This window comes from Notothenia rossii (assembly GCF_949606895.1).
Source record: "Notothenia rossii genome assembly, chromosome: 5".
Lineage (NCBI taxonomy): Eukaryota > Metazoa > Chordata > Actinopteri > Perciformes > Nototheniidae > Notothenia > Notothenia rossii.
The window spans coordinates 85,365,626-85,509,804 of NC_136903.1; the positions used below are offsets into that span (position 1 = coordinate 85,365,626).

Genomic DNA, 144,179 nt, shown 5'->3' on the forward strand with positions numbered 1-144,179 from the left:
ACGAAAAATATAATTGTATGTGTTCAAATAAATTGTTTCTTCGGTATTGTAACTCAGGTGAACATCGGACCATGTTTTAAGAAATAAATGAAATGCCATTGTGCGTAGAAAGAGAACGGATACAGCCGCTGCATACATATAACCTATTTTTTACTGTTTCATACTTTAGGCTTGAATGAACACTGAAACATCTGCACATTTAAATATATGATATTTATATTGACATATTATTTGATGTTCCTCAAATTTTAAACGGACATTTCCTTGTGTTGAATATAAATGTTGTACACTGTGAAAACTACATTTAATTTTGAAACATGTAACGTTTGATTTTCCGATCAGAAAATCTAACATAAGAAACCATATGTGAATCCCATGTCCATAGGCGCCTTCACACCGCAGTACTTTTCCCACTTTAGTTCTGATTTAGTTCCGAAATGTGGCGTTCACACCAAAAAGAGCCGGAACTAAAATTAGTTCATCAGAACCTTTTTTACCCCCATTTCCGTCCCTGCTAGAGAGCAGGTACTTTCGTGGGAGAAAAAGGTTCCTATGTCTGATTGGCTGGGCGGATTGCAAACAACGCCCCGTAAAACTCCCAAAAAGTTTTGTGAAGCCGCCATTTTATTATCCTCGCATTAGCATTATTAGCATTAGCCCAGCGCATCGCAGAGAGACTAACTTATGGCAACACAAAAGAAAACATGGGAGCGGTGGAGATGAGGAGGTGTCGGCGTTCTGGCGATTTACTCTGAAGAGTCCCAGCTTCTACTGAAGCCAGCCCCTAACTCCGGGGAGTTCCAGTAAACCCAAAGCAGAAAAAGAAGAAGTGACATCAGCTGCTTAATTTGCCTAATCCTCCCCCAGGGACTTATTCCGGTGTGAACGCGATCTGTACTTAGTTCATGAGAACTAAAGAGTTCTCATGAACTAAGTTCTGATTAACCTTTGTGGGATAAGTACCAAATAAATGATGGGTACCAAAAAAACTGAACAAATTGCAGATTGAACATTTGCTTGTTTACCACATCCAGCAATAAACATAGTCTGCATAGTCCACTTGTATTTTCATTTACTGAAGGAGTATAGTGGTGTAAACTTCTTTTTAGAAACCACTATGATGTAATATGCTTATTTATCTGGGTTGCCTCTGCTCATTTCATGCCTAAGGTCCTACATGCGGGAGTGATGGGTAATTGGGTAAAGAGCAACAACAGGAGAATCTCTTCCTGAGTGCATAGAGTAATATTGTCAGTTTTGAAAGATTTCCCCTATAGGCTACATACGAGTTTGATAAAAACAGAATCACAGATAACAATCATACACTCTGGGAAGAGCTACATTGAATTTATAACAAATAGATTGACTTCAGGCTGAACTTGAGAGGAGGAAAAAACAATTACCAAGGGCAAGTGTTTTTTATTGGCTGAAAAGGTTAGCAGTAAGCCACTTTTAAAAGAACGATAGCAAATAGGACGAATAAAAGAAACAGGGCGTGTGTGCCGCTCCACATCAATAGGGTCTTTTATTCAATGGGGTCTAAGCATGTATTGGATGACTAAAAGTTCAAATTGGGGAAACTAAACACACAAAACTAAAATTATGACATATTCCTGGAGAAACTGCAGTTTGTGTTCGGGTGGCAGACACCCTATCCGTTTTTAAGAGTGCGCTTAAGACCTTCCTTTTTGATAAAGCTTATAGTTAGGGCTGATTAGATTCAGCCCCTAGTTTAGCTGCTATAGGCTTAGACTGTCGGAGGGCACATTACTTCTTCCTTCTGTCTGTCCGTACCTAATTACTCTCATGTTCCGAATAACCCAGCTTCCCCCAAATGTCTTTTTGGAGTCTTTCTATGCCGGGATCCTGAGTCGTGGCTGATTCTGTTGCTGTGGTCCTGGATCCTGGATCGCGAGCCCTGGATCCTGAGTCGTGGCTGTGCCTGTTGCTGTGGTCCTGGATCCTGAGTCCTAGATCCTGAGTCCTGCATCCTGAGTCCTGCATCCTGAGTCCTGCATCCTGAGTCCTGGATCCTGAGTCCTGCATCCTGAGTCCTGCATCCTGAGTCCTGCATCCTGAGTCCTGCATCCTGAGTCCTGCATCCTGAGTCCTGGATCCTGAATCCTGGATCCTTAGTCCTGCATCCTGAGTCCTGCATCCTGAGTCCTGCATCCTGAGTCCTGCATCCTGAGTCCTGGATCCTGAGTCCTGCATCCTGAGCCCTGGATTCGAGTCCTGGACTTTGAGTCGTGGCTGACCCTGTCTCTGCGGTCCTGCCTGACTCTCATCATACTAATAATAATAATAATAATGGCTTTAATTTATAAAGCACTTCATATTTGCATTCAAATCCCGAAGTGCTAACATCGTAAAAAGAATAAAAAGCAATAAATAAAAATAAATAAGACTTCCTACTAATACTACTTCCCTGATGTCTCCCACAGGATTGTTGACATCTCCGTGGATTCATCTTCTTATTACAGACACATGCATTTCCAAACATTTAGTCTACCTATGTTGTAAATGTATTATCTCTTCGATTTACACACGGCATCTATTGCACGTCTGTCCGTCCTGGGAGAGGGATCCCTCCTCTGTTGCTCTCCCTGAGGTTTCTCCCATGTTCCCCTTTAAACTGGGGGTTTTCTCTAGAAGTGTTTCCTTGTACGATATGAGGGTCTAAGGACAGAGGGTGTCGTATCGTCATACTGATATTCTGTACAAACTGTGAAGTCCACTGAGAAAAATGTAACATTTGTGATATTGGGCTATATAAATAAACATTGATTGATTGAATTTGGAGTTATGAAAAAAAAAAAAACAATCGTTGAGATCATCATCACATTTTTTGTTTTCAATCTTCTCCCCCATGTTTTGGTTGTCTGTGTGTTGGAGTTACACTAAATGTTAGTTTTCATGATTTGTTTGCAAACCTGAAATTAGCTTTTTAGAGCCCTATATGTGAGATATCTCTTCCTGCAACTGTGTTCATGAGGTGCATAGAAAGAAGAAAGAACAGTCTGGAAGCTGCGAAGGTAAAGGAAAAGTGTTTGGTACGAAGGCTGAGGGGCTAATTTAGGGAAGGAAGGACAGGTGTGCAGAGAGGACAAATATCAGGTGATGGTAAGAAGGCGGAAAAATCTTGAAGGCATCTGATGGAGACTTTTTGAGAGATATTTTTATCCCATTTTTACACTTAGTGATTTCATGGAAATTGGTCGGATTGAATTTCTTTCTGAACTCACAAAAGACAAGTGTATACTGTATGGTCAAAGACGCATTCAAGATGGACAGAAATTGATTGACGCAATCTATCTTGATGAAAACACACGAAGCAAGGTGATTTAATTAGGAGTTACCCTTAGAACATTTGCAAAACATGAAGCTCGTACGAGACAGCGTCTTCACAGCATGAACAACATTCCTCAGCCGCACATTTCAGATATAACGAGCTAACATAACAGTGTTTTTCTTTATAGGATCAGACACCCAGAACTCATTGAGAAACATTCCCTCTTGCAATGACATTTTATACGTGCACGAACCTGACTGAGCCTCATTAAAGAATAATTCTACAGAAGCGCAGGTTTAAATGTTAAGATAAATACATTCATTAGTAGTGTTTGGCAAAGATGAAGTACTTATGAAGACCATTAGAAATTCGAAAAACTTCATTAACATTCCTATTGCTGCTGCATTATCGGGGAATTTGCAGAATCTTCAAATCAAAAGCTTGCATTCGCTTTGTGCCGCAACACATTTGCAGATCTGCCTGTCAAGATCATATGAATCATTTTCAATTTAAAAGACATTATGATGTGACCTCTGCTAACCTTTTATGGTGCCCTGAGCTCGAACTTAAAATCAGTCATTATTGGTATACTGCAGGAAGATGGTGTTCATTGAGACTACAAGGTTCTCTTTTTTACAATGTAAAGCAAAAATGAAAAACCCATTATTTATTTTATATTCTTTCCTATAAGTCCCAAAGAATTAAGTGATATAATTCACCTATGGGCATTAATATTTTTAATTGCTGTTCCAGTTATTGTAATTCTAGCTTTGCCTTTAATATCGAAAGCTCAACCAATTGAGATTGGATTTTTTTTTATTTGCTTTTGTTAGTGGACCTTGTTAGCGTCTCCACTGGCAGCTGGGAGCAGATCACTAATTTTAAATTCAAGGCGTTGTTAGGACCTTGTACTTTGATATAGCCTCTGACAAGAAGGTAATACATTTGTTTTGCTTTCTTTGTCAGTTTGCCAGGATTGCAGGAAAATGACTGGCCCTATGTCCATGAAACTTGTAAGGGTAAACATGAACAAAGGAAAATCCAATTAAATGTTGGAGCACATTATTGTCAGTGGAGGTCTGCACTCTCAAATTCCCCTACTGGTTTACTGTGTTTCAATGTTGGGTCTTTGGAGCAATAATAGGCATATTATTGGAGGTAGGGAATAATTGTGTTCATACTTGACAGTTCCTCGAAAATGACACATGAATTTTTTTTTCATCGACCTCTGATTCACCAGTTTGAACTAAATCACCATAGCTCCATTTTAACAAGAACATTTCAGTCTGCTGTTCCACAAATTGACCGGTACAGGTACTTAAATATAGCCTCCGTTTCAAAGGGAAAATTATGGATCCATATGGCTCCCTTGTTCCTCGTGTAGCCGCAGAGTCTATCCCAGCAGTGCGTAGCAGTTTGGCTTCCTGTCCGCCGAAGATACGTGAGGCTGTACTGAATCTGACAATTATGTGGGGCAAACTCTTCGGTTTCCCTCACCCATGCACGTCTCTGCTAACCATTTAATGGGCAAGATTGAGAATCCCTGCTTGGACGTGCGTGAGGAATCATTTGGTGACGTTTGTTATGAAGACACAGAAAAAAACTAGTTTACAAGATGAAACAATCCACAAGCTATCTCTAGAAATGCATTGAAACCTTTCTTATGACACAGGCTGGTGTTATCTGAAATACTTCATAGAGAATTCCAACACAATCACCTTCTACATTATATAAGCTCTACTGCATTATTTAGACACTGGCCTCATGCTCTGATATGGTGTCTTTGATAAAAGTTGCGTTTTCTTTTGTTTTGAGCACATCAAGGTAATGCTTCTGTCGGTTTTTATTTTTATTTGACTCATCTCCACTTCCTGACAGCCTTTCATTCCTTGGACTGTTAGATGACCATCCAGCTGGGATTGGTCCAAAGATGAACCACCACTGGTTGGTGAAGGTTTTTCCCTTCTGTTCGAACTTATCGATCTGATAATCCATGAAGTAATTGGTCCTAACTATATTAATAAAAACCTCAAGCAATCTTGCTGAATGCCAAAGCATGTTTGATGTGGTGGCTTATGAGTTAACCAATCATATGTTGTGTTTTTTGTATGGAAATGTTTTTCAGAGCTTCTGTAACCATGTTTCAGGACAGCGTGAAAGAGTGCTGCTTGTACTCAGGCTTGGATAGAAATGTCCAACAATGTAGAACAAGCTAAATACGTATAATAATTATAATATGTGCAGAATTATTGCATTCACAGAAATGTGGCGTGCATGTGGGATTTTATTCAGTAGCCATGCCAACCACGCAGTAGTACATATCTCCAGGTTGGTACTGTATGTGCCTTTCAAGGTAAATTATGTATGGAATAGTCAGCAGGGCCGGCCCTAGGCACTGGCGAACTAGCCGGTCGCCTAGGACGCCAGATCTGGAGGGGCACTGGGAGAAGGAAAAAAAATACATTTTTCATTGCCAAAGTGCGAACGAGCAAGAGAGAGAGAGAGAGAGGGCGCGTATCGGTACCGCGGATTGTTGTTGGATTTAGGCTGATAACTACAGCTCAGTGAGGTAAAGGAGTGTTTAGTTAGTTCACTTTAGTCTAAGTTATCTCAGTGGGTCTCAAACGGTTTGGTCACAATTTATGTAAACACATATTTCCAAGGCACACCTTTATAATTATTGGGATGAATAAAAACAGGTTTGAAATCATTCCAATGTATACTATAGGACAGTAACCAAAAATATCGTTTAAAACTGGAGATATTAAAAAATATGCATGAATAAATAAATGTTAACTAGGTAAAATAAGATATGAATGAACAACAAAAAATAAAATAAGTTACATTTATTTGTTATTTTTTCTGTGAATGTTTATTTTATTATCTTTTCTTTTTAATGACTGATTTTAAATGCCATTTTCTTAATGTCTTTCATTTTTTGTAAAGCACTTTGAATTGCCTTGTGTTGAAAGGTGCTATATAAATAAACTTGCCTTGCCTTGCCTTGTTATTGGCTATGGTAGGTTATTGGTTATGTTCACATACTTATTTGATTATTAACCTGTTAAGCCCTGAGCCTGTTTTTCAGGTCTCAGGCTCGAAAATGACATTCCCAGAACAAATGACCATATCTTCCCTTCTAAAAGGGTTAAATTAATCATCTTTTTTTCTCAAAGTAATGATAAACCTGTGAGTTGGATGTAGACAAGTCAAAATCAATATAGATGTTTTTTTATTTTAAAGAAAATTCAGATTGAACATAGTAAAAAACTGTGAATTATAGTGTCCGTCCAAAAGATTTGTTTTACTTATAGTGAAAACTACCCTTGGATGATGGTAAGGTAGACTAAAAGCTTAAAGAATCCAAAGTACAACATATAATAAGTACCCTGTATCAAGATTGATGCAAAAAAAGTGACATTTTACTTTATAGAGGTTTAGCAAAAAGAACTCCACCTCTGAGGTGATTTGGGTGGAAATGGGGGTTTTACCGTTTCTGTCCATTGGTCGATTTTGGTGATTGACATCTCTTTTTGACCGTTAGAGCCAATAGAATCGAAGGGGAATTTCCCCGTACAGACACATGGTAAAAAAAACAAGTGGGGGCTTTGCGCATGCAGGTTGGCTTCCTGTCAGGTTTGCATCAGAGTGAACCTATCTCTTGCTCTGACATCTGGAAACGGAAAAGCAGGTTTATTGTTTCTGGATTATCAGAAATCATTTCAAAGTGACACAGACACATTGGATTAACCTATGGACTAACTTCAGCAGCCTTTTTATAGTTTTAATGCCATTTAAGACCACTTTTGACTAGACAACAACCAAGCTGAGTCATGTTGCCGTTTTTAGCTACCTAGTGCCACATGTTTTGATGTCTGTTCTTGTTAATAGCTTTGCGAGGTTCTTATCATCCATCGATTCTGTGTCATCTCAGGATTAGATGGATGCGTTGGACGTGCAGCTACGATAAGTAATAAGGGTGTTATGAGTGAGTTTCTGTGCAACACTCTGTTAGCATTTTTCGCTCGTGGCTAATTCATAGGCTCAGCGCTAGCTTTGTGGGTTTAAAAAAAAAAAAAAAAGAAAGATCAGTTAGCTGAGTTTCTTCCCGTTACATGGATATAAAACATTCATAGTTTATTGAATATTAAGATGCCCTCAGACACTGTTTCCTGCAGATGACGCGTTTTTCCCCCGGTATCGGGGGTGCGGTGTAGAAGAGAATGTAAACCGATCTTTTTCATATGGCTGTTTTAGAGTTGTACCCCCTAGATCTAGTCTCAAGTAATTCTGCTCAAAGTGCACCAGATTGAAGCATTTTACTTTCAAATGTTAAAACAATCTTTCCGGGGGGGGGCATACCCCCGGACCCCCCTAGAAGATGTGACGTCCACCCGCCAATTAAAACATGTTCATACATTAATGAATACATTTGAAACCTCCTTATATAACCAACATGTCAATACGCTTCAATTTTGGTAGTGTATGGGTCTTTTGTAGAGATTTTTCATTTATTCTTTATTCTATTGTGTATTGCTCGGAGGGGCGGGGGGGGGGGGGGGGGGGCACCAAATCATAATCTCGCTTAGGGCACCAAAATGTCTAGGGCCGGCCCTGATAGTCAGTGCACAGTCCCAAAAGACACGTAATGATGTTCCTCTATGCCCGCTATACCCATGAATGCACACATTTTGTATAATGATGTGAGTCATGACAGTACAATGGGCATGTGTGCAACACATTGAGATCCACCAGTGAATGTAATTTTAGAAAAGAAAAAAACATTAGTCTTCCCAAGCATTAAATGCATTTTGTTTGACGTTCAAATTGGTTCTACACAAGCACTCGATCAAGTGCACTAATGAACCTGTGCTCCACGAGGCACAGGTCACCTGTTAATCATCAAACATGCAGCACGTATTTCACCAGAGACTCTGCTCACATTTATGTATGATGCTACCTACCCTTGGTTGGTCTTCTATGCAAACGATGCCTATAAGAGATGATGATCCAGCAGGGGAGATGGGGAGTAACCCAGGGATCATAGCCCGAGCACTAGGGTTTGCGCGAGCTGTAATCAAGTTTCCACCCACATTAATTGAAGGTCTCTTTCCGGAGCTGCCATCCACACTCCTCTGGGAAAAGTCTTCAAATGCAGTGCCCAATATCTCTAGTTTGTTACCTGTAAAAAAAAAAATCTCGCTCCGTGTGCCTTCCAGGGTTTCGTAACAAACCACAGATGACAGAAAATCAGAATCAATACGTTTCTGCAGCCATAGTAGACGATTTATTCAGTTTAGTACATGGATTTGTTGAATAATCGAATTTCAGACGTCTGCTATTTGTCACTAACTGCTAAGAAGGACGCATGCTGTGATCAAGGGACCACAGGATGTTCTGTCATATCAATCAGCAGAAAGAAGTTTAGTAAATTATACGTAAGCTGTGGTCAACCATCATTAGTTCATCCATCAGAAAACACAATGCAATACTTTTTAGAATATTAACTTCTATCCTTGTGTACAGCACACGTTGTTGGATTCATGATGGCTAAACTGTCTCTCCAGTAAAGGAAAGAACAACAACACAAGAGAAGGAGAGAGGTTAAAAGACAGAGTTCTGGATGTCAGATAAATCAACAGAAGAAAGCAGACAGGAACTAAGTACTAACGGGAACACGGTATGGACTCTGCTATTGTTTACAGAAAGAAAATGTGAACAGACTTGGACAAGTTCACAACAGTATTGAGTACAGTATTGATCTTTTTTTAAACAGTTTAGTTGTCTAGTACATTTGCAGAAGAAATTCCACATTCTCAAAGTCTTTGTTCTCGAAACTAGCCATGATCAGAAATCTTAAAGTGGTAATTTCTTTTACAAAATAGTACTGAAATTCCTCCTATACCTTGAACTCACCTCGCTGATTAATGAACCCTTCACAGCAAAAGAATATTCCATGTTTAATTTACAAAGATGGGATGAATGGACCTTATATGTGAGTGACAGGTGGGTTCAGTGTGAGACATGTCCAATTTTGATGATTAGAAGATTTTCAGTTATGTAGGTAGGTACAAAAATATAAATCAAGCTGCATATGAGGAATCTCATTTTGAATTTACCAAGGCTCCAGTCTTATTAATATGCCGTGCAGCAGCTCTGGCTTTGAATAAGTCTACAACACTCGACTGTGGTTCAACATCCCCATGCTCTTCTGGTATTGATCATCTATTTTCTCTCATGCTTTGCCAAGATCAGCATCAATATTGCACTCACTTTAATAAATTACTTGGGATAGGTAATCCAGCCCGTTTTAAAATGTTTCAAATGGTTAATGGAAGAAGCTTGATCAGTACATGGATCATGTGTGTGTGATGGAATATTTGAATACCTTTTTTAAAACCCTACATGTTATTTCTAACATCTAACGAGGAGGAGGTGAACACAGCTGAGTGTTGGCCTACACTGTGATACAAGACAGAGTTTGTTAATGTAAAATCCTGATAACCGCCTTGCTTGTTGTCAAGGCAGCAAATAAGCTACCAGTCACTCTACATCTGGACAGCTCCTACTGTGTTCCCACACAAAGCCACAGGCACTACTGAACATTGGCTCGCTCCAGCTAACAAAGAGCACAAAGCACTAACACAAACAGGTTGTCCAAGCTGCTAACGGTTGTCCAGGAATGGTTATGGACCATCCCTGGACAACCGTTAGCAGCTTGGACAACCTGTTGGTTTTGGTAGCAAGGATAGGAAAATATATCAGGATGTCGATAAGGCTTTGTTTCCACACTTTGCAGTTTAACTTGCTTCCCTTGGGGGTAAAATCACACATTAACGATTTATCAAGCTGGAAGCTGTGTCCATTTAAACCTTTGGCATGTTCTTGGAGAATTACCCATTTTCCTTATCTTATTTACACAGGACTAACGGTTGCAAAAGCAGCTCAAAAATGACTTAACTTTCCAAATTGTCAAAAGAAAAAAGTAGATACAGCTCGATACGTGTGGGCAGATCTGTGTCACCTCTGCTTCTCCCCTATTCGTCTTTGCAAAGCTTCTAAAGCTCTATTAACTCTGAGCTTGAAAGTAATTATCAAGCCATGCCAGGGAATGTTTTTAGTGAATCGAGGTCTGGACCCCGTCGCTGGTGTTGTGTTGAAACCATTATAGCTTTGGCTTTATTTTTTAGTTCTATATCTTGTTGGATGTTTTCCTACGTCGCAGTTCTCCTGCAGAGCATGTCAGGTTTTTCTCTCAAGGCTTTTTCTGCATTTCGCTGGAGTCATTTAATATAAACATTGCATTTCTATGTAAATGATGTCTGCAGGAGTGCATAATCTGAAAGGAACCAAGTTATTGATGTGGAAAACAAGGCGCAAAGATTGAATGAATGAAGCGTCGGCTTGGATTCATGACACAGTATGGACCGTAAGCTCTCTCTCTCCCACTGAGTGGTTGATTGTTGTCCTTGTGAACATTGATTCTTCAGAATTGCTTTGTGTGTTCGTATAATATGTCCTCTTTCCAAATAACATGGTAAACAATTGTTTGACGTCGCTTACTGTAGAAGCTGCTCGACATCTTCCTGACATTCATTCGTATAATTATCTTCACATTACCTGTCTGTTCTTTTGTCAAATGGATTGTCTTAGTATAAGTATGTGTATTATGTTGGTGTATTGAGTCTTTTACTTCAGCAGGTAGAGGGTTGTACGCTGTACCAATTGTTAAACCCCCTGTGGCAATTGCGGTTTGTGATATTGAGCTATTAATAGGAAATTGACCCTACCAGTAAACATCAAGTGTTTCAATGTACTGAATGGATAGACTTGAAAACGGTAACTCCCCAAAAAACACCTTTTCGAAAATGCATTCAATTGCAAACCAGTTCATTTGACCAGTCATTGGCATTGAAGAGCTGTTTGGCGGATTTACTTGCCAACTCACTCCATTAGATATGAGATGGGGGAGTTGGAGGGTACACGCTTATTTATAATGGCAGCTGTTTGGGCTGAGGAATAGTCTTTGAGTCTGGAAAGCTCTCCGGAAAGAGAGGGCTTGGGTGATCTGAGAAGAATAACGTTCTGCATCATGGTAGCAGTTACCTTAATTGAAGCTCTCCCTATCTTTGTTCAAGAGAATAACTAGGACCGACAAGATACAAACAACAACAATCATATTAAAACAAATGAATAACTAAGTTGTCTGATGATATGTGAAGCTAACTAGGCCATGCTGGTTCCAAGGTATACAGCAGGCCTATTCAACTGGCGGCCCGCGGGCCGGATGCGGCCCAGAACCAACTCCCGAGTGGCCCAGCCTCCCCTAGCCAAATTCCTACACTAGTACAGACCATGAACGCAACACTCCGCGTTGCATAGAAACCAACAAACCACAACGCAGCACGTTTTTTGAAAGTGCATCTAGTGGTGCTAGTAACGGTGGTCCTATGATAGCAACTCTAAAACATGTCCCTCTCAACTCTGAAGCGTAAACAGAGACAAAACGGTAATTGATCTTGTGGAGCAGATCCAAGTCAATTCGCTACCGACTTGAGCACGGGTCGGATGCTGCATTTTCCGACGCCCCCCAAACACATCACATCTCCGGCACAAATAACGGATGTGATGACAGATTTCATTGCGAGGTTGAAAGAGAACTTTGCCGGTCGATTGGATGGACTTGCTCTGCCCACAGACGTGATGATGGGCTTTGCCAGAGACCCCTTCACTGTTGCAATAGAGGGGGACGTATCAACCAGAGCAAAGGAAGTGGTCCCCTGCATCGACAAGGGGAAATATACACTGGAACTTATTGACATGCAGCGCACTAACGGGCCAGCGAAGTTTTGGAGTGATGTCAAAAAACAGCAGTTCCCTAACGTTCAGAAAGTAGCGATCTGTGTGCTCAGTATGTTTGGATCAACATACACATGTGAATCAAGCTTTTCACACATGAACTCAATCCAAAGTAGCACTCGCTGCTCCCTGACTGACAGCACTCTTCACCAATGTCTTAGGATTGCATTGACATCCTATGAGCCAAAAATCACTGCTCTGGTTCAAAACTAAAAATGTCCCTTCTCCCATTGAGAAAGTCAGCGATGACAAATCACAAATGAGGTGATAGTAAGCACCTAGTTTACTATAGTAGACGTGTAGTGTAGTATTCATTCATATAGTTACCCGTATCCCTTGTTATGGGTTTGTGCACTGAAATGTTTGACAGTTCTTTCTGTATTCATTTAAGTGCACTTCGTATGATTTTTTTGTTATTACTTGAAAAGTGAAAAAATAGTATTGCTACAGTACTACCTCTTTGCATTGGAGCTCTTTAGCTGTTTTTTTTGTATGTGAGCACATTTATTAAGACTGCTATTATTGTATTCAGTAAATGCACTTTGTGATGTGCCTGGTTAAAAAAAAATAACCTGAATATTTGACTTCTAAAGCAAACAAATGTAATGCTACAACTGTGCACTTTCTTTTCAGATTCTGTTAAATTAATGCTAATTTGTTGTGTTTTTATGCACTTTTTGACCTACCTTTGTTGGATGAACAATGAATAAAAATTGCATGTTTTTCATCGCAGTAATATGTGTTGGTTTAAAATGTGTCACTACCCGCTTTTTACAGGCCGCTGAATGTCTGGCCCAGCTGAATTTTGTAGTTATAAAATCTGGCCCAACTGAATGTGTAGTTGAATAGCCCTGGTATACAGGTTTCTAGTTTTAGTTCAACATTTTTGTTGGTAGTTGACAAGCAAATGTTTTCCTAAATGTATTTCAATTTTTCCTACTGGGAATTCTGACTATTACCCTTACCTCATTGTTTAAACATGAAGTTGTGTGTGTAGTATTCAAAATATAAAATTACTTTAATTTGTATTATTGTATATTATAGAAGTGCAGAAAGCCAGACAGCAACACGGGAGGTGGAGCTTATCAAAATGGTCAGTTCCTTTGTGAGCTATTAAAACATCATATTGCTCAGTAACCTCCTGACCTAACCTTCCCTCGACCCAACAAGTAGAAATACCTCAGAGCCGCTACACATCGGAGCCTAGCAGCTCTGATAAATGGACACATCCCTCAGGCCCTGCTGATAATGAGGAGTCAGAGCTTTTCCTGGGACTAGCACCCATCATGAAACCGCAGCAGTTTCATTTTAATTAAGATGGATGATGTCATGATGTTTGGAACATGAATTATGCAGGAATTTATTCATCTTCGCCCTATCTTTAAAAGTTCCATTAGAAATCAGGCTTTTGTTAGAGCGCTACAGTAAAACATCTGGAGAACTGTAGCTTTGTTTGATCTTTTTAACCGTCTATATCAGGGGTGTCAAACGTACGGCCCGCGGGCCGGATCAGGCCCGTGAACAAGTTTAATCCGGCCCGCGAGATGATTTTGGAAAGTATAAAAAATAAAAAGAGCTGCAATTTTTCAATGAAAGAAACTGCTGTTCTAAATGTGTCCACTGGGTGTCGCAATAGCAATTATGTGAAGCGAGCAAACTATGTATAACGGGGCTGAGGAAGTAATCCTGTGTTTACAGTCTATCGTGCTTGGCTTCCTCACTCCCCAAAATGTCGCTATCAAAAAAGAGAAAAGTGGACACAGAGTGCAGAGTTTTCCAAGAAAAATGGTCATCCTCCTATTTATTCACGGAAGTGAATGGGAAACCCGTGTGTTTGGTTTGTTCGCAGCACGTTTCAGTGCTGAAAAAATATAACCTTCGTCGCCACTATGAGACTCAACATGCCGACAAATATGATAACTTGAAAGGAAAACAGAGAAGCGAAAAGGTGAAGGAATTGCTGGCGGGTCTGAAAAAACAGCAGTCTGTGTTTACTCATAGCCGAGAAATCGGCGATGCTGCAGTGAAAGCCAGCTACCTTATTGCTAATGAAATTGCAGTGGCTTCAAAACCATTTAGCGAGGGTGAATTTGTGAAGACATGCATGCTGACAGCTGCAGAGATTGTGTGCCCTGAAAAGCGTCAAGCTTTTGAAAATATCAGCCTGACAAGAAACACAGTTGCACACAGGATTTCTGATCTTTCGGAGGATTTGGACAGCCAATTGAAGCGCAAAGTTAAGTCGTTTATTGCGTTTTCAGTTGCAATTGATGAAAGCACGGACATTACAGATGTTGCGCAACTGGCCATATTCATCCGCGGAGTTGATGATACTTTGACCGTAACCGAGGAGTTTGTGGAGTTGGTGCCGATGACGGATACCACGACAGCGGCTGATATTTTCAACACACTCGAGGGTGCCCTGGACAGAGTCGGAGTGGACTGGTCACGCGCTGTCAGCGTGGCTACAGACGGTGCGCCTTCAATGATCGGGAAAAAAGCAGGTGTTGTGACGAAATTCAGGGAAAAAGTGCAGACTGCAAATGGAGGACGTGATTTTTGGACTTTTCACTGTATTTTGCACCAGGAGGCATTGTGTTGCAAGTCATTAAAGATGGATAACGTCATGAAGGTGGTCGTCCAAACTGTTAATTTCATCCGATCAAGAGGCTTGAATCACCGTCAGTTTGACAACCTTCTCAGAGATAAAGACCACAACTACGGCCTGCCTTACCACACCGAGGTAAGATGGTTAAGCCGAGGCATTGTGCTGAGGCGTTTCTTTGATTTACGAGAGGAAATTGAACAATTCATGAAACAAAAAGGCAGACCAGTGTTAGAATTTAAGTCCAAAGAATGGATGCAGGATCTTGCGTTCATGGTGGATGTTACAGAGCACTTGAATAACTTGAACACAATGCTGCAGGGGCGCAACAAAGTTGTAACGCAGTATTATGACAGCGTATGTGCGTTCAAGTTGAAGCTGTCATTGTGGGAGACGCAGCTCGCGGGAGGTGATGCAGCGCACTTTCCTTGTCTGAAAAATGTGTGCGATACCCAACATGTCGCAGACATGAAGCGGTTCAAAGATAAACTAATAGGACTATTGCGGGAGTTTGAGCAACGCTTTCAGATTTTTGGTGAACTGGAGAAAGACTTCAAAGTTTTCTGCTCGCCATTCACCGCGAATGCCTCTGATCTGCCCGTCAACATTCAACTTGAAATAATAGACTTGCAGTGTGACTCAGATTTGAAGGGGAAATTTGCTGCAGCTGGCTTAGACACATTTTATCAGTATCTTTTGCCAGGTTACCCCAACTTGACAGCCCTTGCTGCAAAAGTGTTGTGCATGTTTGGAACCACGTATATTTGTGAGCAAGTTTTCTCTGTAATGAGCATCAATAAAACAAAGCTGCGCTCAAGGCTCACGCACAAGCACTTAAATGACATCCTGAAATTGGCTGCCATTCAGGCTTTGACCCCTGATATTGATGCACTTGTGAAAGCTAAAAGATGCCAGGTTTCAGGAGCAAAAACAACAGTGGGTAACCCAACTTAAAATGCTGCATAAGACACTGCACCCTGATATAGTTATCTAAAAAATGATTGTCTTCTGTGCAGATTGAAAGAAAGTGAACAGTGTGTGATTTACTGTAATAATGACAGTAACTTCAGTTCATAAGTTAGGTTTGTTGAAATTGTTCATGCATTGCACAGCTTTTATTTATCAATAAGTAATGTAGCCTACAAGGCAGGAAGTAAGTAACTCACCCTCTTGAAAAGTTTCTACCTCAATTTGTCTCAATCATTTGGTGAGTTAGTACAGGATTAATATGTTAAAATGACAAATTAGTTATTTGAGAAGAGTTTTTGTATTTTGTTCATTCCCAGTATATGACTTAATGTTGTTGTATGGCTTTTTGTTGATACGCCAAGTCTAAATGTGCTTGTACTGTTATTGCACTAAAGTTCACTAAACTTAAACAAAGAAAACAATCTGAAGTTGTCGTCATTTTTTTGTTATTATGCTATGATTTTACCGCTCCGGCCCACTTGGGAATAGATTTTCCTCCATGTGGCCCCTGAGCTAAAATGAGTTTGACACCCCTGGTCTATATCATCCAGTCATTCAACATGTAAAATATGCATCAGGACATGTTAAGATAAGATATGATAAGATATGATAAGATGGTACTTTATTGATCCCCATTTGGGAAATAGTTTTTGTTGCAGCAGCATAAAAGACAAGGCATTTTACAATAAAACAAAACTAGAAATAAACAAGAATAGAAAGAAAATAATAGAAGATATACATGTTGAAATAGAAAATATACACGTAGATATTATATATACACATTTATATATACATAAATATATGACATATGGAATATTAATCTGAATGAAGTCCAGCATGAATGTCACCAAGGTCTTTCATTTTATTATTGCAAGTGATTGTTATTTCCTGGCCCCTTTAGTATCGAGTCATATTGTGGGGAAATACACCCACCCAATTAGCAACTTCTCCTCCTGGTGAAATCCTTTCTGTTTTGGTTTTTCTTCGAGTACTTTATCCGCTTGTGCCTGTTGATTCCAGAACATTGAGCTTGGTTTTGTGTAGTTTGGACAAGAAGTTCTTGAGATATTCAAAGAAACAGAGTGTCCTTAGTAACCGTCTGTTATACAATGGTCTGCTATAAATAAAAAATCCATTGTGGAATGTTAAAATTGTCCAATCAGGATCAGCTGTTTAAAAAACTATTAAAATGGCCCTGTTGTGCTTTTGGGGTTTTTCCCTTTCCTGTAGTGTGTTATAGGTTTTTGTGCATGTAAAATGCAAAAATCCCAAAGTTCTCTCCAGAGGGAGTTTCTCTCCCACACACCTCCCCCTGCCTGAAACGCCTCCATTTGACTCCTTTTTTTAATTGTGCAATATAGTGACATCACTATGTAACACTGGCACTTTCATTTGCTTGAGCTTAAACACATTTTACGTGATAGGTTAAAGGTTGGGACATCTCTTAGTGTTTGACCAATCGAAACAGAGCCAGCCAGCAACCAATCAGAGCAGACTGGGCTCTGGTTTCAGACAGAGGGTGAAAAGAGGTGCTGCAGCACAGACATGAGAACAATAAAGACATTTCTAATCATTAAAGCACGTAAAGAAAATAGAGGCACAAAATACAAATATGAACCAGGAAGTAAGCATAATATGTTAAAAATACCTCAGTAAAAAATAAAATAAGGGTCTGAAACGCATTATTAAAAACGCGAGCTGGTGTTTTGGTGAGTGGTTCTACAAAAAGCTGCATGCTGCAGAACCTTCATTTACATAAATGCTTTCAGATCTCAAGTGTACAGATTTTTCTCTTTTTTTTGCTTGGTATGTGGTGTAGCAATACCTCTGATGCAGACGAGTGTGCTGTTTTAAAAATGTATCAATCATTTCTGGTTCACACCATCCCAGAGGTTTCTTTCCATCATACAGTATATGAAGGGTCACTTCCCAGTGAAGAGAAATGGAAAAAGAATATTAAGCAGGCGTGTAATTAACAGAACTCATATGCATAACTTAACTAATTTAGCTCATGCGTCGATCTCAATGTACAAAGAGTTGTCTAATTCAGAAACCGTGAAAGCAGCATTTGTCCTCAATAGTAACCACACTAATGCACCTTCTTTTCCTAATGTATGAGAGAAATGAAAGGCAGAATGTACACGTTCTAAATGGAAAAGTGTACATAAGTGGCCTCTTATAAGAAATCATTGAGGACACTTGAGGAGGTATGTACAGACAAAAACTGATCTTCTGATGGTAATCATTTAAAATGCATTTACAGGAATAATACAAAAGTTTATAGTGCTGGTCATTTCAATTGAGAGGTTTCAATTATGTTCAGCTTTAAATGTAAGTATGGTATGTGAAAAGTGTTTGTTCCAACTGCTTTTAAACATTGCTATAGTTAAGCGTCTTTCCGATAAGCAATCTGGATCCATTATAATAGCAGGCCTATTATTATAGTAATAGGCCCGATCCAGATTTCAGGCCTATTTCTAAGCTACATTTTCAGTTTGGAGAAAGTCATCGTAATTCAGTGGCTTTTAAAATAACATAATCGTAGCGAACTGTATGTAAAAGGTCTTCAGTCTGTCTTTGCACAATGTCATTGTTCTGAGACAGTTAATTTGAGAGTTTTTAACAATCATCTATTTATGCATTAAAGGTACTGCCTTCAGCTCACCAAGAGAATATTTCCTGATGGGCTCCAGCCCCACTTACCTGTGGGGTACCTCAAGGGTTCATTTTGGGTCTTCTCTTGTTCCCATTGTATAGGCTGAACATGGAATGCCTTTAAATAAACAACATAATTCCCTTTTATTGTTTTGTTGACAATTTAATAATTATTTGCCAAAAAAAAATAGTAGGTTACCCTTTAGCCTTTTCTGAAGTGTTGGATAGACTCAAACATTCTCAATGTTTTTAAAAAAAAATAAGACTGAAGTTGTTATGTTTGGTAAACAGACCAATTAAATGTCTCTTTTGGTATTCTTGGAAATGTAGTTCCTCAAAAATAAAAATGTTGTTAAGAATCTTGGCATAATGTTTGACAGCTTTCCCAAGGCTTATCTAGCTCCAAAACATATTTTTAGAATTATTTATGCCTTTATTACCTCAGCGTCGTGTAACTTTTTGATATGTAAGTGTCATCAGTCATCGCCAGTCTGCTTAACATTTGGTTTCTAAGTCTGATCTGTTTATGACAAAAGGAAAGTTTAAAAGAGATTCTGAAAGAATTTATTTATTAAAACAAATTGTATTTTTGAAACAGGTGGGGAACACATGTTTGCCAGGATCTGCAGGGGACGCTGCAGTGGTTTTAAAACGTTACCCTCTGTGGGAAAGCATCTTTGATTAATTTGTTTCCTTCGAAAAAGAGTGCAAGACCGTAAATGATTTTAAAGCCAGTGATGTCAGACTCTTGTGACATTATATTGTTGTTCAATGGTATTGATCATTTCATTGTTGCAGCTATATACTCTTCACTCTGGTATATTACAGCTGGCAGGCCTTGTGATCACAAGGTGTTTCCAACCTATATAGCTCACTATTAACCATTTATCCAATCAATACATTGCAACTACCTTTCAGATTGACAACTGTGTTGTTGAGAAAGACCTAACAAAGCGAAAAATCATTCAGAGATAAGAAAATAAAAACATTATAATACATCTCAAGTCTCAGGAACATTGAAGAAAATTGGTTGGACTGGGGAGCAGATAGAAAAAGAAGTGCACGGTGCTTGAGAACCGTGTAAAACAGAGGAATGTCATGTAGTGATACTGTATCATGTGATCAAATGTATTCATAATTTTATTTTAGAGTTTAATGGTTGCTGATTTTTTTTGTTTAAAATTCATTTAAAGAGGAAATAATGTGCTCATTTTCAGGTTCTTGTGTATGTTCTGCCTCCACTGTGACATGTCTCCAAGCTTTAAGGTTTAAAAAGGTCTTTGTTTTTCTCATGATGCCTGAAGAGAAAAGAAAAAACTCTCTCTGGAGGGAACTTTGGGATTTTAGCCTTTGCAGACCATTTACATGCTCAACAATCTATAATAGGGCCTTTCTTTAAATTATGTGACTTTGCGGTTAAAAGCTTTTTTGAAACACTTTATTTTACAGCCTAAAAATTATAGTGTGATTGAGTGTGATAAGAAAATTACCATTTCAGCTCTTAGACGTTTTTTTTTTGTTATTTTTTTCAGGCAAGCCTGGAGAACACTTCCACCGGAGGAAACTCAATTGCGTTAAGAGTGAATCCACGAGCTGTCAGTCAACTCTCTCCCCACTCTGTGAAACAGCTGGGGACCCTGCATTGTTCGTCCTTTAAGCGTTAGTCATCCAGCTGTCACGGAGTCTCTGATAAGGACAAATTGAGGGCATTTGTTGCGTGTATTTTTGTTTGATTGTCTGTGCAGCTTAGTCACCCACTCACAGCCAATTAGAAATATGTTGGATTTTGCTCTTGTTTCTCATGACATAAATTACAATGACATGTTATGGCACATATGTTAATCACTTGGACAAGACAAAGCAATTACCCTTGAAATATGTCTTTCTGCCCGTCACCTGATAATCCCCCTTGTCGATTGAAGAATGAGGAAACTTTTTGGTGTCAGAAAACAAGATGAACTGCAGACAAACGGAGGTGTCTAAGCCCTTTAACCTGTTTAGCCCAATAGCCCCCGGTAGAGGGGGCTGCAGATTTTTTTTTCACAAAACTGTGTCTCAGGCAGGGGCACCGCCAGGGATTTTGGGCCCCATGAAAAGATATCACATTGGTTACTTAAACATTTTTTTCTTAATGTTCTAAAATGGTTTGGGCCCCTGTCAGTCACGGGCCCTTAGAATCGTCCTAACTTTTCACCCCCTTACGGCGCCCCTGGTCTCAGTGCTTCTTAATATTTAAAAAACTATTAATGTGTCATACCAGATGAACGGGAAGAAACTCAGCTAACTGACAATATGAACCATGTTTACCAAAACAAAACACAAGTCTCAGAAGAAGCGTCTAAATGACCCCTGAGCAAAAAAATGCTGACGCACTTAGCACAGAACTCAAGGTGAGATTACACAGATTGTATAGTTATTGGTATCATCACTGAGCGATCCGAACTCGCGATAGGGGAAGCAAACACAGACATCACAACACGTACGGAGCAAACATGGGAGATCGTCTCATCTTAGCTGTTATTCTGATCAAAAGTCGTGCTCAATGGCATTAAAACGATAAAAACGCGGCTGAAGGTTAATCCAATGTGTCTGTCACTTTGAAAAAAGGATCGATAATCCATAATTTCATTTTTATGTAAAAATCTGAGATTTTATATTACCTGCTAATGGTAGCCACCAGAGTGTATCGCAGTAGATTTTAGGAACCTCCCCTCGATTCTATTGGCTCTAACGGTTAAAAAGAAATGTCAATCATCAAAATCGAACGAGGGGGGCCAGAGATATGGAAAATGCACCCAAATGACCCCAGAAGTGTCTTTTTTCTAAATCTCTCTAAAAGGTCAAACTTCACTTGTTTTGCATCAATCTTGATACAGGGTACTTATTATATGTTATAGTTTGGATTCCTAAAGGTTTTAGTCAAGGGTGGTTTTCACTATAAGTAATCTTTTTTTTGGACGGACACTATCATTTACATTTTTTTACTATGTTCAATCTGAATTGACTTTAAAATCCAAACATCTATATTGATTCTGACTTCTCTACATCCAACTCACAGATGTAACCTTGCTTTGAGAAAAAAGATGATTAATTTAACCCTTTTAGAAGGGAAGATATGGTCATTTGTTCTGGGATTGTCATTTTCGAGCCTGAGACCTGAAAAACAGGCTCACACACTAAGAAATGTTTGAACTTTAAATCCAAAGGAATATTTTACCCAACAAGTAGAACGGCGCTGGGATGAAGGGAAACAGAAATGTTAAAAGACAGTTTATTTGGCAACACCACAGAGGTCTCTCCTCAGGGGTTGAGAGCACAAATGTAAACATGTTGAAACATTGATCACTGAGCATCAAGCTGCATATTTCAAGATATATATTTGAATCACAGACACATGTTGTGTAATCACTGAGTATTATGACCAACAACAATCCGATATCTTTTACATATAATCATATAACATTGTAGCAAACGAGATTAAAGATTCACATTTAATGGACATAAAATACATATTTACAAGATAAACCACATTCTCATATGAGTGAAACACTTTAAAATCACACAGCATTTAGATGAATTTCTGAAAACGTTTCACAAGATCATTTGTTTCATGAACATCCTTAACTAAAATGTAACATTCAATGAAATATAAGCACCAACTTTAATGCAAATGGCACGTCCATTTCATTATACGTGTTAATTCTTTCGAGAAAATATCCTGATGAATATTGTGCTGTGGCTCCTGAATACAAATTTTGACTGAGAAAATAAGAAACATTGCCACTCAGGCAAACAGTGTTGTGTGCAAATGCTAAGGGCAATGCTGTCCCAAACAGGGCTGAACAGTAAAGTTGGTGCATTCTCTCCAATGGCCACCACGTGCGACTAAAAAAGTCAGATTGTATAGAAGTCAGTGAGAAAATGACACTACTTCTTAGTTGATTTAATCCATCCATCCAGCCATCCATCCATCCATCTTCTCCCGCTTATCCGTGGTCGGGTAGCGGAGGTAGCAGTTCCAGCAGAGATATATATATATAATCCCTCCACCTGGTCCTAGGTCTACCCCTCGGTCTCTTCCCAGCTGGACGTGCCTGGAACACCTCCCTAGGGAGGCGCCCAGGTGGCATCCTAACTAGGTGCCCGAACCACCTCAACTGGCTCCTTTCGACGCGAAGGAGGAGCGGTTCAACTCCGAGTCCCTCCCGGATGACCGAACTTCTCACCTTATCCCTAATAATAATAATAATAATAATAATAATAATAATATATTTAATTTGTTAGCGCTTTTACAGGTGCTCAAAGACGCTTTACAGATAATAGTGAAGAGAAAAGAAAAGAGAAGAAAGGAACAACAAATAAATATATAGTTAAAGTTAAAGTCAAATAATACAAAAACAATCACACATGAAAAGCCAGATTGAAGAGGTGAGTTTTTGTGAGTTTTTTGAAGGTGGTGAGGTCGGTGCAGTCTCTGATGGGCTGGGGGAGTGAGTTCCAGAGGGAGGGGGCAGCGACGGAGAAGGCTCTGTCCCCCCAGTTCCGGTGATTGGTGCGGGTGGGGATGGATAGGAGGTTGGCTTCTGATGAGCGGAGGCAGCGGGAAGGGATGTGGTGGTGCAGCAGGTCTGTGAGGTAGGGGGGGGGCTGATTGTTGAGGGCTTTGTGAGTAATGAGGAGGACTTTGAAGTGGATTCTTTGACGGACGGGGAGCCAGTGGAGGTTCTGGAGGATGGGAGTGATGTGGTCTCGGGAGCGGGTGTGGGTGAGGAGGCGGGAGGCTAAGGGAGACACCAGCCACCCTGCGGAGAAAACCCATCCCAGCCGCTTGTATCCGCGATCTTGTTCTTTCGGTCATGACCCATCCTTCATGACCATAGGTGAGGGTAGGAACGAAAATGGCCCGGTAGACAGAGAGCTTTGCCTTCTGGCTCAGCTCCCTTTTCGTCACAACGGTTCGGTAAAGCGACTGCAGTACCGCTCCCGCTGCTCCGATTCTCTGGCCCATCTCACGCTCCATTTTTCCCTCACTCGAGAACAAGACCCTGAGATACTTGAACTCCTTCACTTGAGGTACTAAGGACTCATTCCCTACTTGGAGTGGACAGCCCATCGGTTTCCTGCTGAGAACCATGGCCTCAGATTTGGAGGTGCTGATCCTCATCCTAGCCGCTTCACACTCGGTTGCGAAACGCTCCAGTGAGTGCTGAAGGTCGCAGACCGAGGAAGCCATTAGAACCACATCATCTGCAAAAAGCAGTGGTGCAATCCTTAAGGCCCAGATACACCGGCCAGTCACCTGAGAAGTCGTCGACGCCGACACCGACTGTTGCGTCGCCGGACTCTCCTGCGTATTTGCCGACTTCGCGCACTGGAACACACCGCAAATCCGAGCCGAGCACGTATGAACTGCGTATGCGTGAGTAGCAATAACTCTCCTTACCAGCAGGCGGCAGTAGTGTGTATTCATCATTCAAAAGAGGCAACAACCGGAACAACCGGAAGACAGAGAAGAAGAACAGACTCCGTGATATAAACGAACAAAAAATAGCGTTTTTCTTTCCATTTTCACTCTCGTCCATTGAAAACATGAACAAACAGTAGCTCTATAAACCGATGAGGTGAAATAGCCGTCCGTGTGTGTTCCATCTTCCATTTTAAATCATTTGTTTACCTCCCTCACTTCCGTTAAGGCTTCTCATGCACTGATTCGCTAGCTGAACAGCCAATCAGTGTTATCCCTTTGTCCGACTTCCGGTGGTGTTCCCGATGCCGATTCAACATGTTGAACGCTCATGTTCGGCCCGACTCCCATTTACTGCCGATTTCGGGCCGGTGTATCTGGGCCTTAAGTCCAGCGAACTGCAGACTATGCCTCGAAATACCCTAAGCCTAACCCTATCCCTTTTATTTTAAATTGTATAATCCGCGAGGAAAATAAATGTGGCTCGGAGCCTCAGAATACTGAAATCTGTATTTTTTAAAATCTGTTGTTGCTTCTAATTCGTTATTATTTACATTGGTTTTAAAATCGTCTGTGTGACTTAATATATACAGTCTATGTGTGTGACACGAAAAAAATTGCGAAATCGTGTTGGTGAACACGAATCAATAGATTTATTTCGTGACTATAACACGAAATGCCGTGAGTCTTTGTTGCTATGTCAGAGTACATGCAGATGCTTAGTAGGTATATTGATAACCATGTTAACCATTTTAGTTTAGGTGTGTTTTTATGCTACCATCTGCTACTTACAAATAAACATACATGAGGCTGAGCCAGTGATTCACCACCAACCATACATCCAATGACACACTTAATTCAAACAACATTACTGAGCAATTGTTATTAAAATAACTTCAGTTAAATAGACGTAAAACAGAATGTGTTTCTTTGAAGAGAATGCTAGCTATAAAAAACACATGTTGGCACAATGGCACTGGCAGCAGGGTGGAAAATATCTCTGGAACCATCTGACCAGTATAATATTCATTTGTACATAATACTGAAATTATAATGTACTATATACCCGGGCTTCTCAACATTTGAAAGGTATGGCTGTTATCTGAAAATCTCAAAAGACCACCTTCCTAAATAAATAAGGGAAAAAAACACAATATGTCCCAAAAAAGGAGAACGAATAAACTGAGCAGTGAGTATGTGTTATGCTCCTGTGAGCTCCAACTATACAATTATTAATCGAAATGTAATGTATTCAGGGTCATATTTCTTTGGATATTTTACTTGCGTTCAATTGTCTCCCGTATTCATATTTCATTAAAATATATATATACACAGTATTTAGCATTCAGAGAACGTTGGATAGGTAACACGTTTTCTCTACCTGATAATGTGTCACGTTGTTGATACTTTTATTCAACTTTTATTTATGTGAACTCTTGAGCAAATGTAGGTATAAAAAAGACCAGCGGCAGCGAAGAAAAGCTGCCATAAATGACAATTGGACAATTAAACTGTTAAAGAAATGCAAAACCAACCTTTCCATTGTTGTAGTTCTAATCAGACACTAAATCTATTTGCAAGAGAATCCTCTAGCCACTAATGCATATTGAATTGACCATTTTAAAATGTAACTGTATTACCTAAACCTTTTTTTGTACAATATACTGCCCCCATCCAGGGAGTGATTGGTCAAAAACTGACAACGTTGAGTGCATCAACCTTATGCAATGTTCTCACTTATCTCAATCTCAAAATGATTGTTTCATGTAAATGACCTTTTAAGCACCAATGCTATATTAGTTTGAAGATTAGCTGCTTACAACAAAAAAAAAGAGCCCAGGATGTAGAACCCTTTTTTATCCTATTTTACCTGAGTACCCAAATTACCTTGTTCAACCCTATGTGTCGAGAGGCCAATTGGAAAAGCTCCTGGTGCTCCCAATGCTCATTCAGAATATGGCTGAGGCTGATTGGAATAGTTAGTTGTGCAGGTAGTTGGTTGTTCACTGAAGATATGGAAAAATGTAAGATTGACCTGATGATGCAACAAAGGAAAAAGTCAGGGATCCCGTTAAACTCAGCAGCTATTGTCTGAGATCGCATGATGTAGTATTATTAGATGTGCCAAGAGCAAGGACTGTCTTAGGTAAGACAGCTTTTATGTGCGCAGCTCCACAGGCTTGGAACAATCTTCAGCAAGAATTGAAACTAAGCAGTCTCATTCCTCTGCATGTTTTTAAAGCTAGGCTAAATGAAGTGCTCGTTGATACTATGGGCACTTGTAAATGTCTATAACTATGTAAATGTATCCTGTAAATATAATGTATGGTGTCCTTTATTGTTTTATGTTTCATGTGGAACCTAGTATATGCTGCAGGTCTCCCTTGAAAAAGAGATCTATGATCTAAAGCAGTGGTCGCCAACCAGTCGATCGCGATCGACCGGTCGATCGTGATTGTGGTGCGGGTAGATCGCGGACCGTTAAAAAAAAAAAAGTAACAAAAGAAAGAAAATTAAATTAAAATAATAATGTTTGAAAAATACATTTTTAGATGTAAACCTATCATCCACCACCCCGTTAGCAGGTGCCACTTGATTGACATATATTTGAGACACCTCAATAATATAATACATTAACCGTGCTTTACGTGAACCTCATCATGAGTCATAACACAAGAGAGGACGGCAGGACTGCAATTTCCCGTGTTCAGTGAATGCAACAGAGGCAAGTCACCAGACCAATCAGAGAGTTGCATGGAAATACACGTGTGCTTGTGTCATTCAAGCTCGGCTCTGTGTGTGTGTGGCAATAGCGCATTTAGGGAGAGAGGGGGAGAGAAGGGGAGAGAGGGACCGGTGCTAGCGGGGACCGTGATGTTAGCATCTGGTTAGCTAGCTGCACTAACGTAAATAAGGAGCTGTCTCCACAACGAGCTGGAGGAGAGTCCTCCCCTGTCAGACTGAGGGGCTCAGGTGAGCTAAAGGACTCTGAGTGTTTAGAACGGTTTTGTCACAAATTATTCAAAAGATTATTTCCGCGGCACACCTTCGATCATTATAGTTATACAAACAATAAGAGAATAAATGAAAAACAGGTATGAAATAGCCTACTATATGGCAGTAAAACAAGATTACAGTTTGAAAGGGGAGTGATTTGTAAAATATCCATAAAGAAAAAGAAAATCTGTTTACAGTTCTGTTTCATCTGGGTGTTGTGAGATGTATCCATAGATCTCTTCATGTTGCTCTCAAAGTGCACCAGATTGATGCTTTCAACTTCAATATTTACAAAAAAATCTTCCCGGAGGAGCATCCCCCCGGACCCCCCTAGAGGAGGTGAGTACCCCCCTAGAGGAGGTGAGGTCTGCCCCCCACTCATAAAAAATAGCACTTTACCCCTGCCTATATGCCTTGAGCTGATTATGGAGCCTTCATTGTAACAGTAATTCAGATGCAATTAGCTTATATAAAAGGCCTCAAATTGGAAGCATTGTCTGGGCCGTCTTTTTCACTCAATTCTGCAATAGGTAGATCTCGCCTTTCACCTAGGCCGAGGTCCGTGATCTTGGGCTTAAAAAGGTTGGTGACCACTGATCTAAAGGAACCAATCTGATTAAATAAAGGTTTGAAATGAAATGAGGGATCAGCAAAAATATTACAATTCATCCCCTTGGAACCATTCATGCATTCAACAGTTGTGAAGAAATGTCACTCAAAACCACAACATGTCATCTTCATATTGACAGGAGAAGAAAGGTTTGGAGATCAACAGAGTCAATAGGATTCATCCTCAGGGAACCATGAATGCCATGCATCTTTTTGTAACTTTGACCTGCTGGTAGCGCTAAAGAAATCAGTCAACGTATTCATCTTCTGGAAACCTGAATGTCTGTACAAAAAGTAACGGGAATCCATCCAGTAGCGTCAGTCTGGACCACAGTGGTGGAACAACCAATGGATAAACCACCATCTCTAGAACCACACCACAAGCATGGTTTTCAAAAAAAAGTAAAACAATCGTTCAATGTTTTTAAAGAATGTGTAAAGTAATACCGACTTGATAGCAAGTGTTCCATTGTAATATCCCTGTAAAGACTTATTGTGTGTGTTTTACTTCAAAAATATTGTCTCACTATAATATATTGTAACTACACTGACGTCTTCTTCACACTTATTAGGCAATGACAATACCGTAAGTCTTCCTTGTGCGAAAACCATGCTGTCCTGAGGTGAGTTTAAGAGTCCGAGGGGTCCGGACGTCTGCTCTCTGACAGACTCTTGAGGCTGATGTACAGAGAGCTGACCATGGTGGCCTCCTCCTGTATGGACTCCTTCAGGTCGGGCTGACCCGCACACATCAGGGCCACCAGGGTCTTTGGCAGCTTCCCGCTGAACAGCAGGTAGATGACGGGGTTCGCACAGCTGTTCAGACTGGCCAGCAGCATCAGGATGGTGAAGGTAGCAGCTGGAAGAAACAAAAGAAGTACCATATACAATACCCTGTCATTCTTTTTGGAGGTAACATTTTAATTGCGATTACATTTGCAGTTCTGTATGTGTGGAGGGAGGGAGGGAGGGAGGGAGGGAGGGAGGTGTAACCAATTGATAACACTCATACTCCTGTGTTTGGTTTTTGGCACTGTACCTATTTTTAAAGTTGCTATGATGTTGAAGAAAAAGTCAAATAAAGTTTTACAAAAAAATCTCTGTGTCATACATTTATGATTTTTTAAGACATAAGAGAACCTATCTGTATATATGGTTACAAATCTTAAAACACGGCAAGAATAAATATCAGTGCACACATTGCGAAAGAGATAGGGACATCAGAAAAAATAAAGTTTGTTGTACTGTGTTTGGTGAATGTTTTATTTGTGGCAAAGAAAGAAAAAAAGGAAAATGTAAATACATATAATGGACAATAAAGTATTCTGAATCTGAAAAGTATGTTCAAAATAAATAGAAAAGCTGTTTTAGCTATAGATTACAGGTTATTCAATGTGTCTGGCTACCAAAATATTTAATATTTGTTCATGTTGTGATATCCAAAACCCTGTCCTCTTACTCTGAGTGGGCGCCTCCACGTCCCACACGGACCAAAGCTGCACGGTGAAGAAAGGCGCCCAGCAGAGGATGTAAGCGAACACGATCACCACCGTCATCTTCACCGTCTTCACCCTCGCTTTAGACACCCCCGCCACGCTGCTGGCCCGCGAGGACAGCGGCTTCCTGACCTTCCCTGCGCCCTGCTGCGTCTTCATGTGGAAGTTAATGTACACAGTGCGGCAGATGCGCACCTGACACACGATCACCATGAGAATGGGCAGCACGAATATCACCAGAGTGGTCCACGTTACGTAGGCTCTGGGACCCCACGGTGTAATGAACTGAGCCCAGCAATCGTACACACCGGGGGCCACCTCCACCCGGGAGAAGATGAAGATCTGCGGGAGGCTACCGATGAGAGAGGCGCACCAGGCGGCGCAAACTGGACCGTTCCAGCGTGCCCTGTGCCTCTGGAAAGTAACCATGGGTTTGCAGATGGCTTGATATCTATCTATCGTCATCACTACAATCATATAAGTAGATGCAAACATCCCGACCACCTGCAGGTACTTCACAGCGCGACACAATACGTCCGGTCCCACGAATCGGTCAGTGATGTCCCACATGAGTTGCGGGCAAACTTGGAAAAATGTGACCACAAGGTCGGCGACGCACAGGTGGAGGACGAAGACGCGCATCCTGGAGAGCTGCTTCCTCCGCTTCCACAGCACCAGCAGCAGCCCGAAGTTTAGGATCCCCGCGATGATGAAGATGATGGACAGGAGAGCTATTTCCACCCGAGCCAAGCGCTCATCCCGCGGATCATCGTCAGAGAGTGCGTCCTCCAAAGTGATGTTACTGATGTTTACAAAGAACCAAGACATGCTTAAAAGTAGCCTTTATAAACCATTACAGGGTAATCCAGATGAAGTGGGGCATTTAAATTAAAAAAATGATAAGCAGGCAGCCTGGAATATGACTTTAAATATTACATTAAAAGGGAAATTCGTTGAAAAAATCGTTATGGCCGTTTAGTGGTAAAATTACACATGTTGAGGGTCTCCAGGCAGAGAGTAAACTAGGAAAGGAGAGCAGAGGGCTTTATATCTCCTCTTCTCTGCAGGAGGGAGGAGCAACCTCTCCTCAGCACAGAAAACACTTCACACAGCATCTCACACACTGAGTTGTATTCTGCACTGCATGCCTTAACACAACAATCACCATTTCAGTCTTTTCAATAAAAAGTACAACTTATTTATGGAGCATGTTCTTTTCAGAAATGATACACATCTGCAGTTCAACTGAGGAGACAAAACCAAACTTATATCTCAAATTATATAAAAAGCTCTTTCTAGTACACATTTGTCCTCATATGCATTTTGTGATCTCTTTATATGGTGATGGAGAACAAAATAGGGCTGCTTTAGAATGAAATCAGCAGCTCTGATCGTCATAATTCTTGTTGTGTCCGTTAATTCTCAAACTAAAACATCTCAATCAATACTCTTGAAGAGCACAATTACAGCAGCCAAACCGATTATGGTGCGACAGGACAAAAGCCACTTTCCTCCTCAAATCACGACTTTACGTGACTGAGGAGTTCATCTTTGTCCATCTGATAGCCGCTTTGCTTCCAGACGTCGCGGAGGTCCTGTAAGGTGGAGCCGATATCCTTTCCCGACGTGATGCCCATCCTCCGGAGGTCGTGCCCGTTGACGGGGAAGCGAGGGACGGACCACCCGCTGAGCTCCGCATGCAGCTTCTCCTCACCCTGATACTTCAGCAGCTCACACACTTTACTCTGGGTGTCCAGCTCTCGACTCTGAAAAGAGACATTTGAGTTAAAGGTCACCTATTATGCAAAATCCACTTTTGATGTCTTTTCTACATCAACATGTGTCCCCTCTGTGTAAAGAGACTCTGAACGTTTCAGGAAAAAAGATTCTCTCTCTTTTGTCCTGATCCATTTCTATAAAAACCTGTCTGAAAATGAGCTGATCAGATTTTGGCCACCTTGTGATCAATCCAATCACCAACCAAGGTACCACCCCCCCCCCCTCCACCTTATCACCTGAATCTCCACCTAGAGCACCATTGTGTTCTTTGTAACCAAATCTCTCCCAGAGGGGCGTGGGGAGGGGCTCCTTATTTTCATCTAAAGCAACAGACAGAGAATCAGCACTTTTGAAACAGGACTGAAACAGAGGGGATTATGGGTAATGCTGCAATGATCTGTTTGGTGTTTGGAGCCAAACACTTCAGAGACATGTTCTGTATATATCTGAGACCTCTAATATATTGATGAAAAACTGTATAATTAAAGCCCCCGTCAGATTTAAAGTACTTCCTATCAAATTATAAGCACTATTAAAAAAGGGGGAAGTTGGTAATTATTTATTTAGAGTTCAAGACTCCTCGGATTTGTTTCATCAGGACTTTGTGGGCGTGTTTGATTGGATTTGATTGACAGCAGCTGACACAACTGTCCTACTATTCTGAACAAAATATTCCTCATTGTTTCACAGAAATGTGTGACATCTCCTTTTTCCCCCCACTTCTAACACAAAGCAAAGCAAACGGCGTGTAGATATTTAAAAACCCACTTTTCATTCAGAAGTGGGCGATGGATGGAGGAGGAAACTGTCCAGGAAGATGAAGGAAGCGAGTTAACGAGGTGTGTTTCCTGCATTCAAAGTGGGCTGGCGTTACAATTAATGTTCATGAGTGGTTCAGTGGCTGATTAAGTGACTTGATTATTTGTGTCCCCTGGGGAGAGCTGAACACATTTCCCAAGAGCGCAATGTCCCAATGTTAAGTCAGACAGTTCAAACGCAAACGTGCTTTGTACAGGTGACATCATAGCTGGCGAGGAAAACATGCGCATTTAATCTGGAACCTGTTAGTTTTACACAAGCTGCCTTTTCTTTAACGGCCATCGAACTTCGCAACATGCTTCCAGCTGAGTTTAAGACGTGCACTGACTTCCACTATTTTTTCCATGGTGCAGGAAAATGGATGTTGAGCAGCATTGCTCTGACTGTATTGTGAAATGTTAGATTCAATTAATTGTAACATTATAGTTGTGCTAGTATTTATATTTTATACGTCTGTACTTTGATCTGTATTAAGTGTGATAGACACTGACGTGTTTGTGATTTCTCCTTGCATTTCAAGCTAATTATTAGAGGACATAAAGCCCTCTAATTAATATGCTATTGCTTGGTCACTTCATCAACTGGCACATCACTAAGCTGATGAAATATTGTGCCTGATAAGAATATGGTATACCAATCAATGACTACATTGTTCTGTTAAGTGTCCAAACCATAAATCTCTACAGAGGAGGCTTAAACTCACGTCGATGATGAAGTCAGTGAAGGGTTTCAGGCTGTCCGGCTCCTCTCTGCTCTTGCACAGCTCCTGTCTGTGTTTGACCAGGAACAGAGCCAGGGTCTTCTCCTCCTTGGACACCTTCAGCCGGAGGTCCATCCTCTCCACCTCCTCCGGGCGGCGGAAGAGAGCAGCCAGGACGGTCATGGGCTTGGGAGAGTGGTCTTTGGCTTTCTGCCACACTCGCTTAATCTCCTCCACGTTGCCATCTGGAGGCAAACCTGAGGAGCAGCAGACGTGACTTTAAAAAGTGCAACAACACAGAATACTACATTTCGCGTTTGGTAAAAAGCCGAAAAGTCTTAATATCCTTGTAGAAATCGTCAGTGGTGGCGTAATTACTTGAGAAGACTTCAACAATCAAGAGGCATTGAATCATGTCTGCCTAGTGATCACTAATACCAGAGTTCACATAAGTCAAGGGGCACTGAATCCACTCCATCTCAGGGAAGAACATGTCATATTTCCTCCTTTAGAATCAGCTCCAATGATCCGATTCTTGACATTACTGATCCCATTTACTGACGCATGCACTTTGCAAACAATGGCCAAATCCCAATGACCCTTAGGCCCCAGCCACACGAGGACGATGACGGTCGTATCCGCTACGGTTCTCTATCAGACGGTTCGGCCACACGAGGCCGACATGGAAACGCATAAAACGATACCGATAACGGGTCCCTAGGTGGGTAGAGGCATGGGGGGGGCAAACGGCTCCGTGTTCACGGGTTATGGCTAGAAAGGATCCGTCTAATGTAAATATGACATCACGTTCTCGTTCTAACTCTCGTTGTAATCGGAGCGGCTCGGCTGTAATCGGAAAGGGTCGGGGTGGGCGGGACGCGGGAAGAGACGTCGTTCTAACTCTCGTTGTAATCAGAGCAGTGGTAACCACTCAAAGTCCTCAAGAGATAGGAAACGACAGCAGTGTGGGACCTTATTGCGGGAAATGACTGAGCACACATACCACCTACAGGATGAGACGTTCATGTGTACAGTGATATCAAGACTAAGTGATCTTTTGGAGGACGTAAAGCAGCACACCCCACATGACAGTAGTCTTCCTCTCACCTTCACGCCCCCCAAACACAAAAGGCAGAAGAGGACCATAACACCTCTCAGTACCAGCCATCGTAGACACCCTTTTTCAGGCCGGGTGGGTCATAAAGCTGAGGTCATGAGATCCAACTACAGAGTGGACAGCTTGAACAAGATTTTAAAAGCTAAGTCCCCAGAGTCTAATGCGGGAGGAGCAGGCAGGGGTACGAAGAGGAGGATAGATGCTTTAGGTAAGAACAAAGTATATTTACTTTTGCCATCTCCTCTATATTCACAAAACACAGCCAATCATCCATTCCAATCCTATGTGACATGGCACAGTTCATTTCACTCCAATAGAAATTGGTATAATAGAGACCATTAGTCTTCTCATTGTGCTTATTGCTGTGGATAGGTGTTAACTATTGTTCTTGTATTGTATCATATCAAAAGTTGTTTTCATCCAAGGCTCCACCGCCAGGTGAATGTTGGAAGCTTGGAGATGAATGGAGCTGTAAAGAGGTGGTAAGTAAAACAACGTTTTTAATACGTTGCATGTGACTGATGTAGTTATAAAAAGTATATCATAAGCTGTCATTACAGTCTAAATATCTAACAGCAAAAGGAGGAGAGTCTGAGGAGGAGAGGAGATGAGGAGAACAGAGGAGAGGAGACAGCAAAAGGAGGAGAGTATGAGGAGAGGAGAACAGGAGAGGAGAGGATACAGCAAAAGGAGGATAGTCTGAGGCAGGGCCGTGGGAAGTAGGGGTGCTGAGGGTGCTGCAGCACCCCCTGATGGAGGACAGGGAATCTCTACGTCCACAAGATTAAATGGAAATATAATACAAAAAAACGAATTTTCAGCCCTGATGTAACAACATTCATAATTAAGTAAAGATAACACCCTTTTCATCCCGCTTACAGTTTCGATTTGCCCTGTACGATGAAAGTGGGGGCTGTTGGCTTATCAGGCGCCCGCAGCTCACACACAGGACAGATATCAGCTGTCTGGACAGGACTGATAGCCAGACAGACTGAGAGGCTCAGTGAGGTAAAGGACTGAGTGTTTAGATGGTTCACTTTAGTCTAAGTTATCTCAGAGGGTCTCAAACGGTTTGTTAACAATTTATGTAAACAAATATTTCCAAGGCAACCTTTATAATTATTGGGATAAATAAAAACAGGTTTGAAATCATTCCAGTGCATACTATAGGACAGTAAACCAGAAATATTGTTTAAATCTGGAGAGATTAAAGAATATGCATAAATAAATAAATGTTAACTGGTAAAATAAGAAATAAATGAACAACAAAAATAAAATAAGTTACATTTACTTGTTATTGGCTATGTTAGGTTATTGGTTATGTCCACATACTTATTTGATTATTAAAATGTAAACCGATCTTTTCGATATGGGTGTTTAGAGTTGTACCCCTTAGATCTAGTCTCTGGCAATTCAGCTCAAAGTGCACCAGATTGAAGCATTTTACTTTATAATGTTGAAAAAAAATCTTCCCCCCTGAGCCCCCTAGAGGATGTGATCCCCAGAGCACCCCCCATTTGAAACATGTTCCCACGGCTATGGTCTGAGGAGAAGATGAGGAGAGGAGAACAGAGGAAACAGGGAAAGCAGAGTAAAGAGCAGAGTTGAAAGAGAAGTTGAAAGCAGAGCAAACAGTAGCAGGAGAAGTAGAGCAAATGTAAAAGTAACTTTGAAAGGTATCAGCAAGAAGATCAGAGTTGCATAATGTTATTTTGTTTTATTCGTTACTGTTATATTAATGTTGTATGTTAATTTTTGTACATAGGATAATAAAGATGATCTTAACCTTGAACTCGATTCATGACCTCATTTCATTATTAAAACCTTAATATCAAATTACAGACTGGATTCAAATTAGGATCTCCAAATGTGTTGATGTAATGTTTGTGATAAACTGAAGGATAAAGTGTTCCTTTATGTGTTGAGAAAATTCCCCTCCCTCTTAAGCCAAGTAAGGTGTTTAAAAAGCCTCTTGGATCAGCTGGAAAATGCATCATCACAAAACTGAAAACAGCTGTTTCACTTTACTTTTGAAAGATACGACAGAGACAAAGCTACACATATATGATGATATTATAGAATATGATGCATTGCTGAAGATTAAACTACCCAACGGGATATAAAAGAGGTAAACACATCTACAGCAGTAACATGCAACATACATTTTATTGCACCAGGAGCTATCTTGGGACTTTTACTGCAACAACGTTGACTTGCCTGTGAATACAAAATAAACCATAGTGTTGCTGATCTACAGTGTTGTCATTCTTCTTTCAACAGCAAGACCGCTAACAAGTATTTACATACTTAATATAGTTTAGTTTCTCGCCATCCCAAACGTAAACATTCAGCCACGTGACTGCGCTTCCGAGCCGCTCCGATTACAACCGAGCCGCTCCGATTACAACGAGAGTTAGAACGAGAACGTGACGTCATATTTACATTATTAGACGGATCCTTTCTAGCCATAACCGTGTTCACGCCTATATGATCATTTCCTGATAACGTTGAAGCAATAGCCCCGCCTCTCCCCACCTCTCCCGCTCAGAGATCAGCTGATGGGCTGTCAGAAGAGGGGGAGGAAAAGAGAGGCTCCGTTTTTTATTCTTATATTGTTATATAGAGTCGTTATTCATTTGTTTTAAAGCTCAATAAATAACAAAGAAGACCTCTGACCGGCACTTTTCTAATTTTGTCCGGAAGATTTAAACTTTAACGGACATGTTGACCGGCGAAAAAAAATCGAACTGAAACTCTGCCGCGCGTTCCCCTCGTCCCTTGGAAGAGGCGGAGAGGTGGGTGTTTTTCATCTGCTGGTGGACTACCGGAGAGTAGGAGCAAACGCTGGCCTCGGAGGGAGAAAAAGAGCCAGAGCGTCCACAGCGGAGAATAAACAGAAGGGCAACCATGCGCGGGAAGTCTTCTTCACTGCTTTTGTGGCAGGACTACAGCGCCACTTATAGGCCCGGCATATGTACTACAGCGTCTCTAGCACTTTCGAGCGGTCTCGTGTGAACGGACACGTTTCTGGTGCCTGTTGCGTGTGGACGGAAGACTTTTTTGATAACGATTTCGGTCCGTTTGCGTTATCGTCCTTGTGTGGCTCAAGCCTTAAAGCCCGAGCAGCTGACCCTCAGGGACTTTCATTAACATCAGCCGGTAATTGCTGGAGAGTGAGGGGCTGCAAAGAGCTGGAAGGTTTGGGACTTTTCATTTAAGGTTTTCACTTCCTTAGAGGCCAAAGCAATATAGGAGTTGGTCCCTTATATGACCAGGCTTACGGAGCGGAAGAGAGGTGATTGTCAACTCGGTTTTGTTAAAACTATACAATAAATGGTTTATGCATACGTTACATGTGTTTATGTAGTGAAATATACTAAGCTGAACACCCATGAGCACACCAAATGTCTGCTAAGGGAGCCCTTATGCACTGTAACAGATGAACCATACACACAGGCATATCAAGCTGGAATACACCACAAACTCTGCAAGTGTAGGATTTGGGATTGCACCAATGACTTATTAGCATGCTACATGTTCTCTCAGAACATTTTCAAAAAGGATTGGAAGAGACGTTCCAACAGGTGGGGACATGTTTACCAAACTTGGCCAAATGCAGTAGTTTGAAACAGCCATATGCATCCACACTGTAACCACATATCCCCCCTTTAAATCGAAAAACATCACTAAAAATGTTCAGTAAACACGTTCCGATTTCCTTTTCTTCTAGTGTTTAAGTGGAGGTGAGCAAACTGCCCTCTGCCCCAGCTTCATATAAAAGTGTCTATTCTTTTCTTAAATAGTAAATAATGGTAAGTACTATCATAAATAACTGCCGTCAGGTTTATTTAAGTAGGACCTTTTCTAGTGTGTTCTTGTGGAAATAAATATTTAAACATATTTCATAATGGCCCCACATATATTGACCCACAAGCTCTTTGCTAAATGTCATCGTTGTCTCCTCTCTTTTATACTTTCCACTCCGTCTGTGTGCCTTATCTGAAAAAAGGCGAAAAATAATGTTCTTTGAAAACCTTTGATTTGCCCCCCCCCCCCTCACCTATGTACTGGACCAGCTCCAGACTGTACATCAGCTCCAGCAGGTGATCAGCATGGTTACCAACAACCATCTTCTTTAGCTCCGTCCAAATCCGTTCTCCAGATATCGCTGCAAGGCCACGACTGTTTTCCCGGATGGCGACCAGCGTCTTCGGGTCGTGGCAGTCGGGTTCCGGAGCCACCCTGCCGTAAAACCTGGGGGGGGGGGGGGGGGGGGGGGGAATAAAAGACTGGAGGTTGAGGTTCTTGTAAGTCAAACAAATAAAAATGATGAATTTCTTCTTTCTTTCATTGGCTATTTTAGTTCAAAGTGAGATGAGGGATAACGTATAAGTATAAGAGATTCTCTGCTAATTTATTACATTTTCCTTTTAAGGTGTTGGGAAAATACTGAATGCACTCTTCCAATATCAGAGTACACATAACAACAAAAAGCATGTGAAGGACACTGTTCAGGAACTAGTTGTACCAAATGCTCTGTATGTGAAGACTACCATTCTTGCAAGGATAATAAATACATGTATCCTGTTATTGAAGCTCAAGCCGGTGACGAGTGATATTTTCCTAACACAAGGTTCAAGGGAAATAGAGACAGCCCACCTGAAATAGCGCAGTATTCTCAAGTAGTCCTCTTGGATTCTTTGTTCAGCGCTGCCAACAAAGCGGACTTTGCGCTCCTTCAGGTCTTCGTATCCTTTGAAATAGTCGTATAATGTGCCATCAAGCCCTGTGAGAGAGTAAAGGTAAAGGAAACACATCATAAACTTCTGACAAGTATAATTAATCGGTGACAATGTCTTGTGAACTAATACCAAACACAGATACAAGTCCTTTAATTCAGCGGAAAACAAACACAAATACCTAAAAACATGGAGTTGATGGTGAGGTCTCTGCGCTCAGAGTCTTTCTGCCAGTCCGTGGTGAACTCCACCTCTGCGTGACGTCCATCCGTCTGAACATCCACCCGCAACGTGGTCACCTCGAAGTTCTCATTGTGTAGCTGGGAGCGAAACCGATAAATAAAACACCGATTATTAAAAAAAGCAAAATAAGAATAATGCCTGGAGACGTGTAAATATGGCCTCATTCTGAAGTCAAAGCCACTCTCTTAGATGAAGGTTAGCAGTGTTTCAGAGGGCAAGTGTCTAATGTGGAAAGGAAAACATATACAATGAGTAACCAAAACACATAGCTGATAAAAGATGGAGGAAATCGATAGAATATTGCAAAAACTAAAATACAACTTTAATGCTCTTTTTTGAATGAGGGCCCAAACCCTGAGCATGTTTTCCTTTCCTTCACTGCACACTTCTTCTTTTCAGTTCTGCTTACCTGCTGATTGTGAGTCTGCCCATGTTTGTACATTTGTATATATGTATTCAAGTAAGTATGTATGCATATGAATATGGGTATAGCTGGGTATGCGTGTATGAATGGTTATTTATAAATTCAGCACTGTGCTCGACCTTCGATGAATATGAATAGAAGCGACTGGGAGACATAATAAGATCATATCTACTGTAGGTCCCCTCTGCATATCATTGCTCTGTAATCAGCTTTAATTTTCAATATACTTTTTAATTAATTTTCATTTGTTTTTTTATTCTTTGTTGTGATTTCCCTCATGTAAAAAAAAACCTGAGTTTGTATTCTGAGCGAATCACATCTGTTACGGACTAAGTATATAAATACAAATGATGTTAAAAGGAAAAAAAGAAATATGTTGTGTCACAATCAGCAAATGCTATGAGAACAGTGACTCTTCTATTCATCCAAAAACTGTTATATTATTAAAAGGTTAAGTAATCCAGCAGCAACAGCATATCAAGTAATTCAATTTTGCTCCACATTTACCAGCTTTGATGAATACATAAATGCATCAATAGTCATAATCCAATCATTGAATACATATGATTATGTAATGGGCTTAAGTACTTTTAAGTTAAGCTAATGTTCTGCAAAAGTAAAGGACTTGGCAAATAGTTTAAGTATTGTTTACAGCAGCTTGAAAGCAGAAATGGAACTAATTGAAAGCAGGGTACAGTAACATCCTGCGTGCCTCTTACTCTTGCTGTAATGGTCCCATGCTTCTCTCCTTTGTTGTTGATCATCCTGATGCCAGCTTTCTGGAACATTTGCTTCATCTCCTCTGGAGTTGCTGTGGTGGCAAAGTCCACATCGTCAGGCCGCTTCCCAGACAGCAGGTCCCGCACCGCGCCGCCAGCGATCCTCAGCTCATGCTGGTGCTTCCCAAACAACTCTGGAAACAACGAACACACACTTAGAGGGAGACTTTACAGAGGATATGTGTCAGGGCACACAAACAATTGCACTAGCTTGAATTAAACTCGAAAGGCAAAACCTGAGAAAACTAAAAGGTTTTTGTTGTGTATATCCTGATTGCAGTTTTCACTTTGCCCATTAGTCTTATATGACTATTGCTTTTCACTTAATATATGATTATTGTTGCTTGCAGAACAGCTTTTGAAATGTTCTTCAGGCTTAACATATGTATGAAGTTCTAGTTTACCAAACACATAAATCATATTTGACCCGTATTAGGGTGAAATGTTCAAACAAGGTGAGCACATCAGACAATGTTGGCCTGTCCTGTGTCGATTTTGACTGTTTGCCTTTCTTTTGTATCAGGCCTGGTACCATATGTTTTTAATGAAGAGCAATACTCAAATCAGATTAATACAGTTCCACCAAAATACTATTATGTTTCATAACTAATCCTCTTCACAGAGACAGTATTTCGAATAAGTCTCGCACATGTCTTTATCTACACACTACTCCTGTACTGTAAGAGTTGTTAAAGCCACAACTGAGATACCCTAAGTATTTGCAATGAGCTTCAATCTGCTAGACATATTAATACCCTAATTATTTCACCATGTCCATGTTTTTATTTATCACTAAATGAAGTTGTGAAAAATCGGATCATGGACACCCTTATGGATCTGACTAGTTCTGCTTAAATTCGGAAAGTTCACTACCTAGCTTTACTGAAGCTAGCTTTACATCTCATGTGTACTTGCTTTTAACTTTCTACTACTGTGACAAAACAATGTCCCAAGTTGGGATGAATTAAAGTATATCTTATCTAATATAATATGAGTCTCAAACTTGTATTTTCCTATAGTTCTGTACTGCAAGAGTTGTTATAGCCACCACCAGTATATTGTTTACAGTATCTGCAATAAGCTAATATCTGACAGACATATTATTGATCTAATATGTTCCTCTTTGTTTCCTTATTACTTGTTCTATTGTGAAAGTTCACTACCTGCTTTACTGAAGACAAGAGGTCTGTATTAGCACTGTTTAGAGGTCTGTTTGTTGTCACATCTCACCTGCTAGTCCCTTCAGCCCCTCACTGAACAGAGACTTGAACTCACTGGTCTTCAGCTGCATGGTGAAGAGATTCCTCCAATAGAAAGCTGTTCTCCCAATCACCCGAGGCTTCAATATCCTGCTCCACATCTGTACAAACCACAAATAAGTTATCAAGTGTTTGTTATTTAGAGCTTTTTGAGAGCTAGCTTACTGTTAGCTACATGTCATTGAAGTCACGCTGGCTGACTGACTTGTAAAGCTGCTTAAACATCGCGAGAACATGAGAAACAACATGGCAATGTTAACGCTTCAAACATAACGTACACAACTGAGAGCCACTCATATATAAAGTGTTATTACCAGACAACGCTAGTATCACTTTATGATATCCTTCTCTGACATGAGCATGCAGCTAAGCAGGAGGTGCTTCGGTGGTTTCTGACCAATAGCGTGAGGTTTTATCACGCCGACGAGAGCAGCTTGCTGTCCACAACTGATCGCGAGATTTCAGTTTGGTGGTTTAGTGACTTTATTTATGTAACTGGATAGGCCCCTTGCTTTGTTGTTAACGATTATCTATTCTTTATTTGCACCATTTAATGTTATTGACAGAAAATAAGTGACTTAACGGTTTGGAAATTATTCTTGATTAATAAAGATAACACAAAAAGAAAACGCCGACGAGAGTAGCTTGCTGTCTACAAATTCTCGCGAGAGTTCATTGTGTCGCTTTGGTGACTTCACGGCTTGTGATGAAGTCCTGTCAGATCAGTACACGGAGCTGGCAGCAAATGGCTAAAGTGGAGGTGAGTCCGCTCAGATCCTGGGAAGACTTCTTCCCCGGCTCGGAGAGGTTCTGCAAACTGGACGTCAAGGACCTGACGAGATGGGGCAACAGGGTGGTCAGCAACCTGCTTTACTATCAAACCAACTACATCGCTATAGCCCTGGTGGCTTTCATCCTTGTTGGGTAAATTACATAATATGCACAGTAGGCGGTGATGTGCTTATTTGGTTGTTTGCAGCTAAATTCACTTTTAATGGTTGTTTTTGTCTCATGTGTATTGCTTTTTGTTGTAGTTGTTGTCCTGTTAGTTTAAACTGCACTGTAGCCTACGTTAAAGGGATTAAGTAAACAGGTGCAGAAAGGATATATAGTTTTGTGAAGAAGAGTTTTACAGTGGTGAAACATTAACTCAAGTACGATTTTGAGGTAATGTACTTTACTTGATTTCAATGTTTTGCTACTTTGTACTTCTACCCCACTACAATTCAGAGGTAAATAGTGTACTTTTACTCCTCTGCATATATTTAATACATTTAGTTACAGATGTAGTTTAATGATATTAAATATAATCGGCTCTTAAATCAGACTTTAGTTACACCTGGAGTAAATTCACAAGCTACTCTGCAAAGTCATTACAACTAGCTGCACCTTTACCAGCTTTGATAACACTTTAATGGTCAATACTTATAAACAAAACATATCATATATATTATTCTGAAATGGACCAATCTGCAGAATGAGTAGTTTTACATACTTTAAATATATTTGTATGCTAATACTGATCTACTTTTACTTGAGTAACTTTTTGAATGCAGGACTTTTATTTGTAACAAAGTATTCCTACACTCTGATACTTCTACTTTTACTTAAGTATAAGATCTGAGTAATTGTTCCACCTCAGACCACAGACAGTTAGATTGAGTCCCTTGGACTCAATCCAATGGAAAATAATGTTTCAGCGATCACATGATGCACTGTTACTGTCTGTATAAAACTGTCTTCTTTCTACCAAATTGAACAGGTTTTAACCAATGTGTCCTCTTATGGATATAGGTAAGACTTTTTCATTGATATTACTATATAATGCAAAATGTATGTCATGAAGCACCTATTATTTAGTAATGTGGTAGTGCATTCAAGTTATTTATTTAGCACTTTTAAGATGCAAAAGTAACAGAAAGTAACCAAAATAAAACACAAAAAACAAACAAACAAAAATAATAACAATACCAACCCCCTCCTAATAGAGCAACTCTTAACTTTGTAATTAACAAATACACTTTATACCAACAGAAGTCAACGAACACAGGACAGAATAAAGCATATATTTCAGTTAAAAGCCAATTCAAAACAGTGGGTCTTGAGCATTGACTGTATATATAAGTGTCTTGAGTTGTCCCTTAAAAGTATGAACACTCAATCTAGACTGCTGCACACTTCCTGAAGAACTAGTTTATTATCCAAGGAGGAAGACAGATTTACTCGGATCAGGAAACAAGTGGTTAAATCTCTCATCTGGGGAAATATCTTCTCATAGTTGGCACCACTTTGTTCCAACAACCAAAGCCTAATATAAGAATAGCTGCCCCGTCATGGTCTGTCTTCTGACCTGTGTGTTGAAATATAGGTGTTTTAGTCCTGAAGTCCTCATAAGGTTTGTCTAGTCAGCGTTTGCAGAAGCACAGTGGTGGGAAAACAGCGCCTTAAACAGCTGAACCCCAGATTAAGGAGATCACACAGTATTGGATAATTTAGTAAATTCTGAGTCATCATCCTAAACAAAGATGGACTTTGACTGACAAATTACAGTTGTTTTTTACACAGTTAAAACATAGAAAGCATTGTTCCCTGGTTGGCACATTCACTGTGTTAGTGTGGGTGTGTGAGAGATGTGTGTGAGATATGCGGAGGCAGAGGGTAAAACTTGAATTGAGATTAAAATATAAAGTCACATGCAAAGAGGCTCGATTGCTCAACTCAATTACAGACTCAGGAAAATGTTTTAAACACATACAGGAAGCAAATATTTAGCATGAATACAAGGGGCTAGCAGGACTGGTGGAAAAGGCTAATGCTAAGCTAACCTTATTTTTTGTTTATTTAGATGATGTCTGGAGATTTTCAGAAATGTAGTAACTTTCTTACAGTGGATAGACTACTGAAGAGAATATATTGTTTTGTTATAGCTTATAACAGATAAATTGATATAAACAAATATGTGATGATGACCATTAGTAACAAGAAAGATGTTTTTCAGGTGATTTAAAAATGTGATGGTTGTTACGTAGTTCGTCCACCAGAGGGCACTGGCGAGTTAATGATCTCACCTGTAAAGTGGACAGTGGATTTGATGCGGGTTAAGATGTATCTCCTTATGTAAATGACTCTTTGGCGCAATATATATATATATACTGTTCTACAATATATGGATCATTTCAATTTTTTATTATTTTGTGTCACAGGTAAATTAATGCAGCTGTGCATTTTACAATTGAGGAAAACAATTAAACAGTGTAAGGGTTTTCAGGCCTGAAATTAATGAATTGCATTAAAAGAAAAGTATATTTACTGTATCTTGGTTCCTGTCCTCGTGTGCCTAATGTCTGCGATACTAACAGGTACAATGTTCCATCCAACCACTAAGTGGAGCCAGTGACCACACATACATATACACACACACACACACACACACACACACACACACACACACACACACACACACACACACACACACACACACACACACACACTCTATTATACTAAAAAATAATTCTGGTAATTTTCAGGTTCATATTAGTTCTTTGTGCCTCGACTGTGACATGTCTCCATGCTTTAATGTTCAAAAAGCTCTTTATTTTTCTCATACTGCCTTTGCTGCAGCACCTCTTTTCACCCTCTGTCTGAAACCAGAGCCCAGTCTGCTCTGATTGGTTAGCTGGCCGGCTCTGTTGTGATTGGTCAACCGCTTATAAATGTCCCGCCCCTCAGCCTATCACGTATAATGCGTTGGAGCTTCAGCCAATAGCAGTGTGAGTGTTAAGTAGTGATATTACTATGTTCCGGATTTTAGAGATTTTAGCCTTTGCAGACCATTTACATGCACAAAAAAACCTATATAACACACAACAGGACAGGGGAAACCAAAAATACATTTAACTGACCGTTTCCTCTCATGTGTGTCCCTGCCAGGTGCCTGAACCCTGAGGGGATGTTCGCAGCCATGGCCCTGGGGTCGGCCATCTTCCTGGGCTCAGTGTGGGCCGCAGAGAACCAAGACTTCATGGGCAGATTGAAGAGAGTCAACCCCGTAGTGTTCGGGATCGGCCTCACGGTCACCAGCTACATCTTACTCTGCATGCTGGGGAGCGTCATGTGGTTCCTGTCTGCCATCTCTCTCCCCCTGGCTCGTAAGTAAACACACAGATTTCAATTTCAAAGGTTTAATTGTCTTATGCACAAAGCTACAGTGTAGAAATGGCAATGAAACTCTTCTGACCTGAGCTGCTCTAACAATGCAACATATATCTTATAAAATAGAAAAATACAAAGTAGTGCAAAAAGTCTATATACATGTTAATAGAATATGTGATAATAACAGGCTAGAGGAGTAACAGAAATAACCGGATACTGTAATCAGAATACAAAAAGTAACGGTGTTGCCTTACAGTTTCATAAAAAAAGGTGTAATCAGATTACTATTACATTTCAAAAAAATTGGGGATTCCTAAAGAAGAGAGCATATAGTGTTTGTTGTAAAAGGATCAGATTTGATTTCTTCTCTGTAAGCTGTACTGTTCTGTAGGCTGAATCTATACGTCTACTGCCTGAATCTGCTTTCTGGTTTTCACTTTCTTTGCTTAATTTGTTCTTTTTTTAATTCAGCAGGTGAACCTTTTCTGTGTGTGAGCTTCACTGTATGTATTTAAACTAAAACAGAGTATTTCCTGTGTGCTCAGATTTTATTTCTGCTTTTTTAAACTGTAGTATGTGCTCATGTTTCATTGTTGGAGTATATTAGGCTACTGCCCGAATATGTTGAATGAAAGGCAGGTTTTCCTATAAATAGGTTTCTTATTTTCAAAGCTCACATTAAAGGTGGGGTAGGTAAGAATGGAGAAACCAGCTCGAGTGCGCTAGAATTTGAAAGTAGGCAGCCGCTTCCTTCAGACTTCCTTCCAGAGCCCCTCCTCCAACACACAAGAACGCGCACATGACCAATGAGGGCACGAGATAAGTTTGTGCACAGATGGAAGGCTGACAGGCAGGTAGGCCAACCAGTTATTTTAGCCGGGCCAGCTCAGATGATTGGTCGTGCTTTTTACAGCGCCACGGCTTCCACTGATGAAATGTTTTATGGATTTTTTTGTCAAAGCATTTCAGATATTCATTGCTATCGGGATGTTAAGAGCATTCCATGGAATATAACACAAAGTGTATCTTAAGCCGGTTTCTCAAACTTACCTCCCCCACCTTTAAGATACAAATTATATTAAATTACTGATTCCATTTTTTCTCAGGTAACTAGTAATTGAAACAGAATACATTTTTAAAGCAACCCTCCCAACACTACATATATATTTCATCTAGCTATGGTATCATAATCTGGATCATTTGGAGTATTGTGAAATGACAACACAGATCTTTCAAAATGAATGAAACATGTTTTGGACTGAAATGTAGATTCTCAACGCTGATACTCTTCTGGTTTGACTCATCACGAAACAAAGTTTATAGGCTTGTTTTTGCCAAACATTCAAAGTCACTCCCCATCTGCTTTTCAGTGATACTTGCACATGCATCCTATCGCCTGCGCAACATGAAGAATAAGTTGGAGAACAAGATAGAGGCCGTGGGGCTGAAGAGATCACCCATGGGTCTTCTGCTGCAGGCTCTGGGTCAGCAAGAGGAGAAACTCATGAAGATGCAGAACTACCTGGAGGAGAAACTGAAGGATTGAAGGGACTTTACGCACCAAAGATTGTGACTTGGATTTGTCTGTGAATGCCTCAGTCTAAACCCTTTTTAAACTCTGTTTTCCTGTGTTGTGTTTTTTAAAAAGACAGCTTGTAATCTGAAGGGCTTTATCTTTACCTCAGGGTATCTCTCGCTCCACCCAGAACTTGTCGGGGCACTTTTACTTCATGCACTTCACTCCTCTGCTATGCAATGTGTGCCTGTGGACAGCTGCAGACTCTGAAGACGTCAGAACTCAGTTTAATGAGGTTGTGAAATCAACGTGTGGTTCTGTGACAAAGACTAAAAGGGTGCAGACTCTTTAGGGTATTTGGAAGGATAAAGTGTTGAAGTTTTGGAATAATCTCTCCTTACACGTGGAGCAAGTATTCAGATAATTCACAAAAAAGATATATTACACTGTAAATAAATACTTGTCCTGCCTTGAAAATGTGAACATGTGTAAGTAGTATCATGAGGAAAATGTACTTGAAGTACCAAATGTGAAAAGTCTCAATGCAGAAACATGTCTACTGTGAGTGTGTACATCAAATGGGAGTATATGTGCAATCCACTGCAATATATTATGACTCAAAGTTCAAGCAGAACTCATTTTAATATTTGTTTGGATTGATCATTGAACTGTGTGATTTGTAAAACGTCCCATTTAAAGAGGCCCTATAATGCTTTTTGAGTTCTCCCTTCCCTGTAGTGTGCTATATAGGTTCTCTGTGCATGGAAATGGACTACAAAGGCTAAAACCCCAAAGTTCCCCCCTGATGGAGTTTCCTTCCTGATTCATCTTTTAAAATCAAACTTATAATGTCTGGCAAATACATTTTTTGTACAATGCATTGTATTTTAAAAGTGTTTCATATGTTTTCTATGTAATATCTATCTGAAATGGGACTGCTCAACTCACATTTGTATACAAGTATGATATATGTACTTCACTGTACTAAACCTTTCCAACTTCATGTTCATGCAGTTCAGAAAAGAAACCTTTGTCTGGAGCTATGAAATAAATACTTCTTCAAACACTGAGTCAATATAAGAAATGAAGACTTCAAAGGAGTGTGAGGTCTTAACCCTGACCATCAGTATTCCTGCCGCACCTCTCACTGCTCTGTTTAATCTTTGACAATGCCCCTCTGGCTGATGGATTGGCTAACTCTGCCTTTCTCTCCACTTACCCTCATGCTAATCAATGGCCTGCAGTAGATTATAGTGTGGAGAGCTGAGTGCTGCACAGACTCATCTGCAGTCATTCACCTCCAAACCTCGCTTCAACTCGCTGGGTCAGCAACTTCAGACAAAAACATAAATAGGATTCCTTTTGAAATTGAGTGCAGATAAGGAGAATCCATGTGGAACTGTGTTATATGTAACGTGGCAGTGTGTAAGGATTTGGGGGAAACATGAAGATAAGAATGATGGGGATTGGAAAGAACTTCAAAGACTGAATCTGGTTTTAAAAGTGCCAGTGTTAATTCAGACCTGATGTCCACGTGTTGCAATATTTAGCTGTTGCTCAAAACAGTTCCCTGCACTGACACAATTATTACACATTTTGTGTTGTTCCTAGACTTTCTCCATACTAGTTAAATGTTTCTATCTGACATAAGTGCTCTCTGATGAAGGTTGTCTTACTTCATTCTTTCTAGCGCATTGAAAAGTTGAAGTTTAGGAGCAGTAAGGAAAATGGGATTGACAGTATATGTTCAGCTGCTCCACTGTTTGTTATAGCGGTGTGCAAACGTTACAGTTATTAATATACTTAAAGCCAGGTAGGGTAGGTAAGAATGGAGAAAACCAGCTCGAGTGCGCAAGAATTTGAAAGTACACAACCGAAAAAAATCTGCCGCCCCTCCTCCAACACTCACGCACGCGCACATGACCAATGAGGGCACGAGACAAGTTTGTGCACAGATGGAAGGCTGACAGGCAGGTAGGCCATCCAATTATCTGCCGCGGGCCGAAGCAGATAATTGGACTTGCTTTTTACAGCGCCACGGCTTGCACAGATGAAATCTTTGTATATATTTATTGTCAAAGCATTTCATTTATTCATTGCTATCGGGATGTTAAGAGCATTCCATGGAATATAACAAAAAGTGTTTCTGCAGTGAATTACCTACCCTACCTTTAAGGTGAAAAACTACAAGAGAAAACTCTAGTTTTTTTAGTGTAGTCAATTCAACAATTTAGGCTAATATGTTTTACTTGTCTTCTTTCAGATACATGCAGTACAAAAAATATAATATCTTTATTTAAGTGGTAACTACTATTTCCACCCTATATTGTACATTAAGGGCCTTGCAAATGTAGGTTTTTTGAGACAGAAAACTCCATTTCAGTAGCATTTAAATACACCAAATGTTCCTGTTTCATTCCTATCTATATTCCTAACATGTCAATAAAGGGGTTTGTTTATATTTCACTCATAGCCTGATTCATATCAGAAAATGTTCCCAAAACATACAGCTTTAAATAATCTTGAATAATTAAATCAGCAGTATTTTTTCTACAGTGCCTACCTACAGTTTATAAACGACCTAGCCCTTCTGTTTTTTTTTTAGGCTGCATCATTACTTTGAAAGGTATGTGTGGTGTTTTTCTAAATGAACCCTGCTAATGACCTCTGCACACTCAGGTGTGGCAGTACTCCAGTGGCTCTCCTCCGTGCTTCAGTAGTGATACATGTCCTCCCCTGCCGTGCCTCATCTACGTTGTGCAACACGAGGGAGTGAACACAAGCACAGGTGGCAATAAACTTGTGTAAAGTCATGTCTGTCTCTGGGGGCACAGTGGAGGCCCTTGTGTAGCTGCAGCTGCTGTGATGATCATATCAACACGTGTGTGTGTGTGTGTGTGTGTGTGTGTGTGTGTGTGTGTGTGTGTGTGTGTGTGTGTGTGTGTGTGTGTGTGTGTGTGTGTGTGTGTGTGTGTGTGTGTGTGTGTGTGTGTGTGCTGAATGCCCAACAGGTGTGTCTTCAGTGTTTGACAGAAACCAGTAGAGGAAAACGACAACACTAGTTAGTATTAGTTATTGTTTTTTTTGTGTGAACCCTTGTCGTTTTGAAACATCATAATTGCTTCAAAGCTAATGTTCAGTGAGATGGTATGAGTCGGTGACACAAAAGCAAACCTGTGTACAGTTTATGCGCTAGTTGCTAGCACTTGCAACATCTGTGACATGTTTGGGTTCCACCGCACATAGGCGTGGGGCATTACATTACATTTAGTGACTTGCAAAAAGTGCAATCAACTATGAAGATTAACAGCGAGAAATTCTGCAAGTACATTGGCTTTCAATAATGCCAAACAATCTCAAGCGCGAGTGCATTAGCTTCAAAAAGGCTAAAGTGCTCCATACAGACATTTGATGTTTTATTAGCTTTTGATGGCCATGTTGAACTCTTGATATGGGTCGGTGTTCAGTCTGTAAAGGATATGTTTAGACTTTCTGCAGTTCCAAAATCAATGTAGATCTGGTTCCACCATTTTGCAAGACAGCGCATGTTTTTATTGATGGGTAGCTGAGTCCCACTACTAGCTAGCCGATTAGCCGCTTTGGAGCAAAGTGCATGATCCATGTCCCGTATGTAGTGCCTGATCCATTCACACCACAGAGGCCAGTACCAGTTTGTTGAAGAAGATTCAGGCAGCCACTGGTAGCCTAAATGTTTTTGGTAATGCACACTCAGGTTGACCCCTCCATTCCTCAGCATGCCCGTGAGGCTTTGGTTTGGCCAAGCTAGTTAGCAAGCCTCATAACTCAGAGAGCCTGTCAGTCTGTTAAAAAAGTTTGACTGCTTGGACCCAGCTGATCACGTGACCGATGCCCCCTGTGACCTCTGTAGGCTGCCACATCCTTATGAGCTCTTCAATTCTGACCGTACACTCTGCTTTCACTGCCTCCTCTACAGAAGGGTGTCTGTATTATTTGCCCATGTGACCACGCAGCTAATCCCACTGTTCCCTCTCCACAACGTGTCAAAGCCATTACCCCCTGGAATGGATCAAGGTAAGTGTGCTGATCCAAGGGAAGCCGGGGCACAACAAAGTCAATTTAATCTGAGCTTGTCTGAGCCATATGGCAGCGGTGACATGTCTGACATCCATCTGCTACTTAATGGGTGTTGTTTTGTGATACTAGATTCACTAATGTACGTTTCAGTACTGAAACCAAAACGATCCAATTTTAAAAGCTTACTTTGATGCCGACATGTTTCTTTATAATAACCCGGTCATGGCTAGATGTTTATCCTAGATTTGACAAACTCTCGCAAGATGTTCAAGTCTCGGGCACAGACAAGGACAAGGACTACTGTCCTGGAAAGACGCAAAAAACCTGACTGCAATCACCAAAAAAGCCCCACATGCTAATGTCGAAACACAAGTCACTGTGTAGCTACTTGATCAAATAAATGTGATTTAAAGCAGCATTTTGGGGCGGAACAAGCGTCATACAACATAATCGTATGAGGTTGTAATGGTTAAATTGTTAGGCAGAAGTTGCCTATTTACACATCAAAAAGTCACAGCACAATATTATAGTTAATTTATAGTCATATTATTGAATCAATTGAATTAATGAATGAATTTTACGGCAATATTCACTCTCCTTAATCTCTGAGGAGCCCAAATACCAAGGGAAATATGTGGCTGGTTAGCCCAATGCCACGCTATGTTTCCTAGCACGTTGTTAACTCTGTCTGTCTGCTGGTCACGCAGTTTACAGTTGGTTTATAATGAGTTTTATTTTTTTACCAAAAACAGCTTCTTGCTATTTCTAAAAACAGTGTTTCATTAGAAATGACATCCATCCTCCACAGCAGCCAGAGGTGAAATGGCAGTTGGGACTTTGATGGACAGCTGAAACATGATACATTTGAAATAACTCAACCGTGATTGGGCAGGACAGTGGATACACTAATGTGTTGACTATGTGCATTTTTATTTTTTCTATGTAGTTCAGAAATGACACTGAATGTGTTGAATTGCCTTTGACACAGCAGTGTGTTAAAAAAAATGACACATTCATTCTAGGAGTGTAATACTTTTACAAACACTATAAAAAGTAATAATATGAGTGTACTATAGTGTGTTCAAAAAACAACTACAGAAACACTAAATATTACACTATAGTTATACTATTTAAAATAATATAGGAATACTACAAAGATCTAGATACATAGTATTACTATTTAAATATTATAGTGCTACTATAGCTAATAAAATGGCACTACAGAAAAAAACTATCGTAATATGATAGCAAAAATACTATAACAATACAAACTTACTATAGGACACTATACAACTCTTATAGTGTCCTATAGTAATAGTTCATTTTCGTAAAGGCACAACAGTGGAACCTAAAGGTTTTGGGGCGTAAAACCAAAGCAAAGAGGCTGAAAGGCACTAAAGATACTCAACTCACAGGAGAGTGCCTTTTTTATTTTACCATGACAATAAGACAATGGGAATTTGTTTTTGTGCTTTTAACATTAATAAGACGCTTCGAAGAACATCAGTAGATAGAGCTTGTTTATCAAAAAACGAAAAAGTTCACGAGAAGGTTTGAAGGTTTCAACACTTCCGGCTCTTTTTCTTCCCATAATCTTCCCCATCTTCCAGTTTTGTCTGCAGTGTTAGATGAGGTCGAAGCACATAAGAGCCCATTGTTGATGTAGTGGAGTGTCAGCTGGAGCAGCCTCGCCTGATGTCTGTCTGCAGCTGGTGTGAAGCAGCAGCAGCAGCAGCAGCAGCAGAGACACAGGGAGACAGCTGGATTCAGAACGAGCCCCCCGCCCCCACAACCCACCAGTTCCTCGCTCTGCCTCGGGTTAAAGTCGAGAAGCTGGAAGTGTCTGAGACCTCCCCTGAGCTTGCTCAAGAGGCAAAACACTGGAAAGGAGCACTGAATTTTATTCCATTCTATTGGACCTAGCCCATATGTAAATACTGCTATATTTGACTTTATATGTTATTATAGTTTAGTGTTTTTTAATTTTTGTTTAACTTTTATGTATGCACCATGACATCAAGTCAAATTCCTCGTACGTGTCAACAGGGATGTGCACAGATATTTAGGGCTATTGCTCTAAACTGGAAAAAGGGCCTCCCCCCCGAAAAAAAAGATAAGACCAAAACGTTTATTACATTAACTAAATTGAACAGTAATTCACATCATCATCTCATAACAAAATAAGCTAAGGCAACTACTTGCATTCGGTGACTTGATTTTTAAAATGAAAACCAGGGACATTTTTTGTTTTGTAGTCCATATCATTAAAATATCTAAAGTTAGTAACTATTAAAAAAAATCGGGACAAATCAATGTAATTTGACCATTGCAGACACTAATTCATGAAACTTGAATCTTCATTCAACATTTAGCGGGCATGTAAGAAGAAGAAGAAGAAGAAGAAGAAGAAGAAGAAGAAGAAGAAGAAGAAGAAGAAGAATGAAGCTGGTGTGTTTCCTGCAGCGAGACACTAAACTAATTGTGGGCTTATCATGTTGATTCGATCAGAACAGAAGAAGAAGAAGAACTCTCGCTCTCTCCAGAGGGGCAGGTTAGCCAAAAAGGGGAAACGGGCCGTTGCCCGGGCAACATTAGCCCGTACCTGTGCACGTCCCTGCGTGTCAACCTGCCTGGTAATAAACCTGTTTCTGATTCTGAGAGCAAACTGCTCCACTGCGGCCTTCATAAAGAGGCAAGCAGGATATCTGGTGGTGGAAAAAATGTAGAAAGGAAGACGGAGTGGGAAAAGGAGGTGAAGGGTTTCAGCGTAATCTACATGTGTACAGCAGACTTCTAAAACACTAGGCCCACAGGGAGGGTTGGGTGCTATAAACACCGCTTGTCATTCACAGAGAGAACAGGTTTATAACCCATAATGGGTGTGACAGCTTTTAAAGACTGGTTTGGGCGGTTCTCGGCTTAAGGACGCGGAAAACCAGCCGAGCAACACAGCAGGCGGTGGGAACAGAAAGGCTCTGCAGCACCAGAGGCTCCCTAAAAGCAGATCATTTCCTCATAAAGAGCTCTCATCAGCTCTGCATTTATTCATGCTGGCTAAAAAAAACTGGGATGTAGTTGTGTTATTTTTCCAAGTATAATCTGCCTCCTTAAATGCAACGCAGACTATTTATATGTGGAGAATGTATTTTATGTTTCAATAGTCGTCCTAAGCCACTGGGCAACAAGCCTGTTGTTCAGAGCAATTAGGTGTTCATTAGAGTTGTTTTGGAGGCAATAATGGAACTTTGTTTAAACCGCATTTCATGAATTTAATTGGCTGAACAGACATTCAATTAACAGATTTAACAGATTTGAGTTTAAATCCTGTTTTTTCCTGCACTCAGGTTTTTTCACTTGATTAAATTCCCTGAGATGTTACAGAGTCTTTACATTACTTTTAAAGGAGTCGTTCTTCCGTTAACCCTCCTGTTGTCTGTTGTGCTAGTGAATTAATTTCAGTTTTCCGCACTCTCAGCGCTATTGGATTGTCAAAGGGGGAGCCTCATTGCGGGGAAATTATACAGATGGCTAGTCTGCCCCTGAAAATGGCCATGCAAACGTTATTATTAATAATAATTTAAAAAATATATTTATTAAAAAAATGTATCAATTTTTTAAAATAATTTTCCATTTTTATTTTGTAATCATCTCGCGACCCCCACTTTGGAAACCCCTGCTCTAGATTAGAGATGGGCGAGTCCTGATTCATCCGGATTATTAACCCCGATCCTAGAAATGAGCTGGTCGTGACGAGTCTCCCCTCTCCATTAACCCGAGTCCTTTGAGTCCTACACCTGGTGCGACGTACAAATTAAAACGATCAATTGCGTCACTCGCTACTCTCTTTATAACATGTAAAATAACATTACAACGTACCCCAGTCCATCTGCCTACCCTTTAGCAAATAGGATAGCTTCCAGAAGTTATCGTTTGGCTCAGGGGAGGGGACGCGGATCAGTGAAACTTCCTGCAGACTCGTGGGGACTCAGAGCGGCTATATTATGCACGAGTCAACAGCAGACTCAGAGATTCGCAACTCCTAAATCACTGTGCAAAACATAGCAGACTCGTGCGGACTCAGAGCCGTAACCGTATAGCAGCATATCCAGAGATCCAGCAGACTCGTCCTCATGCACGAGTCAACAGACTCAGATTCGCCAAATCGCAAAAATAACCCATGTTTTTGTGATCAAAATTGTTGTATTAAAGCAAAAGGCACTGTGTAGCGGAGGATAATATAACATCAGTTTAATATGCTCGTGAAATGCAACAACTTTTCGGTTTCACTGCTGGTAGGATTTCTAGTGTCTTGGTGATGCTGACTCATATGACTCAAATGACTCGTATGATCCGGATCTCTTCAATGACTGACTCATAAGACTCCGAGTCCATAAAAGGATCCGGATTTGCCATCTCTACTCTAGATGTCCCCCCCCCTTTATGTGCCCATCCCCCCATGTGAATCACACCTGGCACACACACACGCACACAATTTGATACATTTCCCGATCTTATGTGCCCATCGCCCCACATGGATCAAACCTGGCACACGCAATACATGTTCAGTGTCTATTCTTTGTATATTTACTACAGTTTTTCATGTATACCAGTAGTCTGATACAATATTTACAGTTTGAAAGGGTGTTAAATTAAATGTGGTGATGATTAATGGTTTTTGTGTTAATATAATAGCAGTTAAAACAGGACCGGTCAAATTTGACCGCAAACACCAAAGTAAGGGGGGGGGAAACGAAGACAATAGGAGGATTAAATTACCATTTGTTTGATCAGATACTCCTCACGAGTGTCCTTCGATACCTAAAGAAATCTAATGCGTGCACGTCAAATTAAGTATCCAACATCAGAAACAAATTCCAGGGGATTTGAGGTAAATCTTATAATTTTTGACAAAAGCAAAACTGTCAAAACATCAAACTCTCACAAAGACTTCAGTATTTCACAAGTCTCCTTTATTCAGGCCTGTGCTTGGTAACACGTGCATTTTCACTAAAACCTGACATGATAAAACGAATGGCGCGCCTTTGCAAGCGTAATGCAAGTTGTGAGAGTTTGTAAAAAGATGCTTTTATATAGTTTTACTTAACTATACTGACATTTCTTCCAGTTTGATTCTTTGTTTATGAAAAAACACGTTTTTTTTTGTCTCTGAAAAACAAATGGTAATCTTGCGGGCGAAGTATATATTGTATAAATATGACTGAAGAGACTGAACTGATCTAAATGCTGATTTTTTTTATTCAAACAAATGCAATTGTACAAATGACTAAGAACCAGCTTAACAACCATTGTTTTCACTATATATTACATGCTTTTCAAATACATACAAATGCTCTAAAAAAAAGACGGAACCAGTGTATTTACAAAACCAACATTTACATACGGCTTCATTCTCTTGAGAGAAATTAGGAGCACCAGTCCATGATTTCCAGCATGGATGAAAATAACCATGTTCAAATAAAAAAAGTCTTCCTGCAGTGACTGATCAGATGTGGCAGTGATATTTAAGTGTGGGTAATACTCAGAATGGTCACAAGTATTTGGCTCATTTGTATTGTAAGTACTGACAGTGAGAATACTTTGGAAATGACAAACAAAGAGTATGGTGGGTGTTAGTAACAAGCTACAATACAACTGGCTCTGCAGAGTGTTCCAGGAAGTAGCCATCACCTTTTGACTCGTTCAATCCTTCATTTTTTTGATAATGTCCTTATCGCTCCTTGTCCGATCCTTCATGGTTACAGTGTTCATACATGTGTGTGGCGGAGGGTTGTTCGCAGCGGCTCAGTAATCCTCGCTTTGTGAAGTCCACTTTCCCTTTGTCTCCACCACACAGTCCACAGCAGGTCCTGGTACAGTTTCAGTGAATCCTCCTCATCACCACAAGCACTCCCAATACAGACACGAAGACGCTCCCGTGGGCTTTTTTTGTTCGGTACGATCACAGCGTTGTGGGTCAGTTTGGCAACAGATTCCTTTACTCTCACGAAAGTTAAGTTCCTTCATTCTTTGGATCCTCGCGTACAGAGAAAAACAGGTAAGTGCAGTCTAAAGGCACAATGACAGCTTGTCAAGGTGTATGAATTCAAACGATGATGACAGACGGCGATTACACTATTGTTCCTGGTTTTGAATCTTCGTGCCAGTGTATCTTATCGTCCAGCTCTGGGTTCGTGTGCATTTGGTCACTGACGTGCGGGTCCATTTGGTTGACATCGATGTAGGACCTGGAAGAAACAGACAAGATGAAACGCATTAGACGGATGGAAAAGGGAGTGTCGATTGTGATTGGTTAAGAATGGATTGACCCTGGGCTGTCAACATTGTCCGATTTTATTTTAGCTTTTAAGTGTCAAGATTAAGAAACTAGAGCTGCAACAAATCGTTTCAACTATCAAAAAAACTGCCTTTTCTTTTAAGGATTAATCGAATGTTCAATAAAATGTCAGAAAATTGTGAAAAATGCTCATCTCAAAGTCTGAGAAATGTCAAAAAATGTCTTGTTTTGTCAATTCGATACCCAAGTATATTCACTTTACTGTGGTCCAAAACTGAGACAAGCAAGACATCTTTGTATTCGAGATACTTTCTGCCATTTTAGTGGAAGATTTAAGGACTAATCAAACCCAAATAGTTGTTGATTATGTTCTGTCTACAGGACACTAAACTAAGAGAAATAAGAGGCACTCTGGTTTGTGTCAGGCGTGTTGTCATCAATCTCAGTTTCAGACAGATGTCAAACCCAGGGTCAATCATTCTCACCGTACAGCAGAGCAGATGCACGCAGGCATTGAACACAAGCATAGCCTTTGGATTTCAGGGGTCACATGTTCCTCCTCTGCCACACAAGTGCTCTCCCACCACCACAAAACACCCAGGGAAACACAGCAAATCTGAAATGTGAGATGATTTCTGTTAGTCCCTGCCACACTGCCACAGATATCCAAAAAAAAACACACAACCGTCACCAATGAGGGGGAGTTTTCACACTCTCGTCTCTCACCCTTTCTGCTGTGCTGGGACTGATAATGGGAGGGGACAGGGGGGGGGGGGGTTATTTCTCTTGTTTGGTAGCATAGGCAACATCACCACGCCACTCTAAAGGCCGTGCAGGGAACGCCATCCTACCACGGCTCCGCCTCTCAAACTCTGGGGGACATCTGCGCATGAGAGGGGGCAAAGGTCAAGGGTGAGCGGTGTAATGAAACTTTTTGGAACACAAGGCGAAACACTGGAGAGCTCCAACTGATGTCAGACACTGAACAATCATTGGAAGTTGTGGCCAGAACATTGAGAAAGACATTAGCAGCAAAGAAGTGATACAGCTCCAATCAATTGTGAAAAAAGCTCTCTCCCCCAGTCCCAGAGTATTTAGCTAGTTCTAAGAGAATAATCAACATTTGATAACCAGTCCAAGCAGGCTCTGTTCCCAGCAGGAAGTGATGGGAGCTATCCACCTGATAAGATGGACGCCAAGATGTCCTCACTGCTCTCTGACACGGTTTGTCCTGGTATTATCTGAAGAATGTTTTATGAATGTTTTGGGCAAGCCGACTCAACTATCTGGGTCATAACTGCACACAGCTCTGGGAAACCAGCTTCCCACTGATATCAGGAAGTGGAGGGACTACTTCTCCTCCATTGCAAACTGAAGACCCACCTGTTTCGCTTTACCTAAGAGTTGAACTTGTGCAGCAGTACAGAACAACCTTGTTTGAAGTTAATATTTCAGGACTTGTTCTTGTCCTTAGTTTGAATCTTATGGTTTATTTGCATTTATCGTAAGGCTGTGCAATTAATCGTATTTTAATCTCGATTACGATTTTGGTTTGCAACGATTACGAAAACAACGTAATCGAAATAAAACTTATTATTTTTATAAAAAAAAAAAAAAAAGATTTTTGTTATTGGTTTTTCAGTTGAATTATACTTAAAGTTCATGGTAATCAACTGTTAAAAACATACTGTTACATTTTTTTTTGAAGAAATTGATGTTTTCAAAGTAAATGGATAATCTTTTTTAAAATAATCGTGATATCAATTGTCGACCAAAATAATCGTGATTATGATTTTTGCCATAATGGCACAGCCCTAACTTATCGTATCGTACATCTCTTTGGATAAAGGCGTCAGCTAAAATCAATGAAATGATAGTTAAAGAATGACAAAGCTCCTAGGCGGTTTGCCCGCATGAGGCAGGGGAGTGAGAGGAAGGCAATAGCTAAGATGACTAGAACTAGAACTAAAAGCCATGTATGCAATGTGTGGGCCGAGAGGAAGGCAAACTGTTGAGAGAAATGTGACCACTGTGACAACAAAAGCCGGCTGGAAGAGGAAGTAAGGCAGGCATGATGATTTTTTTATAAAGAAGCCATGCAGTTACCTTATCATACATGACAATGAGCGATCAGTCAAACACACTTCAAAACAAGGACAAGCAAGACTATGGAGTCACGTTGCAGACAAAAGTGAACGACGCGCAGGCTCCGGGCGTTTCCGTCTACTTACTATGAACTACCTTTAGCAAAGGACACCTTACTGAGCCTGTGCCCTCTGGAGGAGTTTGGTCGTGAAGGGCTGGAGGAAAGCTGCCTCTCCCGACACCCGGGGGAGTAGGAGCAGGAGGAAGAGGAGGGATAGGAGGAAGAGGGCGGAGAGGAAGAGCTAGCAGGGAAAAGGCGCCTCTGGCCTTCGGGGCTGAGCCAGGAGCCTTTTAAAAGCTGGGAGGCGCCATATCTATAAGAAAGCAGGGCCGGTGGATAGTTAGGGAGGAGAAGACGTCTTAAGCTCCGAGGAACTGAGTGCACAGATCTGATCATCCTCAGATGAACCTCGCTTGTAACCACAAGGTTGTTTTTTCCAAACTTAAAGTGAAGAAATGGTCCCATTGGCTACACATCAGAGCACATCATTGTTGTTAAAAAAAACATAAAGCAGCTTATTTTGTTCTGTAAACAGCCATTCTGAGTAATGAACAGTAGTGTTAGCCGTGGGGATCAGGAGGATCAGGGAGTGGCTTATTGGATAAGACGCTGAGTTAAAGCCAAGTTTCTTCTGTCTCACCTGCTGTGGGCGGAGTGGCTGTAGGGCGCCGTGCTGTAGGAGTAGGACTGCGGTGCGTGCGCGGGCATGTCGTATTCTGACATGGCACTACCAACACTCATGTGACCGTGCCAGTTTCCACTCAAGGACGCTGAGGACACTGGAGACAAAAATGGTACAAGTCAGCATCTGACCTTCATGTGGAAACGGGGTCGACAGCACAATGCAGGAGACTAGAGATTCCCTGAAGACCTTTCTGTGATTGCTTCCGTTTTGATTTGTCTCGTTATAGCAGCTGTTATATCAGGCTCCAGACTGACGTTTTAACACAACATTCGTCAGTATAGAGACCATCGAAACTTATCCTTTTAATTTGTTATTGCCATCTATTAATAGTTATATGCAAAGATAGACATAGGAATCATAAGGAAATAACAGGGCATAGTTCCCTCTCTAATATCGATTTGATATAGATTATATTTCATACAAACAACTATTTATTCTTCCCTAAAACAGCAATTTACAAGATAACATTTCAACACATTAAGACAAATTGATAATTAACCAGATTTTAACTAAATCGAGCTTGAACAAATCATCTCAAGTTAACTAGCTTGAATCCTGCAATTTTTTTTAACACATAATTGTCCACAATGCAGCGTGATCAAATAATAAAATAGGGGAGCGTTCGTGGCCGTGTCAACACTTAGTATATTGAATAAAGTATCTCAAAAGTAAATGTTGGTGGTTCCTTCAGCTGCTCAGCAACTACAAAGCACTAATTCTAATCTACCATTTGTTTTGTTTTTACTCAACATGGTCCAATAATGTATATCTGATGTATCGGGTGATCCAGCTGGAATCCATAACACACGGCGCAGTGATCTCACCTGAGGAGTAGGCGATGTTCCTGTGGTTGTGGCTCTGGGCTGAAGGCATGGTCTGGTAGCCCAGGCTGTGCTGCGAGCCTCTGTCGTAGTCGTAGTTTCCGTACGCAGGCTGTTGTTGTTGTGGTTGTTGTGCGTTGCGTTGGTACCAGCCTCTCAAATGTTCTGCCACGATGGCTTTCTGGAAGTTCTTGACGGGCTGCTCGTTGCCGCGGGGGACCTGTCGATTCCTGGGCGGGCGCAAAGTGGCGTACGGGTTCTGCGACATGCCGTCCATCTCGTCGTGCCCGTAGTGACCGTGCACTTCGTGGCTGTGATAAGTTGGCTGTGTTGGGTGGTACGAAGGATTGACGGTGTAGTGTCCCTCCAGCTCGTTGTCGTACATGTACACTCCGTTAGCGTAAGGCTCTGGTTCTGGGTAGCTAGGGTAACCCGTCACATAGTAGGCCGTGGTGGTGGGTCTGGCTCGCGGTTGGTTGGCATGGCGATTGTCGGGCTGAGCCAGGTTGGGCATGCTACCCGTGTTGGCGTACATGTCTTTTCTGTGGCGGCCGCGAGCTCTGCGCCTGTTCGTGTGGTTGCCGGGGACGCTGTACTCCACGCTTGACTGGCTGGTGTAGGAGGAGCCGTCGTCGAGGACCTCGGTGCTGTTGCTGCGTCGGGCGGGGGTGAAGCTGAAGGTCGGCACGGGGGGCTCGGCCTCCGTCAGCTGAGACTGGGACTCTAGGCTGCCACTGCGCTGGCGGAAATGTTGTGGAACGTCCTCTGATCTGTAATAAAAAACACCAGTTAAAAACGTTTACTTTAAGAGTCCCTTTTAACTTCTGTAACATAATGACATCACTACTTAACATTTGCACTTCGAAGATAAGATAAGATAAGATGGATCTTTATTAATCCCTGTGGAGAAATTCAGTAGTTCAAAAAGCAACAGGGTGAGAATGAAAAACACGATTCACACAGATGAGGAATAAAATGTAAGATCAAATCAAAGATAAAAATTAAATGATATACAGTAACTTTAAAATAAGAAATTAATTAAAATGAACATATATACACATTTAGGCCATATATACATATTAGATATATTGACATGTATGTGTGAAAACAGTGTGTATTTTATGTCCAGTACTTGTGACCCATTGTTGTGCAGCCTAATGGCTATAGGCACAAAGGATTGTCTATTGGCTAACACTCCAACAGACATTGAGTAATAGGCTAAGGGGCGGGACATCTCTAAGCGGTTGACCAGTCACTAGACAGCCGACCAGTCACTACGCAGCCGACCAGTCACTACACAGCCGACCAGTCACTACGCAGCCGACCAGTCACTACGCAGCCGACCAGTCACTACGCAGCCGACCAGTCACTACGCAGCCGACCAGTCACTACACAGCCGACAAGTCACTACACAGCCGACCAGTCACTACTAGGGTTGCAAATGGGCGGAACATTTAAGTTAAGTTGGGGAATTTTGGAAATATTCTATGCAAAATTAAACAAAAAACATGACATTTCAACAGATTTCTTTTCATTTTAATTGTTGTTAAGTAGAACAGAACAAGTTTTAATTATTTTATTGAACAATTATTTGTTTCATTGAAGAACGAAAACATGGAGGAATGCACAGTGCCTGTAGGGGGTGTGGTCTCAATAGCCATGCAGTAAGCAGTGTGCTATGGCATTGATATTCAAGTGTACTTGAATGGCATCTGTTTGTTTTAGTGAAGATTATGCTAAAATATACTTTCCCCAACTATATTTAAGTTCCCTATGAAGTGTCAACCTTCAATTTGGAAAATTCCCTGTTTATTCCCATGGAAAGTTTCCATCTTTGAAAATTCCCGGAATTTTGCAACCCTAGTCACTACACAGCCGACCAGTCACTACACAGCCGACCAGTCACTACACAGCCGACCAGTCACTACACAGCCGACCAGTCACTACACAGCCGACCAGTCACTACACAGCCGACCAGTCACTACACAGCCGACCAGTCACTACACAGCCGACCAGTCACTACACAGCCGACCAGTCACTACACAGCCGACCAGTCACTACACAGCCGACCAGTCACTACACAGCCGACCAGTCACTACACAGCCGACCAGTCACTACACAGCCGACCAGTCACTACACAGCCGACCAGTCACTACACAGCCGACCAGTCACTACACAGCCGACCAGTTACTACACAGCCGACCAGTCACTACACAGCCGACCAGTCACTACACAGCCGACCAGCTAACCAATCAAGTCTTTTCCTGTTCATCCTTTAAACTGCACACAAATCCACAACCAGGATGTTTTGTAATTTGCACCAAAAGAGTGAAAAAAGTAACACAGAGTGAGTGAAGTGAATGTACCTGAGCTGGCTGCTGCTGTAGGCGTTGCGGGTGAGGAGGGGGGTGGGGGGCATGCTGCGGGCGTCACGCGGCTGCCTGGAAGCCGGTTTGAACAGGCTGCTGTGGCTCGATAAGGCTTCGCGGTGACCGTAGTGGACTGATTCCTGGACCTGGCCGTAATTTAATCTGAAACACAGATAAGAAGGAATTATTTCAGGGCATTCTGCTGTCAAAACTGAAGGGAAAAAAAAACCAGGGGTTTGCTTGGATGCATTTAAGTGATCACTTACACCTGGATGGCTGCCGTTACACAGTCCACTGATCTTTCCTTTATGCACCAGCAAGCATTATGAAATAAATCTCTGAGGCTATAAATGTTTTAATACGAGGGAAGGAATGATCTATTATTTAAGTCTTTGTATTGAGTAGAAAATGTGCAAATGCAGGTTAAAAACCTCATGATTTCATTGCAATAACTATTTAAAAACCGTTTTGAAGCCGAGAGCAACACATCACACATATAATTGAGTAAACAGTCGAAGTGGCTGCCGTTTAAACTCCAGGTCCACTTTCCTGTTTCCCTTTTCCCTTTTGTTGTCTGCTCCCTCGCAGGCAGCGACATGTTCTTTCCCATCTATTTTTAAAGCGGGTGCATTGGGCTGATAAGCAGCAGATTGTTGGAGAGGCAGGAGAAGGAGGGAGGAGGTGACTGGCAGGAATGTAACTCTGGATCTGGATGTCTACAGGTCTGAACTAGCTTCTTCTACAGAAACAACTGTCAGACACGTTGGAGATTCAACGTATTAAAGGGGACCTATCATTCAAAATGCACTTTTTTATGTGTTTAATACATAAACATGTGTCCCCGGTGCATCTGGGAACTCACAAAGTGTCAGAAAATAAAACCCTCTCTCCTTTCCTCCGTACCCACATCTCTAAAAACGGAGCTGATCCAGATTTGCTGAAACGGAGGGATATGAGGCTAGAATGGGTGATCTTTTGGTATTTTGAGCAAATCACTTCATAGACATGTTTTTTTATAGATTTGTATACATCTGAGACCTTTGCTATTGCCTTAACCCTTAGATGCATAAGTGGGTCTTTTTTGACCCGGTGAGGTGGTTTTCTTGAAGTATCTTTGTAATTACATTTTTTTTATCATTTCATATTCCAGCTATTCCTCAAAAAACATGTTTTAGATATCATGCCATTCACATTTTAAATGTACATTTGAAGAATTGCTTTTGTATGACTACCCCGAGCTTCCATAAGTAGGTCAAAAATGACCCGCATGCATTTTCTATGGCGTCCTATGGGAACCTTTGATTCTTATCACCTGTTGCTGTCAGGAATACATTCACTGTAGACCACACAGACTACATTACAAGTGACACCTCTCAGGAAGAATATTTTACACAGAAAGATCTGATACCTGTTAGTATAATAATACATTATATATTTATAGGGCTTTTCAAGGACTCAAAATCGCTTTACAATATAAGGGAAGGTTAGGGTAGGACTATCAAACTTGATCAACTGGCATGGATTGATGGGGGGGGGGCTATGAGTAGACAAGAGGAGAGGAGATGAGTTTTGAAAAGGGACTGGAATACTTTGAGGGTCTCAGTATAGCGGAGATCTTTGCATTGATCTTCTCATCAAAAAAAATTCTAAAATTATAAATAGTGAAACATTTCTTTAAAAAATATTTCTAGTGTGAACCAAAATATAATACTAAATATTTTTACAAGAGTATAGTGTGCAGTCACTCGTGCATCGAAGGGTTAAAATAGCATGATAGGTGACCTTTAATATATTTCACGGGTGTCAGAGGTATCTGTGTACCTGCTGTCTGGCTGCTGGTCCGAGAGCCTTCTGTCGTTGTTGTAGTGGATGTCCAGCGTGTCTGCGTGGTGCGGTCTCGGGGAATACTGAACCGATCTGGAGCGCTGCCTCTGGGAACTGAGCTCATCATCTGGGGGATAAAAAAGTGGTTCAAACGGATATGAAATGCAGTGGGGAGGGGGGAGGGGGGGGGGCGTTAGTGAACACATGCACACTGGCTAGGGCTCAGCACTCACCATCATCCAGAGTGAGGCTGTCCGATAGAGAGCTGAGGTCTGAGGGGTTCACGTCGTCTGGTAACACGAGAGAGAAAAGGGATTGTTACTTATTCCACATAACGAGAGTAGTTAGTATTAAACAGAAGATTACTAAATACATTCAGAATAAGACCACCTGGTCAATGAAATATATGGAATGGAAAAAATCACTATGACAATTAAAAAAACAGTCCTCAGAGAATGTTTGAAAACCAAAAGATAGATTAGATATTTTCCCTCTGCTGTTGTTAACGTACCTGCTATGATCAGTGAGGCCCTCTGGGTGGGCTTCCTCCCCTTCCTGACCCGGTAGGCGTTGATCTCCTTCTCGATCTCCTCCAGCTTCCTCATGGCGTCCAGGCAGTTGCTTCTTCTCTTTTTCTTCACCGTCTTCCCGAGCTCGCCCTCGTTGGACAGCTTGATGGCCGCTTCCACGATCTTCTGCTGCAGGGCGAACCGGCTCTCCAGATTCCTCAGATGTGGGTCCTGTGGGGAGAAACGCACAACAAACACACGGTGAGATGGGGAACTTCCCGAGATATGAAAACAGACCCTGTCAACGGGAGCAAGCAGACTTCCAACATCTCCTTTTTCAATGTGTTGACTTATTCTTGTTTAGATTCCTTTCACCAAATGACAGATGGAAACCAGCTACACCTCACAACATGTCTCATGCAAACATGAGGTAATCTAAGCCTCAAATTAAAAAAGGTTATGACAACAGGGTATATGCAGGAATCCTGAAGTCAGATGTAATACCTTTTAAGACCTTTTTTAAGACCCTTTCCATACGTTTTAAGACCTCATCGCCACTTTGAGTTGTAACCGGTTACCATGGCGACACACTTTACCTCACATTGACTATACACAGTATTGATTGTCCTTCCTCTTTATCTTCAAACCATTTGGACGCAGACTTGCATTTCCCCATAACGATGTTGTTTAACAACCGGTGTAAACGGGCCTTTGCACGCTATCAAGCAGTGAGCGTGCGATGTCCTGTTCAGATGACGTCAAACCCAACGGGATGCCATAAATAAACAGAATCACACTACACACCTACGCAATGATTACATTCAGGCAGACTGTAGAATACAACCTCTTTGGACCATTGATATACCGTAATTTCCGGACTATAAGGCACACCTGAATATAAGCCGCAGCAGCTAAATTGAATGATGTGTACATATATAAGCCTCACTGGACTATAAGCCGCAGGTGTTTTAATGTTTCATTACCATAAGGGTTCGTGCACAGAGGGGATTGTCGGGAAAGAGATGGCTGTTTGAGGAAGCTCCCATTTATTAACATTTCAACAAACAAGTTGCATATTTGCATAACGTATTCAAGTGTTAGCATTTAGTGCAATAGTAGCTACAGAACATGTGCTGTGTAAACTGTACTGTATCACATAGCGTTTCAGACACACAAACTTTTCAACTTTCAAACCTAAACGGTGCGCTCCCAGCGCACGTACCGGCAGTGATCTACAGCAGTGGTTTTCAACCAGTGGTACGGGGACAAACTGTCTCGCTCTCGTAATGTCTGTCTGTCTTGCTCTCGTTCTGTCTCTCGTACCACTCTCGGTTCCTCTTTTACTTTTGCGCGCTACCTGTCTCACTCTTTTCCGGCCTCCAGCTTTTCCTGCTGGAGCCCGCCGCTTAAAGGTGGGGGGCGCGGACCGGCCATAGAGCCCATAGAGTTAAAGGTGGTGGACTGTAACCTGTAAAATCCATAGATTTAGGAGGTCCCCTAGTGGCCGTTAGCTGTAACAATCCATAGATTAGCCGCACCGTTATATAAACCGCAGCGTCGAAAAATTGGGGAAAAGGCGCGGCTTATAATCAGAAGATTACGGTATTTATTGAAAACAAGCTACAAAACGTAACACCTTGGAAAATGCCGTTTAATACTTTTTAATAGCCTTCATTTTCGCTAAATTAATTTATCAACTTTTAATACTTGTTAAGACCCCGCGGACCCCCTGAGCAAGTCACATGATCTCTAGGTAATCCAACACTGTGTTTCCACAAAGAGTGACTTTATATAACACTGATACATCACAACGAAACACCAACCTCATCGTAGGGGAAAAGGTCATCAAGCTTGAACTCTGTCCCGACGCGGCGGCGTACGGGAGGAGCCTTCTCGCCTGTTGCCAAGGGATACTCTTTGGGCAACTTGCCTGTTAACTCCTGCAGATTAGAAACAATAGAAACAGTCAGCTGAGTGGATGTTTTTCGGGAGGTGCTGTAATGTTTGTGGGGGGTTTTCCTCGTCCTGTAGTATGCTATATATGTGTATCATAATAAGAGACACTCACTGCTTCTCTCAAGCAGATCTTCTTCAGTTCCTCAAGTTTCTCTTTCAGCGTGTCTTGGAGGTTCTTCTGTTTATTTTTCAAATCGATAACCTTGTCTTTCTTCTGTTCATCTGTGACTTCAGAGTCAGCGGAACCTGGAACAAGCAACCGTCTCATTAACTAGAAATGATAGCAATCAATCATCACTCACCATTTTCACCCTGACGATGTGACATTAGCAGGTTCTGCTCACCGGCTGAGATGAGGCTCCCGTTGCTGGCCATAATGAGCTGGTTCTCTAAGCTGGAGAGTTTGATGATCCGCGGGGCGCAGATCTCCGTGAGGTCCATGGCGATGTCTCCTGAACTCCGGGTTGTGGTCATCTGTGACTGTAGGGGAAGAGGAGGGACAGTTAGCAGGAGGAAAGAGGGATGTGGAGCAGCAGCAGCAGCAGCGAGGGAGGGATTGGGAGTACTTCATTTTAATGATAGCACGATGCAAAAAGCGGGCTGCTCCATTTGCATGCTGGGTACTCAAAGCCCGTTGCTCTCTCATCAATCAGTGTGGGCTCTATTCCTGGATGACACACCATCTGCCTTCGAGAGACACAGTGGCTGAATAACCTCATTTGACTGCAGCAGCACACTCATCCATCTCCAGCAGGAAGAGCGCATCACACAGCGCTCATACTGTATAATAGCCGCTCAGCAAATGCTTCATAAACACAAACACATGGACCACCAGCATCTGCAGCCGGCTCTTAACACTCGGACCGGGATCTAGGCTGTGGGCAAACTGTGGGCTTTATTATGCATTATTAATGTTCAGGCTTTTAAAAAATAGTATGGTTTTTCTTTAGTGAATTGTATTTTGCTTTAAGCCTTAGATGATTTCTCTTAGGCTACATACAAGGCGTAATAATAGGGGATGAACTATTGATTGGAATTCTATTAAAATTGCAGATTAGTGCAATATCCAAATCGAGGAGCGGCAGTATTAATAAAGAAAAAAGATATATAACACAACGACAATAATGTCAAACCAAAAGTATATTAACTAAATAAATCAAACCATGATTTTTCAATGAAAATTGTAATTTTAATAAAAACAATATTAAAGGTAGGGTGGGTAAGAATGGAGAAACCAGCTCGAGTGCGCAAGAATTTGAAAGTAAACAACTGAAAAAAATCTGCCCCTTCCTTCAGACTTCTTTACAGAGCCCCTCCTCCAACACACGAACGCGCACATGACCAATGAGGGCACGAGATAAGTTTGTGCACAGATGGAAGGCTGACAGGCAGGTAGGCCATCCAGTTATTTTAGCCGGGCCGGCTCAGATGATTGGTCGTGCTTTTTACAGCACTACGGCTTCCACTGATGATATGTTTTAATGTATTTATCGTCAAAGCCTTTAATATATTCATTGCTATCAGGATGTTAAGAGCATTCCATGGAATATAACAAGTGTTTCTGAAGTGAATCACCTACCCCACCTTTAAGAACAATAGGCGCACCAAGTTCAACTATATAATTCTCCCTGTTCTATTAGCATAGGGATCAAAGTATTTATTACTCAGAGGAGTTACAAGCTCTCAACTTAATCTACCAATCATTTAATCTACCAAACACAAGCTCAATCAATAACAGTGATTCTATTCATGTTAAACTAATGAAGCAACAGTTTCCAACACATCCCTTAGTAACACAGGATCTATTTACATTAAACTGGTGGCCTGTCACTTCCCATCATCACGCTGTTGACACAAGTCACAAGCATAGGACCCGGATCAGGCAGTCGATCACATGATGAACAGTCACCAGCACACCACGCTGCCACACTTTCACAATAACCTCATGAGCTTCAATCAGTCCATAGTCACACTGAGAGAATGAGGTGATGAGTGTGTTTCAATGTGTGTGAAAAACAGCTCAACAATATAGCTCGTACGTACATCATAATAGAGGTAATCACTCTAAATGAAGTTCATGATAGTGTCATTACTTGTAAACTATACAGAGAGGGACACAAGCACACTGTGTCTATCAGCCAATCAATACACAGCATCAATGCGTGACCTCCTTAAAACATCTTATATAAATTGTAATGTATAATGTGCACATTTGTATCTAATATTCCTATGTTTAAACAACAGCTTTTAATATTGGACATTTGACTTCCTACTTACTCTCCATGTTCAATTATTGATTTATTTTAATTTCCAAAATGGAGCAACTGTCAGAAAACTAAATGTTCGCCGCGGGAGAAGAAAGTATTCCGATTTTAAAATAAAAATATGATTAACACACGGACACATGTCCCTGGTCTGTCACCAATGTGAGTCACTTTGTACGATATAAGTTAAGATGTCTACACAGGATGAGAATTAGAAGGTATTATTAGATTTCAAACTGAATCTGAGTCAGCTATGGTGAGTGAAAGTGTGAGGAGAGAACAACAGACACTCACTTTGCTTTGCTTTCTGTCCAGGTAGAACTGGTGCTGACTGATGGCCATCACCCAGATGGTTTTAATCAGAGAGTGGCTGGCATACCATGTGTGAATAACCAGACCGGTCTGTCCGAACGTTCGCTTGGTCACTGTCCTTCTGAGAAAGATAGCAACAACATAACACAAACGTTCAGTGCTGCTCTGAGACACAAAACAGCTGCAGACACTGGTTGATAAACAAGTCTTTAATTAAGATGGGTTAAGCAAAGATAACACAGTTTGTCTAATTCAATATGTGGCTGTTTCTGTAATAATGAACTGAAGAGCAGACAGTGGGTTTTAATAACAGCTCTGGCGGCTGAGAGAGAGACACATGGAAGCCTGTGTGAAGGGCAGAGGTCTTACAACAGCATTAGAATAATAAAGCGGCAAGAAAAACAGTAATTGAACAGAGCAGCTCCAGCCATTAACGCGGTGTCCCGATTGGCCCGCTGGCTGTGGATGCCCTTCACAGTGTGTGAGGTGTCAGATAAGGACATCTGAAGCATGCTCAAATCGGAGCACTTCAGACAAACAGGGGGAAAGGACTCACTAAGATCAGTTCAGATAAATGAAACCTTTCTCTGACCTGTGCGGGTCGTTCACTTCCACAGCAAATTTCTTCTCGCGGAAATACAGATTCTCTAACTGCTTCCACTGATACAACTGCAGAGAGACAGTTGGGAATAAAAGGGGGGGGGGGGGGGGGGGGAGGGGAGGGGAGGGAGACATGACAGATCCGTGAGTATACACAACACAGGGCTATTGATTAAAATGAGGCGTTGCTCGACATCAACAGAGGTATAACTTGGCTGTAAAGCGCAACAATGCAATCAGAAAGGCTTCCCAAATGAGCGGTATGCATTTTGCTTCAGCCACAGCAGCACGCCGTTCAGCACCATTTTTCTGCTTAACTTGCAACATTAGAAGAAACAACTAAGGCAGTGAATGGGGCTCAGCGGGCCAGCCGCTCCCGTGTAAGGTAGTCAAACTGAGCCAGGCAGCAAGCTATACTAGTTTTTCATTTCCTTCTGCTGTGGAGGGAAACAGAGGAAGGGCTTCTGTGTGTCAGGATGAAACATCTGCTCCACTGATAGTGTGTTCCATAAACTCATTCTGAGCCAGTAAACAGCCCTTCACTGCTCAAATGTAAGCAACAAGAAGAGACGCAACAGTGGGGCGTGAGGTTAATGTAGGAGAAAAATGTTTGTTTGACCGTACTCCATTCTTAAAAAGGTAAGAACTTAAAATTACTTCTAAAAAAAACCCTCAATATATAAAATCGGACCCAGGAGATAAACTGTGCCTGGGGTAAGAAATGACGATAAGCAGAGAGAACATATTTTCAAAGCATGTTTCAACTTGGCACCAAGTGTAACACATTACACTTCCCTGCAGTGTGGCTCACAGTGACAGACTGCCTGGAGAGCAGGTTCAACACATTTAGGAGAACGTTAAAAAAGGAGCACAAGGAGAATAAAAACATTCAAACCCCTTGACTATTTCAAACAGCTAGTAGTTGGACACAATAAAAAGGCTTACCGTGGTTTTTTTGGTTTTTAAATCCCTGCTGGATTCCCTCCGGTTTGTATTGAATCTGTAGAGTTTCCCACAGGGCTAGTGCTTCCTCGAACAATACTCTCTCTTGTCTGTTCTCAGGGAGCCAGATAGGTGTTGCAAGAGTTTCAGCTGAGCAGGCCACGCCCCTTAACCACCCCCTCTCCTCTGACATCACAGAAACATCACAGATACCTCAGGCACTGCTCTCTCTCGCTCTCTCTCTCTCTCCCTCCCTCTCCAAACACAGCCCACTTCCCTTTGAGTCAGACCAGATGAGCAGGTTGTTCATAAGCTTTTGCCAGCCCAGGTTTTAGAAGATTTCTCTGCTCCACTTCCCGTCACATGCAGATAAGCGATCAATCTTCCACAGACTTTGAATGCTCTCACTTCCATAGAGGAAGTTCCTTGCTTTTCATATTGTAAGTGGGACACAAAGCACTGCTGTGGGGCTGAATTAACTACTACCATGTCCCCCAGCAGGGCCAACATGTTAGGAATCTGTTACTATGGTCTAATCATTAATACCAGGGGCGAGGGTGCACTCAACTGCCCATACATGCACTTTGCTCCAAATACAAACTCATATATTTACAGGCAGTATAAGACAAAACAGCCTTATTGTGTGTGATATCCGAAAGCGGAACGTGTATGAGAGAAGAAAGGAGAAAATAAGGTATTTAGTATATAACATGAAAGTGATGACAGTGTTTCCCACAGAATTTGATTCTATTTGTGGGGGCACCGCACCCGGCAAGAAAAGCCAAAGGCCCCTTAACCTATTCAGGGGGCCCACGCATCCAACCCCCCCCCCCCCCTCAAATAAGAAAATACATGCGAGTTCATGGCTACTGTAGACCACGTTCTTGTTGCTCTGTGTTGCGTTGTTAATGAGTGAGACACACCGGAGTTGAGGATCTGTGGGGTTTATTCTCCCAGAAATATCATTTACAATTTAGGCATTTAGCAGACGCCTTATTCCAAAGAGACTTATAATGACCAATCACAGGGACATTCTCCCTGGAGTAACTGAGGGCTAAGTGCCTTGCTCAAGGGCAAACTAGTAGTGGTGTTCCAGGCGGGATTTGAACTCGCAACCTTCCGATCATCAGCCCACCTCACTATCCATTAGATTAGACCAGTGATTATCAAACTTTTTTAATGATGTACCCCCTTTGAAAAAATTCAGCCAAGTACCCCTGATCAGCGCAAAAACTATCTGTTGGGGGAAAAAAGCCGATATAAAAAGGTACAGTACAGCGCTGCACCATCAGTGTCTGATTTTTTTACCTTGTAACTGAGAAACACTTAAATGCTACATTTAAAATGTTTACAATCCATCACTAAATTCATGGCCAACCAATTTTAATATCATGCAATAACACTAAGACTACATTAGTTGCATTGAACTGATCTGTTAAATAAGTTGTACTTACAATCTAGTGAGAAACATGGGCTTGTGCTTCACTGAGGACCTTTGTCATTCTGACAGGGAGGCCACTGCAGATATTACACTTCGTGTTTTGAAATATGTACAACTCTAGTCTATTAATATAAAACCAACACTGCTCAAACTTCGTTGCTTTTCCTAAAATTTGTATATGTACCTATCTTATTTATTTTTTGATTAACATAAACTAAATCTCACGTACCCCCTGCAGTACTCCAACGTACCCCTATTTGACAACCACTGAAAAAAAAATGAATTATGAATCTTTTTTTATTATTTTTTATGAGATCCATTTGTGGCGGACGATATTTATTTGTGGAGGCCCGCCACAAATAACTCAATGTATGGGAAACACTGGATGATGTAGTTTTACCTCTGACTTATACTGCTATTATCCATTTAGTATTTGTCATATTTTTACTGTAATTAGTTTTGTGTGTTTATATTTTGTGTAAATATTCTCTTTATTTCCAATTTGTTATAATAGTCTTTTTGTTGTTATAATGTACTGTTATTTGCTCCTTTTCTACAACGTATCCCCCTCTGCGTGTCTATGTCTGCACTATTCAAATAAAAAAGAAGCTAATTCCTCGTGTGTGTGTAACCCTTCTCTGCAATGAACCCCATTCTATAGCGATCATTTGATTTCTAGTCTTTATTACGGTGGGCTCTACATGCAAAAAGAAGCGCGGGTACCGCCTTGCACGCGTAACTTCCAAAAAGCTCTTATCACTGCAGATGAGAGCTCACACCAATTCACACTCTCTAGTCACCATCATTAGCATCTTAACAACCGATCTGAAACAAAGGTCTACACAATGAACACACACGTTCACAGGATCATTCCCCCTATTAGAGCTACTCCACACCGGTGTGCCAGTAACAAGATGAAACTAAAAGCCTGCGGCTGAAGCCATGGCCAACATATTTAAAGGGCCGTGACACACCTTTATCTCTACTGTCACAGGTCGTATATTTTACTCTCTTAGTTCCTGCTCTCTTGGATGCTTTGTAGGCTCATAGCTGTGACCTTCATCTGTGAATAAACCACCATTTATTACCAGTTTAGGGTCAGAACTTGCTTTAGGAACATTTTTTATTGGGGTTTTAATTGCAAATGTACCATAGGTCTGAGGGTAACTCCACCTACTGCATCATCTCTCTTGTGGGCAAGGGGCTATAGGGGGGGTTGGGTTGGGTTGAATGTGTGATTTAGAGAATACGTGGTGAATAACACTCTTTTTTTTTTATTAGAAAAACTTAACTTTGAATATAAATATCATCTGGTGTCGGTCTCAGAATTGGCTTTGCGAGGTGCAGGGCTGATTTGCTGAGCCGTGTTCAACCAATGAAATGGCGATCGAATTAAAAAATCTGTTTATTAACACCAGCTTTAATGTGTTTTATCTCAGTACAGTTAACACTTTAATGAAGCTTCAAAAACATGTGTAAGTGTGAAGTACCTTCTTTAATATTTCACACTATATAACTCGTTTAAAAAAACACAACCGTAGAGCACAGTAAGTAACTAAGTAATATTCTTACATACTGATTTAATGGGGTTGTCAACCTGAAAGTAGGTTTTTAAAGTGGAAACGCTCCAAGAAAGTTGAACTACGTAAAAAAAAGTGACTCATCAGCACAAGTCATAGGTAGAGAGAACAAAAGCAACAAAACGTTCCTAAAGCAGGAGAAGGCCAGCTCACTAGCACGCTCATGAGAGAGCCAAACATGCCTGTGGTTTCCGATGGGATCCGGCTGTTCAGATCCAGCCTCACACCCACTATCCGAGGAACCCCAGGACCACGAGTCCGCAAAATCATACACGGATAAATATGTCAAAGGCTCTGACTCACACGCTCATACAGAAAAAGATCTGCCACACCCTCCATGTAACACGTCACATTCCCGCAACACTGTACATTGCACAACACGTTGATTTAGGTTGGGGGAAAGAGAGCGGAAGAATATTTGTCAGGATGGGATGAGTGAAACAAAAGTGGAAAGGATTTTGATTTCAGCTCTTTAGGTCCCATGTCATTATTACCCAGAGGCTGACACTGTCCCTGGTAACACACTGAAGGTTCATTTGGGTTCTGCTGGCTGATTATATGTGAGGAGCAGCATGTGGTCTTGGAGGGTGTCCCATTACCCACTGGGAGAGTGTCACCCAGAGAGGAGGAGAGACAGAAAAGTCTCCGGCTTTAATTCAGGGAGAATTGAGTCTTGACTCGCCATCTGCTTCATTCCCACAGTGTGTCCATTGAAGCACTGTTGTGTTCATCACATCAAATGAATGTTTCCTCCACCTACGTGACAGACCGGCATCTTTTATGCATTCTTTGTCCTATTTTGGAAGACACAAGCTACGCCTAGTACAGTGCTTACTTACATCTACATGATATTCAAATTAGGGCTGAACGATTAATCGATTTTAAATCGAAATCTGAAATGATGCGATTTTTTTTACCATTTTTTTTTTCTTCTTGTGTGTCAGTCATCCACACCAATCAGAAGTGCTGTGCTCCACATGTACCAGCCATTGGTAACCACTCAGAATTGGCCCATGATAGAAGGTGATAGACAGATTGTGACAGATTTTTAAAGTGCCAAACGGCTTCCAATGGAGCTCTCCCAGATGGTTTGGTGAAACAAACCGTCTGAGTCAGGTTAGTAATGCTCCATCACATGTTTCTATTACAGGGTGAATCTTAAACTGAAGCTTGACTTTAAAGCAACCCAACGGAAGTTTCATGTAAGTTTAGTTCTTTCACTCGTAGCTCGGGCTGCGGGGGTGCTAGAGACGGGAGCATGTTGATACGACCTTCCTAGCCAGAGTTATGGCCGCATTTTACAATAAACTTACGTTGGGTCGCTTAAAAACAAAAATCGCAATATTTTTCAGAAAAATCGCAATTACATTTTTTCCCAAAATCGTGCAGCCCTAATTCAAATATGATCAAAATCTCAGTATGGATTAGTATATTATCCCAATCCCAGAAAGCACAAGATATCGGTTAAGGCAAACTCTGTTTTCAAATAGCAAGAACTGCAGAAATGTCCTAGCTCACAAATGATATTCTACTGACCTTACAAAACACATTAGTTTGGGGCAGATCTTCTTTCAAATCACCGCAGTTCAAAATGGTGCAGCTTTATGTTCAATACAGACTGATGGCATGCGTGCAGAGAAGATACTGGGAGGTTAAGCTATTCGAGTGGCTTTCAATCATTTTGACAAAACTTAACATCACTTGAAGTACTTTTCTATTAACTACACAAGCACTGAGCTCTCCCCGGGACCAGCTCTAAATCCAGCCCCCAGCCGCCTACGCAGATAATTGTTCTGTATTGTTTGATCAATTGTATTCCCTCCGAGACACACACATGGATTAGCATAAAGAATACAGCCTGCTGAGAGGGGATGGGCAGAGGGCAGGGAGGGGTGGGCCGGGGTGAATAAAGGGGCTGTGAACTGAGGCAGGAAGCCCCATCAACATTAAATACAGAGGACTCCCTAAAAAGGCAAAAGTAGAGTATTTATACATTTCTATAAATAAAAAAAAACTCATTTAAAAAAAAAAAAAGGCAAAAAGTTAGCTCCAAAACAGCCAACTCATCTCTATGACTGTCCCCTCTGAATGTGAGGAGGTTGGAGGGCTCAGAGACTAGTTTGAAATGCTTTTAGCACCCCCAACACCCTCCAAATGCCCACCCACCAGCATGGCAGAGTGCCAACCCGAGTCCCAGGGGCATGCTGCTTCCCCCCCACCCCAGAGAAACCATAATTACACCTTTCACAGGGAGGGTCTGGAGAGACATACTGTGGCTGTGCCCGTTAATGCCTCGGAGTAACAGCACACCCTGCTATGTCAACACGTTCCTGCCGTACAACAACAGCTCCGTGTAATGAAAGAGGCCGGGGAGAAACGCTTGGTTGGGACACTATCACACAACGCATCTCAAACAAACACAGACACGACAAGTGCTAACTCAAACATCACAGTACAGGAGCAGGGCATTTCTGGACTGAAAGTATTTCATTTAAGTAGGCATCAAGCAAGCAGGCGTACAGTTAGAACAGCTGTGTGATTCTTCTTTTATTGATTCCTGAATTGATGTCAAAAGGGAAAGTCATGCTAAAAAGCGAACCATTTTTTACACTTAATTATTGTATCTCTTCAGTAGTAAATGGGAGAGGTGGCGTTTACAAACTAACTTGCAAGAAGGGGTGTTTTAATATACTTGCAACACTAGCCAGTGATAAGCTTTTATAATCAAAAAGGGAACTTGTAGGCTAGTACGGTATATGCTTTTATAGTCAATAAAAGACACTTCTATATATGATGTAATGCTTTTATAACCAAAAAAGGACCCTTGTATGCTATTTAATCCAGAGTGTGTTGCTATTTGCACATGTTCCCCTTTAAACTTTGCACGTTGAGTCGATTTATATGGCTTTGACAATTCACTCCACTGTTACTAGTTGTTCTGTGTTTGCTCTTACACCTACAGCCTTGACTGAGCAGCACGTACTGATACTCCAAAATGTTTTCCCCATCCGTCTTCCTCTTTCTCCTGACTGACTGACTGACTGACTGACATGGGAACCAGGGTCTTAATTACACCTATTTACAGTGTGTGTGGATCATTAACCAGCTAACAAGAGGACATGAAAGCTCTGTTTTCAACCAGCCATTCAAGTGCAGTCACAGTCACGCTTAAGTGTACATACTTCCAAGAGAAGTTTAAAGCAAATAGGTTTGAAATATTATGTTTTTGGTTCATTACAAACCAAAAAAAGATTTTTTTAAAAAACAACTCTACACAAACAAACATATAAAACAAAGAAAATAAAAGACAGTAAATACAACAGATGTAAAAAAAGAGTTGCTCCTACCTTTCTTGGCTTGAGTTTATCCTGCAGGTCGTACTGTCCGATGCCTTTGTAGCTGACGCCCAGCCACCACGGTAATCCTTGCTTGTCCTGCAAGAAAGCACATGCACACACACCACTCATTAGAGGTGGCTTTATTGGTGAGGGGGTTTGAAAAAGGGCTGTTACTAAAGCAATTACCCCATTAGGCTCCCAGCAACAGCAACACAAGAGGAGATCAAATACATCCAAGCCTTAAAAAGCCCCCGCAAGCCTGACTGAGTGTTTTTAACGCCACCGTCTGATCTCCCCAGACGCCTTGATCTAACGAGGTTTGGTTGGGAAAGTGAGTGGATGCATGTAGAAGGGAGTTATAGCTAAACTTAACGTAATTATGTGGAGTCTTTCATGCACGTGTAGCTGCTTTCACTGAATAAAAAGGGTAAACGTATGTGTTATAGGGCTGTCGATTTGGTTAAAGAATCGAATTAGGATTATTTTGAGTGACATTGCAAACGCGATATGATTTGCGTTATTGAATGAAATGATCATTTTTCAAGCATTATTCACATCACCATAGAAACATATCGAATTGATTATAGTGTGATTTTTTTGTATCAGTCTGTATAATACTGTTTGTAGGCCAGGCCACACTTTTCACATATTTAGCCTTATCCAAATACTGAGGTTGCAGCAATTTGGCTATTGCAATAGTCCATAAAACCAAAACAATTGATTCATTGTGCAGCCCTAATAAGGCAAGATGAAATGCAGAGAACAAATGAAGCCAGCATGTTGACAGAAGCTTGTTCAAGAGGTTAAGCTGCTTTATGACTGGGGGCAGCACTGTTACCTTCACTTGGTAGTAATGGACTCCGTATGTTGGCAGGGACTCCGCCAGCGCCAGATACCTTCACAGAAAGAGGAACAGGTTAACGGGAAGCCCCTCCCCTTTACACTTCATCACTGTCCACCGGTGGCTGTTGTTCCGCATACGGAGTGCGAGTCAAGCTACAGTCATTGAGAAGCCACGGCCATTTGCAGTGGCAGGCCGATCGATTGGTTTCAGGGCCGTGACAGAGTCCATTGATCAGTTCAAGGGGACAAATCATCCGAGCGTAAATGACCCAGGGGTTGCTATGAGTTACAGTCCCGGGAAAAACACAGTTGGAGGGCGGAAGGGTTTGACTTCTTTCAAAGTTTTCTTTTTACAATTAACAGTAGAAATGAGGAAGGCACATGGAAATGACACGGTTGTAGAAAATGAAAACCATCATTCATTGTTTCATCTTTACTGAAGATTTCCTTAGGCTTGTTTTTGTTTACAAAGGAACTGACCAGGAGGGACACCTTGATGACAAAAAGATAAAAACACATTTTGAATAATACCTTCTTAACTCAAATGAAATCCGGTTTGAATTGTAATCAGTGTTTCCGCCAGACCAGGGCTGAGAGGGCGTGCACCCCGAGAGTTGGGGGGGAGGGGGGTTGTGTGACGTCACGTGACTTGAATTTTGAATTGAGCCGTCCCTTATAGATACGATCTCTTTACGTATTAGTGATGGGAATCCCGGCTCTTTTTAGTGAGCCGGATCATTTGGCTCGACTCACTAAGTTTAGCACAGTTTACCACGGATCCTCAGTTTTGCCGCTGCGAGGCTCCGGCGCTCGCAGTTCACGCGCGTGCTCCACTAGCACCCCCCCGTCAAGGCTCGCCGGCAGTACACGTTCCGTCAGAGGAACACGCTTTGCTGGCAGCGAAAAAGAATCCCACCAGACTCCTTTGCCCCTCCAACAGAGGGATGTCCTTTTTACTTTTCGTCATTTCAAGCGCTAAAAACTCGACCTTCTCTCGAATTATTTATTTTTTTGGACGCCCTCGGCTCGAGTTCAGGCGTTCCGGGCTGAATGAGGGCGTCAAATGACGGCAAGACGCCCCACTGGCGGAAACGCTGATTGTAATCAAACACTGCTACTCTGCTTGTTCACAAGAACATGTGCTGATCTATTAGAGGAGAAAATGAGGTTCATCTCTGGATGGATGGGAACATTGACTCCTGTAGAATTCATAAAGAGTAACTGATTGCTTTTGGTTACACTCCTATCAATTAAAAAACTGTCAATGTTCCTAAGAACACATAAAACAAAAGCAAACCAAATAACATCATACAGCTTAGATATGGAGCAGCGGAAACACACAACAAGCCAAGGCTGGCCTGCTGCCGGCCCCTCTAATTAATAGCACATTCTGGCACGGTGACAATCAGCCACCTCTCACAACAACAGACACAACACTGCAGACACAAGGGGTTAAAGAGGGGGAGGGGCATCAGAAGCAGTAGTGTGTAACACAAGTTAGTCTTAAAATAAGTATTATTTTGAACTTACTGCACAATGGCTTGTCCTCTGGTCAGTCCCTTCAGCTTCTTGTAATGTTCAATGACTTTGTCCTCACTGCAAATGGAAAGATGAAACACTTAATGAAAAACCCATCGAGTGTTACACATTCCAGCACACAGAGGGATTGTGAGTGGGCTCTTTCTTTGACACACATTCTGCCTGCTCATGCAGTAAATGCAGTCTGGCCTGCTTGCCAGCTGATAGCTCTCATCTAACTTCTCCTGCAAAATGCATCCCATTTACTTCCCACTCTAATCATCCCTTTTTAATAGAATTGAGAGACTGCGAAACTCGCCTGAGGCTTAGTGGACAGACAGAGACAACAGAGAGGTGTTTTCATGTGCTCACCAATGCCTGTGATTTTAATTTGTGTATTAAAGTGAGCCTGCAGCAGCCTCACATGACCGGTGAGCAGAAGAGGGGGGGGGGGCAACAACAGCAGTGTGGATTGAACAGACAGATAGGAATCCTTTAGATAGACAGTGGCTGTCAGCACCTCCCCGAGCACTCGCAGGGCTAATGTGCAAACGTAATTAACGCGACCCGGGCATTAATTAGTCACCACATCAGAGAGGAAACCATCTGCCAAGTACCGGGATGGTCTAGTAGGCACCGTAACACCCAAAAGGGTTCTTCTGGGGAAATAAACGCCTTTTTACGACCAGGTGGTCCTGACCACTGAGGTGAGTCGACAGCAGAATGTTAGGGGCTTTACAATTTATCAGAGGTGTCAAAGAGGAACTGGTGCCTGAAAAATAAACAGCACCTCGGCAGTGCGATATTTAGGAGGCAGGAGACACGACGTGGTAACTGCACTTTAAAATGTTAATATCAGTCTTTGCTGTAGAAGATTCATTCCTTTATCTTTTTATTTTTCTGTTGCATTTTAGAAGAACACTAACGCCCCGTCCACAAAGCAGCTTTAAAAAAAATCTTCCAACGCTTCTCTGCCCATTAACTTTGAATGGGGTGACGTCACTTTGCCTCGCTTTTAGCCAAACTGCATTGTGGGGAAGCAAAGCGAAGATTTCCAGGATTTTCAGGATTCAAAAGTTGAGCAATGTTCAACTTTTGAAGCTGAGCTGGAAGCGTCAGCCAATCAAATCCCATTTATGTAAATCTGACAGTACAAGCGCTAGCCAATCAAACCGTGTGTAAGCTGGGAGAGCCATACGTGTTCATTTCCTCATATTCCAAACGAGATATTACGGTAGCAAATCACCCGGTTCTTTACGACCAGTACTATTTACCGGGATACAAACCGGAGGAGCCAGGCATGGAGGGAGGTGGCAGAGACAGTGGGTGAAACTGGTAGGTTTTTGCCTGTTTGGAGAGTTTATATCCAGTTTACTTCGTTTTAACATTGCTATTGCTTTGTATGTCGGGGGCGGGAGATTCATGTGATTGGTTGTTGGTCGCGTTGCTCGCAAAAAATCCCCAAGTTTTCAGACACGCCCACCTCCAAGATTTTCAAGATTTTTTCAAAGCTGCTGCGTGGACGGGGCGTAATAAGCAGCATATTCTTCATGTACAATATTGACGTTCATCTGCACACCTTGACGTATGGGAAGGTGATTAGGAGAGGACGCATGGTCCATTTAGGTTACAAAGATGAAATGTTATGGCAACAAATGAGATTGTATGAGTTGTTATGCTTAAATGTGTGTGACCAGATGAATGTCTATGATTAGGAAAAACCATATCATTTTGTAGAACAGCCAGAGCAGCGAGATAAGGGGGAGTGGAGTCACCGCCTGCCCTTATTATCCTTTTCTATTTCTGTATACATTTGGTCAATTGAGACTGATGCAAAGCCAGTGTTTCCCCTAGGTTTACTGCTTTGGGGGGGTGCTGCCTGAGCGGGGGGACGGGGGGACGGGGGGGGGAAATGGGGATATATATGTTTTAAATCCTCTGGAGCAGAGAGAGGAGCTATGGATTATTGTTATTGATGAATGCATCAGTGTTTCTTAGGGTCAAAAAACACTAAACTCACAACTTAAAATGAAAGTGTCAAGTTTATTTAATAAAAGAACACATGTTCAATGTGAAAAGTGACAGTAGTTATAGATTAGTTGCAATTTGGTGTTATATATATTTATAAAAAAAAAAGATTATAATTTTTTTTTTTTTAAACACCTTGAATTTCAGGGGGGGCAGGGCGCGGGGCTCCGTTGGCGGGGTGCAGCGCCCCTCCAAGACAATGGTAGGGGAAACACTGAAAGCACTTACAATGGTGTGGCTTATTTGAAGCAAATGTACGGCTTTGCATTTCTGTTGTTGCTGTTGTCCATGGTTTATCGCACTTATTGTAAGTCGCTTAGGATCAAAACATCAGCTAGATGAAATGTTATGTACTGTAGTGTAGTGTAGTGTAGTGTAATGTACTGTACTGTAGTGTAGTGTTAGCCAAATTGTATATTTTTCCTCATTTTGTGTATCCCTAGAACCTTGTGGAGAAAAGACTGTGATATTGGTTAAAATAAACATATCAGCCCCAACTCACCAGTAATTGAGGGATGGGTGCTCCTGTAACACTCTGGTGGGCAGAACTGGGAACTGCTTCAGGTGAGATCTGGCAGCCTCAGTACTGGAAAACAAACAGACACAACTTGAATACAGAATGTATTCATTCATAACAACAAGGGTCCTTTATAGTTACACATCTATGCTTTAGATACGAGAGAGAGCAAAGCACCAACATGACACTGTTGATTGATGAGAGACAAGTTATCACTGTCCAAAGACTAACTCCTCCACATCCTTTACACAAAGTCAGTTGTTATGTCCTGAAACACAGAAACAAAAACGTAAAGCACTACGTCGTTGTTTCACTGCCGGTTGCTCCATACTAACAAGTGGACCTTAAGGAAAGGGAGATATATTAACACAAGTGTATCAACCTCAAAGTCTGAAGCTGCACAAAGAACCTTTCTCCATGTGTTTGTACTTTCACAGTGTGGTTTGAATTTCTATCTTAAGGCATTGCAGCAATAACTCATGTTGGCAAACTTTTAGAAAAGGTGCAGTGGCAGGATTATATTTTCATCTTTCTTATCTATAAAAATGTGTACTGCTTGCCAAAACTAAGCTTGAGTTTCATTCATGTCTTGCCAGATTTCATTTACAAAGCCCACGTAGATCCTTTAAGCAGTACAGAGCCCTTTAAGGGACTTGGCTAAACATGTTTTAAAAAACACCAAAAGCACATTTCATGCAGGTTCTCAACAGTCATGCACACTGCAGGTAAACTACTTCATATTGATTGACTTTCACAGATAAGCTAATGATCCCACGACAGAAGTAACAGGTTTGTTTAACCAAAAACACAAACATGTTAATAAAAAGGCTTCAAGTTAAAAAGAAAAAACAAACCAGCCGTGTTATCTGTACGGACAAACTGTGGTGTTTGTTACTGTCAAGGTCTATGATAGTGAACTATGAGTCACTCCAACATCATGTGGGAGGGAGGACTAGGTCTACAGTTTCTCTGGACAAAAAAGGGCTCTGGCTTTGAGGGCCAGTCCACTAGAGAACTGAACAAAAGCCATTCACAAGCACTTGGCAGCCTCTCCCCGTGTTGAAAAGCATTGTACGCGCACCGGTGCTGCTGCAAAACAGCCCGTGGCCTCTGAGACAGAAGTCCAAATGTGTAGGTCAACGATCAATGATATACAATATTAGAACATCCCCAAGTATTGTGTCAGCTAGAACAATAGAGTGGGGCGGGGATGACAGATTGTTGTGGAGCAACCTGGAAGTTAGCATCGCAAAGGGCTCCCTCTACACAAATAATTGAGATTTTTCCATTGGATTTTGGTTTCTTAAGCAAAAAACACAAGATCTTTGGGATACTTGCATGTTTTGTTCAGCAGGGTTTTCTCCACAATTTAATACCACTATAACTGTTGAAGACCAAATGCAATCGCAAAAGTTAGAAAGCTAACAATAGCCTAAAAACAAACCACATTAGTCGTACTGTATGGCAGCACATCACCACCGATAGGCTAAAGGTGGACACTGCTTGGCGTTAAGTAGTGTCATTGGTCACTTGTTAGTAACTGCTGTCAGTATTATCTTATATATTTTATGTTGTCGAACAATTTCAAATGAATGCTTCAGCTTGTACTAAACACAGTCTATATCACGAAAATCGTAAAAAAACTGTTGAATTAAAGTGTGTTAAAATGCTAACTCATTTCCAGGTGTACTCACTCAGTCCTGCACCACTCTATAAAGCCAACATAACAATCAGTTGATTCTAGGTCAATGGCCATTTGACCTTGAACATCCATTTTTGCTTCCTTCTTTAACAGATGATTGGAGTTTAACAGCCGCTGACATGGGGGGGACATGGCCATGATGATCCAGTTATGTGAACGAGCTTACTAAACAAAAACACGGGCAGAGGCACTTGAATCACTCTTCCCTGTAGCTACCTCTCCTAGGTTGACTGAGTTTTGCTGCCACGGCACTTCGCTGTGTGTTTGATGGCATACATTTTACGGGGAGCTGGGGCCTGGTGTTGTCGGGGTGATCTACTCCACAACCGCGCTGCCCCGTCAGCAATCTGGAATTCATTACTACGTCTGTTATCTCTCCACAGCCTGCAGCGCGGGGGCAATTCCTACACCCGGTGCAGCCCAGCCCAGCGTACCCAGCGTGGGGAGAGATAATACTCATGTGTCAGCTATTCCACTACGCTGAGACGTGGTGACTGTGTGGAGGGAACACAATGAGAGGGCCTGTTGCTGTGAATGAACCACTAACTACAGGCTACACCTGCAAATAGAACTAAGGACTAAAACCGTCTGGGTGTAATATTCTTTCCGTGGGTAAGATTTAAACACAAATGATTGTGTTAATCAAAGTTGTATGGCAGTTATTTATACAATATGTTATTTTCTGCCGGGAGGGATCTCTTAATCAAAACCATAACAAAAGACGGGGTTTGCTGCTATTGGGAAGTAGCGTGGGATCATGGGAGTTTGACATTGAAGTCAAGATATCCCAGTTGTTGTATCATCTGTTGTTCTGGGTTTTTTTGCCAGGTTATTTTACCATAACAAACGATCCAGGTCATACTGTTAAAAACTAACTTATACACTCAAATATTTACACACTTAACTATTGTATTGTAAAAATGTGGCTTAATACTGGATGAAGGGTTGATGAAGCTCAAGGGGCGTTGGTGAACTCCAGTTCGAATCCCGCCTTGGCCGCCACTGCGTCAGGCCGTTGTGTCCTTGGACACTTTACCCGCACTTGCTCCCGTGGGTAATGTCCACAGTAATGACTCTTACATGCCTAATTGATTTCCTACTGTTTTCTACAACCCCTTTAACCAACCTCTTGAGAGCAGTTTGAACTTGTTGCAGTCAGCTATGGGTTAAACCTCCAGGTGGTGTGAATCAGTACGGTAAGAACAGAACGCAATGCAAAACTGACATAGCAAAAGAAAAAACTGAGACAAGTACAATTGGAAACCCGATGGTGCATTAATTCAATGCACAGCAGGGGGTTGGTCCACACCGCCTCGACAACAGTGAGTCCTCCTGACGCCAGGTTGTCTGCCATTGGACAGTGGGTCTGGCTCATCCCTCTTAAGGCAGCTGGCTGGAGGAGGAGGAGGAGGTCTCCCTAACTCCTCCACAGCTAATCTTGCAGCTCCAGGGCCCTTTTGCTCATACAGTGCAGAGACATTTATATAATATGCTTTATGAGGGGAATTACCGGGCCTGTACTCTTAGAGAAGAAGGTATAAAGGACAGTAATGAAACACTGCTTCAGGACAGCAGGGGATGCATCACTTCAAAAGAATAGTGCTAGATTTGTGTGCTACTTTCAAATAAGAGAAGAGAAGTTTGAGGTAAACAACTTAACTGTGTTTTATTTTATGTGTCACAGCCTAACGTCTAAATCAGAATGTACCGGAGAAAGTAGTATCTGTGCAAAGAAAGATATTTTGGGTACACTCCTATTCTCGCTGATTCTTCCAGATTTGTTGGCAGGTTGTCTTTTACTGTGCTTTCAGAATCAGTACAAAGTGCAGCCCATCCCCACTCCCACATGAGATGAAAGTTCAGACCACACACTGCACTTCACACTGAAGTAGTTTGTAATCAAAACACTGAGGAGGCATAAATCTGCACCAATGCTGCAATGACGAATAATTAACATTTACCAGGGCAATCATGCCTGTGTAGATAATGGGGCGCTTTAAGAGCTTGAGAAAGTGTAGCCAACTTTTTTGCAACAGAACAAAGGCAATGATTTTGACAAGGGCTCAAACTGCATTTTCAGCATTGCTTGTATCGCCATACAAACAGTACACGTGCAATTCCTTACAGAGCACACATCTTTGTGTTAACATAATGGACAGGGAAGCCTTTAGAGGCGACGCTCTGGGACAACACACAGGTTGTGCAGCTTAGTCACTCACTCAAAGTGCTTTTTTTCAACTTATCACAGCCAATGCCCTTCACTCCCACGGCTGACAAAAAAACAACATACCTTATCAGCAGGTCAAGCCTCTGAAAGCAAAGTCCACTATGAAAACATGAGCAGAACAGACTATCTAAGTTTTGTACAGAGCCTCCCATCAGTGTCATGGACCAAATCTTCTGCACACAATGTCCATGCATTTGTACAAACTGTTTGTCAGCTCATATGACATTTACTAGGAGATGACGCAATCACAACATGTCAGAAAAACAACTTGTTGCAAGTGTAAACATATTGCATGGGCCAAAGAACAGCCAAGAGATTTTAAAAGACAATGTTTGGCAGCAAGCCAGCAGGGGGTTCAGGCCAATGTCACAAGAACAAACCAAGGAAATTATTAACTAAAGGAAGTATAGTATAAAACAAAATCTAAACCGAGCCAAGTTGAACATTAACAGGCTATATACAGTCATCATTTGTACACTGAGCACTAACCAAACAACTTGACACACCAGGCACTGCAGCATTAAAACTAATTGAAACACACTAAACTTTAGAAATAGGTAACAGATGCCTGTGTTAACCAAAACAGCAACATGTAAGTACATATAGCTTTTAAAATACTAATCTTTACATGTACAGGTTTTTTGTTTGAACTACTTTCAAGCCAATTTATCATGAATTGCTCCCTCAATACAATACAGCTTTGCACGTTTCTACATTTATTTCGTTAAAAGGGTTTTAGGTTATACATTTTAAAACGTCTTACCTTGTGTATTCTCCTTTAGCCTCCTTCAAAAAGAGGGAAATAATACAGTTAGTAAAAGCACTATAAGAAAATGCAATACGTATTAATTGATTTAACGTAACTGTTATGTTAGTGTTAGCTACCTGAACCATCTGCTACAATGTTAACTTTACACGATAAAACATCAAAACATTTAGTTTTACCAAATGTTAATTTATCTAGTACTGGAAATAACACTAACTAAAAAAACTGGCACATTTAAAAGCACATTTTAATTATACAAGAGACAGTTTCTTAAATAATAGCCCCGACCTAAGAACCCTCAGGAGAGACAACTGTTTTCAAATATTACCAACCGTCTCCATTCATGTTGCGGGTGAGTGACAAACATTTCAGTGCAGAAAGCCTGCGATAAACTCCTTCTTACCTGCAATGCGAATGCGGCTAACTTGAAAACATTTTCACTCTCCACTTCGATGGTCCCCTGTTGTAAAAAATGTTGAAAATGAACGGTGTCTTTTCGTAAATACCATGCACACACAAAGTGTAGCCCGTCCGAAACACTTGACTTGAAAATCCTCCTGTCCCGTACCTCGTCCCACTGTTACCGACCGAACCACTGCCGCACACACAATAAGGTGTGTGTGGAACTATCCCTGAAGTATGTTTACTGCTGTTCTGCAGCGCCTGAGTTAGCCTAAATTTTCTACAGGCGACAAAACACACACTGGTCCCCAGCAAGACTAGTCGAAGGTCCTGCCTGGAGCTACAGCCCCCTCTGTAAAGTGGTACGGTCCGAAAGCAGGTTCAACAGTCTCCGTCTCCCATGGTGACCAGCCAGCTCTCCCCGCGAAAAAAAAGCTGCACTGCAACGTCTAATCATATGCTGCATTCAAGTGCTCCTCGTACGGTTCCAAATCCACATACAGCAACTACCTTCCTAGAACTGTATCGATATGGCTGGTCACACTTTGTCCTTTATTTGAATTTCAGCCAAGTGACTACACAAGTGACTGTATTACGTTACTTTTCTTACAGTCCGTTATAATATTGTGTGTTAACATACTAAAATATCGTTGTATTATTTCACTTTAAACTATGTTATCCAATTGTTTTGAGGAGACACTTGCTACAAGACTCATGTGAGGATTTACTTTGCTTTAAAAGCTACAAAATCTACTTAAATCAATCAAAACAAAAATACCCCACCTTATCCTGATAATAGCCTTAACCTGTAACTTTTCAAAACTCTGTAAGTGTTGAGAAATACTTTTGAAGGAAATACTAACAGTTGCATCAAACAACATATTGCTTGCATGACCGTATGAATCATACGTTTGCCTGAAAGTGTGACACTTCAAACAGCACTTGAACGCAGCACTAAGAGCAACAGCCGTGTGCGTCAAGAGTTTCAAAAAATGTAAATGTTGTGACATTACTGAGACACTTATTTTTGTAATAAACAGCATGGTATGAATCATTTCAATATAAACACAACATAAATATCCAACATATTGATCATCTGACCAGCAGCCCCAAGTTTAAAGAAATCTGTTGGCCATGAATATGTAAATTAAGACTTTTTTTCCTTTCAATTGTTGGATAGACATCTTATCATACTATCAACTACGGTGTTTAATGATCTGGAACTGAAGGATATACAACATTGAATTACTGGGATATAAACATAAATATATGCTTAAATAATGCTTAAAAACACTTACATTAAACACTAAAGATTTAGCGTTCAGGAAGAAGAGCTCCACTGTTGCGTTGTCTTTCAAGTAGGTTATCTTCTCAATGTAAAATCTGAGAAGAAATGTGTAGGTCAATACATTTAGCATTTAATCAGAGACTTAATAGTAGTGAAAGAGTTTATCAATCACATAAAAAGCATGTGTAAACTGTTGCATCGGTGCCACCTGCTGGTCAGGACATGCCTTGGAGGCCATAAAGCTCTCAACACACAAACCATATTCTTCTTATTGGGCCTCTCCTTTCTTCGGTATAGGCTGCAGTTACTAATAAAGCACAGCAGTATTCAACATTTGGCAAGCTTTTACAGTAAAAGCACTCACCTCACGAGGAATTTGAGTTCCAAAGGGCCCGAAGTCTTGGAGAAGTCATGATCGAGGACTTTACGATCCAGCTGGAGCCAGTTATTCTGGCCCCTGTTCAGGGGAAGAGGAACAAATCATGTGTTGAAATACTGCTATCCTAAACGCTTCTGTAAAAAAAGGATTGGTCCTTAATCAACCAACCTCTTTCATTTAAAGAAAATGTACTGTATACAAAAGCAAACACACACTGCCAAATGTTTTGTCTGTAAAAAGCCTGTAAGAGTAGGAAATGTACTTACGTGTCATCTATGTAGCTCAACCCAAAGTATTCCTTCTCCTTCAGGGTAAAATGTGAAGCAACCAAATCTAACAGCTCACGGGACAACAGCTTGGGCTGTAAAGTTTAGATTAAAAACAAAGACATTCAGTCAAGATTAGAGCTAAAACTAACAATTATCTTTCTAGATTAATTGATGAATCTTATGGTCTACAAATTGTTAGAAAATAGTGATAAATGTCCATCCTATTTTCTCAAAGTCCAAAATGATCCCTTTATATATATTTATCTTGTTTTTCAAGTTCATTTATTCTTGCATTTTACTTGCACTATTGTGTCACCTTGTCTTTTTCTATGACTTGATGTCTTAATTATTGTATTTTGCACTGTTGGAAGAGCCTAGGATTTAATATCTTCATTGCCAACAACTACGCTGTATTGTGCATATGAGCATAAAACCTTTGAGCCTTTAAATATGTTGAATCCAAACCCCAAAGATAGTAAGTTTAATATGATATAGAACAGTGAACAGCAGGGCCTCTTCCTATTTGATGGGCTAAAACAGCACTTTCTCCCATCTTGTATGAAAAATCACTTTAACGATTAATCTGTTATCAAAAAGTCGATGATTATTTCTTCTGTAATGACTTATCAATTGGTCGACTTATTGATTTAACTTGAGTGTAGATCATTATTAAACTAAGCGGTGTGTGAGACACTGTGAAACAATGAAAATGACAAAAGGTAACCTCAATTTGACGAGGAATCGAAGCAAAATAGGAACCACAGGATATTCGATTAGGACTTCTTTACAATAATTAACTACAGACATAATGAAATCCTACAAAATGTCAGCACATGACTATAATCTCACAGGTCTATGCAGCCTAGTTTGTATCTGAGGAGGCGAGCAGAAAGTGTCCTCTACCTGAACCAGCAGCTCCAGCTTCCTGTCATCGAGGAGGTGAACCTGACACTGACGGCCCTCTGTCATCTGCAGGAGAAAACACATGAGACATGACAACACAGCCACTACACAAACACACTATCTCTCCACCTCTCCACTCAAAGCTGCTCTTCCACCATTTCAGCCCAGGGGATAAAACATTTTTCTCTCGAGTGACTCACCTGAGTGTCATGTTTGCCTTTGTGCAGAATGAATAGGTAAAAGGAGCCACCACACTGCAAAATATCAAAGTAATTTGCAAGACGCTCATTTTTATCAGTGTAAAGTGTATAAAAACTAGATATTTCAGCCGTAAATCAGCTCTTTATAGGTGCACCATGGATCATAAAAATACTCTGAGTTCCTCCACACATGCTATTCTCTTTCTCTCCCACACATCCTTCCTCTGCAACAACACCGGTCTAAAGAAAATCCCTGTAATGTCAAATTCCCAAAGACAATGAAGTGCCACTGCATAGTTTAATTGAATTGCAGCTGCATTGTCTAAGCTGATGAATGGCTTTAGGATTCATTCTGTTGCACTCAGCAGAACTGCCTTTCAATGCAGGATAAGGTTTACATATTGTGGGGATGGATAATAGTTATATTTCAGTGTGTTAAACTTCTGCCAACGTTTAGTCTCATATTCTGTATTTAAACATTTTGTATTCTGAGGACATGGTGTGTGTATCATCTGCTGGGATGCTGTTTGTAAATGGAATCTCAACTGTTTTGATTGTAAAGAAAGAACTGTAGCTTTACACAGTGTATGTCTTATGTAGTGAATGGCTTAAATACAGAGGTCGTGAGAGGTCAAGTTAGAAAAAAGAAATCTCTTGATCTTTAATTAAAGGTAGGGTAGGTAATTCACTTGAGAAACACTTGTTGTTATATTCCATGGAAAGCTCTTAACATCCCGATAGCAATGAATAAATTAAATGCTTTGACAATAAATACATAAAAATATTTCATCTGTGGAAGCCGTGGCGCTGTAAAAAGCACAACCAATCATCTGAGCCGGCCCGGCTAAGCTAACTGGATGGCCTACCTGCCTGTCAGCCTTCCATCTGTGTACAAATGTATCTCGTGCCCTCATTGGTCATGTGCGCGTTCATGTGTGTTGGAGGAGGAGCTCTGTAAGGAAGTCTGAAGGAAGGGGCAGATTTTTTTTTCGGCTGCGTACTTTCAAATTATGCGCACTCTAGCTGGTTTCTCCATTCTTACCTACACTACCTTTAAGTCTGATCTAAATTGGTTTTCTTTCCTGTGTTTATGAGTTAAGAACCAGTAAAAAAAAACGTGTGTAATTCTTTGTTATATTTCAAAACAGGTCAAAACAATGTTGGTTAGGTTTTCTTTTGCCAAGATCGTTTTGTCTTTGTTTTTGTAATACTCATTATGGCCACAGGAAGCTGAACATTTCATGTTTTAAAGGCTTCTTTAAAGAAGTCACATTAATTCAACATAACTGGCTTACACAAAATATATACTTTGATATAGTGGAGGTAACGAAAAAGAGACAGCAGTGCATGCCAGAACCATTAAGTAAACCAAAAGCACCCATTTCCACCAGGACTGTTAGATCGCTTTTACAAACAAAAACGTATTTCATAAGAAAAGTATTGGGAAGATGCTTTATGATCATCTTCCTGGCAATAATCACTGTTATGTGGTTTTCTACATTGTTTCTTCATAATCTACTAATGGTTATTCCAGACCGTTTTCAACAGCTTCATTATGTTCACTTATCATCTTAAATTGCTGCTACTTAATATTTTACTATGAATAGGTATTTTTAGTTTTAATCTTTAGTAACATGTGCTTGCCTCTTTATGTCATATTTTAAGACTACTCTTTTTAGTACAGATTTCATGGAGAAGATGCAGATATATTCGATTACACTGTGAAACTTCTGAAATACCTCAAGCATGGAACTTAAATGAGTGTTTTTTTCAGTTAAACACATGTGGCATCCAAGTGTTTGGCTCCTGTGTTGGAAAGTGAGGGTCACGCTAGCGTCCAGCAAGAAGACGCCCTCTGGCTCCGTGTGTAAAACGTCACTTTTCTAGGACACATTGTTCTGAGCACCACAACAGAGCTGTCGTTCCACTTTATACGGCTCAAGTTGCTTTTTCACTTTGTTGTTTTTCAACGCCCTCAACCACAGTGAGATTTTAGAGTCTGCGGCTAAAACTGTACTTCTTAACAAACGTTTTAATATGCAGTCACGCTAACCCCACATTTCACCACAATACCATCTCAGAGGTCCTTCAAAGGAAAGACTAACCCTGACCAATAAAAATAAAAAGAATAAAACAACTGAAGCTAACCTCAATATAAACCACACCTGGATTTAATGTATCATGACATGAAACATAACTGTGGCAACAAATAGTTTAATCTGGGATTCATGATTGAATTAACCCTTTCTTGAATTGTTGTGTCTGTCCAGGGCACAAGCCTTTCCCATTTATCAATGCTGCATTGTTGCAGGGCAATGACATCAAAACATAAATGGACAAAGGCCTTTAGTTAACAGTCAAGCTCACAGCCAGCCATTGAGTGTAAGATTAACACTAAAATATATGCATGCTAATTCAAATCCAAGTGCTTTCACCTGAATGCTCAAGGACTTTTCACCTAGGATTTAGTGCATCTTGTGATATAGATATATTGTAGAATATTCACAATTGCATTAACAACAAAGAACTGGCAAAACTTCAAAGAAAGTTTCTATATTTCAGAGGCTGACAGATCACTGCACTCAGTCCCAGAAGAGAGGACCTGAGCTTCAGAGAGGACCTGAGCTTCAGAGCGAGGTCCCAGATGTTAAAGGAAAGGTCATCACAGTTACAGGGAGGTCGTCCCCCTTAAGCTCTGTCATTACGTCCTTGATTGTGCCCCCTTCACATGACCCCAAGGCCCACTGACCTGACCAGGATGAACTGGGGCCATCATGCATTTCTACTGCCTTATGAAGCAAAAGGTAGACCTGGTTAAAAGGGTAATGAAGCTACAAAATGAATGAAGTGGTTGCATGTTAACGCATGTGTAATAAGGATACAGCACACAAACAGGAACCATTCTGCACACTTAGTACTTTCACTTTGATTCTTGAATGCAAGACCTAACTTTCTAAATCACTAAATTCTCATTCAGAAACGGGAAGAAGGGAAAACTAATAAAAGGGATCTGATATTTCTTCAAGATAACACCAGACTCAAAGGGCTGTTTAAAGAGTTTCAGGTGTTGAATGTAGTTTTTACGGAAGAGATTTAGGGCCTGCCATCCGATATGGAGAATAATGTCTCATTTGCTGAAGCTAGTGGTTCAATTTGTTCTGCACATTTTTGACATTTCGACATATTCTCAAAGTTAAAAAATCCTCCTCTTGTTTATTCTCCTTATGCCTAGCTCATTCATTCCTTCATAACATTTAAAGGGAATTGCATATCCAAATAACTATCTTAATGTAAATGTTCTCAAGTGTAAGAAGGTACATTTTCATTTCTAATTTATACTTTATCTTTGTATTTGTATTGGTAAATAATGGGGGTAAATATAGCTCATAGCCCCTCATACATTTTCACATAGCAATACAGTCAGACAAAAAAAAAAATCAAACTAGAGAAACCTGACCATTTTCAATAGAGTTACCCCACAGACAGCGTTCAGGTGTTCCAACAATGCATTTCAAAGACAACTTTGAAAACTTTCTCCTCATCAGCCAGGCGGGGAGATCAAACGGCCGGTCATGCTGCTTTCTAATGACTGCCATATGCTGAGGGAGAGACCCTTGTTAAAACACATGCTCTGTGACTCACCAAGAGCCTGTGTCTCCTCACATCCACAACAATAAACACATGCATACACTAATGAGCCAGATGAGAATAAAGCACTGATTCAGATTATAATTAATTCAATCCATAAAAGTTCAATTCAAGAGATCCATCTGGCACTCAGTAATGAATCCAACATGCAGCCAATAAAGCAAACAAATCAAAACCGCTGTATTCAAACTATTTATACAGAATGATTTCCGCTGCCATGGCTCAAGGAGCTGTCATACCTGGTAGCATTTCCCAATCGTGAACCAGGCATCGAGGAAGCGCCTGCAGGGCATCAGTCCGCTGTTGTACCAGCTCCTCAGTGTCTGATGTGCCATGCTCCAGACAAGCTGACTGCCCGACGCCACCAGGTCTTCCATCCCACGTATGATGCGCACAGCCATGGTTTTAATGCCTTTTCCTACAGCTGCTGATGACGCCTCAGAACCGAGAGAAATGTGCCGACTACTTTGTTGTCCTCAAGCTGAAAGGAGCATGTACTCTGACACACACACACAGTGTCCTTACTATGTTTCCCCGAGCTGATGTAATGTCAGTGAGAATCGGTGCTCTGGAGAGGCTGGAGCGGAGCAGCGTGCCTCAGGCTCAGTGCTGGGCCCCGGTCCAAAACACTGCCTCATACAGTGCAAGGGAGGGCAGAACCACGAGGCTCTCCTCTCCCCTCCACATAAACACATTTGTAAACAAACAGAAACAAACACAGACTGGCCACTCCAACTTTAAAATCACTTTCGAACACAGTAGCATTGTGGTGAAAATGTTTTGTTTTTAGGCCATAAAATGAAGTTGCACCAAAATATGTTCTTTTATTTTTGCTCTACTAAGGGAAAAATGACCTCATCTTTTATTTTATTGTTTCATTTCAGCATTTATTGTCTAAAACAATGGGTGTGGGAATGGTCTTGTCGCTTTGCCTGGGCTGTGGGAGCAATTTCCTGAGGAGACCAGACATCTCCACCCAGTATATTGTGCAGGAACAGTTAACTAAATAATTGGTCCTGTTAGGATCAGCAGGGAGGGTAGAACTGACGGGGCAAAAACAAAAAATGCAACTGCAGGAGAAAAGATCTGGGGAAGGCTTTGATGTTCGAATGTAGACTCACAACCAGACGTCTTTGCTTTGCACAGCTGCAGTTAATAAGCAACATGTGGCACACAGGCCGCACACCTGACTCAGATAAACAATTCAGAGAACACTGAGAAAAGCAATGCAGAAGGAAAAGAGGAGATGGGGCAGCTCTCAGTGGAAACAATATCCTGCTGTGTGTTTATGTGACCCCAATTCTGAGAAAGCTTAAGTGTCCAGACAAAATACTGTAGAAGAGTGCTATTGAAGACAATGAGCGTAATGGTCTGAGTGAATGTAGCCAAAAGGCTAGAGGCGTAGAGCTGTGATTTTTTATTAATGTTTCTGACAATAATAGAAATTAAAGTAAATGAGTGCTGTTAACCACATCAACCTTCACGTACAGTTAGTTATCGTTTAGAAAACTTAGCACATTGAAACTACGGAAGCCCTGAGAGGCAGGAGAGAAAACTAAATTGTTGACATCCATTTTTATCTCAGTCTGTTCTTGTCAAAGTCACAGGTCAAATTAATGTTTTTGCAAAGAGAGCAAACTTTTTTTTAAGGATAAGTTTGTAATAGTCATTTCGGCCACAAAAGGCTGAAGTTCCACAATGCCCATTTCACTAAATAGTCATGAAAACATTCATGCTTTCCTCCAGGATTGTTTTCAAACACAAGTTAATTGTGTGACACACACACTTTATGAACCTTAGGTTTTAGATTGCGTGGAGAAATTAAGGTTTATCTGAGAAAAACCTAATTGCTTTTACTCCTATAGAGCATATCCAAGAAGATATGGGAACATTAAGGAACATAGAAAGATTTTCTTGACAAAACCTATTTGGTTTTACCTGATCTTAAATTAAAAACAGAGACAACTAAACAATTTAAATTAGACTCAGGCAACACATGACCACAGTTGTTTTTTTCACACTGCCCTCTCAGGGCTTTCATACGCAACACTGCACAGACAAGTAATAAACAAAAGCTTAGCGCCTGTCCCAAACAGTCATGCATCAAATTGCTTTGCAGCATGCAGTAACGCATGTGAGTGTAAATCTGCTCTGAAGCTCACATGTTGGAAATGAGCCTATTAATTACCACACTTATGCAGGCAGTGAACTGGCTACACTGAGCAGTGGTGAGCAGCTGTGACATTGGGCGCTGATAAAAAAAATGGGATTAAAAGAATATCTAAAACCATCCGGCACAAGCCTTTCCTTTATTGTAAACTGTACTGTGAGGAATAGTTCAGCATTTTGTGCTTATTTGTTTAATTGCCAAGACTAAGATGAGGAAATATTTACTACTGTCGGGGAATATAAATCCAGAGACAGAAGACAGTTTAACATAAAAACCAGAAAACTATTGACACCCCCTTTAGTCTTATATGCAACTGAACATAGTACAGTCTTCAGAATCTCTGAGGTCTTCTCGTCATAGGGTTGGCGAAGCAGAAGGTACCAGAAAGTGACTGCACTCGGACAGGAAATAGTCCCACACAAACAACTTGTTGTAAAACCAGTTTTATCTCAGACTATACTTTTTATCAGCGTTTCTTCTTGCCACTTGTTCACACTGTATACGGATCAATCGAAGGGCCATGATGTGGAGTTCACACTGAGCGTAAAACCGAACCCCCAGTCGGTTTCTATCCTGAGACACATCCAATAAAGTTTATTTAAACAAGGCATGCGAGTCCTCCTCAACAATGTTGACAAAGAGAGAAAATGGCAGTTATTGCAATATGAAGTAAGAAATAATAAAGGGAAATATGGAGCCACGGACGGTATGGGAGACTGGTATCAATCTTCTCATCTCAGTCTGTGACAGAAAGCAAATCATTGTATTTTCCAATTTCCTTTCAATCTATGGAAAAATAAATCCCCAGCTGTCGATGACTGTCAGGGAATCTCCTGATATAATATTTATCTTAAACACAATAGACACTCTGCTTCTTAATATACAGGCGGATATTGTAGAGTTAAACCAGAAATAATGCGAACAAAGCAAATTGTTACTCCACCATCCCACCGAAACAAGTCAATTCCCTATTTAAAGGACTGGAAGCACCAGAACCAGCTGACCATGATAAACACAGGCAGATGTGTGAGGCCACAGCTGCCTGGAGCGACAACTAAACAAAAGGTGGACATAAGCCGATGGTCATACACACGTTGTTGTCCACATAATGTTATGAACTCAGATACTCAGGATATAGGACCCAATTGCAACGACCCAGGAGACAGATGTAAAGTACTGGTAAGATACTTTATTTTCAGTAGGTGAACAAAAGTAAACACTAGGGGTACGGAAAAAAAACGTTTACGTAGTGAGGAACAAAATCTTCTTAGCATCAAGGAGAGCATAGATCTGACCTAGGCATGAGACAAGACGAACTGACAATGAACACTGGGAGACTGGGGAATTTAAACACACGACAACAAGACACAGGTGAAAACAATGAGGGGCGGGGCTGACGCTGATGAGCACAGGAGACACACAAGGGGAGGACAATCAGGAAGCCTGGAATGAGAGGTAAATGGTGAGTGACAAAAGAAACATAAAACAACATGAAAATGAAACTCTATTAACATTTCTGTCAGTGCACAACACATAATAGTTATTAATAAAGGGACTTTGATGCATGTAGCAGCACATGGTTTCTAAATTGTGCACACATGCATGAAGAAAACACATTTTAAATATTTGCCAACATTTCACCTCTATGATCACTCTTACGTAATCAAGAAAAGGTTCATTGGAAAATATGCAACCTACATTCTATTGGATTTTAAAAGGGCATTATTAAGCTTTTTGGGGGGATCTTTCCTGTAGTGTGTTATTTAGGTTTGTGTGCATGTAAATGGTCTGCAAAGGCTGAAATTCCAAAGTTCCCTCCAGAGGGAATGTATCTCCGAAACGCCTGCATTCGACCCTATGTTTTCGTCTGTAACATAGTGACATCATACGTAACACTCGCGCTTCTTTTGGCTAGTGCTCCAACACATTGTAAGCGACAAGGGGCGGCACATCTCTAAGCAGCTGACCAATCAGCCGGCCAGCTAACCAAACAGAGCAGACTGAGCTCTGGTTTCAGACAGAGGGTGAAAAGAGGTGGTAGAAGAGGTGGTTTATAATAATACGTCCTCTTAAAGACCAAAACAATTATGAAATCATGCAATATAGAGACACCAAAAAGAAAAGACTTTGTACTGTAAGAGTATGCAGCATTGTCTCTGGAGGTAAGCATACTTCTTTTGAACTCTCAAACACACACACACACACACACACACACACACACACACACGCACACACACACACACACACACACACACACACACACACACACACACACACACACACACACACACACACACACACACACACACACACACACACACACACACACACACACACACACACACACACACACACACACAAACCAAATGCCTGCAGGCAGTAGATAATCCCAGTTGATTTCCACGCTCTATGGGGTGAAGATGGGGTGAAGATGTAGGAAGATGCAACGACCTCAGCTAGAATCCGTCCGTGGGAGTGTGCGCTCAGAGAGGGCATCCCATGGGGAAGTGGGAATTAACTGTCTGCGCTGACTGAGAGACTGTCTATCTTACCCTCAAGTTGTTTGGGTTTCCACGTCTCTCTTTAACATAAAATTAAAGTTGTATCATTATCTTGCATACCATCTCATTAAAACCTAATTTCCTTTTCCCGTGGTGGCCAGCTTACCCTAGGATGTTGAAATGTGTCATAGCGATCAAGTGTTTCAGAGGTTGTGTGTGTGAATGCATCAATATGTGGATGCATGCATGTACATGGTCGTAGCTATAGTGAATTGGCACTTTTTAGAATTATTATAAAAAGAGATTACAGCAGCTAAAAGGCTAAGGCTTCTCGTTTTCAATATTTGTTATTCTCAACAGTCAGAAGATGATATAATGCCAAAACCTGCATTTAGGACAAAGCACAGTTAAATCCACAAAACAAAAAACTGGCAACAAATCAAATAATATGTGTAATTAAATTAAACAAATGAATACATAAATAAAACAGCAGCACTAAGAACCTAATACTTTCTGTTATATTTATGCCTAAACACTTTTAATACTTAACCAGGGGGCTATTCTTGTGCTTAAGATCTCTTATATTATCTGTTACTCAGAATCTCATCCTTTTTCTGCCCTTTTAATTGTCAGTTGAAACATTACATGTTTAACAAACTTTTCATAGAGCACATTATCAATTTTGAAAGAGGACTTTCAGCAGTCAAAATGCATTAAAGACCATTCTAGAATAGTATTCTTTTCATACTGACTTTTAAATGTCAATGCATGTCAGCTATTCTGTCATCTTGAGGAATATCATTTCACTGGCACTTCCATTGCCTTTGTAACTCAGTGGCTGCCGTCTCCAGCCTGGCACCACAGCTGTAAACCAAACACCATGACCTCACACAGGGTCCGTCACCCCCTCTGATGTCACTCCAGTGTCACTCCAATTCTCCACACAAGTCATGTGCTGAACACAAGACAGTGCTCACTTAAAGCAAGGCTCATTCTTTTCAAGGCTGTTGTTATACTTTGCCCCTCAGGCGGAGAACAATCAATTGTTGTTGAAGTGCAGCACTGGCTTCACGCTGCAATGCCCTTCTACAACCAGCAGAGGGTGAGATCGAGTGTCTCACGCAACCCTCAGGGACTGAAAGGGGAAATACATTTAGTGCTGGAAATTGGTAAATGATGCCGTCTGGAGGGTATTCCTATTATCTTCATGCCGATGTCACGCCCTTTCTACATAATAAAAGGGCTTAATTTCTCTCTCGATGCCTAGATTGAAGGTGTAATAGGAATACAGACAGGCAGGCTGTTACAATTTAGCCCCACTGCTTTGTTCAGTCCCAGAAATTCAGTTTTAATAGGCCTGAATCTGTTGAGAATACAAGGCAGGGCATGACAGGGGCGGCCGCGCTGCCAAGATCATCACATCTCCCTGTCCCTGGCCTAATTTCAACGCGGGATGGCAATTACCATGTACAGTAAGTGGTAGATTAATTGTCTAAAAGGGGAAGGCCTCTGAGTGATCATAATAGTCTAAGCGGGGCAGGCTAACAGCTGTCATCCTCACGGGCCTACAGCTGACGGGCCATGCCACATACTGAGTTGCAGCTGACGCGCTGAATGGGAGACACTCTGTGCAGTATGCCTGACACACTCCTCAACACACACACACCATTGTTGTTAGTTATCATGTGCTTGCCCCAGAGGACCCTGCCTGCTGCTCGCGTGTCAAGCTGCCTAAATGTAACTCGTAGTCAGAAATGGAGCAGGTGGACCCAGCTGACAGAAATTATGAAACTCGATAGGAAGATGATTTGTAGTCATACATCATAGATGAATAGATTAAGTTCATGAAACATGTAGCAGAGCCATCTTTGGTCACGCACAGAGCATGTACCACCGTTTGATGGGCTTTGCTACTGCAAGCCTGATGTGCGCGAATCCTGAAATGAATGGCTTCTGTCTTATTTGTATATAGCCTATGCATTGTAAATCAACTCATTGATTGACAGAAAAATACTTTTTTAATGGTCGATTAAAGTGGTTTTTCATGCAAAATTGACATAAAAAGGCTTTTGTTAGCTTCTCATAGTCTTTAGTTTGTTCTCCTTGTAGGCTATATCATATTTAAGTGATAAAGTGGGTTTTAAACAGAAAAAACTAGGAAATATAGACCCGGATGGACCATTTATTACACATTTCTGACATTTTATTCAACAAAGGATTGATATTTAAATGATTCCCCGAATTCATAGTGAAGGTAATCGTAAATTGTAGCCCGGTTTGTCTTTCTTAGACACATGCTTTGACAGCATTACATCAACAAAAAAAAGGAAAGGCAGATTGTAAAATAAGTCTGAGATTTTATGATTTTTTTTAACAACCATGCTTGTTTCTGCGTGGTTGCCATAAATCCAGACAGAAATTCTCGCTGAATATGTTTAACAAATCCACAAGACATCTTAATTGCAGCCAATTAACACCCTGTGATCAGGCTCCATTTGGCAAATGAATGGCGGGACAGAAAAGCTTTTTGTGTGTTTAGGCGCTACAGTCAATCTCAGCTTTGTGTGGCAAGGCAGGGGGTAGAAACAGAAAAAAAAATCAGCGAAAGAGGCGAGGGCCCGGAGGCTTCAGGCTGCCACCATTCGCTTGTCTGTTGGGATCTGTGGCAAACTCCTCTTGCTGCACAGGACGACACTCAGGGTCTCGCTGGAGGCCACAGGGCATCACAAACCATGCGGGTGTGTATAAACCAGATGCTATGTGGAGGAGGTCAGAGCGGGGGAAGTGTGTGAGGGGCAGGGGCCAGCAGCCCCTCACTGTCTGCTGTAACAAAATGTTGCCCCGAGGGGCTGTGGGTTCTCAGATTTGTCCAGACATCTCTTTGAAGGAGCATAAAGAGCCTGTGTCATGAGTTTTCAATATCATAGCCAAGGGATGGAAAATATGAATGGCCACTGCGGACATCTCCACAGGCGTCCAAATGAAACAAAGAGAAAGCAAAAGAGATGAAGCAGAGAAGGGGGAGGGGAGGAGACACCACCAGTGAGGGGCTGTAATGAGCCTTGAGGCGATGGAGAGGGGGACATTATAGCAGGAAGGAAAAAAAAGTAATAATTTAAAATTGTTTTGCGTCTAGGAGTATTAAACGCATATCATAAAAGCCTTTCCATATTTATGTTTAATGATCTGTCAGGCAATGAACCATGATAGTTCACTTATAGTTCAGTATGAATGCTGTTTATTATTAGCTATCCTGGGAATTAGTAAATGCAAAAGAATAACAACCCTTGGAAAAGTACAAGTGAATTAAAAGCATAATCTGTTTAATTTCCATAGATGATTATGCCTTAAGGGAGAGTGTGTGCAGAACCAAGGCTTTACATTAAGCTTCCTAATATGCTAGTTTAAGAGCCGTGCAGCCATAAGTGAACCTCAACTTTAAAGAGGGGTTTCCCAATGATCTGATGGGCCATTATTCAGAAGCAGCAATAGCCTGTAACATTCCCCATTGGACAAAGCGCCAATAGGCAATTTCCCTGAAAGCAAACACTAATTGTTCAGAAAGCACATTGCTCTGGAAATACACACTATCCCTGCAACCACACAAGCACACATGGCAATATTCCTACTATGGCAAATGCATGACTCAGCTTCTGATTGGCTGTCACGCATTGCCTTTGTTTGTCAGGGTCTTCACATTAAGGTCATCAGGAGTGTATTGGTTAGGGTTATGGTTAACCACTCAGGCAGAGTACCGCAGGTCATTACTTTATTAGAGTAGGTATATTAAGACATTGCTACCATTTTCTGAAAATGTTGCGTTTGTTTATGGGAGAATTGGACAATTTTGCTATTGGGATTTTGGAATAATCGGAACAAAGGCATGACACCCTGTGAGCCATGCTAACATAATTATGCGTACATGCTCGTAATGACAAAGCACACATGGTGGTGTTTAGCAGGTATAATGTATGTTAAGTTGAGGGTGTTAGTATGCTAACATTTGCTGCCTAAACTGGTAGAGCTGAGGCTAACGGGAATGCCATATGTTTGTGAACAGAATGCTAACTCACCTAATGATGGCCTTAAATGAGAAGTCAAGGCAATTTCAAAAAATGTGGTACAATTCATCCTGACTTGGGACATTGATGTCTGGACCAGATGTCCTGCTGATACATCCGTTAGTTGTTGAGATGTTTCAGCCTGGACCAAAGTGGACTCACTGATATAATGACATTGCCATCCCAAAAACACCACCACCACCATGGCTTGGAGATAGCTTTTTTGTAGAGCTGTCAAACGATTAAAAATGTTTAATCAGATTAATCACAGCTTAAACATTAATTAATCACGATTAATCACCATTCAAAGTATGTCAAAAATATGCCATTTCCTTATGTATACATTGTTGTGGGAATGGAAAGATAAATGAAAGAAGGCGGATATATCTATTTAACATACAGTATGTACTGTATGTATGTTTATTATAACATTGTTCTGTGTGTTAAAATGAAAGACAGCCCACACACCTATCAATCATCAAACCGTGGGGTCTTATTTCATTACGTGTTGATTTCTATCAAAACGTAATGTTGTATCGATGTAGAATGTACGACAGCAAAAGTATTCTCCGTTGGGACTTCCTGCAACAACACCACGTCGTTATCTTGATTCTGATTGGCCAGAAGACATTATCAAAGATGTTCTATTGAGAAGACGATCACTACGTGACAAAAGTTTTCAAAACCGTTTCTAGTCTTCGGTATTTCCAGACAAGTGGCTGCTGAAATCAATCTTACTAATTGCTGTCTGTGCAATTTACTCGGCTCGAGTTGGCGGACTTTATTTTGCTTAATTTAACATCATTTGTCATGGTGGGGCTAAGGTGGGGCTAAGCCATTTCTTGGTATGGCTGTAGCCTACCCCAGCGTTGCCACTGTTGGGATGTATGGGGCGGGCCATTCTGCACATGCGTTAAATGCGTTAAATATTTTAATGCAATTATTTCAAAAAATTTATTACCTCCGTTAAAACCATCATTTTGACAGCATTTTGTTAAAAAAATCAAATGCTCGATTTGATTGCTGACATGTTGCTCATTGGCTTTTTTAATTTGGTTTTAGAACTGCGGACATTTGTTTAATCTGATACCAGAATTTATTCAGAACCCCCTGTGAGGATTATAGCTCCTTTCAATTAAACAAATACATTAACATACACTACTGAGGTTTCTAAATCCATTTTGCCACTGCAATATGCAATTATCAAAGTCCTGGCATTGATATGCGCATTTGAAGTACAGTAATGAGACCCTACGGCTTATCACTCTCAATACAAATTGCTCACATGATTATCAGATCAGATATTGCCTTATCTGACCAACAACACATGTATAAATAAGATCAGATCCAGATACTGTACGTTAAAAGCTGCACTCAAAGCTCTGTAAAGACGCACTTCAGAACCTGTGGCACAAGTACAGCACTTTAAAACAAATAGTGTAAAAGCCTCTTGTCCCTAGCCCCTGTCGCGTCAGTATTAAGCCACCACTATGGCAGGAAACCACCTCTATTTTTGCTTTGCTGTATGGACACAAAAGCTGTTGGTGGGCAGAAAGCTCTCAAAGATTCCAGGTCTGTCAGAGCAATTTGAAGAGGTACCATGATGTGAAGGGACGGTGAGTTGGCTGGCAGCCAAATCGGGATTTATAATTAGGTATCTGTAAAATAAAGAGTCTAAAAAAAGGACATCTGTTACTGCTCAATAATGGCTAATTCAGTTCATTTCCTGTTACTACAACATCACATATTCTGAAACAGCTGCTACACTGCAGATGGATCGTTGCTTTTCAATATTTGATTGGTTAGAAAATACTGCATTTAAGTCAAGTAGGTGAAGGGGGAGAGACATGGCAGGAACTGTAACAGACATCACTGATCACCCCATCAATGAATCAATGTGTCTTTTTTGACATGGTTTGAATTCACTATTCGTACATCTGTGAAAGATTTTAACTAATTATACCAGAAACACTGAACACATTTCCAAACCAGATTAGTTTAAAAGACATAGATGAGTGTATACCATCATCAATTTCCCCCAGTCTAACCTAATGCTGCCTTCCCCTGGGGATACAGTATTATCTTTCAGTGCGCTTGACACCTGTTACAACTGTGACCCACTGCACACTACCTCTATATCCGCTTTCTATCACCATAATTTACTTCTGCACATTGACTATGTCTAAGGTATCCTCACACTGGACAATTTTAGACGAGTTCCGAGTAAATCGTCTCTTATGTAAAGCCAAAGCTCATGATTTGGGTGTTAACACTGTAAGATCTGATCATGACAACTGTAAATACAATTCAAAGACTAAATCTCCAAGGCAAGTGTGTTTGCTATAGCAGGCCTGTAATGTAACAGGACTTTTCTCAATAACATGTGCGTCCTGTTTGCTGAAACTTCCAAAAATAGGAAAGTAATGTATTGGTTCTGCAGACAATTTGATTTGAGAATAAACAATAATGGATTGTGTTGAATAAACTTGTGGCTCTGCTTTAACTGTGCGGGAGTCTGACAATGGCTGACATGTCAATAATTCATGTAAATGACTGACCCACTGTCTGATTGGGAGCAGTTGATCCAGCCATGATCAGTAAACGCTTTCCCTGTACACTCTTTGGAAAATGAAGCCGCATGAAGCTGAAATTCATTCTAACTCTAAAATAAGTCAGCCCTAATTTCGGCTCCGAAACAGGCTTACATTGTATAGTTGCTTTGTGTCTTATATATACGTGTCCAGCTCTATGAGGTGTACTGCTGTTACAATGGAGTGCAGTACAGTAGGTGAAAGGGTAAACACACACATTCACACAGGTAACCCATGTATTTCAAAAGGAAGTAGCCAAGCCTCTCAGGAACCCAATGCAACCTTGAGGAGACCTCTGGATAAAAGGCCATTTCTCTATTGAATTTCAGGCTTTCCTCTGGCATATTTCCTTGTCATTGTGTCACCATGCACTGATATTGTTTCCTCCGTGTTGCTGCTAACATGCGCTCTGTCTCCACAGCTTTCTGTCCCTGACACAGGGCTAGGAGCGGCCTGCCTGAGTGGACCAGCGGGCGCTTGGTTTTGGTCCACGGGGCAGGGGGTAATGACTTTCCTCCCCTCGCCTGCTTCTCCTCCTCATCCCAAGTAGCAGCGGTGAAGGTGACTGCAGCTGGATGATTTCTTTCTTTCCAAACTGCAGGGGATATAAGCAGTGTCTTGGGTCTTGTGTGTGTGTGTGTGTGTGTGTGTGTGTGTGTGTGTGTGTGTGTGTGTGTGTGTGTGTGTGTGTGTGTGTGTGTGTGTGTGTGTGTGTGTGTGTGTGTGTGTGTGTGTGTGTGTGTGTGTGTGTGTGTGTGTGTGTGTGTGTGTGTGTGTGTGTGTGTGTCTAGTGGGGGTGTTGGTCTCTAGTATTAACCCAGTAAAAACAAAAGAGAATCACATGACACTCCATTAATGGTGAATGCTAAGCTCTAGTGGCTGAGCACTTAAACCCTCCCTAGACAACAAAAAAGGGTTTTATATTTAGGTTTTTTATTTAGATTAAGGCAATTGGTATATAAGGAACATTTCACAAAGATGTTTTTTAATATTTTGTATTACTTGTATGTTATTGTATGCATTGTACATTATTATTTACTGATTTGTTCATTTGTGTGTCCCTAAATGGACATAAATACATTAAAAGTACATTGCATTACTTGAAAGAAATGAAATATTTAAGGTGATGTGCATGCGTTTTACTTGTTATACATGTTAAGTACATGCGTGTCGACAAGCCAAGTAATTCATGTCTTATTTTAGACAACATTTTTCCAAAAGTATGGAAGAAAATGGTTGATTTAAGGCGCACTGTGCTCCTATAGGACGTACATTGCTTAAAATGAACATAACCTTGTAACTTATAGCATAGTATAATATCATAAGACTCAAAATAAGAAAATCAACATCACTACTGTATGAAGAACAGAAACAATATCTCTTTAAATGTGATTAATTAATTCAAGTGTATCCCCATCACCACCTCTTCACAATACATTAGGACTTGAAAATGCACACCTCACTTTCATATCGCCAACACAGGCAAGGAGGATACAATGTTCATTTATTTTGTCTACCACACCCACCCGAACCCCTCCCACACCATAAAACTACCAACAATACAACCCAAACTAAATTAACTAATTGATGCACGGTTTGAAAAACGAAAAAGGCCCAACAGGAAATTACTTTAAGGGGGGTTTGTGAGACTCAGCATCACATATTCAAGTGTTTCTCCTGGCCTCAACCCTTCTGGCACTAAACATGTAAAAACAGCGTTGAGCCCGATCGATCTCTGTGGATCCCAGGCTGTGGGGGTCTGCTTGTTTTTTTTCTTCCATGTACCTCTCTGTTTCTGCCTGAGAGGATAATAATAGCAGCTCAGGCCCTTTCCGTCCACCCCCTCCTCTTTTACCTTGCACACACTCACGGTGCAGGGAGTCTCATTCTGGTCATTACCTTTCAGGCTTTCAAACGTGCCCTCTACATCATCAGCACACAGCTCTCCTGGTGTGTATTTAAGTGGAAAATAGGAAGAAATGGAGAGTGATCACAAGAGAGTAATGGATGGATGGATGGATATATGGAGAGAGAAAAACAACAGCATAATTACAGGGAAGACCCGCCCCCTCCTCCTTTTTCCGAAAAACCTCCCAGGCAAGCCAACAGCGGAACAGAAAGAGAAAAAAAGGTGGTGGAGGCTTTGTTGTGATTCTCATTTTCTCAGCCTCGCAGCAATTACATCCCAGTCTGAGAGACACAAGAGAAGGCAGAGGAAAGCACAAACAAAAAGAGAGAGCTATTCTGCTCTGGAGTGTAAAGCTGCGTACATCTGGTGGGTTCATGGCCGCCTCTAGTGCCGCAGGTTGTGGATGAACCCACCGTGAGGCGGGGGCTTCTCTTCTGGGATCTGTATCTCAGCTGCACACCTGTGCTACACCACGTTTAGATTTTAAATACTTAAATGGTGGGTTAATTAGGAAATAGGTTGCGATCATCAGGAGAGACACAACAACCATTGTCAATAAAAGCATTCATTTTTCATTCCTTAAAAACTGTTCTCCTTTATTTTTAAGTACGCCACTTCCTCGTAACATTGCATATCAAAATTAAAGAGACCCCATTATGCTTGTTTGGGTTTTCCCTTTCCTTATGTGTGTCGTATAGGTTTTTGTGCATGTAAATGGTCAGCAAAGACTAAAATCCTAATGTTTACCCTCAATTGGACACGCTTGTGTACCTCTTTAAGAGAGGGATATAACTATGAAAGTTGAGTTGAGCTTTGTCTGAGTCAAACTGAGGACCTTGCAGGCCAGTATACTCCATTTGAAGTTCCTGTCAAATTGTCAAACTGTTTCCCCACACGTTTACCTCTAACCTCACGAAGCACACCTGTCTGGTCTGTGGAGTTGAGAGAGCAGCCAGGGTTTAAACTTCCCTTACTACGATAAAAGTGAACACAGTTTGGTTTACTGTAAGAATGTTCTGCTCTTAAGAACTAAGATTCTGTTTTTGCTAAATGTTAAATTGCAAATGTTCTGGTGTCACCTTGAAAACTTATATATTCCATTGTTGTTTTTATGTATCATTCCAGTCAAGACACACTAGAGAAACTACATAGCATACTGTTGAGCAACGTTAAGTCGTAGGACTGCATTTTTATGTAACTGGCACGATTGCAATGCCAATCTGATTTCATAGGATGGTTTCTTCTGGAACAGAAGCAAGATATTTCAGTTTTGGTTTCGCTCAGGATCGAGTTTCTTACAAATGAAGAATGATTTCATCATGTTCAGTTTGAAACACCTTTTACTAAACAAAATAAGTTGAAATGTATTCATTTGAAAGTCAAGGGTTGTTCTTGCCGTAAGCAGCTGCATTTGAGTATTCATAATTATTGCGTTTTTACCTTTTATTTATCGGTAATATTTTTGAGCAAATTCACTTAAATCAATAACATTTAGAACTATATTATGTAGCTATAAAAAATAGCATGTTTGCAGTTATTGAATTAAATGGAACACAGCTACATAATAACGTAATGGGTAAATGATGAAGTATAACCAACCGACTGGTTCACCTAATTTGTTGAGGTTGTTGTGCTGGGATATAGCATGCACTGTTGGAATTGTGATTAATTTCCCTTACCATTCCCCCGGGACAGGAGGCTTTTACTCTGAAGTGCTCGGGTCAATAGCCACTGATACACATGGGTAACCTATAAATCCATCCCTGTGTCCTTTCTTTAAATAATTCATAAGGAGGTGGGTTTGAGCGCTGCATTTTGGGGGAGTTAGTCCACAAACATGGCATGTGTCTGTCCTTCTACAGATTGGAGCTTGTTTTAATGCATTCTCTTTCATCTAAATGATATGGAAACCAGCTCCCAGAGGGAATGAGCAACCCGCTGAGAGCCTCTCTCCAGGGCTGATGCTAGTGTTTTCTGCTTTATTCTGAACGGGAATACCAAACAAACCAACCCGGAAAATCATTATTCACCACAGCCCCACATTAAAGGACAGAAATCCCTCAAAATCAAACAAAAGGCGACAGCATTTTTGTCTTGTAAAACTCTCCGCACGTGGTATTTTTTGTATACAAGAACATTTCGAAAAACACAAAAGATGTTTCACAATGTCTGCTTTTTACATGTGAAACTAAGGGCCAGACTCTTTCTTTTACTCAGGATTTCCTGTCTGAGGGGACAAAGCAGACATGACACAAGGAAAAGAGATGTAGCCTGTTGGTTTACAGCCAACGAGGAACAGATTCCTGTTGACACAACTTACTTTGTGAACCATGTTTGCAGTGATTATGTTACACAGGGTACTGGAAACACTGAAGACCTTTACGGTCAAAATAGGAACTCTCAGCAAGTTTGTGGTAAAACGTATAGACTAAATCTCTTTACTAAACATAGATGTGGCCTCTGAACTGGATCTGGATTGATTTTCACTGCTAAGCCCATTGATTGTTGTTGACCCACAAACACACTGTCTAGAAAACACTCCAGTGTTTGACCCTGAATTAGGCCTGAAGCAGAAAGCCTGTTTACGTGTATTAAAGTGCTCACAACATCCATGTTTCCCCTCCTGACATCAGCTATGCAGTAATAATTTTTTTACATTGCATCACCTGCACCTTGCATCAAGGGTAACGTGACATCGTTTGTGTTTTGCTTCAAGTTAAATGTTAAAGGCAACTTTTGAGAAATTAAATAACAGACTCATTTGATTCAGCGAGCTGCATTCATGTCTCTTTTCCACTTGTTTTTGTCACAATAGCTTCTACTAACTATCTAAATCACTGTTTAGCTAACAGTAGTTTAGCAGTTGGCAAAGGCTGGTGTTTATCAATAGCTTAGCATGTTAGCTAAATATCTATCTGACTAAACCAATGTTTGAATAACAGTATTTTAGCATTTAGCAGAGCCTGCTGCTTGGCAATAACTTAGCATGTTAGCTAGATTGCTTACTAACTAAACCACTGTTTAGCTAACAATAGTTTATCATTTAGCAGAGCCTGCTATTTAGTAAAAGGACCACTCTACCAATTTTCCAAAGGGCTGGCTCATTTCCAATGTGGCTCATGGAGGAAGTCATGCCCTAAGGTCTAAACTGTAGGATCCAATGTTTTAGAGCTTAACTTAAGCGAAGGCTAAAGGTCAGGATTTTATGTCCTCAGCTTCTTCGGTTTCGATTATTATTTTAATCCTTCCCTTGTGAGCCTTGCAACTTTCTGTAAGTGCGGTACCCTTTTTGATTTGATTCTGAAAACTCATCTCTTTCGACTCCACTTCGAGCGATAGAATTACTATCAAAGCACTTATATACACAGGGCTGCCAACATTTGAGTTCAGCTTGGAGTGAGATTTTTTTTTTGGTGAACCGAAAAAAGAAGCGTTCATGTGTACAGTGTTAGAAATGTATTGAACATGTACAAACTAGGGTTTCCCATTAATGTACCGGGCACTACAGTGGAATACGCACATACACAGTGTACCCGCGACTCTTACAACGAAGGGCTCGATAATCAGCTCCTCTAGGGGGGTCTGGGGGCATGCTCCCCCGGGAAGATTTTTTTTTTTAAATATTGAAGTTAAATGCATCAACCTGGTGCACTTTGAGAGCAAAATTAATTTATGGATCCATCTCTCAACACCCATATGAAACAGAACTGTAAACAGATTTTCTTTTTCTTTATGGATATTTTACAAATCACTCACCTTTTAAATTGTATTCTTGTTTTACTGTAATATTATTTCATAACTGTTTTTCATTTATTCTCATAAATGGTGACCAAAACGTTTGAGACCCACTGAGATAACTAGACTAAACTTAACTATCTAAACACTCAGAGTCCCTTACATCACTGAGCTGTAGTTATCTCTCAGTCTGACAGGACAGAGCTCTCCCTTTCCTTGTTTTAGAAACAGCTTATATCCGTTAAGCTAACCAGATTCTAACAACAACAATGCAAATAGTGAGTTTGGTAGAAATATACTGTATAATAGCAAAGTTATTTAAGATGATGCTATATTTATTTAAGATTTTACATTATAAATATTCCCAACAATTATTTAAACGCATATTCTTCCAAACTCTCTGCTGTAGTATGACCACCGGGAGACTATTGATGTGTGTGGTGAGTTTGGTAGTAATAAGCTGTATGATAGCGATTGAATATTATTGTATTCTCTTTTTTGGGAGTTGCACTTTGCAGACGGTCCCTGAGCACTCGTTTTTTCTCCGGCTGCAGATAGAGACCAATGTAATGTGTCCAGCTCGGAGGACGGCGCGTATTGGCTTTTTTTTAATCAAAATGTGACTGCAGTTCGTTGTCAACCTTACAACGGTACTTAGGAGACGTCATTTGTCTGAATAACCTTTTGTTCATGAGTTATTGATCCGTGAAATCAGAATCTCCCAATATCATTCCAACTTTACTGAACTAAGCCAGAAGATCGTCTCATTTCGTATACCGCTCGGTTTGCTGTTCCTTCACTTTATTTTTATATTTATATACATTTATTTTGGACGAAAACTTAGCGTGAGGAAAGGCAAGTGTGGCGTGAGTGTGTGAGATATGGGTTAATTGCGTGACTCTCACGCTCAATGCGTGAGTCTTGGCAGCCCTGCTAATAAAGGACTGGCTTATCTAAAGCCAGTTGAGTAGCACTTGAAATGTTTTGGCTCTATGAAACCTGATGTACTTATATGATCCTGTTTTCTTCAAGTTTGTATCTTGTTGGTCGAACGCACTTATTGTAAGTCACTTTGGATAAAGGCGTCAGCTAAATGCAATGTAATGTGATGAAATGATTTCATGTTTTTAATGTTGTATATGTTTTTGAACAAATAGCATGCATAGCATTATCTTGATAAAGGTTTTTTTTGTTTGTTAAGTAAACAACATCTTTAACTCATAGGCTACCTGCACATATAAATCAATTGGATGGATTTAATTTGCACACCTGTCACATGCCAGACTTTGATCAAGAGTCTGATCTGTTCTCAGAACCAGTCTGGCAGGAACTTGTTCTCTTGCAAAAGTGTTGAATTGTTTAAACCAGCATGACAACAGTATCGTATACCCTAACTGACAAATGCTCTCATTCAAATGTCTGGGAAAAAAATAAAGATGTGTGGGAAAGAAAAGGAAAAAATGCTGATGAACAACTTTTGAACACACAACAAGGCTTTTAGGAGGAGGTGGGAACACACCATGAACTCAGGTCACACTGTCCCCAGGTTGACTGGTTGTTTAATCCCGTTTACTCGCATTGTATGGATAAGGTTGTTAATGGCCCCTGATTGGCGAGCAGCAGCAGCGGTGTTGGAATATTCTGTGACGGTTAATAGCTTTATTGAATCGGAAGCGCTGACCCCATTAAAAGCAGCTGAACATCCTAGACTAAAGTCAACACAAAGCAGCGCTGCCTTTGCAGTTTGTCACTGTGTGAGTCAGAAAGAGAGGAGGCAGCACATGTTGCTCTCATGAGCACAAATTCAATCTGTACACTCCTGTGTCTTTGTTCTCTGTCAGTCATACAATTAATGTCACCGTTTCCTCATGCCAGGCCTGCACATAACTTTTTACGTGTGATATATTTTAAGAGCTCTGTATTCATCCTGTTTTTTGCCGACCACAGCGCACACACACACACACACACACACACACACACACACACACACACACACACACACACACACACACACACACACACACACACACACACACACACACACACACACACACACACACACACACACACACACACACACACACACACACACACACACAGGATATCATATGCCTGACTCCCCATTGTTTGGTTTGTCCAGGAAACAGGATATTCACACAGAGAGCACACCAGCTGACCACAGAGCCAAAACAGAGATTAAGTTTCATTTTTTTACTTTAAAACAGTAGACATTTTTCTCACTTCCTTTCAGTTTCACCGTAATGTTCCTGTCAACCACTTATAGAACCTATTACCAATTCTAATTTAGGTTTCTGAACAGCAAAGCCTTCATGTTGACATGTCAACAGCTCAACACCAAGCAGAAAGTAAAATACATGATGATGCTACCAGTCCACAGGAGGTGTGGGTTCATTTCTAAACAAACAAACATTAGCAGTGTTTTGTATTGATATGGTGAAGCACCCTTTTTCCACAACATATTGGATACAATGGAGCAACAACGTACCAAAAATGAGCAATAAGTGCAAGTTATTTAAAATGCAAGATAACAAAACGCACCGTCAGAAAAGCTGTTACAGGTGATCACAAAACCGGATTCTTTTTTTTAAACTAACAAAAAAGAATACGATCCAACAGATCACACTGCATTTGTATGGATATGAATCGTTCCTAACCTTGTGTCTTTTGTTGTGATCAGATCGCTGCCCCTTTATTGTCTGCGCGCGGAGCGGCACCGGGTCAGTCAGATAAATCCAGATCCTCTCCTTATATGATGAGATTTACGCAGAATAAAAACAGGTTGGCAGTGGATGAAGAGTTGGTTTAGTTCATTTGCAAAGTCCAGGACGGGAAGCCTAGCGCCGTTCGGCATAATAACCTTGTCTGTTTTGCGCACTCACACAGTGTGTCAGTCCCATCCATCCACACTCCTCCTCCTCCTCCTCCTCCGCTTCACACATGCAGGATGGGACAGATGAATTTGGCGCTGCCTGTGCGCCACTGCTGGCCAACAGAGGGGCGCTTTCTCTGCTGCAAACTGATAGTGGAAATTAATTAGCTGTTTTGAATAAAAAATTAAACACTCTCTCAAGGGTAGGGTTATCTGTTGTAAAAGATAAATGGATTTAAAACAACTGAAACAATTGTTTTACCATATCTCATCCTCAGTGTGTTGCAGTTCATAAAGCACATTTACTTTGTATTTATAAAGTGTATAGGACTATTTTCCCGACACACAATTTTTTTTGATGAAAAGTTGTATGTGTACTTTGCTTAAGTATTTTCTTTTAATTTCAACGACGCTACAATTCAAAGGGAGATCATAATTTTTACTTTACTAAATATATTGTTTAGATTTTTACTTTTTTTGCATACAACACATAAGATATGATGTGTTGTTTTGAATTAAACTAACTAATAGTTTACGCAAGAAAAACGTAATCAATTAGCCAATTGGGAAATATAATTGGCATTTATAAATATCTATTGTGTACGTTTACGTTCTTTAAGTACATTTTGCTTTGACAGTTTATGTACATTTAGCTACTTTTACTTAAGTAACCATTTGAATACCAGTAACAGAGTATTTTTACACTGTGGTATTAATACTTTCACTTGACTAAATTATCTGAATATGTTTTCCAACACAGTAAATAGGCTAACATGCACACTACGTTTAGACTTGCTCCATTTATTAATATTGTCTTTTCTTGTCAGATGCACAATGTATGTCCTATAGAGTCCTGTTTTGGATAATCAAACAGAGGATTTAAGTCCAAAATTCATTCTCTTTTTGGTCTCCACCACCTCAGAAAAATCTATCTATCTAACTATCTATCTATCCATCCATCTATCTATCTATCTATCTATCTATCTATCTATCTATCTATCTATCTATCTATCTATCTATCTATCTATCTATCTATCTATCTATCTATCTATCTATCTATCTATCTATCTATCTATCTATCTATCTATCTATCTATCTATCCATCCATCCATCCATCCATCCATCTATCTATCTATCTATCTATCTATCTATCTATCTATCTATCTATCTTTCTATCTATCTATCTATCTATCTATCTATCTATCTATCTATCTATCTATCTATCTATCTATCTATCTATCTATCTATCTATCTATCTATCTATCTATCTATCTATCTATCTATCTGTCTGTAAATGCTTCACTTTTGAAGAACTGAGAATGTTTTTTTTTAGAACATTATTCGAAGCATTTAGACACATTGTAGATTTTCCAGAGAGTGCCCGGTGAGGGGAAGGAAAGGAGTGCCACACTGTTGTGGCTTCATGACAGGCTGAACAATGGAAAAGCTCGGTAATCCCCAGAAACTGCAGCAGCGAGGAAATGGGAGGAATGAAACTGTCCAGTTTATTGCAAACCAGTTGAACCATAGTGTCAGGGCAGCTACGAGGTGACGTTTCCCTTGGCTATTTCAGCAGAGTAACAAAAAAAAGGATGAACCTTCACGTGCAAGCAAAGGCATGAGTGTGTGTGTGGAACAAACTGCTTTCTCTAAGTCTAAATGAGTGACACTCCAGGGACAGCCCCCCATCCCCCTCCCTGTTTGTGAGGATTTCTGGTAGCCCTTGATTAGGCTCACCCCGGTGCCATGTGTGCACCAAGTGCCCCCCCCATCAACCCCCCTCACCCCCACCCCTTACACTTGCACACCAAATCTCTGCCTGCATGGCCTCAGCTCCTGTTGAGATTAGCCCACTAGCTATTGTTCTGATGACACTTCATATAAGCTCTACTCTCATTATGTTAATACAAAGACAGCATTGCGTAACTGGGTGATTTTGAAGAATAAAATATGTGTGGTGAATGTAGTTCAAAGAACACATTGAATGAAACCAAATAAGCAATACTTTTATTCACATCATGTTTAGAGTTACATTTTCTATTGTGTAGGAGGACACTAACACATGGTACATATAAGCTATACTCTCATTACGATAATTGAAATAGAGTATTGTGTATCTGGGAGATTTTAAAGAATAAAATATGTTTGGTATCATCTTGGAACGTAGTGCAAAAACCACATAAAATGCGAAAAATGTAATCTAAATGAGTACAATTTTAATCACATCATGCTTTGATATGCATTTTCTATTTCTTTTAAGATGGGCACTGACAACACTACATGCTGCATAAGCTATACTCTCATTATGATACAGACAAAGACAGCACTGCGTAACTGGGTGATTTCGAATAACAAGATATATGTATCATCTGGGAATGTTTTGCAAAGAACATATCAAATGCAAAAAAAAGAAGCTTTTAGAAAATGTCAATCAACATTCTGATGATTTTATTTGCTCAAGTTAAACAACTGACAAAACCAAGTGTGTGAGTGTGTGTGTGTGTGTGTGTGTGTGTGTGTGTGTGTGTGTGTGTGTGTGTGTGTGTGTGTGTGTGTGTGTGTGTGTGTGTGTGTGTGTGTGTGTGTTTGTGTGTGTGTGTGTGTGTGTGTGTGTGTGTGTTTGTGCAGAAGGAGGAAACTATGAATTTTAAATACAAGGGGATTATGTTGTGCTTGGGAACAGATGTTAACATGGAGAGGTCTGCCCTCCTGAGAGCGGCCCCTCTCTCACACACTGTCCCACCACACTCATTGGCCCGTTGTCAATGTGCATCCTGTCTCTCTTTAGAAGCACAACACCCCCACCCCCCCCCCCCCCCCCCACGCCCATTTCCAGGACAGATTAACTCTGCACCCCCTCTTCTTCCCATCAGCCTTGACCTTGATGGGCTGGTAATGTCATCTTCTTTTGTGCGTTGAAAGACATTGCCAACTTTCATGCTTCCCCTTTAAAGCACACTTTATGCATTCATGATGTGAATAAAGAATGGATGACAATAAGAACCATCAACATTAAGTGAGCACTGACCCATCCGTCCCATCTCCGTCTTCTCAGTGGACCTCTAAGCAGGCCAGCTGTTGTTCTGCTGTCCTCCTGCCACCAGTCTTCATTATTCTCCACAGCATGGCCACTTCAGTGTGTCTTCGGTATTTTCCAGGTCATGGTGAAGGAATTAAGTCGTCCTTCGCAGTGTGTTGCCTCCCATCCTCTGCATCTTCCTATGAAAAATGTGATAAAAGAAACTGGGGACCAGGAATACGTAAAACAATTCTCGAAACAAGCCATGTGTTGTTAAAAAGACCGTATAGCAATCTGTAAAATGTGCGATGACTTCACAACATTTGGCTTATTTAACCTGTTACTGTCCCAGACTGTTCATACAAATGGAAAAAAATATTAGTGAAACCTACCATATTGGTTTTTACGCCAAACATGTGACCATGAAAGTACATTTCTGTTTGTACATGTACAAAAATAAGTGTCAGTTCATTATCTTCAATTCCCCTGAAACCCACTAAACTACTAAAAAAGTAATTACCTGTAAAAACAGGCCAGGACTTGTTGGAAAGAGGCCACATGAAGACATCTGTTTGTGCAAACTGCAGGGACCTTTGTGGAGTGGACTTCACCTCACTCAGTGCTAGATTTAAGCAATAGCTCACGACAGGCCGTGGGATACGCTCATTATATCACAGCTAAGGGGCGTGGTTCGGCCCGACGCGAAGCAGGCAGTTTGCTTTTCAGCCCAACGGCAGACGCGGAGGGATACTGACTTGTTGTGAAAAGTAACTTACAATTCCACCCGTGGTATACGCTCAGTATATCACGGCTAAGAACCAATCAGATTGCTTGATTTGACTTGTCCGTTTTATAAATGGAGATATACCTCCAATTTGGGTGAAAACTAAAAGATTGATTGCGATGTCTGGAGGACTCTCCTGGAGGCTTAAACAACTTTCATTTGAAACTGAGGATCTGAAATCAAGAAAACGCACTCAAGAAAACCAAGCAGTGAATATTATTGAAGTCTAAATGATCTCTCCTGATTGGTCTCAACCTTCGATATGTATGTGTTTTAAATTGTCATCTGTGTTTGGCAGATTAAAATGTCCTGAATGATAATGTGTTGATTTACAATGTCGGATACCTGACTCAATAGCTTGGCAGTTTTCAAGGTAACTTTAAATGACGGCAGCACTGATCAAGGTTTTCTCAAGTCTGTTTACATTTTCTTTTCACATTCATTAACCAGTCTTTTAACACTTCCAGAGCCCATACCGTGTTCCCATTAGTGTTTACTTCCTGTCTGTCTTCTTCTGTTGATTTCTCTGACGTCCATGTCTGTTAACCGCTTTCTTTCTCTTGTTCTCTTTTCCTTTTTTTTTTTTACTGGGGACAGTTTAGCCATCATGAATACAATTGATATAACTGAATATAGTCCTTTGGTCCTCATAGCAACAGCCTGTTCTCCTTAGCACTGGTCTGGTTAGCAGAAAAATAACAGACCCCTTGAAAGCCCACATCGAGATTGAGTATTCAACTAAGCCGTGTAATGAATGAAATAAAGTTATGATCAGTGCATGCATGTAGATATAGATAGATAGATAGAAAGATAGATGGATAGAGATAGATAGATGGATAGATAGATAGAAAGATAGATGGATAGATAGATAGATAGATAGATGGATAGATAGATGGATAGATAGACAGATAGATAGATGGATAGATGGATAGATGGATAGATAGATAGTTAGATGGATATATAGATAGATAGATGGATAGATGGATAGTTGGATAGATGGATAGAAAGATAGATGGATATAGAGATAGATAGATAAAAAGATAGATGGATATAGAGATAGATAGATGGATAGATGGATAGATAGATAGAAAGATAGATGGATAGATAGATAGATGAATAGATGGATAGATAGATAGATGGATAGATAGATGGATGGATAGATAGATAGTTAGATGGATATACTGTATAGATAGATAGATGGATAGATGGATAGATGGATAGATGGATAGATAGATAGATAGTTAGATGGATATAGAGATAGATGAATAGATGGATAGATAGATGGATGGATAGATAGATAGTTAGATGGATATACTGTATAGATAGATAGATGGATAGATGGATAGATGGATAGATAGATAGATAGTTAGATGGATAGATAGATAGATGAATAGATGGATAGATAGATGGATGGATAGATAGATAGTTAGATGGATATACTGTATAGATAGATAGATGGATAGATGGATAGATGGATAGATAGATAGATAGTTAGATGGATATAGAGATAGATAGATAAAAAGATAGATGGATAGATAGATAGATGAATAGATGGATAGATAGATAGATGGATAGATGGATAGATGGATAGATGGATAGATAGATAGATAGTTAGATAGATAGATGGATAGATGGATAGATGGATAGAGGGATAGAGGGATAGATAGGAATTTGTATTAGCTTACTATATACCTTCTTGACAATGAGTGTGCCTGTTCCCTGCTGCCTATTTTCTATTCTCTATGCAAACTTTACTAATATTAAATGTGTCTCATGTCCTAGTTGAACTACTTGGGTCCTCAGAAATCACCCACCAAGCATGAAGAGACCAACTGTTTCAGTTTTTACATTTTCTCTGTTGCAGGAACATTGTTTTTTACATCATCATCAGTCATGTATTACTACTCTTTGTGCACGTTGTTTTCCCAGAGCATTTATATAACATTATGGTGGGGGACATGTCCTTAGCGTCCTGAGCATTAATGAAGCAGGCCTATGTGTGTTGTCCCCTGAGTGACTTTGAGCGTATAGCTGCAGAAAGGACCTTGAGTCTGCTTGTACTGAAGTGTCCTGCTTCCTCACGTAGTCTCTGTGTGATTAGGTTATCATGCAGTGATAAGTAAAGGGCGCACAGACCAGGGTGTGCATGACGGCCATACTGAGACGTGCTATTTCTGGGCAATCACGTCTCATGACTTTCACTTTTCCTTTGGCTGAAAACATAATGTGATCACACTGTGAGAGAATTGAAACAATGTTTTCGGATAATCAGGACACAGCTGGGAAGACCGTGTGCATCATCAGGAAGCTGAGTAATGAGTAATGATCTGACAGAATAAGATGCTAAACTCAAACCTTTCCCTGCCTTATTCATTGTTTGGTTCCATTATTTCTAATTAAAGGTTATTTGCTTTCTACTCACAATCTTTATAACTACCGGCGGTCTAGCATTAAGATAATCACTTTTTGTATCAATGAACCTTTACGTTTGAATGTGAAAATGTGGCAATGTTTCATAAATGTGCGCTAATTTGTATACATTTGCAGATCAGAAATATGATCCTTGGATGAAGCCAGGTTCAATTGATTCATTCTTTTATTCGAGTCAAACGTTTTTACAGAGGAGTATTGAGTTATAGTTTGATTAATCAGAAAATACTGGCCATAGACATAACACAATTTCTTTCCATCAATGATTATGTCGAAATGTCTGGCACAGAGAATGAGACATTTCAGATTTAAGAAGTATCTTAATGCAACTAAGATACTTCTTAGTGCAAGTGTCGGTGCTAAATATATGGCAGTATACAAAACGTATATTTAAGGTGAACTTTACAGAATCAAATAGACAAAGTTAGTAAAAACACATTCATGTATCTTTTGTGTGTTTTGTTTTTGTAAAGGAGATTTTATGGAAGCCCAAACTCTCAAAAGTGCATTCAGGAAATTATGCTTTTGCCAATAAAGTCTGTTATTGCACCTGGTATAACCAACATAATGTATTTTATTCAACATGAGCCCCTATGTTGCTTTGCTCCAGAATGAATGACCTTACCCATATATTCAGTCAGCATTGAGGCTGCCTGTCACAGTGAGTGAAAGTTCCTTTAGGCTGTTAGAGTGCCATCCAGTGGAGTAAGATGTGTTGTGCCGTGTGTGACTAAAGAGAGAAGAGATTTACACAACTTTATTTAATTTCTTTCATTTTTCGTTAATGTCGAAACATATAGATGTTCTGTTTGAGGCATTTAGTCTTCATTTAAATAATAAGAACACAGTATCATAAACATGTTGTTTGAATTCTTTAACATTTTAGGAGCCCTATTGTTCAAGGTTCAAGGTTCTTTATTGTCAAACTAACATAGCTACAGAGTAATTATGTCGTTGAAAATCTTAGCTCACAGGCTTCTCCAACAATGCAACACAATAATACAGATAAGCAGACAATATTAACCAATATTAAAATATACTATATTAAAAGTAATACAAAAAGAAAAATGTTTTTTTTTTTAAAGTTAGAAAAAAAAAAGTGGAACAGTGCAATACGAGTCTATATACAAGTTATTGGAATGATATATTAGATAATAGATAAATAATTACTAAGTAGCAGATGAATGTTATGAAATAGTTTCAGCAGTTCGGTTGTTTAACAGATTGTGCTAATTTTTCAGGTTCATATTTGTGGTTTGTGCCTTTACTGTGACAAATTGACATGCTTTGTCATTGGTCACCACCGCTTAGAGATATCCCGCCCCTTAGCCTATAACCTATGTCTTGTAAAGCTAGCCAATGGAAGCTCAAGTGTTACACAGTGATGTCACTATGTTATGGAGGTAAACAAAGGAGTCCAATGGAGGCGTTTCAGGGGGGTGGGAGAGAAACTCTCGCTGGAGGGAACACAGGGATTTAAGCCTTTGCAGACCATTAACACATAACAGTATACCATAATAGGGCCTGTTTAATCAATCTAAATAAAAGTACGCGAGTCTAGGATTAAATAAACAAATAAATTCAAAGTGAAGTGGACACTAATTCTGGTTGGTTTCTTATTTGTATTTGGCGCCCTCTGCCGAAAATGTGTATCTATTGCAACAGCCAGCTATAAATCTACAGGGACTGGGTTATTGAAGCTGAAGCTACTTTTGTCAGTGTGCCTTTTCACAGCACATAGTTGATCAAATGACCTTTTCTCTGGGTTTGTGGAGCCGCCAAGGAGCCAAACACAGCCTTAAACTTGATCACCCCTGTCTGACAAGGCTTTCAGCTGCAAATCTGTCTGACCCTGAACCCCAAACCTCCAGACATGGAAGAGACCAACTTCCCTGGAGGAACAAAATAACAAAAAACAACACAACTTATCACCTTTGTTTCTGATGTATCTCCATGCTTCTTTGCCCTCCGTTATGACTGTTTTGACGTCTTTCTACTCACAGGCCCTGAGGTCATGTTAGTTTGACTATGAGATGAACTCTACGCTGTTCTGTATGCAGACTGCGTAGGAGAGGCGTAAACATGTGACAAAGCCACATTTAAAATGATAGGAACCTTTTCTACTAGTTCATGTTCATTCGAAATAACTTTCTCTTTGAACAAGAAGGAAAATTACACTGGAACACAAATCGGACCTTAAACTACTCTGTCAACTTAATTCATGTTGGAGACACATTAATTACAGTATGTTGTGTTACATGGATTTAGTATCGCGATAGTGAGGATAAAAACAAATTGTAAATTATTCCAGTGAGTAATCAGATCACTGGACTTTTTCAAAAGATGACGATAACTAGCCGGATCAAAATGCAACAATATTTTTTAAATTACAGATCAATTTAAGTGGATGGCCTGAATTTTGGTTTCGGTTTTAGTTTAGGCTACTTTCAATCGTTTTTAATTTAAATATATATTTTTTAAATCCAGTAGAACGGCATACATTTTTTAAGTAAACCCTCCCAACCCATGGTTATTTCGTTATGTCTATGTCTTGGTTCGAATAATATAACTGGTCCCAGCACAAACCAACCCCCTTGTCAAACTGGTCACTTCTACTGCTATGTCACACCCAACAATTGGACAAATAAGGAAAGAAAAAAAGATAAGAAACAAAATAAAACCAATAGGATTAATTCAGTTCTTCAAATAATTTGTTTGGTGGCTCAGATAATAATAATTAGCATATAATCTGGGCAGTCTTTACGGAGAACTTCTGTAGCCTCTGGAACAGTTTGGAAATGTGATGGATGTGAAAAGGCCACATATATAAAAAGCTTGAACTAACCAAGAATACATAGAGGCAGTATGTTGTTGTGTTGGGAATGGCGCCCGGAGACAGTTAGGCTATTTTAACCGTAATCAAGTATTGAGAAAATATATATACAGTAAAGCATTATTTGTTCAAATGCATCGATACTGCAACAGATCTCAGTAGTACAGTTAATGTTCCAGCAGGGGATAGTCTTAAACTTTTTTTTTCACCCCACTGATCCAGTAACCAACAATGCAACATTTGTTCCCTGATATCATGATATTTACAAGGAAAACACATGATTATTAAATGGTGTATTTACACATGATGAATACACATGTCTGGACATGTATATTGCATATACATCCTTATCTTATCCTTCTTTATGTTGCAGACTATTTATTTAGTTTTTTGTATTACTGTCATGTGTGAGGAGGTAATCCATATGTTAAAGTAAGAATTAAAAATGTTTACACATATCACAATTAACACATATACAATATTAGTTCACAAACTGCTTGCAATGCAGTGGGGTAACTATCGACGGTGCAGCCGGTGCAACGCACCGGGGCCCAGAGCCGGCCAGGGGCACCTGCAAAAAAAAAATGTTGGGGCCCCAATGGCATTGACCGGTTCACGCAGTCTTCAAAGTAATCAAGCAACCTAAATTAATTTGTAATTTGTCTGTCCAATGACCTTGCTCCCTTTCATGTCATGTGATACCTTGCGTGACGAGTGAATCGTTTAATCAACCTGTACTGTATTGTAGCTAGCAGCAGCAAGTTCGGTAGCATTATAAAGAATGTAATAGCTTGCATTTATAATGTATAGCAAACCAAAGCACAAGAGCGGCGCTCAAAAGAGAAAGGACAAGCGAGAACAAGGAGATGTACTGTAACAGCTAAACTGACATACATCGTTCGTGAAATCAAGCGTTAACGTTAGCAATACTGACGTGCAACGGGAGCTGGAGGCTAACGATAGCTCACCTGCTTCACCACCATCATTGCCATCTAGCTCCACAAGTGAAGCTGTATCTGTGGCCGTGGCTGTGCAACCTTCTTCTCCAGCCAGCCAGGAGGAGAGGCTGGATTTGACTGTGCCCGGTGGTCCAACAGTTCCCCCAAGGTCCCCAAACGATAGAGGACTCTATGGCGCTATTGAGACCCCCGACGCCAAGATCAAAAGCTATATTATAGCCAGTGTTTGAATTACCCATTTGCTTTCGGGGGAGCCTTATTTTTCAGTGCACATCCTGCTACTAAATATATCACTCGCACGACTGGCGCAGCAGCACGGATTCGATCAATTGCTATAAAATCACTCTGCTACTACTACAGACGGTGTCACTACGCCGGCGGCTGTGGCCGTTGTTGAAGCCTCTTCAGGCTCCGCATCGGCAGGCCTCTCCCTTGGTGTGGAGCTGTCAAACTCGACCCTAACGCCGCTTACAGCCGGCCAACTAAAAGTTGTTTTCCATTCACGTTGTCATTTTTAGACTCCTTCACTTCTTTGCTTGTGAATCCAAAAGCTGTGACGCTTGGCTGTTTTTATTTTTCCATATTTTTTATTACAAAGCCAGAGTTAGAAAAATATCAATATGAAGATTTCAAATACCGCGCCGGGGCAGGCTGTTGTTGATAGCCTACATGTGGCGCTTCTGAGTGGTTGTGTATGTCCGTGCGTGTGTGAGCGCATCAGCGTGCGCTTATGTTTGGGGCGATGGGGGGGGGGCCCAAAACAATATTTGCACCAGGGCCAATCACAACCTTGTTACGCCACTGTTGCAATGTATATCATTTAGTTTATTCAACACTTGATTTCTGCCGAAATGCTAAACTGCATTTCAATCAGGAGAGACTTCATTTTGTTTAAAGAACATGTATTGATTTATTGACACATGTCATATGATAAATGTATTATTCTATAAAAGTATTTGGTGATTAGACCCCGATCCTGAAATCGTAAAGGGGGAAATGCAGCCGTGAGCATATAGGGAACCCCCCGGGGTCTAGACACTGGTGATGATGCTGAAGATCTAGATTTGATGAGGAGATGGGATGAAGAGGAGGTGTGAGGGGGTCTTTGGGTTAACTCTCCTGGCACTGGATATGATGAAAGGAGGTGGATGGGGAGGAAGCGGGCGGCAGCATGAACACCTGAAATCACAGCTGACTGCAGGAGAGAGGAGAACCATTTTAAAGTTTGGCTGCAGCACAGTGATTGGCTGATGAGGTGAATGTAATGAGTTATAGATAATGCCCGTGATGAGCTGATTATATGCAGCTGCGGAGTGAATGTATATATACCCAGTCTTCCTGAAAGAAATTGCGCTGAGCTTCATTTAGTTGTCTATGCGCAAAAACATGAAAGTGAAATCTAATTTCGTTGTAGCTCTTTGTCATTATCAATCAATCAATCAATCAATGTTTATTTATATAGCCCAATATCACAAATATTACATATGTCTCAGTGGACTTCACAGTTTATACAGAATATCAGTATGGCAATACGACACCCTCTGTCCTTAGACCCTCACATCGTACAAGGAAACATTTCCGGAGAAAACCCACAGTTTAAAGGGGAAAATGGGAGAAACCTCAGGGAGAGCAACAGAGGAGGGATCCCTCTCCCAGGACGGACAGACGTGCAATAGATGCCATGTCTAAATTGAAAAGATAATACTTTTTTGCAACATAGGTATTCCAAATGTTTGGAAATGCATGTGTCTATAATAAGATGAATTCACGAGGATATCCATCCAGGACTCATGATCCAGGATGAAAGACAGCAGTTGTGGTTTGCAGGCATACTGTATATTCACCATTACACAATGTTGTAAATGTTCAAATCTTTCACGTTTTCTCGTATCATGTCTTAAAGGTCCCCTATTATCCGGTTTTTCATCAATATATTACAGGTCTTGGATACAAAACATGTTTCTGAAGTGTTTGGCTCCAAACACCAAAACAGATCATTGCAGCATCCCATAATCCCCTCTGTTTCAGCCCTGTTTCCAAAGTGCTGATTCTCTGTCTGTTACTTGAGATGAAAATAAGGAGCCCCTCCCGCATCATAAAGTGGCCAAAATGTGATCATCTCATTTTCAGACAGGTTTTTATATAAATGGATCAAGCGAAAAAAGTGAGCAAATCTTTTTTCCTGAAACTTTCAGAATCTCTTTACACAGAGGGGACACATGTTGTTGTAGAAAATACATGAAAAAGTGGAATTTGCACAATAGGTGACCGTTAAAGATTAAAGATTTTTTCAGCTAATTTCAGAGATTTATAAACTATTTATCACTACAAAGGATCCTGGAAAAACTGCTCCTTCACATCTGTTTCACAGGAACTAAGAAAATATAAGTTTGGCAAACTCTTTTTTAGCCGTCATAAACACAGGAGAGAAATCTAGTTAGATCAGACCTCAGACCTCAGAGCTCCTGTTCTCAGCCCTACTACAACTTAATGATATAGTTTATTGAATCATTGAAGTATGTCATCTGGGAGTCAGCACAAGACAGTTGTGTTTTTGTAAAATGTATATAACATAACAGAAACAAATAGAAGGAGAAAAATAAACGGGCCCCAGTAAAGAACCTTGGGGGACCCCACGGCAGATTAAGAATGAGAAGTGAAGAAATAGGACAGTAGGGGATCTTTGGAATAAATACATATATTTCTGGTGATTTTTTTTTTCTTAGAAACAAAGGCCATCTGTGTCACTTATGAATCATCACACAGCTTGCAGGCTTCCAATAGTTGTTTTAAGCTTCACTTGGGGGGCTTGGTTATATAAAGTGCCCCTAAGGTTGCAACAAAGCAGAGCTGGTGGTGTTGTGCAGTTCTGGAAATATTATCTATACTTTTCTGTTTTAGATCCTGTGAATAACTCATTATCCTAGGGAGAGAATACACCGCGTTGCTTTGAATTGTCTTTTTGTGTGCAGACAACTGGCCTTATAATGAGTCGCATCCTTGCACATCAACCAGCAAAATTGAATTTTTACGCTTTAAACATCTATGGAGCAGAGCGACATGGTTAGATTCTTCCAGAGGGTCCTGCGGGAAACAAAACACATCTGATAAGCCATTATCTTTCCAACTCCACACAGTCTTTGGCACAAATTGTTGTTGATTAATGTGTCAAACGGCGATTTTTGCAAAAGAAGTTAGAGATTTATGCTTTGTGAACGTGTCAGAAATAGGTTCAGGACTACTGCTGCATTGTGAAATCCTTTGTGAAGATATTCATCAGTCTCACAACTCACGCGATGGGAGGAAGGTGATGAAACAGTCTGGAAAAGAAAGCACCAATTTTAGAGTTTCAGAATGGAAAAGGTTGAATCACAACCCTACTTCCTGTTTTCAGTGGCTGCAATATGGACTACATTTACTATCTTGGGGAATTCAAACTTTTTAAAGAAGACTGAGCCATTAGTCCTGTTACTCAATATGTTCCACGTGCATTATCTAACAGTTTATTTGCAGCGAGGCAGGGTTCTTTATTTTAACACAATATCTGAAAAATAAACACTTACTGCAATAATCCATGTTGACAATATATCACAGTAAAATAACATTCTTACAGGATATAAACTAGTTGAAACCAATAATAATAATTCATTTTGACTTGAGCCTGATCTCATTCATAGTATACTTTGCAAGCTGAAACTTGAAATGAGACAAGGTTTTGAATGAGAATGCTGACCTGTGGAGCTAATATAATTTCCCAGCCTATAATACTACTACTTTTTGTATAACAAGTTTCTTAAATTGTACATTTAAATATGCAAATTAGGCATTATCTAATGCTTGGTTTTGGTGAATTAGGAGAAATTGAGTTTTGACCATATTCAAAATATTCTATAATCTCAATTCACCATCAGCAGTGAATGGAGATTGTGTGTTAGATAACTGCTTTAGTTGCAAAAACACAGAACAGCTCATCCTCCTTCCCTTAAGCAGTATGTCCACAAAGCCAAGACATCTGGGACTCGTCATCGTGTCAACCTGCAAGTGAGACATTGTTCTGTCACACCAGGAAGTCCTGACATCCTTAAGTGCTATAAAAGAACCTAATTCCTCAAACCACTGCCATAGTGAATTGGAGACACTTGAATCACTGACTAACATGAAAATTAAAAGGTAAGAAACTGAATTGACCCAGTTATTTTCATGTGTTTTCAAATATCTCTTTCCATTTGATAATCTTATACACTAATGGGGGTCTATGAGGGACTGGATAAAGGTGTTACCCTTAAAATTGTAACAGGGTTGGAAAGGTTATTTGATAAATGTATTGTTAGATTACTAGTTCCCTGTAGTAAAAAAAGGGAAGTAATTTAAATATTATAACCTCATTACTTCTGTTACTTTTGGATTACTTCAATAGAAAATGCGATGCAATAAATACAAGAACAAATATATATTGTTTCAGGCAGGAGGGGGAGTGTATGGGGGAGAAACTCCCTCTGGGGTGAACTCCACTGAAGAGTTTGGATTTCAGATTTTGCAGACATGCACCAAAACCTATATAAAGGCACTTTTCCACTGCAGCACGCAGCATGGTTTAAGCTTTTTTTTGCTTTTCCACTAGGGCTAGTTCTGGCTCAGGGCTACTTTTTCACCTTTTTTCTGGCCCTCCAAAATCGAGCTTCTTACCGGGCCAACAACCGGGCTGAACATATTTTACCGTGATTTAATTGTAATACACGTTTTAAAATGATGCCGAAGTAACAACATACTGATACTGGTCTGCAGACAAAATGGCAGGCGAAAAACCTTAAAATGCATGTTTTCTGAACGGAGAACGGATCGATCAGGCTAAGCTAACGTTGTACATTATATGCTCCGTCCACACTCACAACAACGGCCTACAGACATAAATAAACCAGCGACTGTATTCGCCATGACACAGACAGTCTGTGGTTTGTACTTGTTTAACTTTTGTCCAGTTTCTGAACAGATATGAGGAGCTGTGAGCTCTGAGTGCTAACAGCTAACGGCTGATGTTATGGTTTTGTGGTTCGCATCGAAGATGACGTACCAGCAATTTTACGTAGCGTCGCTCCGCCCGCCGAACAGCCGATCGCCCCACCTACACTGCGTTACTATAGTTAATACCCCAGTTCCTAAACTGTAATGGAAACGCAGCATAAAGTGAGCCTGGCCTACCAAGGTCTAACCATACCGCACTAAGCCGTGCTAGGTCCCGCAGTGGAAAAGCGCCATAATACACCCGCCAGAAAACAGGGCCTCTTTAAAAAGAAAAGATCTGAGCTAACAGAAAATGCTCCATTATAGTTATATACATTCAGATCACACACACTATGTTATGATTATAAAGGTTCACCTGCTGAATAAAAAATAAATAAAAATAACCAAAGAAAGTGAAAACTATAAAGCAAATCAGGCAGTAGGGCTATAGATTCACACTTAAAGTATTTGCCTTCAGAGCAACAGTTTACAAATAAGGAATACAATCTGCTCATTTGCAGCAAAAACAATATGCTCTTTTTTAGCCTCTTAGTAACATTGTAAACCTGCTATTATATTATAGTATCCTGATTCTGTCATCCGATTACATCTATTACTCCCCAACCTGATTGTAACATTTTACACCGCATGTTTTACCGCATCCTAATAATTGACAACACATCAGCTGTGTGTCTGAGCCACACATGCACACAAATCATTTTCAACAGTCCGTTTTAAATGCTGAGTGCAGAGAATAGGATTTGTGTGCTTTAAATACATTACCACACCGTCGCATGGAGTTGGGTCATTTTACAAACTGAAGTCAGTGGGGGTGATTTTGCTGTAGACACAATGTCTTCACGCTCTGAAGCACAACGCTTCACATTGGTAGCATGATATCAATGTCACTATTCCTTGGTCAAGGGGTTACTGTTTTACAGTAGATATCAATAGACACAATAAATCCTTGTTCTAGTTGTTTAAGTAAAGAATAAGCACACTCAACTGTAGTCTGCTGAGTCATGTGTGAGTGCATTATGAGAAAATGTGTTTCGTTAGATCAGATGTTTTTTTTTTGTGAGGGCCATTTTGATTTCAGTAAAGCAAAGTTCGTAATTAATTATGTTAAGCCACATAAACATATCGTTTACCATTTAATTTACTATTTGCCAGCCCATAAATCCTCCTGACCTTTTGTGTAAGAAAATTATGTTTTTTTATTTGTATTCCTATATGTTATTAGTAATCTGAGGTTAAAATGAAACTATTAAAATATTCCTGTCCAAATATTAACCACAGTATAGGCCACTGATTAAATACATGCCATCATTTAAAAAATCATAGAGCAGTGCAGAAATGATCCTTAAAACCAGGACATTGGTTGGTATCTTACCACTTCCTGTTCTCACTTGTAGAAGTCAATGTTTCTTGGCCTGATATCCCTGAAATAAAGCCCGTGGGAAACACAAGATATTAACGTTTTGTTCTACAACACAAAATACATCAGTAAACACCTCACTCGTTGATTGTCTGATCTTCTATGTCTCGTAAAACGTTAGCAGTTGTTAGCATTTGCCAGCATTTGCCAACAAGTGAGTACATTTGACTATTTAACGTCCTTACGACAAACATGAGTCTGCCGTTAGCTTAGACGTGGTGAGGTGCATGTGGCCATAATGTAGTTTGTTTAGCCTAATGTAAGCTTTTCATTTCTGGTGATTGCATTTACGCTTTAAAAAAATGATAAAAACAGTGTTAATATGGGGATATTATCCTTCTGAACAAAACGTATACGTATCATAAATGTGTGTTTGCTACAGATATTTAATTTTCAGCAATTTTCCAAATTACAATGGAGAAATCCCATTGCTATTTGTCGAGGGACCCTTTGCGATGTTAACTTCCAGGTCGGCCTAAAAAAATACGTCATTACTGCATCCCCAGCTAGCGGGGAACGTTCTCACAACTTTGGCTAACGTTACCTACAGGTTCTAATGAGGTTTTAAATAAACTTTTTAATCTGATGTTCAAAGAACCTTTTTAGGATGTTTATTTTTTCAAATAATGTTCCTAAGGTTTAAGTTTAACTAAGACATAACGTTTTAACTGCAACATTCAGAGGATGTTTTGAGGATGTTATTGAGGCCTGAGATGATAGAACGTTTTTTTACAAAACGTTCCTTTAGTGTGATATGTTAACAAAGGTGGAACCTTTTGCCTGCAACATTCTGAGGATGTGTTTTGGACGTTGTCGGGGTAACACACAAACTTTTTTTACAAAACGTTCCCTCAATGTTACATGATAACAAATGAAGAACATTCTCCAAGAAACATTCTGAAAATGTTTTCAGGAGGCTATTCTTTTTTATAAATGTACCTGCGACAACATCCATACATTTATCTATCTGCTACTTAGAAATTATGTATCTATTTATCTAATATATCATATTCGAATAACTTCCATATAGACTGTTATTGCACTATTTCACTATTTCACTTTTTTAAACTATTTATTTTTTTATTTACTATTTACTTGCACTATATTTTTCTATTTATCTGTGTTATTGTGTTGCATTGTTGGAGGAGCCCGTGACCTAAGTGTGTCATACTACACTGTAGCTATGTTCGTATGACAAAATGAAAACTTGAACCTTGAATGTGATGCGAAATATTAACACTACAACAGTAGTCAAATAGGGCTTTCCACTGTGCACTGACCCTACCTCTGCACAAAACAACTGATGTTCTCAAACACATTCAGAAGGCAAAGGACTCCCCAAATTGACTCTTGACAAGGCACACCTGTTACTTGAAAAACATTCCAGGTGACGACCTCATGACCCTGATGAGAGAAGCCAAGAGTGTGCAAAGCTGTCATCAAGGCAAAAGGGGGCTACTCTGAAGAATCTAAAATAAAAATCATATCCTGGATTTTTTTACACTTTTTTGTTAACTAGATAATTCCTATGTGTTCTTTCATGTGCCTTCAGTATTAATCTAAAACGTAGAAAAACTTTTCAATAAACACAAACCATTGAATGAGAAGGTGTGTTCAAACCTTTGACTGGTAGTATATATATATATAAACTTTAGTGAAATTAAGATGGAAAATGTCTGATTTCTGGTCAGTTTTAATGGGTTTAAGGGCGAAGGGTATAGTTGGAGCGCTGTCATTGGTTCCACTGATGTGTCAATCTCATACACCACATCATAGAGAGAGAGAGAGCGCAATTAAGTCCCGCCCACACCAGAGGAGAATTCATTTCTACCACATGGAGAGGACTACAAAGCAACTTGTGCTACATAAAGGTAAGATAATGATGTAACTCAAATTATTTATAGTAAATTAAACATTCATAAATGAGGCAAATGTGCACACTGTAAAATGTTTGGCTGTAAAATTACACTAAATTACTGGCTACTAGTTGCATGGATTTCACAGTAATTTACTGTAAATATTTCACAGTAATTGACTCTAAATCCATCCATCCATCTTCTCCCGCTTATCCGTGGTCGGGTCGTGGAGGTAGCAGTTCCAGCAGAGAGCCCCAAACGTTCCTTTCCCTGGCCACATCAACCAGCTCTGACTGGGGGATCCCAAGGCGCTCCCAGGCCAGCGAAGAGATATAATCCCTCCACCTGGTCCTAGGTCTACCCATCGGTCTCTTCCCAGCTGGACGTGCCTGGAAAACCTCCCTAGGGAGGCGCCCAGGTGGCATCCTTACTAGGTGCCCGAACCACCTCAACTGGCTCCTTTCGACGCGAAGGAGGAGCGGTTAAACTCCGAGTCCCTCCCGGATGACTAAACTTCTCACCTTATCCCTAAGGGAGACACCAGCCACCCCGCGGAGAAAACCCATCTCGGCCGCTTGTACCCGCGATCTCGTTCTTTCGGTCATGACCCATCCTTCATGACCATAGGTGAGGGTAGGAACGAAAATGGCACGGTAGACAGAGAGCTTTGCCTTCTGGGCTCAGCTCCCTTTTCGTCACAACGGTGCGGTAAAGCGACTGCAGTACCGCTCCCGCTGCTCCGATTCTCCGACCCATCTCACGCTCCATTGTTCCCTCACTCGAGAACAAGACCCCGAGATACTTGAACTCCTTCACTTGGGGTAAGGACTCATTCCCTACTTGGACTGGACAGTCCATCGGTTTCCTGCTGAGAACCATGGCCTCAGATTTGGATGTGCTGATCCTCAGCCCAGCCGCTTCACACTCGGTTGCGAACCGATCCAGTGAGTGCTGAAGGTCGCAGACCGATGAAGCCATTCGAACCACATCATCTGCAAAAAGCAGTGGTGCAATCCTTAGTCCACCGAACTGCAGACTCCCTCCCCCACGACTAAGCCTCTAAATCCGATCCATCTATAATACAAACAGGATTGGTGACAATGCGCAGCCCTGACGGAGGCCAACCCTCACCTGAAAATGGGTCCGACTTACTGCAGAGGACCCGGACACAGCTCTCGCTTTGGGAGTACAGAGATTGGATGACCCTGAGTAGAGACCCCCTCACCCCATACTCCCGCAGCACCTCCCACAGTAACTCCCTGGGAACCCGGTCATACGCCTTCTCCAAGTCTACAAAACACATGTAGACTGGATAAGCGTACTCCCAGGCCCCCTCCAGGATCCTTGCGAGAGTAAAAAGCTGATCGACCAGGACCAGGACGGAATCCGCATTGTTCCTTCTCAATCTGAGGAGTAACCTCTCAAACCTTAGAGTAAATTTTCCCGGGGAGGCTGAGTAGTGTGATGCCTCTGTAATTGGCACACACCCTCTGATCCCCCTGTTTAAAAAGGGGAACCACCACCCCGGTCTGCCACTCCTTCGGTACTTTTTCCGACTTCCATGCAACGTTGATGAGACGTGTCAACCATGACAGTCCCTCAACACCCAGATCCTTCAGCATTTCTGGGCGGATCTCATACACCGACTGACTGTAAATATTTCACAGTAATTTACTGTAGATATTTTACAGTAAATTAGAATAAAAGTACAACTAAATACTGTGACTTTACAGTTGCCATGCCCATGGAATTACTGTGATAGAGCAGTACAGAGCTGTGGTATTATGGTACCTTGCTTTACATAAATTACAGTAACTACCTGTATGTTCACACTATTACTGTAGAAGTAATGCAACACAGTAGCCAGTAATTTACTGTAAATATACAAATCTAAATAATACGATAATATATTGTAAATTTGACTGGGATTTTACCATAACTACACAATTCAATCAGCTCAATCAACAAAGAAAAACAAAGAAAATGCCCATTTTAACTTTTTACTACTCCATTGAAGTGCAAAGTACATTTCACAGTGTCTTGGATATGTTGTTATGGCCCCAACCTCTACTCCGCGGTAGTGGCTCGTGCTGAGACCCGCAACATGAAAGAATACATCCAATAACCGGTACTTGGTAACGAGCATTTATTGATAATCAGCCGTTTGCTCACACAAGCAAAATGGGAAACAAAAACAGGTCTGGAGGACTGGCCAAAAGGAACAAACAGAAGGAGGGAACCCGAGCCAGCCACACCACGGGCCGTAGGACCCAGAGCTCCCCCCTAACCAGAAATCAAATATAAACCCTATGGGAAACAAAATAAAGCCGCGAATAGTGGACTACCAGGTTCTCCAGGCTAAACATAAACACATCTGCAAAAATATGGCCTACAGCTCAAAATGGCAAAGAGGTATTCTAAGGACAGTGTCTCCGGCGTTAGGATAGGCGAGACATCTTTCTCCTCTAGCTTCTCTTTATACACACGGCTGAGTGGAATTTGGAACACCTGGGCAGAGGCGGATCCAGGGGCAGACCAGGTGCACCTGGGCAGAGGCGGAGCCAGGGGCAGACCAGGTGCACCTGGGCAGAGGCGGAGCCATGGGAGACAAAAAAGAGAACAAGGAGGGGAGCACTTAACACATGTCTACACAGACATCCACTCAAAGTCAACCATTTTCTGAAGAATGTGCTGACATGGGGGTTTAAATTGCCATGCCTCTTTTTGGCTTTCGAAGCCCGTCTCAGGGTTAATGCCCATGGAAGCACCTGAAAACACTAAGCCAAGACAACAATTTCAATTTTTCATAGATTTATATGTTGCATCGTTTATTTTAACGCATGCAGCAGTGCCCCTTTCAATTTAAGTAAAACCTGCACCAAAGAAAGACATTAGTATTTAAAGCGAAGCAAGAGCGATAAAAGCAAGAAAATCACTCAATTTGTTGTGTTATCACAGACGATGGTCTGAATACAGTATTTTACTGTGAAATAATATAGTAACATGTTGTGAAATCCTGGTAATCATTTATCCTGTACATTCACAGTAATTAACTGTGCCTGTATTGATTTCACTGTGAAATTCTAATCTACAGTGTTACATTGTGAACATTACAGGTAAAGAATGTAAAGTGGTAAAACAGTAATTTATTGTAAAATATTACAGCTAAATATTGTGAAATCATAGTAATATTTTACAGTGCATTTACCACATCTCATTATTTTAATTCTGCCATTATTTTAAGCACATTTTCTTTGTGAATGCCATACGAACAAAAGATAAAGTTTAAAGAGCAATTTGCATGTTAGAGACTCCAGTGAATAAATGTGTAGTAAAATGATGTATACACTACATTTTCCCAAAAATATACATAAATATATATACACTACAGTGACATCTGGCGTCGTTTTTGTAAGACATTTTTGCTTCCATATAAAAAGACCACCCGCGTGTGACGTCACATGAGGGAGAGCGGCCGGTCTAACGTATTATAAACATGGATTACAAATCACAATGCTAGTTTTGAAACAGAAGAGGCACACGGCGGCACACCATACCTGCAACCTGCTCATCAGTCACACTATGAAAGCCTGCAGCCTGCACTCATTCCCTGCTGAATTGTTGCCGTGAAAGGTTTGTTGTGTGCCGCTCTAGCTTTTTGCCAGCAGATCTATTGACAACTTTACTTGCTTTTGCAGGACTGATTTTTGTGTCACTCCCAGGAGGAATCCAAGGCCTGCCACACTCTCAAGACCAGCCAGGCCGCTCTACCCTGGAACAACTATTTCCCACTGCTGCCATAACCAACCAACACTCCCAGCTCCCCTTTTCTAATAAACAAATGTTACGCTCACCAGCTGATTCCGAGTCATCCTTTTACATGTGTTAATAGTCAAATTCCAATAGTTAAGTAAACTATCAAAATCATCCTGAGGACCACAGTGGTCAGTCCACTTACCCAGGAATTTTTGGTTGAACAATTACAGGAATATTATGTATTTATGTTCTAATAATGTAAAAATATTTTAGTAAATTGTTACCACAGAACATTTGCATAATGTTTTAAACATAAGGCATGTTATCCTTCTCTAAAATAATAACATTCTGGCAACATAAAAAAATCTAATTTGCAGCTGAAAACGTTTTAAGAACAGTAGGGCATAATGTTCTAACAATGTTATCAAAAACATTTTAAGAAGGCTATCACCAAACATTTTAAGAATGTTTTTAGAGAACGTTATCCTACCTTTCAGAAAAACATTCTGGGAACCAAACGAAAACTTCCCGCTGAAAACGTTTTAAGAATAGGGCATAATGTTCTAACAATGTTATCACCAAACATTTTAAGAATGTTTTTAGAGAACGTTATACCTTTCAGAAGAACGTTCTGGGAACCAAAAGAAAACTTCACGCTGAAAACATTCCTAGAACAATGAATGTAAAATTCTAAGAATGTTTTTAGAACCACAAATGTCTAGCTGGGTCTCTTCATTGACCAGTAAGGAAGTCAATAGCATACTCCAAGTGGGCTAATTGCCAACTTTGCCTCTTACAAAACCCTTGCAAAGAAGCAAGTTTTGTTAAGACTTGTCGATAACTCATCCGTTAGATAATGTTTAAGTGAACAAGCTTAGTGCAGTGGTGTGTAGACTGGGAGTTTGATTTCAAACGCATATATATAACTCAACAACAAGACCCAAAGTAATCCTTCTAATCTTAATAAACCATGAACAGATTTTGTGAAGTAAGTAAGATATTCTTGGGTAGAAAAAAAATAAAGATCATTGAGTTTTCTCTGCTTGTTCTAAAGCATCACTTATGGTGTTGAAGCGAAAGCTACAGACCAAGGTTGGATTCAACATGCCAGCCTAATTAGCGCGATTATCGCACAGCTGCACAGGCTGAGAGGATTTGAAGTGGTTTTATCAAAAGGATCATTTTCCTGGGGAATTCCTCATCCCGACAGTGTGTGCACTGCCAATTCAATTTCTGTTAGGGATGTGCAGGCGCTGTCCACTCAAATGTGCCGCACATTTGAAAGGGTGAACTCAGAGTAGACAAGAGGAGAACAGTGGTAGCATACCGTTGAGTTCCTGCTCAGTGTATAATTGCACATGTGTAAAGCTTTGTAAAGATTAGATACCTTTTGTTGTTGTCAGGACACAGGTACTGCCTCAGACCTCACAACATACCAGTTATTTAAAATCTGTTGGCGCATAATTACACCAGCTTACCCCTCAGGCATTTTCTTGGAGAGCATGGAGGCGGTTCCAAATGTAGGCCTAATAATCTCACCAAACAGAATGGCCACTGATGGTGGCAGCATTAACAATTAAATGAATGTGTTGGTTCAGCTAGGGATTCGCCTTTACTTCCCAATGAAATGGGAGTAATTAGCCTCCAAGTTAATGAACCTTTAACAAGACATGAAATCTTGTTAAATGTCTTATTTTCTCTGGCGATACTATTTATATCATTGACTTTTGATTTTCATCCAGTGCTGGTCCAATCACTGCAATGTGCTAGACCAGTGATTGTTGGGGTGAGGAGTTGGTGCAAGCCAGGAGCACCAGGGGGCCTCAGCAAGTAGCAAGCTAGTGCTACACACAAAACAATCTGAAAATAAAAAACCTGACGACCAAACCACAGCCCAGCTGACAACGGTGCTAATGCAACAACTCAGAAGAATGTAAAAACTAGCCAGAATGAAAAATCATTATTGTTTGTGTTTTTGAATGCCTCTTTGATTACCGTACAATTGGGATCACAGGCTAATGCTTTCTTTGGGGTCATGGCATGGATAGGTTTAGAATCCATAGCCCTGTCGACCCAATTACATCCCCACTCCAACACAAACATAATTGACAATTATTTTCAGAAATCATTTCTGGCTTCCCTCTAACTCAATCATCACACTGTATTACATTTCAATACCAATTATTGCTCACTGAGTTGGGATGGCTCAGAAATATGCCACTGACATTGCTTATCCACCACCAGCATGTTATTTCTCTTGCTCTGTTAATCTCTACCCCTCCTCTCTCTGTGCACTTGGGTGGGCCAGGGTCTTCAGTGCTCCCCCGGACCTTCATGGCCTCCACAAGCGCCTCCAGAGTTCCCACCCTCCACCAGCCGTGACGTCACATGTCCGGCTCCGAGACCAGTCGGCATTTGCCCATCGCCAGGGTCATGAGAGTAGGGAGGATCGAGAGAGGAGGACCAGGGACCTTCTGTACCACGGAACCCAGCCCACCTGCACGGTCCATGTCACGCCTCCCATGGAAGTTATGAAGGTAAGCCCACCAACTCACTTGTATACCTCTATGAGAAGCAGCCGTGATGTGAAGTGTGTCAATGTTCTGTAGGTGGTGGAAACCCTCTTGTCAAATTTCGATTCCATCTATTCCAAACTAAAGAACACATATTTACAGTTCTTTAAATAGCTAATTCAACAACTTTGGTTGCCGAATTTCCTCCCTGTGTGTCAGCTCCTGAGACACAAACACAGTTCTCTGAGAGTGGACTGTGTTAAATCCACAGGGGGGATTATCTCTTGACAGAATTCCTGTTTCCAGACATTTGGCGTTCAACACATGTAATCCTATTTGCTCCACTACACTGAAATATTTTCATTAATTTCATTCCTGGTGTGACCAACTGGACCCTGAAAAAGTGCATCTGGAAAACCAAGAAAGCTGCAAATATCCTGGAAATAATATGGGCTTGGTTATCAATATTACATCAGTGAGATGTGTTGAATCAATAAGGAATTTCAAATCAAAAAGTAAGTCAAAAGCACACTTGGGTGTAATTCTGCCAAATGTCTCAGATATGCTTGTGATTTAATTAAGTCCAATACGTTCTGCAAGATAAGTGTGACTGTGAATTGAAGACCTTTTAAGGTCATCAGTTGTTGACTTGTGTTTTGTAAACGTTTAATCGCCAGTGTGTTTATTAAAGCAGAGTAATATAATCCTTTTAGCGCTCGTGTCAGTTTTTCCATCATGAAAATCCAATCCAGTCAGTCTCACTTTACATGTGTTACTATTTTAAATTTGAAAAATAATATAACTTAATTGTTTTTCCACAAAATATCAGTTTCTGCAGCAAAAAACTATTTGTGGGATTAAGAGGAACTTATTCTCATACTGTATTATTTCCATAGTGAGCCCAGAGAAAGATCTCAGTTTCTTGGGCAAATACTTCTTGACAGTTTGAACCTAACCTGTGTGTGGATTATCAAAGACCCCCCAAAGCCGTGCAGGCAAGGCAAAATTAGCTTAGAAGTACCAGGCAAAGCTGCTGGACCATGAAAGTGAAAACATAAAGCCCAGATGAAGTTGTCAAAAAGGGGAGGGGGGGACCCTTAATTAGCCAGGTTACCTTTGACCCCAGTGAGAACGAAGTGAAAAAACAGTTCAGGGATCAAGACAAAGGAAGGCAGAGTAGGTCGACAAACAACTCAGCAACAAATGCATATTTGAATCTGGGGTTCTTTGGGACCTGCCATAGTTTCTATTTATTTCTATATGCTATCCGGTCTTTTTAGAAAGCTAGACTGCAGACCCATTCTCACAGCGTTTATCAAACTTTTTCTTACTCAATATCAAGCCACACTTATTGTTTTTACTTCGGCTTTGACTTTGTGTGTGCTCAGGGTGAGTTTGGCTGTGTTTCGCTGTGTATCGCTAAACAAGGAAACCACACCTCCACGGAGCTCAGCGCGATTCACAACGTCCCGACCAATCAGAGCACACTGTGCTCACAGGGAGGGTGGGGGCTGGAGCTATCGGAGCTCCAACGAGCCGTTAAAGGCAGAGAGTGAAATTCAGTGAATACACGTAGTTTACAGAGATGCTGTATGAGAAACCAAAGTGATTTTGGAAAATTGCACAATATAAATCTATTCTAGTAGACCTCAACAATGGAATTATGATCAGTGGAAATGGCCATGAAATGGGACCTTTAAGATAGTGCAGTATATTGTGAAAGTGTCTTTTATCAGTATTTCTATAATAGTAATTCATCAAAGGATGTAACGTATGTGTCTTTGGTAGTTAACCTCAATATAATTATCACATGAATTTGCCACTTCCCTTCAGCTTTATTGAGCTTTTTAGCTAATTGTTTGGCTGTCAAACCCACAGCTTTACTGTTTGGTTCACTTTAACTGCTCTATTAGCATCGTTCACAGTGAAGAAGCTGAAGCTCTATAAACGAATGGTACACCACACGCTCAGCAGCAAACAACAAACAGACCCAATTATGGTGAACACAGTGGAGCATTTTAGCAACTTAAAGTGGACCTATCATGCTATATTTGAATAATATAGTGTAGGACCATACCTATATGAGGCATATTTATACGTTTTATTTTTCAAAATACCAAACACATCATGCATTTGATCCATTCCTCATTTCGCTCAATTTGACACTGCCTTTCATGCTCGGATTCTGTGAGAACAGCACGATCTGGTGGCCTGAAATATGTACTACAGCGTCTCCAGTGCTTTCGAACGGCAATGTCCGTGGTTGTCTCCTCCTGATTGGTGGAGTTGGCCCAATAGCCGTAGCGCCACCGTCCTGACGTCAGAAAAGTGTTCAAATCTGGATCAGTATGTATCAGATCCGTTGCAGCCCCTTTTTAAGAGATTTAGGTATGGGGGAAAAGAGAGAGGGTTGTGCTTTCTGACACTTGGTGAGTTCCCTGACACACCGGGGAAACATGTTCATGTATAAAAGACGTACAAAGGTGCATTTTGCATGATAGGTCCCCTTTAAGATAGACCACCTACACTCAGGAGTTGGTAGAGACCAAGAGATAAAAGAGGGTGGGCTTTACCAACATTCATCAGGTGGCCAGCAACCATAGTCTGTATATGAAAAGCCGACATAGCCACCATGGACTACAATTTGTAAGCCTTGAGTTTGGCATTTTGGCGTTTGCCTCAAGTACCAATATTTGGACGAAACAGTTGAGGGAAGTATAACTAAATGCTAAAGATAATGTTTGGGCGACCAAAATGTGAACTTTGATGACCTGAAAACACACTAGGGTTAAAGTTTTGCGATGAAAACACAAGAAAAAAAAAGTAGCCACACCCTGATGCAAACTCTGCTTTGTTCTCAATTTTTATTTATAGGACTATATTTTTGTTGTATCCAAGGGCACCACAAACTAACAATTGAAACTCATATTTTAAGTGTTTCCGGAGGCAAGGGGAATAATAAATAAGGTGAGAGGTAGGATTTTCATCTCATTGACTTTCATACAATCTCACTTCTCACGACCATTTCGGCGTAATGCAGGTTAAGGACACTTACGCATTGGTTTCATTTCACTCCATAACTGTTAGATGTGGAAAATACGGCACTGTTCAACTTTATGCAAAACATTACTGTGCCAACTTTAAGGTGGTGTTAATTTAGAGGAGAGGTGTCATGGCCATTTCCACTGATCATAATTCCATTGCTGAGGTCTACTAAAATAGAAAAATACTGTGCAATTTTCCAAACTCACATTGGTTTCGCATACAGCATCTCTGTAAAGTATGTGTATTCAGCAGTATTCACTTTCTCCACTAAACGGCTCGCTGCAGCTGCAGCTTTAGCGATACACAACCAAACACAGCCAAACTCAACCTGAACACACACAAAGTCACAGCCGAAATAAAAACAATAAGTGTGGCTTGATATTGAGTAAGAAAAAGGTTTATAGGTTGATAAACGCTGTGAGAATGGGTCTGCAGAGAGAATTTCGCGCAATCCCAACTGTCTGTTATCAGCCTGCAGGAGGCAGGAATCAGCAGGGCTGCCTGCACTGAGTGTGTGTGTGGATTGGTCAATTTGGACCAATCAGCGGGGGCTTAACGTAACGGCTCAGCGGACGTAACGTAACGGCTCCACGGATTGGCCCATTTAGTTCCGGGTACGTGCTTTTGTAAGCACGTACCCGGAAGAATCAAATGGATGATGAAGTCATGATGACGTTTCACCAACGAGGCGTTTTGGGGAGGTATTTTCTGTTTTAGAGTTTTACTCGCTACAGGGTGTACTTTGAGGGTTTTGACTCTGCACACCGTTTACATGCAGAAACACCTTCATAACACACAAGGGGACGGGTAATAACCGGATAAGCATGACATGGGACCTTTAATGTTGTGTTCACCACTTGTTTCCATTGAGTGAAAGCTTTATAAAAAATGTACTATAACTCAATGGGCGTTTTACATACGATACCCGATCACAACAAAGACTGGACACTTGGTCGCGGTTAATTAAGATCTCTCTTTATGCAATAGGAACTTCTTTGTGTTTCCATCGTGCATCATAGCTGGGAAAGTGTTCTTGCCTGTGGGCTACAACCGTTCTCCTTCAAGTTGAGTTCTGCCAACATCCGTGACTTCCTGATTTGATCAGGACTGTTACTGTATGACTGTAGTCGATCTTCACTAGTGCTAGTGTCCTTCCTAGCTAGACATTTTTGGTTCTAAAAACATTCTGAGAATCTTACCATTCATTATTCTAGGAATTTTCTAGGAATGGGGGGAGGGGGGAGAGAGAGAGGGACACACAGTAGAAACAAACACATACAAACACTAACAGGGGATTCAGGGACGGGCAGTGACAGTCGGTCCGTTCTTCTATATGTCTGTTGGTCTCGAATCTAAAGGGTGCAATAACGATTTGTATCCAATATGCATAAACAGCGGACACTGCTTATACGCAGCCCTCACAAACCACACACGGCCAAATAGCTTATCCAACAGTTAGAACCTACATACTAGACACAACCTTTATAGTCAGAACAAAAGTGTGATTATTTTCTTATATTTTACAAATATGATATTATGAATACTGTGGGCCTACATACCTTAGTGTGATTATTAAGTGCATGTGAGTGAATATTGGCATGCAAATTTGTTTTTATACGTCCTATTCATTGTCTCAATGCGCTTATACGGCCATTATGTAATGCAACAACTCGCCTGCCGGAGGAGAGTATACCAACGTTAATCGGCGATACTTCTGGCGACTAAAAGTGGCTTTTGTCATGAGAAAAATAAACTTATTTGGTTTTCTAAGTGATATTCTATAAATATGACAATAGAGACATGTGCATAAACAACCAAAACACTTGCAGCTGAAAACCTTTTAAGAATAGTAGGGAATAATGTTCAAACAATGTTATCAAAAACAGCTTTAGAAGGTTATCACCAAACATTTTAAGAATGTTTTTAGAGAACGTTATCCTACCTTTCAGAAGAACATTCTGGGAACCAAAATAAAACGTCCCACAGAAAACGTTTTAAGAACAGTAGGGCATAATATTCTAACAATGTTATCAAAAACATCTTAAGAAGGTTGTCAAAAACATAGTAAGAAAGTTATCACCAAACATTTTAAGAATGTTTTTAGAGAACGTTATCCTACCTTTTAGAAGAACATTCTGGGAACCAAAAGAAAACGTCCCGCTGAAAACATTTTTTTTTAGAACCAAAAAAGTCTAGCTGGGAACTCACAGATGCCACCGCAAACATGAAATATCTGCTTACAGCTTATCATGAATTACGTGCTTGTTTTTTTACAAATAAATCTGATGTTGACGATGACCGTGTTAATATTTCGCATCACAGGAATGTTTTATAAAAAAAGAATAACCTCCTGAAAACCTATAAAAAACTTTGTCATCTCAGGCCTC

At 40.7% G+C, this 144,179-nt stretch overlaps 4 protein-coding genes across 9 annotated transcripts; 1 reads left to right on the forward strand and 3 right to left on the reverse strand.

Moving 5' to 3' along the window:
• Positions 1-27,486: 27,486 nt before the first annotated feature.
• avpr2b.1 (arginine vasopressin receptor 2b, tandem duplicate, 1) lies at positions 27,487-29,916 on the reverse strand. Its single transcript, XM_079683836.1, has 2 exons — positions 28,910-29,916; positions 27,487-28,309 (listed from the first exon to the last, which is right to left on the reverse strand). The coding sequence occupies exons 1-2, from the start codon at positions 29,772-29,774 to the stop codon at positions 28,080-28,082; spliced, it is 1,095 nt and encodes a 364-aa protein (XP_079539962.1). The 5' UTR covers positions 29,775-29,916; the 3' UTR covers positions 27,487-28,079.
• A 214-nt stretch (positions 29,917-30,130) lies between these two features.
• Positions 30,131-41,273, reverse strand: trnt1 (tRNA nucleotidyl transferase, CCA-adding, 1). The gene is made up of 8 exons (XM_079683833.1): positions 41,120-41,273; positions 40,777-40,906; positions 39,487-39,680; positions 38,282-38,420; positions 38,021-38,147; positions 37,422-37,615; positions 32,248-32,501; positions 30,131-30,712 (listed from the first exon to the last, which is right to left on the reverse strand). The coding sequence occupies exons 2-8, from the start codon at positions 40,904-40,906 to the stop codon at positions 30,467-30,469; spliced, it is 1,284 nt and encodes a 427-aa protein (XP_079539959.1). The 5' UTR covers positions 41,120-41,273; the 3' UTR covers positions 30,131-30,466.
• Positions 41,274-41,478: 205 nt separating this feature from the next.
• On the forward strand, positions 41,479-47,539 carry arl6ip5a (ADP-ribosylation factor-like 6 interacting protein 5a). 2 transcript variants are annotated; one of them, XM_079683835.1, is made up of 4 exons: positions 41,479-41,729; positions 42,568-42,599; positions 44,736-44,953; positions 46,328-47,539. In XM_079683835.1, the coding sequence occupies exons 1-4, from the start codon at positions 41,646-41,648 to the stop codon at positions 46,501-46,503; spliced, it is 510 nt and encodes a 169-aa protein (XP_079539961.1). In that variant the 5' UTR covers positions 41,479-41,645; the 3' UTR covers positions 46,504-47,539. The 2 variants fall into 2 exon arrangements, with proteins under 2 accessions (XP_079539961.1, XP_079539960.1); XM_079683834.1 differs by lacking the exon at positions 42,568-42,599 and having other exon boundaries at positions 41,488-41,729.
• Positions 47,540-55,767: 8,228 nt separating this feature from the next.
• Positions 55,768-114,148, reverse strand: frmd4ba (FERM domain containing 4Ba). Of its 5 annotated transcripts, XR_013808111.1 has the most exons (25): positions 94,541-94,845; positions 90,454-90,519; positions 89,548-89,642; positions 89,267-89,359; positions 88,913-88,997; positions 87,616-87,672; positions 87,210-87,232; positions 82,503-82,586; positions 79,985-80,050; positions 78,450-78,507; positions 77,621-77,707; positions 70,303-70,379; positions 69,693-69,831; positions 67,479-67,614; positions 67,247-67,380; positions 67,002-67,118; positions 65,181-65,409; positions 64,903-64,959; positions 64,667-64,796; positions 62,843-63,007; positions 60,480-61,246; positions 59,611-59,749; positions 57,551-57,707; positions 57,310-57,440; positions 56,639-56,774 (listed from the first exon to the last, which is right to left on the reverse strand). XR_013808111.1 is itself a non-coding variant. In XM_079680764.1 (24 exons), coding segments are annotated over exons 2-24 (3,033 nt in total). In that variant the 5' UTR covers positions 113,944-114,148; the 3' UTR covers positions 55,768-56,773. The 5 variants fall into 5 exon arrangements, 3 of the variants coding, with proteins under 3 accessions (XP_079536890.1, XP_079536888.1, XP_079536889.1); XR_013808110.1 differs by lacking the exon at positions 57,310-57,440 and having other exon boundaries at positions 55,768-56,774; positions 94,541-94,844; XM_079680764.1 differs by lacking the exons at positions 57,310-57,440; positions 57,551-57,707; positions 94,541-94,845 and adding exons at positions 59,056-59,283; positions 113,944-114,148 and having other exon boundaries at positions 55,768-56,774.
• Positions 114,149-144,179: the final 30,031 nt, after the last annotated feature.

What these genes read in the sequence shown, in the direction of transcription:
- avpr2b.1 (XM_079683836.1), bottom strand. Translation starts at nt 29,774, where the DNA reads ATGTCTTGGTTCTTTGTAAACATCAGTAACATCACTTTGGAGGACGCA. An exon ending in CGTGGAGGCGCCCACTCAGA is followed by an intron (nt 28,310 to 28,909) that starts GTAAGAGGACAG and finishes TGTTTCTTCCAG; the next exon opens with CTGCTACCTTCACCATCCTG.
- trnt1 (XM_079683833.1), bottom strand. Translation starts at nt 40,906, where the DNA reads ATGTGGAGCAGGATATTGAAGCCTCGGGTGATTGGGAGAACAGCTTTC. An exon ending in GGGGCTGAAGGGACTAGCAG is followed by an intron (nt 39,681 to 40,776) that starts GTGAGATGTGAC and finishes CGTTGTTTCCAG; the next exon opens with AGTTGTTTGGGAAGCACCAG. An exon ending in AGAATACTGCGCTATTTCAG is followed by an intron (nt 37,616 to 38,020) that starts GTGGGCTGTCTC and finishes CCCCCCCCCCAG; the next exon opens with GTTTTACGGCAGGGTGGCTC.
- arl6ip5a (XM_079683834.1), top strand. Translation starts at nt 41,512, where the DNA reads ATGAAGTCCTGTCAGATCAGTACACGGAGCTGGCAGCAAATGGCTAAA. An exon ending in GTGGCTTTCATCCTTGTTGG is followed by an intron (nt 41,730 to 44,735) that starts GTAAATTACATA and finishes TGTCCCTGCCAG; the next exon opens with GTGCCTGAACCCTGAGGGGA. An exon ending in CATCTCTCTCCCCCTGGCTC is followed by an intron (nt 44,954 to 46,327) that starts GTAAGTAAACAC and finishes TCTGCTTTTCAG; the next exon opens with TGATACTTGCACATGCATCC.
- frmd4ba (XM_079680762.1), bottom strand. Translation starts at nt 94,702, where the DNA reads ATGGCTGTGCGCATCATACGTGGGATGGAAGACCTGGTGGCGTCGGGC. An exon ending in CTAAATCTTTAGTGTTTAAT is followed by an intron (nt 87,673 to 88,912) that starts GTAAGTGTTTTT and finishes TTTTTACAACAG; the next exon opens with GGGACCATCGAAGTGGAGAG. An exon ending in AGAGGACAAGCCATTGTGCA is followed by an intron (nt 78,508 to 79,984) that starts GTAAGTTCAAAA and finishes CTTTCTGTGAAG; the next exon opens with GTATCTGGCGCTGGCGGAGT.